Source organism: Lagenorhynchus albirostris, chromosome 9 (genome assembly GCF_949774975.1).
Source record: "Lagenorhynchus albirostris chromosome 9, mLagAlb1.1, whole genome shotgun sequence".
Lineage (NCBI taxonomy): Eukaryota > Metazoa > Chordata > Mammalia > Artiodactyla > Delphinidae > Lagenorhynchus > Lagenorhynchus albirostris.
This window is the reverse complement of record NC_083103.1, coordinates 753,523-891,132: the sequence shown is the minus strand read 5'-3', so window position 1 is coordinate 891,132 and position 137,610 is coordinate 753,523. Positions and strand designations below refer to the sequence as shown.

The 137,610-nt window shown below is 60.4% G+C and overlaps 2 protein-coding genes across 4 annotated transcripts; one reads left to right on the top strand and one right to left on the bottom strand.

Annotated features, from left to right (window-relative positions):
• Positions 1–6,920: 6,920 nt before the first annotated feature.
• On the top strand, positions 6,921–26,297 carry TOLLIP (toll interacting protein). 3 transcript variants are annotated; one of them, XM_060158170.1, is made up of 6 exons: positions 6,921–7,080; positions 15,925–16,074; positions 19,662–19,844; positions 20,551–20,703; positions 21,354–21,444; positions 24,268–26,297. In XM_060158170.1, exons 1-6 carry the CDS (start codon positions 7,048–7,050, stop codon positions 24,477–24,479), a joined length of 822 nt encoding a protein of 273 aa, XP_060014153.1. In that variant the 5' UTR covers positions 6,921–7,047; the 3' UTR covers positions 24,480–26,297. The 3 variants fall into 3 exon arrangements, with proteins under 3 accessions (XP_060014153.1, XP_060014154.1, XP_060014155.1); XM_060158171.1 differs by lacking the exon at positions 20,551–20,703; XM_060158172.1 differs by lacking the exons at positions 19,662–19,844; positions 20,551–20,703; positions 21,354–21,444 and having other exon boundaries at positions 24,268–24,477.
• A 6,587-nt stretch (positions 26,298–32,884) lies between these two features.
• Positions 32,885–112,643, bottom strand: LOC132525978 (mucin-5B-like). The gene is made up of 71 exons (XM_060159604.1): positions 112,571–112,643; positions 110,901–110,975; positions 109,836–109,895; positions 109,399–109,660; positions 108,965–109,079; positions 108,510–108,600; positions 107,629–107,738; positions 107,294–107,507; positions 107,072–107,197; positions 106,731–106,848; positions 106,318–106,456; positions 105,974–106,084; positions 105,501–105,570; positions 105,253–105,390; positions 105,008–105,172; positions 90,891–90,897; positions 63,210–63,280; positions 60,253–60,309; positions 59,597–59,742; positions 59,095–59,372; positions 58,876–58,990; positions 58,667–58,757; positions 58,340–58,446; positions 57,431–57,632; positions 56,861–56,995; positions 56,623–56,740; positions 56,399–56,537; positions 55,993–56,103; positions 55,829–55,898; positions 55,333–55,470; positions 54,813–54,977; positions 54,351–54,445; positions 53,239–53,365; positions 52,756–53,011; positions 52,222–52,274; positions 52,003–52,103; positions 51,727–51,878; positions 51,107–51,245; positions 50,803–51,003; positions 49,807–50,013; positions 48,763–49,002; positions 47,719–47,875; positions 47,315–47,443; positions 46,978–47,125; positions 46,820–46,863; positions 46,548–46,745; positions 45,147–46,321; positions 44,955–44,962; positions 44,472–44,683; positions 43,578–44,380; positions 43,470–43,477; positions 43,107–43,228; positions 40,979–42,970; positions 40,679–40,860; positions 40,265–40,436; positions 39,262–39,509; positions 38,683–38,869; positions 38,198–38,423; positions 37,931–38,118; positions 37,791–37,860; positions 37,456–37,556; positions 37,137–37,168; positions 36,700–36,880; positions 36,200–36,304; positions 36,072–36,109; positions 35,539–35,655; positions 35,079–35,165; positions 34,845–34,967; positions 34,663–34,708; positions 34,396–34,504; positions 32,885–33,722 (listed from the first exon to the last, which is right to left on the bottom strand). Exons 1-71 carry the CDS (start codon positions 112,641–112,643, stop codon positions 33,500–33,502), a joined length of 12,819 nt encoding a protein of 4,272 aa, XP_060015587.1. The 3' UTR covers positions 32,885–33,499.
• Between the last annotated feature and the right edge of the window lie 24,967 nt (positions 112,644–137,610).

The window sequence follows — 137,610 nt, the reverse complement described above, 5'->3', positions numbered from 1 at the left end:
ACTTCAGAGCTGGGAAACTTATCAGGGAAAATGGTAAAGCATCAATTCTCCAAGAATACATAATACTCCTTAATGTGTATGCACCGAACAACAGAGCATCAAAATACACGAGGCAAAAGCTGATGGACGGGCTTCCCTGGTGGCACAGAATCTGCCTGCCAATTCAGGGGACATGGGTTCGAGCCCTGGTCCGGGAAGAAACTAAGCCACGTTGCAACACGCATGCTGCGCAGCAACTAAGCCTGTGCACCACAACTACTGAGCCAGCGCTCTAGAGCCTGCGAGCCACAACTACTGAGCCTGCATGCCACAACCACTGAAGCCTGCGTGCCTAGAGCCCGTGCTCCACAATAAGAGAAGCCACCGCAATGAGAAGCCTGCGCACCGCAACAAAGAGTAGCCCCCGCTCACCACAACTAGAGAAAACCCGCGTGTAGCAACAAAGACCCAACTCAGCCAAAAATAAAATAACTAAAATAAAAATATATAAATATTAAAAAAACCCCAAAACTGATGGACCTGCAAGGAGAAACAGATGAACCCACTGTTACAGCTGGAGACTTCACACCCCCCTACCAGAAATGGACAGGTCCAGCAGGCAGAAGACAAGTGAGGACATAGCTGAACTCAACAACACCAGCAATCAACTGGATTTATCTCTGAGTATTTAATGTTGCGGACGCTTTTGTAAATGGCATTGTTTTGAATTTCAGTTTATGAATGTTCAGTTTGTACTGCTAGTATATAGGAACACAGTAGATTTTTGTTTACTTCCTTTAACGCTGCAAACTTGCTAAACGCACTAACTAGTTCTAGTAGCTGTTTTGTAGGATTTTTCACGTAAACGATCATTCCGTCTGTAAGTAAAGATGGTTTACCTTGTTATTTTTCAAGTGGGATGCCTTGGTTTCTTTTTCTTGCCTGATTGCCCTGCTACTAGCTCCATTCCACGCAGAATAGACGTGGTGAGCGCAGACATCCTTGTCTTGTTCCTGTCTGAGGAAAAGTATTCAGTCTTTCACCACTAAGTATGATATGTCAGATGCATGTTTTTTTGTAGATTCCCTCTATCAGATGGAGGGAGTTCCCTTCTGTTCACACGTGCAGAAAGTTAACAGATGGAGTGGACTTTGGAGTTTGTCAAATGCTTTTTCTGCCTTTATTTGGACAACCATCTGTTTTTTGTTTTTTGCTTTTGTTTTCAGCTCATTAATGTGGTAGATTGCATCGTATAATGATTTTCAAAAGTTAAACCACCCTTGCACTCCTGAGTTAAATGCCACGTTGTCATGATAAATTATCCTTCCTATATGTTGATGAATTCAGTTTGCTAAAAATTTTGTTAAGAATTTTGCATCTGGGTTCATGAGGGATATTGGTTTGCAGTTTTCTCTTTTGTAATGTCTTTGTTTGGTCTTGGTACTAGTGTAATGCTGGACTCATGGAATGAGTTGGAAAGTATTTTCTCCTCTCCTGTTCTCTAGAAGAGAATTTGTGTAGAATTGATGTTATTTTTTCTCAAATTTTGGTAGAACTCAGCAGCGAAGCCATTTGAGTCTGGAGTTTTCTTGGTGGAAAGGTTTTTAATTTAATAGACAGAACTGTCCTTCATGAGGGAGCTTTGATCATTTGTGTCTTTCAAGGACTTTGTCTATTTCATTCTATCTCATTTAACCTAAGTGAAGTTGTTCATAACATTCCCTTACTCTTCTTCTAATGTTTTGTAGAATCTGTAGTGATGCCAACTTTATCATTCCTCCTATCGGTAATTCACGTTTTCTATCTTTTTTTTTCCTGATCAGTCTGTTTAGTGGTTTATTGATCCTCTTTAAAAAATGAGCTTTTGTTTTTACCAATTTTCTCTGTGGTCTTTCTGTTTTCTATGTCATTGATTTCTTCAATGACTTTTTTTTTGGCTGTGCCCCTTGGCACGTGGGATCTTAGTTCCCTGGCCAGGGATAGAACCCGCGCCCCCTGCAGTGGAAGCACAGAGTCTTAACCACGGGACGGCCAGCGAAGTCCCTCTTCAATGACTTTTATTTCCTCCTTATTTTCTGCTTACTTAGAATTTAATTTGCCTTTCTTTTTCTAGTGTCTGAAGGTGAATGCTGAGGTCAGTGATTTTCTAATGTAGGCATGGATTTCCCCTATGTACTGCTTTAGTTGCATCCCACAAAATGTAATACATTTTCATCTTCATCCAGTTGAAAATGCTGTCTAACTTTCCTTTGGGTTTCTTTGATACGCGGGTTATTTAGCTGTTTGTGATTTAGTTTCCAAATATTTTGTGCCTTTTCCAGATATCTTTTAATTATTGATTTCTAATTTAATTCTGTTTCGGTCAGAGAATATACTTTGCATGATTTGAATCATTTTAGACTATTTTCTGGCCCAGAATATGGTCTATCTTGGTAAATGTTCAGTGAATACTTAAATTGTGTATTATGCTGTTGTTGGATGGAGTTTTCTACAAATGCCGGTCAGATCAAGCTGTTGGTGCTGTCCTGGTCTGTCCTCCCTTTACGAGGCTTCTATTTGTTCCACTGAATACGGAGGGGAGGGTGTTGAAATCTCCAGCGACGGTCGTGCGTTTGTCTCTCTCCCGGCAGTTCTATCTGGTTTTGCTCCAAGAATTCTGAAGCTCTACAACTAGATGTAGAAACTTCTAGGATTTTTATGTCCTCTTGGTAAGTGTATCCCTTTACCATCTAAAACGACCCGCTTTATCCCCGGCAACTTCAAGGCAAAGCCTTTTGCGTACCCTACTCAGTGTCCTGTTGGTTATGTGGCTTTTTACTCTGACTAGTGGGAACAGGAACTATTCCTGCCCCGTTTGGCTAACGGTATTATCTCTGTAGCTCTTTCAGGTGGCGCTCTCTCGTGCCTCAGCAGTTGCATCCCATGTGTGCTCTGGTCTGTGTTCAGCTGAAGTCTCCAGGGGGAGTCTCTGCAGATAGCAGTCCCTTCTCTGCGCAGGAACTCCCCCCCCCCCGGCGAATGCCAGCCTCCCTGGCCTCCTCAGGCTCCCGGCCAAGTCCCCTCAGCTCAGGGAGACCCCTGCCCTGCCCCTTGGTCACCCTCCCTGCCCTGCAGCCTGCAAGCTCTCTCCGGGCAGTGAGCAGAGGCCGTCCTACAGCTGAGCTCACTTGTTCCCCGTCCCACAGGGACCACTGACACTCATTGCTTTATGTCCAGTGTCTTGAAAACCTGCTGCTTAATTATCTTGCGTGGATTAAAAAAATTCATACAAGCTGTTCTACAAACAACCACTTTATTGTTTCTCCCTGTCGCATTGCACCCATAGTGTGTATGCATCACATCCTACTGATTCATTCCCCTAAAGACGGGCAACTAGGTTGCCAACTCTGCTACACAAACAACAAACAGCTCTGAATGTGTCTCTTGTGGGTCAGAGTGAGAATGTTCCGGAACGTATGCTCAGGAGAGAGCTCCTGGGGTGTGTCTAGTCCACTAAGCCCAGCTGCGGAGGCGCCCTCGCCTGGGTTCTCACCTGCCCTTGGTCTCCCTCCCCTCCTAATTGTTATTTTTCTGATGGATGTAATGTGGTGTCTCATGACTGTTTTATTTCTCTTACTCTTAGTGAGTCTCAAAGCCCCTTCCCATACCTGTCGACCCTTTGGGCTTCCCCTTTTGGAACTGCCGGTTTACAATATCTGTCCATTTACCATCTGGTCTCCTGTTTCCTTGTGATTTATGGGAGGTGTTTCTGTATTCTGGACAGTCATTACTCGTTGGCGTTAGACACTGAAACATTTTTGTCCTTCACCTGCCCATTATCCCTTCTGTCAGGCAGATGACAAACGCATGTGCCTCATGGGACCGTACTGTAAATTAAATGAGATTATACACACCGAGCCTGACACCTATGAAACATGCAAAGGTGTTATTTATCATCGTTGTTACTCAAGAATGCCACCCAAAGACATACAAAGAAACTATCAGGGGCTCTTGGTACATTGGGACGTTCCATGAATACTGGGACCCATGGGTGCCATTGTGAGTTGAAACCTGGACCCAGAAAGGCCACGGAGAGCTCACCTCCCATGACAACATGGAACTGGACTGGGGAACAATGAGGATTACACAGGTAGATGACATCGCTCAGGTGACACACAGGGTCAGGGTCCTGAGTGTTGGTGTTGGGTCTCTGAGCAAATGTAAGCAGTTGGGGGAGGAGATGGTGTTTAAGTTAGAATTCCCTTCACAGTCTACATTTTCTACAGGACTTCACTTGGCTGGACCCCTGGCCTCCAGTTTTGTCCCTCTTGCAATTCTCCTGTCAAGGATGTCTTCTCTGGCCACCTCTATGGCCATACCACTCCACTCGGTAAGGCTCCATGAGGATGGTTCACTATTACACCTTGCTTTGGTCCTAACCCCCACTCTAGGGTTGAAACCTCCTCTTCTGGTCCACCTAACTCTCACTTTTTCTGCCCATCAGCTCCCTCTGCCTTTCTCAGGGATATGTGGTCAGCACCCTGGGGGCCAGGTGGTGCTGGTCTGCTGAACAACTTGTCCTCATGTTTGACTCACCAAGCGTCTCTCCTTTCATCCTACATGTTCTCTCCCAAGACTTCAACTGCTGCTCAACCCTTCCCAGATGGAGCAGAGGGGAGGTGCCACCTTTTTCTGATTTTATCCTTTACAAACATGACATAGGTATTGAATTCATCAAATATTCACTGGATCAGTTCCACCAGGAATTGCTTTTTTGTTCAGCATAAGGTAGGAGTCCAATTTCAAGTTTTTTCCTAAGTAGAACCAATCGTTTTAGTACAGAGTATTAGAAGATACTTCCTTTCCCAGCTGCTCAGCAGTGCCAACACCCTCCTAAGTCAAGTTTTCAGATTTTGTTCCATTGGTGAACTTGTCTATCCCCATATCCATACCATAGGCTCAATTACTGTCGTTCTGGAGTACATTTGGACACCTCCTAGGACAGTTTCCTTCTGTTTCCTCCTTCTCCTCTTTCTTCTCCTAGAACGTTTTGGCTATTACTCAGCCATTGTTCTTCCATATAAATTCTAGAATCAGCTTGTTAAACTTCTTTTAAAAAAGCCTGTTGGGGTTTTAATGAGAATTTCTTTTGTAGGGCAATTTGGGGGAGAATGGACATATTTCTGATACTGAGCCTTCCTATCCATGAATATGGTAAACAGTTCTCAACTTATTCAGGTCTTCCTTAAGGTCTTTTAATCAAATTTTATAATTTTTCCTTAACACTTTAAAAAAAGTTACATTTTGTCTCTTCTTTTTTTGCTCCTTTCAATGGTATAAAACTGCATCCTCTAGTTATCACTGATATTTAGACGCACATGTAGAAGAGTCTCTGTGTGGCCTCCCAGACCCTCTCCACCTTTCTCTGCCTTTCTTTGTGCCCCAGGAAGTGTTTGTCTACAGAACGCATCACCTGGTTAGGTTAATGGTAGACACCTGTAGAGACTCGCGATGAGAGAGGTCAGGGTGTTTCTTTCCCCAGGTGCCTCCCTGCAAGCCTGTGGTTGGCAGTGGCTCCACTCCTCTGCTGAGGAAGCCTCTCTCCCTGATTACTGCTTCCTCCTTTTGTCCTTTCAAGGCCAGGGGCGGTGGCCACTTCCTGAGGTTAAAAGAAGTCCCTCATGCTTTGCTTACTCACTTAACTCTGCCCCTCCTTTGTAAACTGGAGGGATTTGCTGAAATCCCTCCAGTGATCCTTGTGCGCATGCTATCTGTTTCTCGCCGGGACCATGACTGATACCGTAACTGCCACCAGAAGTGGTCCCAGAAAACAGACTCAAAATGGGATGCTAGCATTGGGTTGCACGTATATTTGATGAGCATGTGGCTGAAGTCCTTGCCCGGGGAAATGGAGTACCAGGAGCCTGTGTCATCCAGCGGCAACCCAGTTCCTCAAATTATCACCAATGGCGGCATGGGATGTGGTGCAAGTGGAGGGCAAACAGATGTGTGGCCAAGTGGATGAGATATTTAGTCGCTATGGCAAATGCGGGGTTACAAAGACTATGCAGTGGGCTGGCTATTTCTGAGGGCTCTGGGAAGTACACACAGGAAAAGGACGGTTCACACCTTGGGTGTGTCAGTGCCCACCAGGCAGGCCACCAGGAACACACCTGTAACTCAACAAGCTGGGATTCTTCCTGGTTGCAGCTAAGGAGACCACACACCTGGGGGATGCACCGGGGGACTTGGAGGGTATTAGAAAGGACTCCTTATAGAATTGGGGCTTTTGTAGGTGGTTCTGGGGAGGGTTTAAGGAAGCGGGGTTTTGCTGTGGATTGGATGCTGTCTGGAAGCTTCTTAATAACTCCCATCTAGAAGGTGAAGCTGTAATGGGAAGAGGCAGCAGTGTCCCAGCTCGGGTGGCGGAGGAGGTCCACCCGTGACTGGAGTGGTCAGCAGCCCTGTCTGATCGCAGTGCCTGGGAAACTGCTTGTGTCAACAGCAGAACACCAGGCCTAGGGGAAGCCAGGCCTCTCCACCTCCTCCTCGGACGGACAACAGCAAAGCTCCGTGGTCTCCAGAGGAAGCTCGGCCAGCAGCCTCGGGTAAGACCCTGCTGAGCGGCCGGCGGGAAGCAAGGGGCGGAGTGGTCAGCGCGCGGCCTCACCGCGGACACACACGGAGGGCGGCCGCCGCACCGAGTCACTCCAGTCACTCGGCGAGGCGCGGCGGGGCCCCAGACCCGCTCCGGCCGCGGGTCCAGCCGGATGCACCAGCACCTACAGTCCGCGGCCCGGCCCCACGGCCCGCCCCCACCCACCCCCGCCAGCCCGGCGCGCATGCGCACACTGCCGGCTCGGGAGCCATTTCGCGGGGCCGAGGGGCGGGGAGCGACTGCGCAGGCGCCCGGCGCCGGAAAGGGCGGGGCGGTGCTGCGCCGGCGCAGTGGGCAGTGCGGGGGCGGGGCCGGCCGTCAGCTGACTGTGGCGGCGGCGGCCTTGCGGGGCAATAGTTAGATCGCGGTTCCGCGCGAAGGGTCGCCGGCGCGTCACCTCTCGGAGGGCGAGGCCTGAGGCCGGCCAGACCATGGCGACCACCGTCAGCACGCAGCGCGGGCCGGTAGGCTCCGGCTGGGGGCGGGCTCCGCGGCCTCAGGGCGCAGGGGAGGGCCCGACGCCGGGCTCCGGGCAAGCGGAAGGGAGTTCCGGGACGGGGGCGGCCCCGCACCGGGTGGGTCCCCGGGTTGGGGGAGGCCCCGCACCCAGTGGGTCCTCGGAAGGAGGAGGCACCCAGAGAAGCACCCTGAACCCTGGACAGGCTCTTGGATGGTGGAGGCCCCCAGGCCCGGGTCTGTTCCTCGGTTTCTTAAGTGACAAATGAGGGTCTGGGAGCCGCGAGCTGGGTGCCCTTCCGCGCAGCCTTCGCGTCCTGTCTTCTGGCCCAGCTTATTGTGTCGCTGCCGGCGAGCGAGTCCAGACGGGCTCAGGCCGGCTCCTGGGGACTCGCCTCCAGCCGGGCGTTCAGACTGGGTTGGGGTGCGTCCTCACGGGTGGTGAGGTTTTTATCACAGCGTCTTGAAACGCACGGTAGGCGGACACCTGGGTCCTTCTGAGTCGGGACAAGGTTCCTCTGTGGACACTCTGATGTGCCTTCTCTGAAAGCCGCTGCTGAGGGTAAGCCCCCGGCTGCCGGGGCTCCTCACCCTCGAGTCGGGCTTGACAAGTCCTGTTTGTGTTTCTCCCGACTGGCGAAGAATCCACAGAACGTTTTTCTGAGTTTGAGGAAGACCAGGGCTTGTTAGAAACCCCCCCTGGGCACAGACGCTCGTTCTGAGCGTTTGAATGGGACCTGATGGGAGTTCCTAGCCGACTGGGTGTGGAAACGCCCCAGAGTCAGTAGAGTGATTTCTCAGCGTTTCCGCGTCTTCACCGGCACTGCGTACAGTGAGCTACACAGCAGGCCGAGTGTCTGTCGACACGTTCTCATTTCTGGGCAAGTGGCTCATCAGAGCAGCACAAGGAGCAAATTAGCGGCTCCCTCGGGAGGGGAGCGGTGGCGTAATGGGCAAGCGGCCCGGCCCCGTTCCTGGCCCGTCACGTGTCCTCAGCCTGCTGGGAACCACAGGCGAACACACAGCCGGCTCGGGGCCAGGCGCAGGGAGCGCTTGGTGGAGGTGGGCCCCTCCTCTCACCAAGGGGGACGTCGGCCATGTGCTGTGACAGGGCTGTGACCGGGCCAGGGCGGCAGACGGTGTCCGGACTTGGGGCCTGTGCTGTCGGGGTCTCGATGACCCGGCTGACCGGCCCTGTGCGGTGCTTCCCGGCGTGTTCTCTTGTCGAGTGGTCGTGGGCCTTCTGTCCGTGTGTCGTGGGCCCCGTGCGTAGACCAGCAGGTGTTTGAGGGCTGCCCTCCATGACCTGTGCTTGTGCAGTAAGGTTCGGTCCGGGCCAGAGCTGCTGGGGGCTCAGGGGTCTTGGGCGCCCTGGAGCCTGTGTGGCTTGCCCAGATGGTGTGGGTGCTCTCGGTATCTTGGGTGGCACCGTACGGTGACGCCTGCCATCAGGGTCTCACAGAGCATCCACTCTCAGACCCTGAGGTCTGAATTCAAGTCGGGGTGAACGGTGGCCTGCCTGGGCCGGGGCCGGGGCCGGGCTGAGTAAGGGTGTTGGGGCAAGGGTCTCCGACTGGAGACTCGATGGGGTAGCAGGAGCTGCGGGGTGGTGGGAGGGGAGAGCATGGAAAGCAGGGTGGGACAGGGTCTGGGAGATGGGGGCTGCTGCTTCAAGGCCAGGAAGGGTCCTGAGCAGGGCTGTCCGTGCCAGAGGGCAGGGCGGCCGGTGCAGGTGCCTCTGGCCTTGCGTTCGATCTGGTTGCTACAGTGGACTGTTTACTTTTTACTGTTTTTTCCCCCCCTAAGGTTTTTGCCTGGTACACATCCTCTCGTTTCCACATCTCCCCGCTGGCCCACCCCCTCTGGGTTAACTGTACCCGTAAAGGCTTTTTTGCCGGTTATCAGACTTGGAGAACCCTTCCTTTTGTGGTTTTCGGGGTCTGGTGGAGACCTCTTCCTTTGCCAGGGTGTACGGACTTGGCGTTGAAGGAGCTCCCACGTGCTGTCGTGTGTGTGGTGCGGTGGAGGCCCCGCGGGACGGCGTGGCTCGTGGCAGAAGCTGCAAGTCCAGCTGGGGCATCCGGCAGGTGCTCCCCATGCCGGATCCTGGCTGGGCGGCTCTCCCGAGGGTCCGCCCTCGGCCGGGGGGACCCAGCCCTACCCACACAGGACGGGGGTTCAGCCTCGGCCCAGGGTCACTCAGCAGGGCTCCCAGGGCCTGGATCCACGCTCGCTTGGGCTGACTCTGAAGTCTGACTGTCTCTTCCCGCTCGTGGTGAAGGAGGGACAGGCAGAGTCCTCGGGCATGGGAAGCAGAAGCGGGGGTCCCACGGGTCTGGGGAGGTTCCCTTTGTCCCTGAGAAGGGGAGCCTGAGGGGCTAGGAATTTGCTTAAGTTCCAGGAGACGTGGTGTTGGCGTCTGCAGGTGAGTCCCTCCCTGAATGGCCACCGAGGGATGCCCAGCCCTGTGCTGTCTGCCCGCTTTCAGCAGTGCTGGTGTTTCTGTTCTGACAGACCTTCTCCATGCTGTGATTTTGTCTGGTCCACGAACTACTAAAAAGCACCCGATGGGCACCCACAGCAGTACCTGTGTGGGGGCCTCTCTGCCTTCTGAGGTAGAACTCGGGTCAGGGGGGGTTTGCGGGACCCGCCACTGTTGACCACAGTGCTGCCGGTCAGCTCGACGGGACGGTGGCCAAGGCTTGGTCACAGGCTAAGATGTGTGGTGTGTCCCATTGAGTCCAGGCCAAAGGGGGCCAGTAGGGACCACTTGTCCTGCTTTTGGAGATGCTGGTTGATCAGTGTGGCCCCTCCTTCCTGTCATGTCTTTTCCCTTGTCAGGCCTGAGGGTGAGCTGTCTGGATGCCTGGGTGGGCGGGGATGTCCAGGTTCTCATCAGCCTTGCACGAATTGATAATTGACTTCACTGGGGGTGGCAGAGGGTGATAGTTGAATTTTTTTTTTTAATTTATTTTGGCTGCGTTGGGTCTTTGTTGCTGCAAGCGGGCTTTCTCTAGTTGTGGCAAGCGGGGGCTACTCTTCGTTGCGGTGCGCAGGCTTCTCATTGCGGTGGCTTCTCTTGTTGTGGAGCACGGGCTCTAGGTATGCGGGCTTCATTAGTTGTGGCATGCAGGCTCTGTAGTTGTGGCTCGCGGGCTCTAGAGCGCTGGCTCAGTAGTTGTGGGGCACGGGCTTAGTTGCTCCGTGGCATGTGGGATCTTCCCGGACCAGGGCTCAAACCCGTGTCCCCTGCATTGGCAGGCGGATTCTTAACTGCTGCGCCACCAAGGAAGCCCCTGATGTTTGAATTTTGTCACTTTTTCTGCATTTATTAGCTGGACCTGTTTGTATAGATGAACGCTGTCTGGTTGTCCTTAAATACAGTCTGTATGGGAAAGGCAAGACAACTGCTTAGTTCTTTCTCTTTCATTTCCAATGTTCAGAGGAAGGAGTTGTTTTTCTTTTTAGGCCTGCGCTTGGCTTTCTCTTTTTCGGGTACAGTTGTGGACCCGCACTGTTGGAGTCTAGACCATCGCCCGTGTCCCCGTGAGCTCTGCTCTGGATTCTCAGGGTGAGTTAGGAGCGCATCCTGGTTTAGGATGGCCCCGTCTTCCTGTGAGTTGGACCTTTTTGCGTGTGGTGACCCCGCTGGCCATGCACAGGCCTTTCTTGTTTGGTCTGATGCCACATGGCAACGCCAGCTTTCTTTTAGGGAGTGTTTGCCTGATGGGGTTTTCATTGTTGGACCACATCTTTCAGAACATGTGTCAGGTTGGTCTGTTGTCAGCAACATGGAGCTGGATTGTTAAAAAGTCAAATCTGAAGTCTGTCTTCTTCATTTTTTAGCTGGAATGTGTTAGATAGTTTTATGTGTATAGTTATACACACACACTTTTTGTACCTAACACTTTCATTTGTGCTTTTATTTGTCTATTTTTGTTTCTTTTTCTCTCCTTGCCTTCTTTTGGATTGATTAAATATAGTTTCTTAAGTTCCATTTTTTGGTTTCTGCCGGTTTGGAAAACACATGTTGTCATTCTGTTCTCTTTGGGGTTGTCCTGGAAGTGTTAACGTACGGACTTTGCGCTGCAAGGTTAACCCTTGTAACCGCCCTCCTCCTGATGGGTTGCTGCCTCGGGTGGCCTCTCCCCATCCTCCCAGGGGCAGTGTTACCTTGATAAGCTGGTGCTTGCTCACAGGGACTGAGACACGTGCTGCTTTCTCTCGTTCCTGAAAGGTATGTATGCTGTCTGGGATTCTGGGCGCACAGGCTCCTTCTCTTGGGACGTGAAGGTCCCTGTGAGGCATCTGCCATTGAGCTGCTGGTGTGCTCCAGCCCTGTGCCTCTTCCCGCATCTGAGAGCACCCCCAGCCCCTCTTTCCGCTCCCCCGCTCTGCTCTCTGTCGGTGTCTGTGGTATCTATCTGGGCATTGTGGCCAGCAGCTCTGTGCCCGTACCCTCCCACGTATACGGCCTGGGGGCTGCTCGGCCCCTGCGTTACTTGTCGTTTCTCAGACACCTGGCCAACTCCTCGGGCTCCCCGCCTGCAGTCCTGCCTGTGTACCTCCCATTCCACCCACCTCCCTCTGGTGATTCTGCTTCACCACCAGCTGGACAGCAGCTGGGTGGGAGGATGGCGGTGCGGGGCTGGGGGCCCAGGAAGGGCAGCTGCCTCAGCTGACAGTGAGAGGGTCCTGCAGGTTGGGAAGCCACCTGTGCTTTGCGAGGTGCGGGGGTGACCGAGTGGGGGTGGGGCTCGGGCGGGGGCCCCGCAGCGGCTTGTCTGGCGGGTTCATTGTGGGCACGGCCGCGGCAGTGGGCACAGGTGCGATGGCCTCTCACTGCCTAGGGTCGCGTTCTTCACACGGGTTTCCTTCCACGGCTCCTCCTTTCTGTCCGTCTTGCTCCCTTGGGGGTCTTGGGGGGTGTCAGCGCCCACCCCACTCATCCCCAGGCTGACCATCCTGAGCGGCTCCCTGTCTCCCAAGAACATCGCACACGGACCCGCCCTTTCCTTCCCTGGAACCCTCCCTGGCTTCCCCGTCCCCTTGGGCGGCCTCGCCTCTCCTGCCCACTCAGCCGCTCCTGTGGCTCTGCCTACCGAGCAGGTCCAGCATCGGATTCCTTCTCCGCCTCTGCTTCACCCACACCAACCGCACCCCTTCGACTGGTCCCGCCCGCCCCCACCCCACCCCCAACCCCCCACTGTCACACGCTGGGGCCGGGCGCCAGGCAGAGCCAGATGTGCGTGTGCAGCACCTCACCTGCCCCGGCACCTCACCTGCCCCGGCTGCTCACCTGCCCCGGCTCCTCACCTGCCCCGGCACCTCACCTGCACCGGCTCCTCACCTGCCCCAGCTGCTCACCTGCCCCGGCTGCTCACCTGCCCTGGCTGCTCACCTGCTCCCTTCCTCATCTCTGAGTCAGAGCCCATCAGTGGCCTTGGTGCGACACTCCTGTCCTCTGCTGCACCCTCCTGCTCTCCCTTGCTTGTTCTGCTCCAGCCACCTCCCTGCCTCAATCTGCCTGGCGGGCTCCTGGCCAGGCCTGTGCACAGGGCCCTCCCAGGCTCTGCATGACTGCCGCCTTCATGCCATTCAGGCCTCTGCTGAGGTGGCGTCTTCTCCCAAAGTGGCCTCAGCCGTCTACACCGTCTTACGTCACCGGCTGTTCACCTGCCCCGGGGTGCTCACCCTGTGATTATGTACAGCGCTGCGACTTTCAGCAGTTGTCTTCTTTTGTTAAACTACGAGCGCCACGGGAGCAGTGATTTCCCCCCAGCATTTGGCATGAAAATCCGCACATACGGTGAAGTTGAAAGACTTGCAGTGCGATGCCCGGCCCCGGCGCCCCTTGGCCCGTCACTGGCTGTTTCATTTTACTCAGGTGTGGACAGGGTGATCCATCTCGCTCGCACCCAGACCCCGGGCTGGCGTGAGAGGCTCCGGAATCCCTGGGCAAGGCCCCGTGGAAGACGCTGCTGTCCTGTCAGCATTGTGGTCTGGTCCTCGTTTGGGCCAGTGGCGTTGTCTCTCTCGCTGACCCTCCGGCGTCCTTGTGCTCAGTTAACGCCGTGTCTCAGTCCCCGCGTCCGGAGCTTGTGTCCGGCAGGGCTGGGACAGCCAGACGTTCTGGCTTGAGTGGCCTATCCAGGTTTGGGTCATTTAGAAAGTTGGGGGAGGCCTGAGGGATAGGAATAGGGGAGGAGAGCTGACACAGAGGTTTTTGCAGTGAAACCTGGAAGAGGACTGTGGCGGGAGGGGCGAGGGGGGAGGGACTAAGTGGCACCCTCTGGGGAGCCCCCCACGGCGCCAGCCCTCCCTCCCTGTTGCTTCTGGGCTTTTTCCTCTTTTCCTGTTTCCTGAAACCAGGTCATCGGCAGGAGGCGCTGGAGACTTGAGGAAGGAGCAGGGTGTGTGTGTCTGTGGGGGGCGGTGACCCGTGTGGAGACCCATCCCCGTGGCTGCAGGTGTCGGCTGGCAGTTGGAGTTTTCCTTGTAACTTCCTTTGGGAAGATGCTGAACTGATGGAAGAACGTCAGTGGCCCGTGCCGTGACTGGCAGGTGTCTCCTAGGCCTCAGCGGGCGCGTCCCGGGGCCTCTCTGTCGGGCGCTGGGATGAGCGTGCAGCCTACTGCTTGCCGCAGGCCTCTGGGGCTGCTGTGCGACGGGGCCTGTTGGCTGGTGGGGCAGCCGTCAGCCGCCGGGTGCTGAGCCCCACATGCCCTGCCCTGACCCGCCATCACCCTGGGCCTCGCCCCTGCTGTTGTCTCTGGCGGGCGGGCCTAGGGCAGGTGTCCCCAGGGTGCCTTCAGGCGGGTGGCCCTGCCGACCTGGAGGCTCCTCCTCCCTGGGCTGTGATCCCCCCTCCCCCACCCCTCACAGGCTCTGACCACGTGGGATTGGTCCCCCTCCCTTAAGGCCTCAGCGTGGCCCGCTGTCCCCGCGTGGCTCCTGTGTGGACTGTGCTGAACCCCAGAACCAAGATGAGTACAGTAAAGAGGGAACATACCCCCCAGGAGTTTCATTTCATTCTAGTTTCATGACCTCTAGGAGCTCCTGACAAGACAGGATCAGCGAAGGAACAGAGAGGCCTTTCCTGACCTGTCACTCTCGCCACTGAATGTCCCCCTGCGGCCTGCTCCCTGTGGGGTCCTTGGCGCTGAGGTGGGCAGTCATTCCTCAGACCAGCAGGCGGGGGTGTGGTCTGTGCGCCAGCGACCCCTGGGAGAGTCATTTCAGTAAGACGAGTACCGGGCAAACGGCAAGGAGCCTGAGGGGCTCTGGGTGGGGTGCGTTTGGGGGGTCACGGGGGCCTGGTCTTGGCGCTGGCAGGAGTTGACGATTGGCGTGTCCTGGGCATCTCAGCCCTCCTGAGGGGTGTGGCCCACAGGGTGTCACCACCCGCTTTCCTTCGAGGGCCTGTCCTGGAACCCACTCGGCTGCACTACGCGCCCAGGAAACGCGGCCTGCGATGCCTTGGGGAGGGAATGGAAGGCACTGCGCTCCTCTCCTGGCAACGCCGGGGCCTCTGGGGGGCAGCCTCCGGGGGCACCCTCCCCTGCCCTGGGCTGGGCCCTTGATGCAGCGGAGGTGTGAGACGCAGAGCTGGCTCCCAGACAGAGGGTCGGGGGGGGGGGCGGGGGGCTTGCTTTTAGAGAGAAGCAGCAGGAGCGCTAGGCCCCTGGGTGCAGAGTCGGCGTGCGGGCTGCTGGGAGCCAGCGAGCGCCCTTGTGTGCGCTTCCATCAGCCTTGGTGGGAGCGCATGATCTCCAGGCCCAGACCCTCCCAGGGACCTTCGATAGGAAAGGCGCTGGGGGCGCTCGCTGGGGGAGGTGCTCTCCCAGGGGCGCTGTGAGCTAGGTGGATGGGGTGCTGTCTGGGCCCCTGCCTGGTGCCGTCTGGTCTGCGCAGCAGAGACCCCCGTGTCGTGCGGCGCCCGGACGTCAAGTGGTCCCTGGCGGCTGCTGTGAGCGCAGTTGCCAGAACTCGCTGTGACACGGTGGGGTCTTCCTTTCCGTTTCCATCCAGTTCTTCAGGGCCCGCGGCTGGGGTCTGTGACGTCCCCTGTGCGGCTGAGGGGGCCTGTGGCCCCGGTTTCCCCCCCAGCAGCCAGACCTCCATCGTGGGTCCTGCGGCTGCTCCCTCCCGTTCACCTGGGCTCTGCTCGCACTGTGGCCCCTCCAGGCCCGCACCCCCCCCGGGGGCGAGCAACGGTGCGGCTGTCGAGGGCTCTGAACACAGGCGGTCGGGCCGTCTGGCTGTGGGCCGTCTCTCCGTGCATGGTCTCCTGCGGTCTTCTTGGGAGTCGTCACTCTTGGAGCCCCCAGGCTCCACCAGGCTCCACACTCAGGTGTGTCCCTGAGTGTGGTCCCCATCAGGTGTGTCCCCATCACTTCACCTGTCCAGGGCCAGGTATCCAGGCTTCTGGTGGTTAATCTGTTGGGTTCTTGGTCTCCGGGGCGTTTTTGTACGCAAGTTGTTTCTCGTGGAGACGTTTGAAGGGTATCAGCACAGAGGCCTTTCCAAGTCACTGGACATCCAAGCTTCAGGTTTCACCCCGTGAACAGCGCTCACGGTGGACAGGCCTTGCTTGCGGCGGTCCTGGTCCTGGGGAAGGGATCGTGGACACGTGGACCAGAGCGTGTGAGGCCCCCAGGCCCAGCGAGGACGCGAGGCCTGCTTTCAGGGCGGAGACGCACTCGGGCCTCCACAGAGCCCCCCGTTTGCTGCGCATCCTGATGCCGAGAGCGCAGGCCCTGGGAGGGGTCCGCAGGGTGGATATCTTGCCGCCGCGGACCCTCGTCCTGTGGGCGGGTGGCGCCCAGCCCTGACCGCCGTGCTCTCCGCAGGTGTACATCGGGGAGCTGCCTCAGGACTTCCTGCGCATCACGCCCACACAGCAGCAGCAGCAGATCCAGCTGGACGCACAGGCTGCGCAGCAGCTGCAGTACGGAGGGGCGCTGGGCACCGTGGGCCGCCTCAGCATCACCGTGGTGCAGGTGGGTGTGGCCGCCTGTGGGGGGGGGCGGGGGGAGGGGGCCGGAGCGGGCGGGGCGGGGCCTTCGCTGTCGTAGCATGTTGCCACGTGGATGGATGGGGCTTCCTCTGATCCCGTTTTTCTGGAAACACATACCTCGTGGAGAGCGATGGATGTGAAGATACCGACGGTCGCCCGGGTTTCCCCGGGAAGAGTTAGAGAAGGCGTCCGGAGCGCCGCTCGCCCTGCCGGTGCCGGGGAAGGGGCGGCGTGCCCGCTGCCCGGTCATCCCGGCCCCCGGGAGAACCAGATGTGCTGTCAGGACAGAAGGGCGCTGCCACGTTGCTCTGACGGGCTGCGTGAGGCCGCGGGAGGCAGAGACGCCTGTCCATCTGTCCATTTGTCCGCAGCAGACACCAGGGCCGTGCCTGGCGAGTCGTTGTGCCCAGTAAGCTTCGGGGTGGCCTTCCTCAGACACTCGTGTGCCTACAGCGCAGCCCAGTCGGTGTCTCAGGGGAGCCCCTTGGAAGCGGGCAGGCCAGGCCTCCGTGTCCCCTTCGTGGTGCCGGGGGCGCGGGAGGAGAGCACGGTGGCAGACGGGCCTCTGCAGAGGGCAGCAGCCGTGAGCAGAGCACGGCCTTGGGGCCAGTCGGGGTCCAGGAGAAGGAAGGCGCCTCCCGCACTCACGGGCCGCTGGCCTTGCTCAGGCCACGAGCGTCGGATTATTCAGCCGGAAAAGCCTTGGCGGATAGACAGAGACAAAACAGCGGCCTTGAAGCTATCGGAAATCAGGCCCGTTCCAGACTTTGCTGCTACGTGTTTTCCAGAAAATACCAGGGCAGCTTCTAGGAGTTTTGGGGGGAAAATCTGCCGTCCTGAGAACTGCTCTAGTGAATTCACAGTGAAGACAACAGCGTGTGAGGGCTGAGGCCCTCTGCCGGGCGCTTTCGGGAAGACATTGCCCGTGCGATCCGTGTTTGCTCTTGCAGACAGAGGAGCAGGAAGTCAGTGGGTGAGGAGGGCAGGGCAGGGCGGCAGTAAACGCCTGCGTCGCCCTGAGGGCCGGGGTGCGGTGCGCCGATGGCGAGCTTGGGGGGCAGGTGTGGAGCGGCCCAGGTGTTATCGTGGAAAGTACAGCATGAACAGGAATCGCCACCCTGTGCCGGGGGCTGCTTCAGGGCCAGGCCCTCCTGGTGCTGCCAGCTGGGGGTCCTGTGGCCTTGGGGCTCGGCTCTGAGTGGGCACCCTGTCCTGAGCTGGAGTTCAGGGCTCCCTCGGGGTCTGTGTCGGGAAGATGTGGGCGAGGCTGGAAGGCCCTGCACTTGGTGCTCCTGGGGGAGAACCAGCCGACTTCGGGGCGCACCCACGTGGGGGCAGGCGGGTATGTGACCCCAAGGCCTGTTGCCAGCACCCAGGGGATGGAGGAGCCTCGACCAAAATGGGGGAAATTACAGGAGGAACAGGCCGGGAAGGAAACTCGCGGTTCGGTGTCGGACACGTTAAGTCGAGGATGTTTTAAAGGCAGGGGGCCGAGGCCGGGAGGCTGTGGACTGCAGGGCAGAGGTCCAGCAGTGACATAAGGCGGGCGTCCTGAGGGGCTCAGGCTGGGCCTGCACGGAGGGGTGGTGGCTCTGGGACGTGCGGTCGTGGGCAGCCCCGGCCAGAGCTCTGGGGAAGTCGGCACGAGAGTGGGGGATGTGGGGGGGCAAGGAGGCTCGCAGACAGAATAGGGGCTTGTGCGGAGCCTTCCAGAGGGGAGAAGAGAGAGGGTGTCAGTGCAGGCAGCAGGGCTTTGGGGAATTTTTTGCTGTTTTTTAAAAAATCGACCTTGCTGAATATGATTTACATATGTTAAAATGCACTGATTTGAATTAGCCTGTGTTTCAATGACCTCTGACGAGCCTGTCCACCCCTGTGATGAAGAGAGCTTCCCCAGCAACACAGATAGTTCCCTCTGCCTGTCGGTGGGCCTGCCCTTGACCGCAGTGCTGACCAAGCTCAGGCCCCGGAGCACTTCCCGAGTCTGTCTGTTGCCCAGCAGGGACGGGGGTCCCAGCCCCGGGCCGCTGTGAAGCGCGGGCTTCTGTGTGAGCGTGAGTTCCCATTTCGGAGTGGACTCCCAACTCCCGAGCTGGGTGGAGTCTGCTTTGGAGAAGCTGCCAGGCTGGTCCCTGCACTGCCACACCGTGGCTTCTCCCAGCCGCCTGCGGGACTCCTGCGCTCTGGGGGTGGGCGGCTTGGCCCGGCGGGCTGGGTCTGAGCCCGTCCAGCAGCTCCTTGTGGCCTCATGGGGTTCTGCTTTGCGTGTCGCTGATGGCCGATGGTGGGGAGCGTCTTCTCACGTGCTAATTGGCGTCGAGCTTTTCTTCTTCAGATCTTCTGCCTGTTTTTCAACCGTGTTGTGTTCTCATTGCTGAGGTTTGTGGGTCCGTTATGTCCTGGACACGGGTTTGTGATCAGACTTGATGCCGCAGACGGGGCTGCTCTGTCCTCCTCACGGTCCCCAGGGAGCCGCCAGCTGTCCTTCCTGGGCCGTGCTTTTGCTGACCTTGCCTAAAAGATGACAAAGACTTCTTCTGGTTTTTCCTGTGCAAGTTTTGTAGTTTTAGGTTTTACATTTAAGCCCATAATCCACTTTGAGTCAGTACTTCCTGACCGACAGCCTGATGTGCTCATCGGTGTTCACGGTTTTGCCTACAAACGCATCCCAGCCGTCCCGAGCAGCGCGTCTGGCTTGAGGTGGGCCCGTGACCTATGTGAGATGTGGGTGGGCTCCGCCTCATCTGGTGCCCAAGATGAGTTGCCTGCACCCCTGGCCCCCGCGCAGCACTGGGCAGGGATGGTCACTGCCGAGAGGCTCCTGCGCGGGAGGGGGGCCGGGGAGCCAGCACGGTCACTCTCCGAGGGCGCAGGGAAGGCCTTGGCTGGGCCCTGCTTCTCCGGGGTGGCCCCCGTCCCCCTGCTTCTCTTCTCGGTGGCTCTTGGCTCTGTCCCGGGACGGCCTGCCCTTTTCACCCTCCTCCTCCTTTGGATGGGGATCCAGCCCCTGCCTAGCAGCAGCCGGTGTGTCCTGAGTGTCAGGCACGGCGCCGGGTGCCTTATCGCAGAAACACTGGACCCAGCCTGGACTTCTCCTCCCTCCTGGGTCCCAGAGCATGGTCGTCCCTGGGATTGGTTCTGGGACCCCACAGACACCACAATCCAGGATGCCCAAGTCCCTTATGTAAAGCGGTGCAGTTTTGCACGTGCCCGACACACATCCTCCCGTGTACTGAGTCATCACTGGATTACCCGTAACACTTGACACACGGTAAATGCTGTGTGCGTGCAGTTGTAACACAGTGTAAAGCTATAAAATTCGTTGCTGGTGTGGCAAATTCAAGTTTTGCTTTTTGGAACTTTCTGGAATGTTTTTTCCTAATATTTTTTATCTGTGGTTGCTTAAATCCACGGATACGGAGGGCTGACGGTTCAGTTACAGCCGTGTTCCGGTGGGTCGGCACCCAGAAATCTCTGGAAGCCGTGAGTGGAAGGGGCAGCCCACTTAGCTGAGCTGCGGCTTCCACTGTGACAGCCGCTGCCCCGTCTCATACATCGGCTTTATTTCAGGCCAAGTTGGCAAAGAACTACGGCATGACCCGCATGGATCCGTACTGCCGACTGCGCCTGGGCTACGCGGTGTACGAGACGCCCACAGCCCACAACGGCGCCAAGAACCCGCGCTGGAATAAGGTCATCCAGTGCACGGTGCCCCCGGGTGTGGACTCCTTCTACCTGGAGATCTTTGACGAGGTGGGCGCCGCGCGGGGGCCACTCAGCCGCTGCAGAACTTCAGGTTTCTTGTGGCTTTGTGACAGGTGTCCTGGTGTCCCCAGCATAGTGAAAAGCACGTTTCCCCTGCAGAGTCTTTAGAACTTGCATTCAGACACGTCACCACCCTGTGTCCAGCGTGTGGGCGTCACCCGACCAGGCAGGTCAGGCAGCCGCTATCTGTACGCAGCTCAGGTGTGACGTGGTCAGGGCCCGTGGCTGGGTGGCGTGAGTGGCAGGAACCTCCCGAGTGTCGCTGGGCCGTCGGGTGCCCTGGGCTCTAACTCAGCCTGGCCCTCCGAGGGCCTGCCTGGGCGTGTCCCACCGCTCCTGAGGCCGGGTCGGCTGCCCCCTCGCCTGTGGTCGGCTGACGGGGCTGGGGGGTGGGGGTGGGCAGTGGGGCTGGGAAGTGGCCACAGTCCCCAGGGTTCTGCCTTCCTCCCTTCCTCCCGGGTCCTCCCTCACACCTGGCCCCGTCGCCTCTGGGGCCCTGGGGTGGAGGGGAGCATGTGGTCTGTGGGGGGCGCACGTCTGCAGGGGCCCGGTGGAGCCTCCCTCCCCCTGCGCCCACAGGAGGTGGAGAGAGCGGGGCGGCCCCGGGCCGCGCACACCCTGCCGGGAGGGCTGGGGCAGTGGGGCGGCCTCCCGGGCAGCCCTGGGGTCACCGCCATCTCCCGTCGCCCCCCAGCGAGCCTTCTCCATGGACGACCGCATTGCCTGGACGCACGTGACAATCCCCGAGGCGCTGAGGCAGGGCAAGGTCGTGGACGAATGGTACAGCCTGAGCGGGCGGCAGGGCGACGACAAGGAGGGCATGATCAACCTGGTCCTGTCCTACACGGTGAGGCCGGCCGGCGGGCCCATGGCCACTGGGGTGCCGTTCCCGGGCTTACCGGCATCCCCGCCCTTACTCCCAGGTGTTTCTGGCATGTGGACGCGGGGGGGGGTGCAGGGGCCCCGGGTGGGACCGACTGCCCAGCCCCACGGCCGCCGCCTCTGGCACCTTGTCTCACCCCCTTTCTGGTGCTGGACTGATTCACAGCAGGTCCCAACATCAGTGAGTTTACTCGTGAACATGCCATCGTGCCTCTGTAACAGGCGTTTCTACGTAGACGGAAAGTCATCGTTGTACTTAACTAAAGAATTATAAACAGAGAGAGGCGGTTTGACCCTGGAGTTTAAGCTTAGGTTTCCTTTCTTGAGCGGGGTTCTCTGTTGGTCACGTCTCAGCCGTGGTTCAGCAGGCCTGATGCCACCTTCTACCCGAGTCCTCCGGCAGAGGAGCCTTTGGGGTGTCGGTGTGGGCAGGGACTTGATGATGCTGGACGGGATGCAGGGCCTGGCTGGACCCACCTCGATCCTGGGCCCGGTGACTGGGCTCCAGGCCCTGCACTGTCCCTCCCAGGACGCTTTTGGCGAGGCTGGGAATGATGAGGTTCGGATGTGTGCTGTGTTCTTCTCTGACCCCTGATTGTCTTTGGTGTGTTTCAGTCACTGCCGGCTGCCATGATGATGCCGCCTCAGCCCGTGGTCCTGATGCCCACTGTGTACCAGCAGGGCGTCGGCTACGTGCCCATCACAGGTGTGTGCTGCTTCTCCTCCCCGGGCGCATGCCCTTGGGTGTTCGAGCAGCGGGGAGGCGCGTGGGGGTTCGGGGTGTGGGCTAGAGTCTGGGCCTGGTCTTCAAGGGATGCCCGGAGAGCCTCCCAAAACCAGGGGTCCGCTGTTACGTTTGAACGTTACGTGCACGTGTAGGAAATAGGGTTTGTTTTTTCTCTGTTGGCACAGAGAAGGTGAGTTGAAATTTATGGAGATGTTGAAATGTGATTTCTAAGCATTTTGAATCACCGCAGCACAAGATCACTTCCTGTTGGGTGGATGGACCCCGGGCTCCAGCGTTGCTGTTTCTCTCCCATCTTTTTACCTTTATGAGCTTCTTACCTTACGCGCTGGTAACCTTTCTGAACGCGCGGCTCGCACAGCACAGCAAAGTCAAGTTGGACTGTGGCTCTTCCGCCTTTGGATTTTTGAGCCTTCACGTCAGCCTGTGATCGGCTCCCATCCGGGGCCGTGACGGGTCCTGGGCTCAGCTCGCCCCCCACGTGAACCACCATAAAACCCGGGCAGTGCATGGGCGGCGGGAGGCTCGGGGCACCGGAGAGATCAAGTGACGCCGAGGATGCCGTGTGCACAGTGGTGGCCACGTCCCCGAAATCCTCTAAACTCCGTCCAGAGCGAGGTGAAGACTGTGGGGCCCCGAGTTCATTGCCCTAGGACCGCCTGCCTCCCACGCTACAACCCAAGACCCTCCTGGCGGAAGGGGCCTAAGGAGAGCCAGGGTGCCCCCTAAAGTTTGTCTCCACTGTTCCCAGAAGTGTCAGAAATGCAGGCGGTGGGGGTGTGGCCTGGATGCGAACCAGGCCAGGGCGGACGGCGGGGGGCTCGCGGAGTGAAGCTGTCAGCCATCCCCAGTCCCGGGTTCCCTTTCCCTCCCCGTTTCTGAAAGGCGGTGGGCGAGCACCTTCCTGGGCTCATGGAATGACCTGGGGGCCCTGGCCTCACCAGGTTTGAGTGCCCGCCTGGGACCCAAGCGACCTCTCGCCTCTCAGGACGGCCAGGACTAAAGGCCGGTGGGCGGCGGGTGTGGGCCGGTGCTCGGCCCGGCTGGCCCAGGAGGGACTCGGAGGGGCTGGGCTCTGCTGCTGCCTTGGGAGCACGTCCCGTCCCCTCTGTCCCTGGAGGCAGCCGTGTGTGTCCAGCGCAGCCTCAGTCGCGCACCTGCAGCCGATGCGACCTCGTCTCAACACTTGTCGGCCCTTCTGCCAGTTTTGGTTTGGACGGCGTTGAGCCGCCTTTAGGATCTTCTGACTTCAGACAGGAAAGGAAATCATGTCCTAAACTTCTCAGTCCAGCGCTCCCAGCCTGGTTCGGCGGATTGTTTGTGCTTTTGAGTTTATAAGAACTAATGATTTTATTTTATTTTATTTTTAAAATTTATTTATTTATTTTTGGCTGCATTGGGTCTTCGTTGCTGCACGCAGGCTTTCTCTAGTTGCAGCGAACGGGGGCTACTCTTGGTTGTGGTGCGTGGGCTTCTCATTGCAGTGGCTTCTCTTGTTGTGGAGCATGGGCTCTAGGCACACGGGCTTCAGTAGTTGTGGCCCCCGGGCTCAACAGTTGTGGCGCACAGGCTTAGCTGCCCCGCGGCATGTGGGATCTTAGTTCTCGACTAGAGCCCGAATCCGCGTCTCCTGCATTGCCAAGCGGATTCTTTTTTTTTTTTTTTTTAATTAATTAATTTATGGCTGAGTTGGGTCTTTGTTGCTGTGCGCGGGCTTCAGTAGTTGTGGCTCGCAGGCTCTAGAGCGCAGGCTCAGTATTTGTGACACACGGGCTCAGTTGCTCTGTGGCATGTTCGACCAGGGCTCGAACCCGTGTCCCCTGCATTGGCAGGCGGATTCTTAACCACTGCGCCACCAGGGAAGCCTTGCAAGCGGATTCTTAACCAGCGTGCCACCAGGGAAGTCCCAGAACTAATGATTTTAAATCCGTTTCTACTTTTCAGAGAGGTGTTTGACTAGGCTCTGCACTCGGTTAGGCGTGGAGCCTCTGTTAACACTCTCCTTCCTTACGTTTGTCTGGGTTCCCCCACGAGACCATCTCAGGACAAGGAGTCAAAGCTTTGTCTTGGGGTCTGGTGGCACCAGGTGCTCGGACTGAACCTTCCAGCAGTTGAGATGCCGTGAGGTTCTCAGTTGTCACCTGTGTCTAACAAGGGAGTGAGGGGACGTGGCTGGTGTGAGGGAGTGATACCAGGAGCCCCACGTGTAGCTGGCGGGGCTGGGTGTCCGGGGCCCCAGGGCCTCTGCTCGAGCGCACAGGCCCCGGCGCGGCAGTGCTCGTGAGCACCTCGCCTCGTGGGTTGTCTGCTGTCACGGGGAAGGCTGGGCACGTGCTGGGCACGCGCTGGGTGAGTTTTCTTTCCTCGTCGGTGTCTGATTGTGATGTGAGTGCCAAGCTGGGAAAGTCTGTTCTGGAATATGTGACAGAGGAAACGGCGTGAAAGTCTCAGGTGTTGGGGCAAAGGAGCGTAGACTGGGTTTGCTGTTTCGTTCTCAGGTGGAGGGAACTGTTTCGTGGCCTTTGATGGATGAGATTGACCCCTGTGGTGTAAATGCACACGTTCTTAGGCTTGTTTTTGCCCCTGCCACCCCCGCTGTGAAGTGGGCTCATGTGAGATGCTGGGGACCGAGTGGCGGGGGGCTGCTCGCCCCTGGTTTCTCACGAGTGTCTGGCCAGTTTCTGAGGTCACGCTGGGAGACGAGACCTGGGGGGCCGACCCCCAGGGCGGCTAGCCCGTGCGTCGGAGGTGCTGCTTTCCCTGACCCCTGTCTCCTGCTCTCAGGGATGCCCGCCGTGTGCAGCCCCGGCATGGTGCCTGTGGCCCTGCCCCCAGCCGTGAGCGCCCAGCCCCGCTGCAGCGAGGAGGACCTGAAGGCCATCCAGGACATGTTCCCCAACATGGACCGGGAGGTGATCCGCTCTGTGCTGGAGGCCCAGCGGGGCAGCAAGGATGCGGCCATCAACTCCCTGCTGCAGATGGGCGAGGAGTCCTAGATGTGCCCTGCTGCCAGCCCGCCTGCCCGCCTGCCCGCCCAGCTCCCAGGAGCACCGTCCCCAGCAGATCCCCATGAACGCACCCTGCGTAGCCCCTTCCTCGGACGTCTGTGTAGCCCAGTCCACACCCTTGTTCGGGATGCATGTGGTTTTCGGTTCCTGCAGCCGTTCTCGACGTGGTCACGGCGGGTGGGGGGCCTCTCCCGCATTGGTCGGAGGGCCGTGTCCCGTGTGCGCGCCCGCCTTCCCGCCGTCCCGGGAGGCTCTCCTGGGAGCAGCTGCCCCCACCAGGGCCTTCGCGCCGAGCCTTCTCTGGTTTGATTGGTGGCCTGCGGTGACGCGACCTGATCGGGTAGGCCCATTAACGCAAGGCACACAGAACCCACTGACAGCGGGTTTGGGGTCACTTAGAAGTTTCAGCTGAAAACTTGTCTCCTCCCCTTGGTGGTGTTCGTGGGCTGCTCACCCCCGTCCAGCCTCGGCTGCAGAGCTCAGCCTAAGTGCAGAGCAGCCAGGTCTGGGCGTGGCGTCGGGAGCCCTGGCCCGAGCCCTGGGCCCTCAATCTCTCCTGCTGTCTCACCCGCCTCTGTGTGATGCTGTCCCGAAGGGTCACCGCTCCCCCCCGGGATGCACTCTGGCAACAGAACTAAAACTGGGGTGTAAGAAACAGATCCAGTCTTGTATTTGCTTATTAAAGGGCATTTAGGAACTCCTGGCTTTTACTGCCGATGTTAATTTAGGGAGACTAGGTTGGGCCCAGGCCTGTGGGTCAGTTTGGGCGACAGAGAGGGCAGTCTGGTGACCGTCAGTGCTGGCAGGTCTTCCCAAGAGGCAGGAGGCGCCCTGCCGTGTGGATGCTACCCTGGCCCTGGCTCCGGCCGCGGACAGAGAGGATGGGGACAGGCTGGGTGATGCCCCGTGGAAATCAAATCTGAATGGTGTCTCCGAAGTGACGCACTGGCTGTGGCCACCGCGGTCCGCGCTAAGTCGCGGTCACCGCTCTGTCTTTGGAGTCATTGCCCAGCCTTTGGACATAGAGGTGGATCCCAACCGTGTGGACGTCAGTGGAAGGCCAGCCTGAGGAAGTTAGGAGGACTCAGGCTGCAGCCCTTCCCTCCATGTAGGTTAAGTGCAGTGCCGCTTTCTGTCTCCCCCGGGCGTGCACGGTGGCCCCGGCTCGGGGAGACCTGCGTTGGTTGGTGGGTTCGGACCGCTTGTGCCTTTGCCGCAGGCTCTTCTCAGATGCTTGAGAGCGATGGTTCCTCGGCTGCAGCCCTAGACTGTTGGGCGGTGACCTGACCACACTCGGCGCAGCTCCACACAGGCCGGGCCCCCAGCCCCAGGTGACCCCGCGCTGCCCCAGCCGCCCCGCCCGGGCCTCCGTTCACGGGAGTCTTAGCTTCAGGGCGGCCCCAGACCTGCCAGCTCTCATGGTCCTTTTCCATGGATGCTTCTTTACTGGATCAGAGGAAGGTCATGCCTGTGAGGCCTTCGTTAAGTCAGACGCCCTTCCTGCCCCGGCTTCGCGTTCATGTCTGCACTCCCCGTCCAGGCAGCCCCTGGGGGTGGGGTGGGGGCCGTCTGGCTCGGGCGCCCGGGGCCGGGGCACCGTGCAGCTGGCTGCCGCTCTGTGCTGGTGAGGAGAGAGGCGTTTCCAGCAGGCGCCCTGCCAGTGTTGGCAGAAACGGTCCTCAGAGCTTTGCGTTTCTGATCATTCTGTTGGGGTCCAGGGTCCAGATTCCTCCTTGATTGTAAGATACGTTTTTACTTTTCAGCCTTCTAATTTAATAAATGGTCTGTGTAAAATAGAGAAGTCAAGTTCTCCAAGGAGAGTTGACCATTTTTGTTCTGATCTAACTCGGCTCGTAACAAGCAGGTTGACAGCAGTCGCAGTAAACTCACCAGCAAACTAGTTACAGGACTCGTAAGTGCAGGCAGAGCAGGGCACAGGCTGCATTCTGACTGGGAGCCGGAAATGTTTCCATGCAGCGTGGGTCTGGTTTTCTGGTTGGGTTGTGGAGGACAGGCCGCAGACGCTGTCCTCCTCTCCTGGTTCCCGAAGCACCGGCCTCTCGTTCCTTTGTTGTCCTGTTTGTAATTCTCCAGGCTGTCCCGACCCGGGAGTAGGAACCGAACATGGGCCACAATGTGTCTCCCCTTCTAAGAGGGCCCACGACGCCCGCCTCGGAGCCATACCCCGAGTGCACGGTCCGGCTCGGGTGCTGGGCCCCGCGGCCCTGGAGCACACAGGAGTGGGGCTGGCCCAGCCCTGAGTCAGCGGGCACTGGCCCCGCTGAGGACGTCGTGCAGCCGGGGATTGGGGGCGGGAGGGAGGGGACCCACTGCCTTCAGGTACGCCCCCCCGCCGCCCCCATTATCCCCGACAGTTTTCTCAGGTGCCCTCCTGCCCCGGGTCAGTGTCACAGTGAGAGCTTGTGCCCAAGGCCGAGAGGAGTTGTGTGCGGGCGGGGCCCGGGCACCAGGGACACGATGCAGAGGGTAGGGTACGCTCAGCGCTCGTGTGTCCCGGGCGCTCGGCCCTGCGTGTGGGGCGTGAGCCGCCGGGAGGCGCGGCCTTGGCTCGTTGAAGTGCTGGCTGAGGAGGGGACTCGGCCCACAGAGGGAGGGGGAGCCCTCCCCACCGCGGGCCCATGTCTACAGCACCTGCAGCCCGGGGGGCTCCAGGTGAGAAAGCCGCTTGGTGGAAGCAGCAGCACGTTTCTGGAGGAGCCAGTGTCGGTCCCGGGGCGCCAGCTCAGATGCAGGCGAGCGGGACCCCACCCATCCCAGCCGCCAGCCTCCCCTGGAGCAGCACGTGACGACCTGCAGTGTCGTGGAAACAGAATAAAATGCAAAGACCAAGAGAGTGAAAAATACCCGCCCAGAGACGGGGAAGAACAGGTAGAGCTGTTGGGAACGCAGATACGGCCATGCAGCTGGCCGCTTGGTGGGCAGGCTTTTGCCGGACGGGACGTTGCTGAGGGATGGTGGTCCAGCGGGGGCTGAAGAAACCCACTGCACGCGGGGCCCAGAGGAGGTGGGGGGACGGTTGGTGCCTCCGGTCGGGAATCCTGTGAACCCCAGGGAACACGAGGTAGCTGTGCATCGAGTGTGTGAAACAGGCCTGATGCTGAGCTGGGCGTGGGCGGGGGTGTTACTTTGCGGTCGGCGGGTGGAGCTGGGGACGGGGGACGCGGACATGGCCCAGGTATGCGGCCTGCCCACGTCTCAGGGGCCCGCCACTCCTCGCGTGGACGTCCATCCGCAGCCGGGTGCGGGCTGGGTGTGCAGGCGCCGGGCAGTGGGTACCGGGCCGTGGTGGTGGCGGCGACACTTGCGTCTTTCATGTCGGAGGTCAGACATGGCCCTCCTCTCGGCCAGCCCGTCCCAGACGGCAGAGGAATCAGTGGCGTTCTGCCGGCGTCCATCCCAGTTGCACGTTCCAGGGCTGGGGAAATGACCAGTGGGTAGCTGAGTGGTCCCATAAGCCCCAGTTTTAAAGGAGCCTTGGCGTTGCTTTGGGCCCCTGCGGTCAGTGGTGGCCCCTCTGCCCTGGGGGTGAATGCCGTGAGCCCCTCTGGGAGGGGGTAGGGACCACCGCCCTGTCCACTTGCCCTGGTGCCTTGGGGCTCTCCCGAGGGAGCCCAGCCTCTCCTCCGGCCGATGGTTCTGGTCTGAGGACCGAGCAGGTCTGGACCTTGGGCGAGGGGCCGTGGCCCCCACGAGGAGGCCGACAGCTGTCTGTGCTGTCACTTGGTTCTGTTCTGAGTCCGCAGGCTGTCAGCGGCCCGTCCAGCTTGCCCCCATCACCGCAGGTAGCTGCTGCTCAGGGCGTCCGGTTGCCTCTGACCCCTCTGCTCCTGTGGGGCCTCAGCCCCCACCCCATCACTCTGCTGCTGGGGAGCCAGCCCCGTAACGGCATCTGCTGTCTTCAGCCGCACTGCAGAGGTCACCCGCGCTGGTTCTCGGCTGTGCAGGCGCCCTCTCACCTGTGCAGTGTCCCCGCGGCCCTGCTTAGCCTCCACATCCCTTCCTCAGCCACTGCGAGGGCCCTCCTGGGCTCTCCACCCAACGCGGACCGCGGTCGGTTCCGAATTTCCAAGAGCCCGCCCGGCAGCATGGTGAATCTGCTCCTGGGCCACAGCCAGCCCCCCGACTGGGTCCAGAGCTTGTCAGGCTCCAAGATGCTTTCCCAGTGCCTGCAGCTGCAGTGGGCCCACGCTGTCCCAGCCTCCACGCTGACACCCCGCTCAGTCATGGGCAGCGAGGAGTGGGCGGGCCCCGCAGCCATGGGGGCTCCGAGGACGGCCATCGCGGGTCCAGGCTCCCTTCCTCTCGGGGCTTCCTGGGGTGGCAGGTGCTGCTGCCTTTATGTAGAGCTCCGGGCCCGGTGCTCAGGGCCCCCCCTCAGGCTGCAGGATGACTGCTTGTCCCCAGCCGGCCCAGGAGGCCCCTCACTTCCCACCAGGAAGTCTGGAGACTCTAATGGGTGGGCCGAGCACCCTGGCAGCGGCTCTGGTCCTTCGTCTGGGTTCCCACGTCTCCTGAGTGCTAGGGAGACGGCACAAGGCCCGGATCCTCACCCACGTCCCGGCCAGCCCTGCAAAGGGAAGACCCAGGAGCCAGGAGCTCGGGGAGGCCTCCTGCCGAGCCTCCCGTCCCCCTGCAAGGCTCCTGCCCTCCACCTGCTCCCCATGGCTAGCGGGGCAGCTTCCCAGCCTCTCTGGCAACTCCCCGCCCTCCCCACACCCAGCCCCTCTCGATTGGGTCATCCAGACGTACCCGTTCCCTTTCCTCTGCTTGGTGTCCATCCTGCTGGGATGCTGGGCAGTCAAGCACGGCCTTCTGCCTGCACAGCAGGGCTCGGTCAGCACTTGTTGGACGAACAAATGCAGGAGGGATTCTGAGCTCGGCCGGTCCCCCTCCCCGCCATGGCCCCAAGGGTGGCAGGACCTCCCTGGGCTGGGCTTCCGGGTTCACGGGGCTCCCAGAGCGCAGAGTCTGGGCCTTCGGGGCCGTCTTCCCTGTGCCGACAAGGAGAGCGGTTTATTATCGTTCTCTCTTCCATTTTTATTTTCAGAAGTAACGTTCAGAACATCCCTTGGAACTGTTGATTTCTGAAAAGCAACCTTTGTGGAAGCAAAGGCTGCAGCCCAGTTTGATGTTTGACTTGTTCTGGAGGCAGAGCCCCGTGTCCAGGGCCGTAGTCCCCTAGCACTCAGCGGAGCTGTGTCCCCATCACCCCGAGGGCGGAGGGCGGGAGACAAGCCAGCACAGCGAAGCAGAGCGCGGGGCTGATTGGGACGAGCATGTCAATGGCGGTCTTGCTTGAAAGCTTTCTGTGCTAACATGTCAGTCTAGTGAGAAACACGCGGTTCCCTGAGCGCGGGTGTCACTGTGAAACGCATTAAACCCAGTGATAACAAAACGTTCATTCAGTAATTTGTAACGTTGTCACTAAGGTAATTATTCTCAGTGTCTATTAACTGTTCGGTACTGCCAAGATTAAACCAATAAACCTCATTTAGGACAAAATGGAAAAGTGAAAAATTACAAAAATTGCAGTGCAAGGGTTATTAGTGTGGAAGAGCTGTTTTCTTTCTGACATACAGCTGGCCCGCTGTTATTCCTGTGGACATCAGGGCAGGATGGACAGAGCGTGTGGACTTCACACCAGCGCAGGGGGACGCGTCCGGTGCTGGCCGAGGGGCGTCCTGGAGGAGGGCCCGGCTGGGGCCTTGGTCTGGGAGGGGCTCTGCTGAGCTGGAGCTGTGGACGGACCGCTCGGCGGCCAGGCTGAGCCCTGGGCCCCCCGCAGAGCTCCGTGCCCCCTGCTTCCACAGCTCTGCTCTCAGGCCCCAGACAGGCTGGGAAACCAACGTGGCCTGGGTTCAGCGAGGGAGCAGATTGGAGGGCGAGTGAGGACGTGACCCCAGGGTACCCGGACAGCAGGAAGATCCGTGCCAGGCACCCTCCACACCCTTCCTAGGATGGAGCCAGGATGAGTTGTCTCGTAAAGAGCACTGGCGGAGTTCTGGAAACGTCTGTGACCTGCCTGGGCCCCACGCCCTCGGCCCTTCACGCATCGCACAGGAGCTGCCCCCAGTGAGCCTGGCAGCAGAGCTGGGTCCACTCAAGCTGCAGAAGCCCACGCGGGGTCCAGGCGGGGTCACGACACCAAGCAGAGGATGAGGGCGCCTGGCGTCCGCCCTGATGGGTCAGGGAGCCCAAGACCTGGGTGGGGGGGGGGCCACGACACCAAGCAGAGGATGAGGGCGCCTGGCGTCCGCCCTGATGGGTCAGGGAGCCCAAGACCTGGGTGGGGGGGGCCACGACACCAAGCAGAGGATGAGGGCGCCTGGCGTCCGCCCTGATGGGTCAGGGAGCCCAAGACCTGGGTGGGGGCGGGCCACGACACCAAGCAGAGGATGAGGGCGCCTGGCGTCCGCCCTGATGGGTCAGGGAGCCCAAGACCTGGGTGGGGGGGGGGCACGACACCAAGCAGAGGATGAGGGCACCTGGCGTCCGCCCTGATGGGTCAGGGAGCCCAAGACCTGGGTGGGGGGGGACAGTGGGACCCCAGTCAGGTCCCTGAACTCAGGGCTGGACTTGGCTGACCAGCGGTGAGCCTTGCCTGGAGCAAGACAAGAGCACAGAGCCGCCCAGGGCTGAGAGGCAGCACCTGGTGCTCCCAGGGTTCCATGTCTCAGCCGCCCTCAGTGACCGTGGGCTTGTGGCCTCTGGAAGGAGGTGGGGTGCAGCTTGTCCAGCGTCGACTTCAATAATAACATAGCCAGTTGTTTCACCAGCAAAAGTGAGTTTATTCGGGAATAGCAGAGGAATTGCAGCTCAGTATCTGTGAACCGTGGTGGCCCACAGGCACATCCAGAGAACAAGGAAGGGGTTCTTGCTTTTATGGGGAGAAGGGGGAGCTGGGAGGGGCTGTGATATCCAGAGCCCATTGGAGGAGCTGGGGGTCCGGAGTAAGGAGGCTTCCCATGGGCTGGGCCGCTGCAGTCTCTGATTGGCTGGGCTGCCGTGGGAGGAGAGAAGTTTCCTTCCTTCCTCCGGACGGCTGGGTGGTCCGTAGAGATGCCTTCCTGTCAGGGGCGTGCCGGGGGACGTCTCTTCCTGTTTGGGGTAGTTGATGATGCACTGAGGGCAGGAGAGCTTCCCCTGCAGGCCTGTCCCGACTCCAACTTTAGCTCAGTTTCCTTAATTAATTCCACACCAGGCAGAGAGAGCCTGCAGAGAGCACATCTGGACCCTGGTCTCCAAAGTGAGCTCTAGTCTGTGACGGGTGGAAACACTTCACACACGTGAGCTCTGGTCTGTGGAGACGGACACTCATTTCACAGGTGCCTTGGAAACGCTTAGTTTTGTAAGAGGTGCGTGGGTTTAAGGAAGCAGTCGTGCCCTGAGAATGACTGACGTTTAGGAAATGCTGTGTTTTACACGTGGGTTAACGAAGACACACGGCTGGGGCATGACTCGGCCACAGCCCCCCCCCCCCCCAGGAAATCAGACTGAGACGGCAAGCTTACAGTTGACTCCAGTGGTGACCGAGGGGGGCAACTGTAGCCTTGTCAGCCCTCCTGGACCAGCTCCGGCCCAGTCCCAGGGTGGCCTGCCCTGACCAGACCTCGGTGACGTGAGCAGGAAAGGCCACTAAAGAGACCACAGGCCCCGCCTTCCCCGGGAGCTGAGGACCGCAGCCCATGGGGGACAATGTAAATCCCTGTGGCTGCCGTTCCCTGGGTGGGCAGGCGCACACAGAGCGCAGAGGCAGGTCACGTGATGCGGGAGGCCCCAGAAGCCCCCCGCCCCGCACACGCTCGCCAGGCTTCCTTGGCCCGGCCAGCACCGCCTTTGCCTCCCCGGTGGAAGCCCCACCCTCTCGTAGCTGCCCCTGCCCATGTGGACACTCAAGCCGGGGCACCACCCCAGCCTTGCCCCCCGCTCGTCCCATCCCATTCCTGTGCTGGCAGTGTTCTCCACTCTGGATAGGGCAGCAGAAGAGAAAGGCGGCAATCCCTCCCTGCCCTCGGTGGAGAGAGAAGCGAAGGTCAGATAACAGCAAGTTGACGTGCGACAAGTGCCTGAAGGAGACGCCCCGCAGAGCGCAGGGAGCGCTTCCCACAGATGCCCTCTGCATCCCCCGTGGGCCTCCCCCGTTGGCTCGTCTGGTCGTTGTGCAGCTGTGAACCAACCTCCTTATAAAACCCGCGTGTTTGAACCTTCGGATGACCCCTGACTCTGGCCAGTACTCCCGCAGCCCAAGACTGACACTGGGGGCCTCTTGCCTCCTGCCCCGCCTGCCCCTCCCGGAGGTCCAGCAGGGGTGTGCCTCTGGACAGCCCGGCCCACACACGGAGGGGACATCCGCCAGGACCAGGAAACGTATGTGATGCTCGGTGTTTATTTTCAGAGACGGGGGCTGGGTGAGCAGAGCGGGAGCTGTGGGGTGCCGACCCCGCCGGGGCCCATCCCTTGGCCCTCGGAGCCTCAGGCCGGGGTCCGGACGTGGGCAGGTAGCCAGCCTTGCCCGGACAGGCCTCAGTCTGCGCTCAGCTGCAAGAGGTGTAGCCAGCGGGCACCTGTGCACCGCGGGGCTTCGAGGGGCAGTGGGGGGCACACAGGCCCGCCATGGGAGCAGCACGGCAGTGGGTGTGCAGTTTTCTCCGGGGCATCCCTCTGACACCAGGGCGGGGGGTGAGCCTGGGTGGAGCGGGTGCTTGTGTTTCAGATGAAGGTCAGGGCCCGAAGGCCAGGCAGGTGGCCAAAGCAGGCAGGAGGGGCTCTGAGGGCAGGTCCCCCCAGCCTGGGGTCCTCCTCAAGCCGACCCTCACTACGCTGTCACCCGCCAAGGCCTGGGTTTCACCTGGGGCAGGTGTAAAGTGGGCGGGGGCAGTGGTATCCACGGAAGGTGTGCGTGGGCTCCCGCGGTTTCCGTGGCTGGGTGGTACGTGTTCTGGCTCCAGGTGGGGCAGGTGGGGCGGGCGGAGGGGGGGCAGAATGCGTCAGACAATGGTGGACCCATAGGTCGGGAAGTTGGGGGTGCTGTCCTCGGGAGCCTGGGCCGAGGAGACGCAAGATGGGCCACAGCTGCACTCGTCCACGTGGGTGTAGGTGTGCTGGAAGGCCGTCCCGTTGGGACACTGCATGGTTACCACCTCCTGGTGGGCCCTGGTCTTCTTGCAGCAGATGCACGGGCACTGTGTGGCCCGGGCCCCCATGGAGTACCTGCAGACGTACGGCCCTCAGGACCTGCTCACCCAGCCACAACCACCCGGACTGCCCGGCTCCTGGTTTCTCGGGGGTCGGGAGACAGCGGCCCCGTGCCTGTTCCCTGAGCGCTCGGGGCTTCTCTGTACTGGCCCGGGCAGCGCTCTCGGTCACTTTGAACCCCGACCTTCCCCAGCCAGGCCCCCTTTCTTTCCCACAACAGCTCCTCTGACTTGCTGACCCTGTCAGACCCCTCCTCCAGGAACCTGCCCGGGGCCCTCCAGCCAGGCCTGGACCCATCCTCCTGCCTCTTCCAGCCCGTCTGCTCACAGCTGGCTGCAGCCCGGGCATCGGGGGTGGGGTGGGGCTCTGCCAGCAGCTCTGCCCAGACAGTCTGGTCCCCCCGGATTCTGCCCGTCCTGCACGTGGACTCTGGCCTTTGGGTGGTAGCCCTGGTGCCCTGCCCCACGTGGCCCAGCCAAGCTCTCCCAGGCTGGGCTCTGGGGGTCAGGGAAGGCCCGAGGGCTGGTGCAGCCCTGTTGGGGCGGCCCTTCTTCCCTTCCTGTAGCGAGCTGGGCCCTCCAGCCCCAGCCCAGCGCCAGGTGTCCGGCCAGGGACGGACACAGACACGTGGGGCACCGGGTGGTGTCCCCGTGTGTCCCGGGGGTGGGGGGAGGCGCAGGCCGCTCACCGGGCCGCTCCTGGGCAGAAGCCCTCGCAGAAGGGGACGCTGACGGCGGCCTGGGTGGCGCAGCCCTGGTGTCGCAGGACCGTCATGCTGGCGCGAACCTGGCAGGAGTCTGGGCAGACGAAAGGCGGTGGAGGCGGATCTCTGAGGTCCCCGCCCGCGCCGCACCCTCACGTCACCTCCCGCTCAGGGTCGGGTTCCGGCGGCGGGGTTGGCTTCGGGAGGAGTCAGTGGGCGGGGCTGGGGGCGGGAAGGCGGGCCTCGACTTACCCACTTCCTCACAGGAGTAGCAGCAGCCGATTTTCCTGAGGATGCCCTGCGGGGGAAGGGGGACAGAGAGCGAGCTGGGGCAGGCGGGGCCTCCTGGGGTGGGTGTGGGTGGGGCTCCCGGGTGGGTGTGGCTCTGGGCGTGGGCGGGGCCTCCGGGGCGGGCCTGAGCCCCAGACACACACCCTGCAGCTGGACACGTCCGGGCACGCGACGGGCGTCGGGGTCAGCATAGGGGGCCCGTTCTCAGCCTGGCAGTGGTACAACGTGCAGTTGTCCACGAGGCTGTTGACCCAGGTCTCATTGGGCTGAAATAAAAGGGGGAGAGTGAGGGCCGGGTTGAGGATTATCTGGTGGGCAGAGAAGAGCTGGCGGGGAGGGTCTCTGGGGCGCGGGGATTGAGACTGAGCCCCCCTTACCTGGACCAACCGGCCGTCGGACGTGAGGCAAGCCGTCTGCACGCACTCCCCGCAGCACTGCCCGGCCACCCTCGAGTACTGGAAGCCCTGGGGACGGGGGGGGGGGGTCACGTCCCTCAGCCCCAGCCTGGCTCTCCTGCCCATATCCCAGGGGCCCAGGGCCTCCCTAGCAGCGCCTTTCCTCTGTGAGGCAGTGTCCCTACCCTGCCCCAGTGTCCCCTCTTAGCCTCACCCCTGCTTCCAGCACCTTCTGCACTTGTGCCCTCCAGGAACCTGATCCCAGCCCTGCAGGTCCTGCCCCTCGCCCAAGACCCCTTCCACCATCCTCCTGCTTCACTCTCTCCCTTTGGGAAGAAAAAAACCCCAGTGAAGCCTGAGCTGGAGACCCTTCCTGGACCCTAGGGTGTGGTGGCTGGGGGCTGCCCCAGGGGCCTGGGTCTGCCCAGGAGGCTGGCCTCACCTGGGGACAAGTGGTGTCGCAGGCATCCTCCTCACACAGCACGGTCGGGTCATGGGTGTCCACGGACAGGCAGGTGCATGTGTGGCAGGGAATGACCGCTGGGAAGGTTGCACCGACCTGCAGTGGACAGGGTGAGGGGAGGTGACACTGAGGGCCCGGAGGGGCACCAGGGCCAAGACCTCTCCCCGTGTCAGTGAGGCCCACAGAGCAGTCTCTCCTCTTCACATGGGATTACGGATGTACCCGCTGGCTAAGCACAGACCAGGGCAGGCAGGGGCCCCGGGCAGGCAGGAGGGGTGGGAGGGTTCAGTCCTGCCCCGAAGCTCTTGCTGGAAAAGCTAAGCTCCCAGAGGCTCTCTACAGAAGGTGCCTGTATAGGGCCCGGAGCCTCGACCCACTTGCTGTCATGGCGGGAGGGGCTGAATAGGGCTGGGCGTGGGGAGACGAGGAGTGGACACGGGGCATCCCTCGGCGGATGTGCCCACTCCGGACCCGCTCTCCGCCCTACCCCAACCACCTAGCTGAGCCCTTACCCCATAGACGGTGCCGTTGTAGGTGCACAGCTGAGGCCCTGGAAGGGAAGAGAGGGCTGAGGACCTGCCCAGGCAGCGGAAGGAAGTGTTCAGACCCCCCCGGCCCCACCCCCACCCCAGAGACTCACGGCAGCTGAAGGTGGGGCAGCAGCTGTCCTCCGCCTGGGTGCAGGCCAGCTCCTCTCCCGGCCTACACTTGGGTGGGCTCTGGGGGCACGTGCTTCTGTTGCAGACTGCGGGAGAGTTGTGGGGCTGCCTGGGGTGTCCCTGCCCTCTGGCCTCTGGCTACTCTGGTTCCCAGGGTAACCTACCCTCGCTGGACCAAAGAGCGCCCCTTCCATGGGAGCTGACGGCTCTCTGCTGCCCTGCAGGGTCCCCACGCTTTGTCACCTCCCCGGTCTTCCCCAAGACCCTGGGTGGTACCAGGGCACAACAGAGGTCATCAGCTTCATTTTTAGGTGGAAAAATGAAGGCCCAAGAGGCCTCCCCACCTCGTGGTCCAGCCAAGTCCAGCTAGGACCCTGCAACCCTCCTCCGCTCTGCAGGCCTGCCGGCCAGGCGGCCTGTGCCCAACGCCGTCCTCTGCTGTCTCTCCGCTCCACCCGGTCCCCTGGGGTGTAGGCCTCACCACACAGAGTTTCCATGCAGCAAGGGTTGTCGGCCAGGGGCCTGGTCTGGGCCACGAAGCCGGCCCGGCCGCATTCCTGTGGCTGGCCCCGGGCCTCGCACTGCACGGGGGCGCACTGCACCGACACGGAGTCTTCATCACACACGCAGGACTGACAGTTGCTGACCCACCGCTCTCCAGGCTGGAACAGACCAGCTCAGGGTCCCCCAGGGCTCCTGGGTGGTGCCCCGGCCTCTGGGGCTGCGTCCAGCAGCGGGTCAGGCCCCAGCCCTCAGCCTCCCCATCTCTGGAGCAGGCGTGTGACGGTGATGCAGCTCACGCTGGGATGCCCACACCAGCCCCTCCCTGGCCCGGGTAGAGCTGCCACCCCGAGATGGGGACGCCCTCCCTCCTTCTGCTCAAGCAAGGAGTCAGACAGCTGTGGGCAGAACACTCACGAGTTTGGGAAACCCATCTGGTCCCACGCAGGCTGGGAGGGAAGAACGGGGAGAAGGGGGTCACTGGGAGTGCCGGGGTTGGGGCCCAGCAGGCCTGGCCACCCCTCCCCCCAACAGAGGCCTCTTCTTCCTGCTGGGGACAGAAGCCCCCGAGAACCCAAGGGGGTGGTCACTTAGGAGGGGGCTCAGGAAGGCTCAAGGCCACCCTGCGCCGCTGGCAGAACTGGGTGGGCAGGGCCAGGCCGGGGCGTGCCCGCCCCGTGGCCCTCCGCATCCCTCTCTGCGGGGCTGGGGAGGGCCCAGGTGTGGGGCTGCTTACGGCACTCGGGCACGCAGACGTCCGTGTGGGAGTTGAAGAGGATGTGGCCGTCGGGACAGAAGCAACCCTCCGCCAGACCCCTGCTCGCCAGGCTCTGGCTCCTGCAAGGCGACCAGGGCAGTCCGAGGAGGAGTGCAGTGGGCATGGTGGGGGGCTGGGGTCACTCCGGAAGTCCAGGGTCAGAGGTCAGGGTGGGGGAAGGGCACCCTGAGATCTGGGGCTTGGGGTCCCGGACCCTCCGTGGGTCTCCTCCTGGGTCCCCCCAGACCCTTCAGGCCAGCCTGGGAGGCCTGCTGTCCCCACCGTCCTATCCCGTCCCCATCTGCTGGGCTCACCTGGAGTCACAGGACTTGGGCTGCACGGGGCCACACGGCTTATACACCTTGGTGGGCGGGCAGGTGAGGTCTGCGGACACACGGACGGGTGTCAGGTGGGCCAAGGAGGCCAGGTTCCCCGGCGGCCACAGCCGACTCACCGCACAGCCCGCTGGTGGCGTTGCGCCAGTCGGGGCACACGCCCCGGGCGCGGCAGAGCGCAGAGTAGGCCTCCAGGCTCTGGCAGAGCGCTTCAGGACGGTCAGGGCGGTCGGGCCTGCAGCTGTCGCTGACACAGGTGCTGAAGAACGGGCCGGGCGGGATGAGGCCGTGGCACCCGGCGAACACCCTGCAGGTAGGGCCGGTCAGAGGCCAAGGCGATGCCCCGGGGGTGCATCCCCGACCGCCAGCCCATGCAGAGGACTCACGGGCTCAGCATCAGCTCGCAGAGGGGTTCCGGGGGACACGGAGTGGAGGTGGGTGTGCTGGGTGCTGGCAAGGGGGGGCTGGTGGTCGGGGGCAGCCCGGTCGGTGCCCAGCAGCCCTCCCCGCTGCTGTTGGCAACCAGCCAGGACCGGGCCATGTCCTGGCAGGTGGGGGCCATGGTGCCATCGGGCCGGCGACAGTCATCCCTGCGGCTGTTGGTGCAGGTGCCTGGGGAGGGCAGGGCAGGCGCATCACTGTAGGGGGGCACTGGACCATCCTGTTCTCCCCTTCCATCCCCCCAACTTCCCTGGCAGCCAGTCAACTATGAAACACTGCCTCCTGCCCGGGGCAGGTGGCAGGGGGAGCAGGTGGGAACCTGTGGCGGGGACAGGCGGTCAAGAGCCAGGGCCGCCTGGGGGCGCGTGCCCGCAGTGGTGGTGCCCGGCTCCTCGCTCCCCCAGCAGGCGTCCTGCGGGGCCCTGCTCACCACACTGGCCCTCGGTGTTGTAGCTGAAGCGGCTGTAGGACAGCCGGGCCTGGAAGACCCGCCCGTTGAAGATGACGCTCACGCCGACGGCGGGAATCTCGATGCTCATCTCGGTGGCCCCCGTCGCCATCGCGGTCAGGCCGTTCTTGCTGAAGCTCGGCCTCACCGGCATTTGGCCAAACAGGATCTGGGGACGTGACCGGGGAGCCCATGACTTGGGCCGGGGGCAGCGGCCTGGCCTTTGGGGCTTTGCCTGCCGGACGCTGGGCCCCCTCCTCGGCATCTGCACCCTGAAGCGCAGATGCCGCCTCGGGCCTGGGGTCACAGTCGGCGCATTTGGGTCCCAGGGTGCTCTTGGCCGCGGGCACCTCCCACGCTGCTTCCCTGCTCAGGAGTCACTACTGTGCTTGGGGCCCCAGGTCGCAGCGTGCCCTTTGCCTCCCCTGAGGCCCCATGGGAGCTGCCCTCCGCATGGGGGAAATGCGCTCTATGTGCACCAGGGCTCCCAGGCCTCTGCTGGCCCCTGCCTTCCCTAACCAGGTTGGGACAGGCCAGTGCCGCTCTGCTGCCTGCACTCACCAGGCTTTCCTCCTGCCCGTCGGCGCCAGGGGTGGTGGTGAGGACGATGTCCATGGACTCATAGTGGACGCTGAGGGCGCGGGGGCAGCTGGCGGCGGCCTCACAGTAGTGGTTGTGTAGGAGGATGCTGAGGTTCCCGTGGCGCGGCTGGATCTCCCGCATGAGGACGTGGGTGCAATCGTCCAGGAAGGAGTAGGAGGTGCCGTCGAAGGTCTCGTAGTGGGTGTCCCCCCAGCCGCTGCAGGAGCCTGGGGGGTGTGGACAGGCCTCACGCAGTGCCACCCAGGGCTGCCACCTTGGGGAGTCACTCAGCCCCCAGGGCCCCAGTCCTCTCGTTTATGACGTGGGTATAGCAGGTTGGATGGGGGCCCCGAAGACGCGTCCACCCAGAGCCTAAGAACGTGACCTCCTTTGGGAAAAGGGTCTTTGCAACTGTGATTAAGGATCATGGAGTGAGGTCATCCTGAGTTACCAGAGTGGCCCTAAATCCAACGACAGGTGGCTTTCTAAGAGACGGAAGAGACGGAGAGAGGAAGCCGCGTGATGACTGGGGCAGGGGTGGGAGGGACGCGGCCACAGCCCGGGGCGCCTGAGGCCCAAGTCTGGAAGGGGCAGACAGGACCCTCCTTTAAAGTTCTGGGGGTAGCTCGGTCCTGCAGACACCTGGATCTTGGATTTCGTCTCCAGGACTGGGAGAGAGTCACTTTCTGTTGTTTTGAACCACCCAGTTTGTGGTCCTTCATTTTAGCTGCCCCAGGACCCCGGGGGGTTGTAAGATCACCCCCTCCCACGTGCTGCTCCATGGGGAAATCTGCTCAGGACCCCTCAGGTTATGATCCCCTCCTCTCCCTGACCTCAGAAACCCCCGGCTTCCCTTCAAACCGCCAAGCCTGACGGGGGGTGGGCTCAGCGATCCCGGGCATCGGGCACGGGGGACATGTGCGTGTCCCAAATGCCTGGCGGCGCATCCCCTCCCCCCCCACCCCCAGCGGCGGGCTCTCACACTCGCACTCGTAGCTGTAGTCACAGGGCCCATCCCCGCTCTGCACTCGCACGGGCAGGTGCCCGTTCACGCAGACGACGTTGCCCATCGGCTTTGGCCCCAGCAGGACGATACGGTTGTCGCCCTCACACCGAGCCACCGTGCAGTCCTCCAGGGTCCAGGACTCATTCACCTGGAGAGAAGCGCAGAGCGCTCACCAGGTGGACTCACCGCCGCCGCCGCAGCCTCAGGACCCCCTCGGCCTGGGCAGGGCTGCCCCGCCTCCTGGCCGGCCAGTGCTAAGCAGGCCCAGACCCCGCGTGCCTCCCTCCAGCCAAGCTAGCTGTGGAGCGGTCACCGAGGGGCTGGGGGTTCGCCCGAGACCCTGTGCACACAGAAGGGCCTGGCGCTACAGGGAGGAGGCGGGAGGCACACCTGTCGGGGAGGGATGGTGTGATTGCAGCCGGGAACTGGGGTGGTTGGGGGAACAGAGGCCGAGGTCCCCGAGGGTGAGAAGGTGGGGCAGGTGCCCTGGAAGCGGTCGATGTCGCAGCGCTGGTTGCAGATGGCTAAGAAGAGGCAGCCTGCTCCGTCGGTCTTGCTGTAGATGACGTCCCCTACGAACACAGAGACACTGGGTCAGCCAGGGAGGGGGACAGGAGGGCATCCCCGGACAGGCAGGCACGTGAACACGGCCCGCAGGACCAAGCGTCCAGGCTGCAGGGCTCCACTCACCTGGTAGGAAGAGCTTTCCGAAGGCGTGGCAAAGGCAGGCTGTGGTGGGGCTGGGAGAGGCAGTGGAGGTGAAGAAGGTCCCCGGGCTGCCAGAGGTCACCCCAGACCAGGAAGGGGTGGTGGGTGGGGACCCGGGGGCGGTCGATATGGGTGAAGTCAAAAGGGGACCTGTAGGAGAGACACTGGGCAAGCCTGGCTTGGTGGTCGTGGGTGGGGACCCCGGGAAGGCAGAGGGACTAGGGGTGGAGACACTCTCGGTGGTCCCAGGGGAGAAGGGACCTGTCACACGGGTTGAGGTGGAGACCCCCTGGGTGGTCCCCGTGGAGGAGGGACCCGTCAGAGTGGTGGGGGTGGAGACCCCCTGGGTGGTCCCCGTGGAGGAGGGACCCGTCAGAGTGGTGGGGGTGGACGCCCCCTCGGTGGTCCCCGTGGAGGAGGGACCTGTCACACGGGTGGGGGTGGAGACACTCTGCGTGGTCCCCGTGGAGGAGGGACCTGTCACACTGGTGGAGGTAGCCTGGCCTGTGCTGGGTGTGGTGATGGGGGGTCCGGGTGTGGTCTCCGAGGGCCTGGTGGGGAGCTCTGTGACCTGAGGGGAGGCCGTGGGGTGCAGGGAGCGGGTGTTGGGCGTCACGGGGGTGGGCAGCAAGGTGGTCCCGAAGGTGGTCTTGTTCACGTGTGTAGCTGGAGGGGCCGTGGTGGGGGCTCCCGTCTGGGTCACGGCAGAGGTCGAGGGCCATGGCACCGTGGCTGTGGAGCTGCTGGTGGCGGGCAGTGTGGTGGAGGTGAGGTGGGGGGTAGCCGTGGTGGGGCAGTGCCGGACATCATCGCAGCAGTACACACGGATGTTGTAGTCGAAGCACATGGTGAACTTCCCCCTCTGGTCGTCGTTCCTGCAGACCAGCCCGACCTCCAGGCTGCAGCTGAGCTCCTGTCCGATCTGCTCAATGCTCACCTCGGGGAAGCTCTCTGCCCGGCACTCGATCTTCTGCGGCTGCTCGCACACCTTGCCGCCCGCAGCCCGGATGTTGTCATAGGTCTCCATGTCTCCGCCCCTGACCCCCGAGGTGGGGGAGTCCACATCAAACCACTCTGTCCATTGGCACTTGGGTTGACAACTGGTTGTGCTGGTGGTGGCCCCAGTGGTGCCCGTCGACACCAGGATTCCCAACGTGCTGGTCTCAGGGTGTGAGGTAGACAGCGGGCCCGTGGAGGTGGTGCCCGTTGTGCCCGTTGCTGTTCCCGTCAGCAGCTGAGACGTGGAGGTCTGCGTCGTCACCGACATCAGGGTGGGCCCCCTTGAGGCTGTGTGAGTCGGGAGGACCGACGTGGCAGATGTTGGGAGCGTGCCTGTGTGGCTGGGCTTCGAGGATGTCACTCGGACTGTCAGCCCCGTGGAAAGGGAAGGTGCTGGTGTGGCACTGCTGGCGGGGGACGTGGTCACCCCTGTGCTCCCCAGCCATGTTGTGTGCGGCGTGGCTGGTGTCACAGTGGTGGTGGTGCTGGAGGCCGTGGGGGCCATGGTGGCTGTGGCAGCAGAGGTGGCCACTGTGGCACTAGCAGCAGTGGAGGTGGCGGCAGTGGTGGCTGTAGTGGTGGCCACAGTGGGGGCTGTGGCAGTGGAGGTGGTGGTCGTGGGGACTGTGGAGGTGCTGGCAGTGGTGGCTGTGGCACTGGGGGCTGTAGAGGTGGCCACAGTGGTGGCTGTGGCAGTGGAGGTGGTGGCAGTGGATGTGGTGGCTGTAGAGTTGGCCACAGTGGTGGCTGTGGCAGTGGTGGCTGTGGCAGTGGATGTGGTGGCAGTGGGGGCTGTGGCAGTGGATGTGGTGGCCGTGGGGGCTGTGGCAGTGGAGGTGGTGGCAGTGGGGGCTGTGGCAGTGGATGTGGTGGCCGTGGGGGCTGTGGCAGTGGAGGTGGCGGCAGTGGTGGCTGTAGAGGTGGCCACTGTGGTGGCTGTGGCAGTGGAGGCTGTAGAGGTGGTGGCCGTGGGGGCTGTGGCAGTGGAGGTGGTGGCCGTGGGGGCTGTGGCAGTGGAGGTGGTGGCCGTGGGGGCTGTGGCAGTGGAGGTGGTGGCCGTGGGGGCTGTGGCAGTGGAGGTGGTGGCAGTGGTGGCTGTGGCAGTGGGGGCTGTGGCAGTGGATGTGGTGGCCGTGGGGGCTGTGGCAGTGGAGGTGGCGGCAGTGGTGGCTGTAGAGGTGGCCACTGTGGTGGCTGTGGCAGTGGAGGCTGTAGAGGTGGTGGCCGTGGGGGCTGTGGCAGTGGAGGTGGTGGCCGTGGGGGCTGTGGCAGTGGAGGTGGTGGCCGTGGGGGCTGTGGCAGTGGAGGTGGTGGCCGTGGGGGCTGTGGCAGTGGAGGTGGTGGCCATGGGGGCTGTGGCAGTGGAGGTGGTGGCAGTGGTGGCTGTGGCAGTGGGGGCTGTGGCAGTGGAGGTGGTGGCCGTGGGGGCTGTGGCAGTGGAGGTGGCGGCAGTGGTGGCTGTAGAGGTGGCCACAGTGGTGGCTATGGCAGTGGAGGCTGTAGAGGTGGTGGCAGTGGGGGCTGTGGCAGTGGAGGTGGTGGCCGTGGGGGCTGTGGCAGTGGAGGTGGTGGCAGTGGAGGCTGTAGAGGTGGCGGCAGTGGTGGCTGTGGCAGTGGATGTGGTGGCAGTGGTGGTGGGGGACGTGGGCTCCCCGCAGTGGCTGTACCCACAGCACAGCACGCGGATTTTGTAGTTGTAGCACATCTTGAACAGGCCCACCTGCTCGTCGTTCCTGCAGACCAGGCCGAAGCTGACGTCACAGTGCACGCGCTGATTCAGCTCCTCCAGCCTCACGTTGGGGAAGTTTTGGGCCTGGCACTCTATGCCCTGGGGCTGCTCGCACACGGCCCCTCCCGCACGCCTGATCTTGTCGTAGGACTCGACGTCCCCTCCAGCCTCTTCGGACTTGGGGTAGTCCTCGTCAAACCACTCTGTCCACTGGCAGCGGGGCTCACAGGTGGTAGTGGCTGTCGGCACCAGGATTCCCGACGTGCTGGTCTCAGGGTGTGAGGTGGACAGCGGGCCCGCGGAGGTGGTGGTCGTGGGGGCTGTGGCAGTGGAGGTGGTGGCAGTGGAGGCTGTAGAGGTGGCCACAGTGGGGGCTGTGGCAGTGGAGGTGGTGGTCGTGGAGGCTGTGGCAGTGGATGTGGTGGCACTGGGGGCTGTGGCAGTGGAGGTGGTGGCAGTGGGGGCTGTAGAGGTGGCCACAGTGGAGGCTGTGGCAGTGGAGGTGGTGCCAATGGGGGCTGTGGCAATGGAGGTGGTGGCAGTGGGGGCTGTAGAGGTGGCCACAGTGGAGGCTGTGGCAGTGGAGGTGGTGCCAATGGGGGCTGTGGCAATGGAGGTGGTGGCAGTGGGGGCTGTAGAGGTGGCCACAGTGGAGGCTGTGGCAGTGGAGGTGGTGCCAATGGGGGCTGTGGCAGTGGAGGTGGTGGCAGTGGAGGTGGTGGCAGTGGGGGCTGTAGAGGTGGCCACAGTGGTGACTGTAGCAGTGGATGCAGTGGCAGTGGGGGCTGTGGCAGTGGATGTGATGGCAGTGAGGCCTGTGGCAGTGGAGGTGGCGGCAGTGGGAGTTGTGGCAGTGGTGGCAGTGGATGTGGTGGCAGTGGATGTGGTGGCAGTGGGGGCTGTGGCAGTGGAGGTGGCGGCAGTGGAGGCTGTGGCAGTGGATGCGGTGGCAGTGGAGGCTGTGGCAGTGGAGGTGGTGGCAGTGGGGGCTGTGGCAGTGGATGTGGTGGCAGTGGAGGCTGTGGCAGTGGAGGTGGTGGCAGTGGGGGCTGTGGCAGTGGAGGTGGTGGCCGTGGGGGCTGTGGCAGTGGAGGTGGTGGCCGTGGGGGCTGTGGCAGTGGATGTGGTGGCAGTGGTGGCTGTGGCAGTGGGGGCTGTGGCAGTGGATGCGGTGGCCGTGGGGGCTGTGGCAGTGGAGGTGGCAGCAGTGGTGGCTGTAGAGGTGGCCACAGTGGTGGCTATGGCAGTGGAGGCCGTAGAGGTGGTGGCAGTGGGGGCTGTGGCAGTGGAGGTGGTGGCCGTGGGGGCTGTGGCAGTGGATGTGGTGGCAGTGGAGGCTGTAGAGGTGGTGGCAGTGGTGGCTGTGGCAGTGGAGGTGGTGGCAGTGGAGGTGGTGGCAGTGGATGTGGTGGCAGTGGGGGCTGTGGCAGTGGATGTGGTGGCCGTGGGGGCTGTGGCAGTGGATGTGGCGGCAGTGGGGGCTGTAGAGGTGGCCACAGTGGTGGCTGTGGCAGTGGAGGCTGTGGCAGTGGAGGTGGTGGCCGTGGGGGCTGTGGCAGTGGATGTGGCGGCAGTGGGGGCTGTAGAGGTGGCCACAGTGGTGGCTATGGCAGTGGAGGCTGTAGAGGTGGTGGCCGTGGGGGCTGTGGCAGTGGATGTGGTGGCCGTGGGGGCTGTGGCAGTGGATGTGGTGGCAGTGGAGGCTGTAGAGGTGGCGGCAGTGGTGGCTGTGGCAGTGGAGGTGGTGGCCGTGGTGGTGGGGGACGTGGGCTCCCCGCAGTGGCTGTACCCACAGCAGAGCACGCGGATTTTGTAGTTGTAGCACATCTTGAACAGGCCCACCTGCTCGTCGTTCCTGCAGACCAGGCCGAAGCTGACGTCACAGTGCACGCGCTGATTCAGCTCCTCCAGCCTCACGTTGGGGAAGTTTTGGGCCTGGCACTCTATGCCCTGGGGCTGCTCGCACACGGCCCCTCCCGCACGCCTGATTTTGTCGTAGGACTCGACGTCCCCTCCGGCCTCTTCGGACTTGGGGTAGTCCTCGTCAAACCACTCTGTCCACTGGCAGCGGGGCTCACAGGTGGTGGTGGCCAGGACCACAGAGTTGCTGCCCACTTGGGTCACAGTTGAGGCGGACTTGGCGGTTGGGGTCTGTGAGGTGGAGGCCACCGTGGACAGGAGGGAGGTTCCTCTGGTGGGTGTGGTCTGGGTGGAGGTGGGCAGGGGCTGGGAGGATGGCCGCTGGCTGGTGCCCGGGGCCAGGCTGGTGCTGCAGGGCACGTAGTCGCAGCAGAGGACCCTCAGCTCGTAGTTGTGGCAGAGCGGGGGGTTCTGCTCACTGTTGAGGCAGGTCAGCCCCCGGGCCTGGCCACACTCCACCTTCTGACCCAGCTTCTCCAAAGGCATATCCGGGAACTGCTGGGCCCGGCACTCGACATGCGCTGGGGCCGGGCAGAACTGGTAGCCCCTCTGCCTCAGGTTCTCGAATGTCTCGAAGTCGCCCCCTTCCATGCCCAGCTCTGGACGTCCACTGTCGTACCAGTCGGACCAGCGGCAATGTTCCCGCACGCACACGGTGGAGGGTGTGGGGACCGAGCCTGTGGGTGGGGTGCCGGGGTCCCCATCAGCCTCCTCTGCGTCCTCGCCAGCCCAGAGGAGAGGTGACTCATGTCCCCTTGCCCCAGCGTTGGCCCCGGGCCATCCTTTGCACCCAGGACACCTGTACCAGGTGCCCACTGGGTTCTCCCTTGGCACCCAGACCATCACCGGGGTCAGGGGCTCTGGTGAGTGAGGCAGGACCAGTGGTGTGTCTGCCAGGCTTACCCGTGGTGGAGGGCGGAGCCGCAGTGCTGGTGAAGGTGAAGGGCGTTGTGGGCGTGGTTCCGGGACACTCCTCGGCCTTTCGGATGATGGTTCCATTGTCTCTGCAGATGGCAATCAGGCAGGCGCCCAGCCCATCGGTCGTGTTGTAGATGACGTCTCCGTAGGCATAGGTTCTGCCCTCGTAGGTGCACGTACAGGCTGGAGACGGACAGGTACGGGGCTCATTCAGAGCCCCCAGCCCCCATCCCTCAAACCAACAGGCCCCCGCTTACCCGCGGGGCTGTATGTGCACTGGAGGCCTCTGGAGGTGCAGTCGCTGGGAGGGAGAGAGAGAAGCGCTGAGGGCCAGCAGGGCGCAGGCCTTACTGTGTGCGCCCGGCCCTGCTTCCTGTCCTCCCAGACCCCACCCCCCGCTCCGCCACTGGCTCACCAGCTCCGGCAGTTCTCCGCCGTGGGGACCCTGGTGCCGGCATCATAGTAGTTTCCATCCTCATCGTAGCAGCCCTCACACTGGGCCACGCACTTCATCTGGTCCTCATTGAAGAACGGCTTGCTGGGTGGGCACTTTGGGTAGCAACCTGGGGCGGGCACAGGGCAGGGAGAACACTCCCCTCTCAGGCCAGGCGGTGGGGCTGCCCCGGCCGCCACCCATCTCTGTCCCCCCGTCCCGAGGGTGGGCATGGGGAGGCAGGAGCCCCCTTGCCCCGCTGCCTGCACGTTGTGCTGGGGTGATGAGGCATGGCCTCCCCGGAACAGCCTGCCCTCACCTTCCAGGCCTGGCAGGTCCATCAGGCAGTGCCCGCGGGGATTCCGGCAGGTCCTCAGGCAGGGGGCCCCGCAGGGCTGGTAGTGCCACTCGCACTCCCCTTGGGGGTTGTAGTAGTCGCAGAACAGGGCTGAGCGAGGGGGAGAGAGGCTGTGGGCGCCCGCCGGGCCCCGTCACCTCACTCCTCCCAGGTCCGAGGAGTCTCAGGGCCTGCCCCCAAATTCCTGTCCCCCGCTGAGCCATCCCATTTGGGGAACCTGTCTGTCTGGTTTGTACGCACATGAACGTGAGCACATGCGTGTAGTACACGTGTCACGTGTCCTTGTGTGTGCATGCGTGCCCGTCAGGCCCCAGAGCTGGTGCAGCTGCACCTCATGCCGCCACCATGGACAGAGCCCGACTCACGGCAGATGTCCGGGGTCCGCCAGGACACGCACACGCCCGCGTCGCGGCAGGCCTGGGCGTAGGCGGCCACGGCCGTGCAGAAACACTCGCAGTCGCCCCCCGAGTCGCAGGCGCACGCGTCGCTCACGCAGGCCTCGTAGTACCTGGTGGAGTCGACCTGGGGGGTGGGGTCTGCTCAGTGAGAAGAGCCAGTCCCCGGCCCCTGGGCAGCCGGCAACCCCCCACCTGCCGTCTGCGGCGCGCCCACCTGGGCACCCACCCCTCCTCCCTCGCCTCTGCTCCGCCACTCACTCAGCTGTAGGCCAGCCCTCCCTGTGACCGTGCTGTGACCTGTCCTGGCAAACGGGGTGCTGTCTCCTCAGGGTGAGGGGGTGCCCCCCGCTCCTCCCTCCCAGGTGGCAGAGACCAGGGCCACCATGTCTCGCATCTGCCACCACGGGCGGCACCGTCTGAGGTGGAGACTGCTGTGTCAGGTGCACAAAGGACTTTCTGAGCCAGCGGGCAGGGCACCCGGGGTGCGGGCGGGGGCTGCGAGCCCGGCGGGACGCGAGGCCTCACGCAGGCTGGCCAGCGTCAGCCGCGGACCAGTCCCACTACGCCGCCTGCTCGGCACCCGCGAGTCCCGGATCACGAGACCGAGTCGGTGAGTGGGCCCTGTGGTCCTTGTTAAGTAGCAGGAAGGGCTTCGGGGAAGGCTCTCAGGCCGTGGCAATGCTCCGCTTCCGTGGGGCCCGGCTGGGCTGAGGCCCCCTGAGGTTTCTGTCCGTGCTGGGGGCTGGCGGCTCAGGGAATGTGGGGGAGGACCGAGAGGTGACATTGAGGTCCTCCCTGGGTGGCTCGCAGCCCCGTTTCCAGGGGATGAGGCTGAGTGCCATCAGGGAAAGCAGAGCAGGACTGGGGACATGGGCACCTGCCTGGTGGGAGGTCCACACAGTGTGCCGTGTACAATGGTCAGGGTCAAGGCCGTCTTCGGAGGACAGGCCTGGGCCAGACCCAGGTCCCTCCAGGAGGGAAGGAGGCAGCCCCAGCACCCGCTTGGCCCACCTGAGAATGGCAGGCGCTGAAGGTGGCGCTGTTGATGATGCTGCACTGCTTCTGGGCCCAGGACTTGCGGTACGGGTTGGCGGTGCAGGGGTCCCTGGGGGCCTGGGCGTCCGGGCAGGACGGGGAGAATTTCCAGCTGTTGCCGAACTCCAGCACGTCGCCCACCACGGACTGGCTCCGCGTGGTGAAGTCGTTGAGGGCGTTGTCGTCAAAGTTCCCGCACAGCCCGCAGACCCTCCCCTGCAGATGGACGCAGAGATGGGCACAGGGTGGGGCTGCATGGGGTGGCCTGAGGGAGCAGCACAGAGCCTGGCCTGGGAGGCATGACTGCAGCCCACCCTATTCCCCCAGGCAGCACCCAGTGAACTTTCAGGAAGGCGGGGTGCACGAGGAGTCCTGCAGTGGGCAGGAAGGCAGGTGGGCAGGTGGATAGGCAGGTGGACAGGCGGATAGGTGGGCAGGTAGACAGGTAGAAAGGTAGGCAAGTGGACAGGCAGGTGGGCACGTGGACAGGTAAACAGGTGGGCAGGCAGGTGGGCAGGTGGATAGGCAGGTGGGTAGGTAGACAGGTGGGCAGGTGGATAGGCAGGTGAGCAGGTAGACAGGTAAGCAGGTGGACAGGTAGGTAGGTGGACAGGTAGGCAGGTGGGCAGGTAGACAGTGGGGCAGATGGACAGGCAGGCAGGCCAGTGGACAGGTGGGCAGGCGGACAGGTGGGCAGGCAGGTGGGCAGGTAGACAGGTAAGCAGGTGGACAGAAAGGCAGGCAGACAGGCAGGCAGGCACCTGCTCCCCTATAGAACCTTAGCCCAGCGGGCATGGAACAGCTGAGTGCAGAGACCAGGGAGCCACGAGCGCTTTCCAACCAGGACTGACACGCCCACTGGTTGGTTTGGTCTCAACACGCCCCTTTGGGAAGCGGACATTGTGCATGGCCTCCCCAGCCCTCAGCAGTCCGTCAGCTGCCAGACTGCACTGCTGGGCCAGGTCTAGGAGTAAGAGCTCTGTCCCTCCCCAAGGGGGTCCCGCAGCCTGCCACCCCCACCTTGTACTCCTGGTGCAGCCGAATAAACACGCTGCTCTTCCGGTCCCAGGACACGACCACGCCACTGCGGGTCTCGACGGCCAGGTAGATGCCCATGTAACGGATCTTGTAGGGCAGGTCTCCGCCTGGCCCCCTCTGCACCACCTTGTAGGAACCCTCGTGGAGGATCAGCTCATAGTTCTGCAGAGGGGCACGGGGAGGCGGCGGCTGCAGGGAGCTGAGGGGCCAGCTTTGGGGCCGGAGCCCCCTCCCCCTGTGGCCCAGGACAGGGGCTCTGTGGGTACTCAGGGTCCCAATGCATGGGGCTGGCGTTAGGAATGAGCCGGACTCCTGACACTGTCTGCGAACTTGAGGTGAGAGGCTGGGAGCCCGCAGAGGTGTGTGGGAAGTTGGGAGCTGTGGGCAAGCAGAGTGGGGCGGAGGGCACAGGAGCTGCAGGAGACCAGCCGGCCCCATCTCGGACCTGCCGCCCATGCTTCTGCTGCCTTCCTCACGCCTCTCCCCACCTTTGGGGTGGGGGGGAAGCAGCCCCCAGTCAGCAGCTCTGCTCTCTGCACTGTGAACTCTGACCACCCTCTGCTAGAACTGGTCACCCCAGATGTGGGGGGCTGAATGAAGGCCCCCCCAAAAAGACACGTCGAGTTCTAACCCCCAGAATCCGCAAATGTGCCCTGATTTGGAAAAAGGGTCTTTGCAGATGTGATGAAGTGAAGGATTTGGAGGTGAGACCGTCGTGGATTTAGGGAGGGCCCAGATCCAGGGACGGGGGTTGCTACCAGGTCAGACAGGGGAAAAGGATACAGAGAAGGGGCCGTGTGACGACAGAGCAGAGATCGGGGGGGACACAGTCACAAGCCAGGAGCCCCCAGAATCTGGATGAGGCAGGAAGGACCCTCGCCTGGAGCCTGTGGCGGGAGCCTGGCCTCAGAACCATGAGAGAATTAATTTCTCAGGTTGCAAGTCCCCGGGCTGTGGCTGTTACTGCGGCCCTGAGACCCGAGGCCACAGCTGGAGGCCCAGGGGCCCCGGCTGGGGCTCCAACGGGGCTGCAGAGGGAGGGAGATGGTTCCCAGGTGCCCCCACCTCCAGGAAGATCTTGATGGCCTTGGAGCAGGTGACGCCTGTGGTCCCGCAGGGGACGTTCTCGGTGACGATGCGGAAGCTCCAGTTGCTGGCGTCGTTGCCCGCACAGTAGTCCTGGGAAGGGGAGGAGAGGGACGTGGTCACGCTGGCCGGGGGCGGGCGAGGGGCCGTGTACCTGGGCCAGCATGTGCTGGCCGAGGGAGGGGGGGCCGCGTACCTGGGCCAGCGTGTACTCACAGCTCCCCTCAAAGCTGTAGCGCTCGCCATCAAAGGTGATGAAGTGGCCGTCCCCGTAGGCCACGCAGGTGCCCAGGCAGGGCCGGCGGCTGCACTCCCACCTGCGGCCCCTGCAGGTGCTGCAGGGGAGGGGAGGTGATGCCCTGCTCAGGGGGCCGGGCCAGGAGACCACCTCACCAGGCAGCCGCGGCCGAGCCCGTCACGACTGACAAGGACGAGGGCACAGTGCCTCTTCCATAAAACAGGGGTGCGGTGTGCCCCTCCCCAGGCTGGAGGGGTTAAATGGAGCAGGGAGCTCAGGGCACGTGGGATCTGACACCCCACCCCCGAGTTGGGCTCCTGTCTGCAGGCTCCCCTAACCCTTGGCGCCTGGGGTGCAGGGCCCACGGCCCTGAGGGCAGCTTCAACCGGCCCTGCCGTCTGCTGGGCAGAGGCGGCCAGTCCCTGGGCACCTTCCAGAGGACGAACGGGCCACCCAAGGCCTTCCAGGCCTCAGCTCCTCTCCGGCCTCCTGCCAAGGACATCCTGACCGAGGCCCGCTCGGGCCGCTGCCCCCGTGGCCTCTGCCCACACCACCCCCTCCGCGGCCCCTCCACACACCAGGTGTTACAGTCGACCCTGATGGTCTCCCCAGGCTTGTAGGCGGCCTCGTTGTGCAGGCAGGGGCAGTCCTCCTCGGCCACACAGCCCCCGCTCCCATCGGCCAACAGCCCCGCGGGGCAGACGCAGCCCGACACGCAGCGCGTGCTGAACTGTGGACAGGCAGACGCCCATCAGCGGCTCGTCCGGCTCGGCTCGGGGACACCAAGGGGCAGGGGACGCTGCCCCCCACCCCTGGCCCCGGGCAGCACTGCCGTGCCCTCCCAACTGACTCACACAGTCCACATCCAGCGCGTGGCAGCTCCGCACACACTCGGCCCCGGGCGTGTCCGCGGAGGCGTTGCTACAGTCCAGGAACAGCATGGGGGCCACGCACCCTGAGGAGGAGACCACGCTGGGTGGGCCGCCCGGCCCAGCAGCAGCCCCTCCCCTTGGTCGTCGGGGGGTGGTGCGGGACCCTGACGGGGGGAGGCCCGGGGCGGGGGTGGGTAGAACCTGTGCTCTGCTCCACGGCTCCCAGGCAGCTCAGCTTCCCGCTCACACATGAACTACAAGAGATGAGAACGACGGCCGGTCTGGGCAGCCGCCCGCTGCCCCACAGACCTCACCCAGCTCTCGGCCGGCTGGGCCCCCGGGCCTTGTCATGAGGGGAGGGAGGCGCCTGCTCCGGGGTACGGTGAGGGCCCCAGATCCCCGCGAACGCACTGAGTAAATGAGCAGAGGTGCCAGGAAGGTACCTGGAGTCGGGCGGGAGGGGGTGGGGGAGGCCAGGACAGGGGTGCACCCCGGTGGGCCCTCCAGGGCACACACCGTGCCCCCACGGGCCTCAGACCCTTGGAACACCTTCCCGGGCCAGAGGAGGGGTCCCTCTCAGAACGGCTATGGGGTGCACGGGGCTGAACTTCCCTCCCCAGGGCGTCCTCTGTGTTTTAAAGTCCCCTGGGGGAGGCACGGAGATCTCTCTGTGTGGAGCAGGCGGGTTGGGGGGCATGACATCGGGGAGGGGCTGACAGCGGGGAGGGGCCTCACCACACCACGCCGTTGTCGTGCAGGACCTCCCCTGGAGCCAGCACAGAGCCATGCGCGTAGCAGGGGCAGGCCTCGGCAGGCACGCAGCCGCCGGTGTCGTCCAGGAAGGTGCCTGAGGGGCAGGTGCAGCCGTCCACGGGCACGAAGGCCACGTCGCAGGTGGCGTCAGCCTGGCTTAGGGAGCGGCAGGTGGGCTGGCAGCTGTCCACCACATAGGCGTAGCTCTGGGTCTTGGGGCAGCTGCTCATGTACTTGTCTGGGGGCCGGCAGGTTACATACAGGTCAGTAGCCGGGCAGCCCGTCCAGCCCCGCCTGACCACGTCCAAGCTGGGGCTGGAGCAGCCCGAGACTCGGCCTCCCCGCCGGCTGGGGTGGGGAGGCCTAAGGCTCTCGCTGAGGACAGGTGGGGGGGTGCGCCCCAGGGTCTCCGGTCCCCCCGCATCCCCACCCCGTGCCCCATCAAGCCGGCTGGCGGACACTCACCGCACACGCCGTCCCGCCAGCCGACGAGCAGCACGCCCCGGGCGGCGCAGGCCCGCACGTAGGAGGACAGGGCCGCGCACATGCAGTCCTCACTCTTCTCACAGTTGCACGTGTCAAACATGCAGTTCTGGGGGGGGCATTGGGACGTCAGGGACCCCAGCCCACCAGGGACCCTTCTCTCCGTGTCCATCCTTCCTGGGACCCCCGTCTGGGCCAGGAGACAGAGGGCAGCGGGGGCTCCCGCGGGGAGCTTGGTGTAAGGCCACAGTGGGGGGGGCGGGTGGGAACATGCTGCTCTGAGGGATGGGAGAGGCCAGGCCAGGCTGAGGACAGGGTCCGAGGGAGGGGTCTCTGCGGGACCAGGACAGGGCTCGGCTTGAGTTCTAGGTCCGTCATTGGCTGAGCTGCATGTGGGGGGAGACTGAAGGCCGGAGATGTCTGGAGGTGAGTTGGCCGGGAGGGTGCTGGCAGGGGGTGCAGCCCCCCAAAGTGGGCCTGGGTCTTCCAGCTGTGGACACACACTCCCGGGGGCTGGAGTCACTGAGCGTTAGGGCTTTGGCTTCCAGAGAAGCGGCCTGTGAGCCAACTGTCGGGTCGAGTTGTGTCCCCCCAAAGGGTGTGTCCACGTCAGGACCCCAGGGCCTGTGAACGTGGCCCTGTTGGAAACGGGGTCTTTGCAGATGTGACAAAGTTAGGATGAGGTCGTTAGGGTGGGCCTGGACCCACACACCTGGTGTCCTTATGGGAGAGCTTTGAACCCAGACACACAGGAGGAGGCCACGAGGCAGAGGCTGGGGTGAGGCAGTGTCGTGGCCCCCAGAAGCAGGAGAGGCAGGAATGACCCCCGGGGGGCCCTCTGCCAGCACCATGATCTTAACCTCCAGGCTTCAGGACCTGGGCAGTGGGTAGATGCCTCCGGCTGTCAGCCCCCCAGTCTGTGGCCCTTTGGTATGGCCGCCCCAGGCACCGAACACACCAGCAGTGGCCATGTCCCTAGAGTGGGATGCCCCTCGGCCACGGAGGTGTGGGCGGTGCTGAGAGAGGGAGCCGGGAGTGGGGCATGTCCTGCCCCCAGCACCCCACCCCACCCAGGGGCTGGCCAGGGGTCTCACCGAGTGGAAGGGCCCAGGGCTGATGACAGAGTGGCAGGACGAGAAGGCCCCAGCAGGGTCGGTCAGCACAGAGCACCAGCGCCGGGCGTAGTTCTCTGGGGAGGGCAGGCACGCGGACCGTCGCGGGCGCAGCTCAGCGGTCACTGGCGTTCCTCCCACACCTCCTCCCCTGCACCTGCCCACCCGCCCAGCTTCCGCTCAGCATACGCAGGCCCTGTGGGGGCCGCTCCGCTGGGGGAACCGAACCGGAACTGGGGGCTCGCCAGCCGCGCCGCGTGGGCCCAGCTCACAGGGCAGCGGGTGCCCCCCCGGGGGTGGGCCTGCAGCCTGTCGGTGACCCCGCACCCCGCCCCGCTCACCCCCCAGCCCCGGCCACCCTGGAGCCCGGGTGAGACAGACGGGCAGCTCCCAGGCCCGGCTGCAGGGTAACCCGAGGCCCCCCCACCCCCAGGCTGGGGATACCGTTCTCCACGCTGAGGGAGCAGGGGTCCTCCAAGCTGTTCTTGACGTTGGGGCAGGCGGCCTGGGTCTTCCAGCTGTTGGCGAAGGCGGCGGCCGTGCCCTCCACCACACCGCTGATGGTCCGGAAGTCGTCGGCCTGGTTCTGGTTGAAGTTCCCGCACAGGCCTGGGGGCGGGGGGGTGGGCATCAGCGGGCCGCCCAGCTCGGCCCAGGCTCCCGGGAGCCTGCGGGTCCTACAGGCACCACCACACCGTGGCCCCGCCGGAGAGCCCCATCCCAGGATGTTGGTTCCAAAGCCATCTGCAGATGAGCCCTGGTGGGGGGGCGGGCAGCCCCCACATGAAACCCGCTGTGAGGGCAGCGTGTCCTGCTCTCCATCCTCCCGGCCCGCCTTCCGGGGCCGGGGTCCCTGCCGCGCCCGGGGAACCGCTGACTCCCCAGTCCCCGCCTCTGGCCTGGCTGCCCCCCCGCTCCCCCCACCGCCCCGCCCCCAGCCCCCCAAGCCCGCCGCTGGCCTCACCGCACATCTGGCCCTTGTAGGAGGGGTCCAGCCTGAGGAACACCTGCATGAGGGGCACCATCTGCACCTGCAGCTGCAGCCCGAGGCCCGTCTGCACCAGGATGAAGAAGGGTGACGGCCTGAAGACGGTGACGTTGGCTGCGGGTTGGGGGGGACGGTCAGCGGCCGCCGTGCTGACCAGCCAGGCCTGGGCCGAGGGCTCGGGGGGCTGCCCGGCAGGAACCCCGGCCGCCCCTCCAGGGCCCGGGAGCTGGGCAGGAGCTCGCATGTGTGCTCGGGCCGTGACCGCTGACGCGGCTGTGAGGCCGGGCACCGAGTATGCGCCACACGGGTCCCCACGGAGTCACAGATGAGGCCCGTGACAGCCCCACCTTGCAGGTGGGAACCCAGCCCGGGGCCTTTCCGGGACTCCCAAGGCCACAGAGAGCTGGCTCGGTGGCGCCACCTAGAGGTCCCGCCTGGCCGCCGCAGGGCCCGTTCCCTGGGGGCCACGTACCCACTGCCGCGGGCAGCTGCGTGTAGATGGAGTTCACGAACACCCCGCCGTCGGCCTGGACCTGGATGGTCTGGGGAGAGGAGGCGGGGCCGCGGTCAGCGGGGGCGGAGCCCGGCCGGCCCGCCCGCGGAGGGCCGCTGCCACCCCCCCAGCCGGGCCCTCACCGTGTCGCCTCCGTCCAACCACAGCGTCACCGTTCTGAGGCAGTTCTCGTTGTCCGTCAGGCCGCATTTCCGCAGCTCGGCCAGCACGGTGAGGGCGTTGCCTGCACATATCTGACGGCACAGAGCCCACCCGTGTCCTGGCTCGGCCAGCGCCCACCCCGGGCGGGAGGGACTGTGTGTGTGTGCTGCCCTGTGCCCAGGAGGCCCTGCAGGGTCGGGGGCCTCTGGCATCTGGTCGCCTCTGGGCAGCTTGTCCAGACCTGGGAGCCCCTTGGCCCCCATGAGTGTGAGCTTCCTCTCGGAATGGAACCCCAGGGGACTTCACCGCTCGGATGGCCATCATGGAACCCCTCCTGGGGTGGAGGAGGACGGAGGGTCCCGGGAGGGCCCAGCAGGCGGGGCTCACCTTGGTTAGGACATAGTTGCAGTCCCCGTGCACGTCGTAGAGTTTCTCATCATAGGTGGAGATGTGGGACCCGCCCTGGACGGAGCAGATGCCCGGGCACGGGAGGTCCTGGCACTGCCATAGTCCCCCGGAGCAGGTGCTGGGGGGGAGCCGTGACAGAGGGGCCATGGTGAGGGGAGGTGAGCCCCACGTGGGGCAGGGGCGGGGCCGGCCGGGGGACCTACCAGGAGCTGCAGCTGGTGGCGAAGGAGGCCCCCGGGGCGTAGGGGCGGCCGCCGTGCATGCAGGGGCACTGCCGCAGGGGCAGGCAGCCCGAGTGGGTGACGTCGTCCATCACCGTGCCTGGGGAGCAGCGGGGGGTGGGGGGCACAAGTGGTCAGCGGAGGCTGGGCTCAGGCGTTGGAAACACAGCGACCGGATGGGGACAAAGGCCCAGATAGGGGGCGGTCCCCAAGGGCCCGGAGGACCTGCCTTGGGGGCAGAAGCAGCCGTCGACGCAGTGGTCCTCGCAGAGCTGGGAGCGCTCAGGGTTGGAGCAGGTGTCCGCGCAGGGTGAGCCGCACTCCTGGTATTGCATGTTCAGGGGGCACGTCTGGGCTGTGGGGAGAAGGACAGGGCTTGGCCTCAGGAAGCCACCCTGCTCCCGCCTTCCATGTGCCACCAAGGGTCCCCAAAGGGGCGCCTCTTGCCCCATCTAGCCATCTTCTGAGTGAGGCGGAAGGGGAGAGGAGCGTGGGGCCCCGAGCCTCCGGGGGCAGCCCCCCGCCCCCACCTGGGTTCAGGGGTGAGCCCAGCTCAGTGTGCCCAAGCCAGGTCCTCCCTCTGGGCCCTCGGGGGCCCGCAGGCCTTTCATATTGCCCTCTGATCTCCTGCCCATCCTCTCACCGTGGGCCCCCCGAGGGGCTCCACCTGCCCGGATCCCCAGCCAGGTGCCAGGTGTCCTGCCTGAGGGTCGCCTCCCTCACACTCTCCCCAGGGACCCAGTGTGGGTGCAGGGCCTTGGGCTCCTCCCCAGTGCATGGGGGCACTCACGGCAGAGGTCAGGGCCCCTCCAGCTCTGCGGCTGCCCCCCGGCGTGGGCACACTGGCGAGAGTACTCGGCGAAGGTGGCACATGGGCAGGTGGGGCAGCGGCACAGGTCCTGGGTGCAGGTGGCCACGTACACCTCGGCATCCACCAGCCTGTGGCACTGAGCAAAGGCTGGGCCCAGCAGGGTGTGGCGACAGATGCCCTCCTGGTGAGACAGAGGCTGGAGGCTCTGTCCTCTGTGCGGTATCGGTGGGGACCCCAGCCCTGCAGCCTTTCCCCAGGCCAGGAAGCCCCCTTCCCCTGAGGTTCCAGCCGGCCAGCCAGCCACCTGCTTGCCCATCGTCCATCACGCATCCATCTTCTCATCCCTCCCTCCATTTACCCATCTGTCCTTCCATCCCTCTGTCCATCTGTCCAGCCACATATCCATCCATCCCTCCCTCCAGCCAGCCACCCGTCCTTCTGCTCAACCACTGAGAACTTGCTACTGCTCTGTGCAGAGCTCTGCTTGGTGACCCACGACCCTGGACTCCCTGCGCCCACCCCGGGCTCCGGGACACACCTGCCCACGGTGCGTGTGCCCAGGACGGGTGCAGACCCCATGCTGGAGGCAGCTCAGAGAAGGGGGAGGCGGAGGTGCCCACGGTCAGCCGGCCCCAGCAGGGTCAGTGCCGACCTGTCGCTGACCGTCCCCCTTGTTCAGCCCCCACCCCTGACTAGCTTCAGTTCCCCATTTAAGCCTCGTGGATTCTGCTGGTTTTGGGGATCCTGGAGCTGCTAGGCCACTTCCAAAGGTGGGGTCCTCCCAGCACGTCGGAAGGGCTTTTGCTCTGGGCTTCCTGAGTGCCCCCCTCTTGGTGAGACTGTGTTTCGGGGGGCACGTATTTGCAGGGGGTGCGGGCAGGCACTCACCTCATCTGTGCAGTTGTCAGCTGGGGAGGGCAGGGGGTCCTGGCACTGCTCCGTGGGCCCATCCAGCTTCTGCAGGTTCCCAAACTGTAGAGGGGTCAGCCTGGCATCTGCAGAGAGGAGGCACTCCATGCAGGGGCCCGGAGGGGCTCTGGGGGCAGAGCTCCCGCCCATGCTCAGGACCCCCGAAACTTCCCTCTGGGGCATCACTGGAAGCGTTGCCACCCCCCCGATTTGCTCCCTGCCCAGCGTCCCGGCGAGGCCCCCACCCTGCGCCCCAGCCTCCCTGGGACCGTCCAGCCTGGGCTCGGCCACCTGCTGCGCACTCACTGTGGGCATAGAACTCGTTGATGGCCGGGAGCCCGTTGAAATCCCCGCACAGGCCGCAGGTCTGGTTGGCATACCTGGGGTCCAGCTCCAGCTGGGGGCGGGGGCGGGGCAGCTCTAGCTTCTGCTGGCCGCAGGGCCCCCAGCCCCCATCCACCCAGCTCCCGCAGGGCTGCCCCTGGTGGGGAGGGCGTCGGGGTGGGCAGCCTCACCAGGGCGCTGTCCTCTCCGTTCCACGTGAAGGTTAGCATCAGCCGGATGTTGACCTTGATGTAGGCACTGCTCTCCTCCACCAGGAGGCCGGCGCGGCTGTAGGGCAGCTCCTCCCTGGGCCGGAAAGTTCGGTGCTCCCACGGGTCCAGCGCCCTCCCCGCCAGCTCTGAGCCCAACCCACCCTGGAGCCTGGCCCCTCCACACCCGGGCAGGCTCACCGCCTCCCGTTGACCAGGATGGACCCGTTGGAGACCTCCAGCACCAGCCCCTGCGTCTTGAGGGTGATGTGGGTGACCGTGGGCCTGGAGCCCACCAGGCCGCGGCGGAGCTGGAGGTTGAAGTCCTCATAGGCGGCACCGCAGTGCGCGGAGAAGACGTAGTTGCACAGCCCAGGGAAGCGGAAGACGTCGCCGTCGAAGGTCTTGTAGTGGAAGTCGCCCCATGTGCTGCACACCCGCCCGCCATGCGCCGTGTTCAGGGCTGTGGGGAGTGCGCGGTGGGGGAGGGCAGCCTTCCCTGGGACCAGGCCCCCGGTTTCGGGGTGGGGAGCCGCCGCCCCCTTCCTCACTCCCCTCTGCTCCGGATTCTCCCATTCCTCCGACACCAGCACCCGGGTCAGCCCCCAGCAGAACCATCTACAGGGATGGCTCCCAGCCACGCCCAAGGCCCGGCTCCAGCCCAGCTCCAGCTTCCCGGCTGCCCACACTGTCCCGGCTTTATCCCCAGGTCTGTGACCACCCCCTGAGGCTGGCAAACACCCCCGCCCCTGTGGGCAATGGGCGGCGACCACTTACAGCTCATGGTGGGGAAGCCAGTGATGGGCGGGATGAAGGTCACACGCCGGGCTGCAGAGTGAGCCGGGTCACACCCGAACATGGCCGGGCAGGGACCAGCCAGGACACCCCTTCCCAGGACTGCAGTCCTCCTCACTGGCTACCCCAGGGCAGCAGGGAGCCGCAGGCCAACCCTGGCCCAGCCAAGGGAGCCCAGGACTAACGCTGTCCCCTCCAGGACCCTATCCATCTGCCCAGGACACGCTCCTGCCCAGGTCTGTGTGTTTCCCCGATTGTGTGTGTGTGTGAGCATGTGAGTGTGTCCACGCCTGCGAGTGAGTGGGTGGGCATTCATGTAAGCACAGACGTGTGGGTGTGAACATGTGCGTGCACACATGTGTGAGTGCATGTGAGCGTCTGAGCCCGTCTGCTCCGTGCCTTTGTTTTCTTAGGCCCCCTCCGCTGTCCCGTCCTGTGGGCAGATGGGATCCAGGAGGGTCTCTATGTGGCACGTAGCTAATGTGGCAAAGGGTCCACCCCCCACCCCTGCCCAGATCCCCTGCCAGCTCCGTGTGGGGCCCTTTCTACCACTGTCCACCCTCTCACCGTTCATGGTAGCCTCCTGACTCGCCCAGCTCTGCTCCGCGCTGCCCTGGGTCTCTGTGGGAAAAGGGAACCGGAGTCCCTGAGAAGCCTGACATCAGCCACCTGTCCCTTGGTCTCCAAGGGCTGCAGGATGGTGGCCACGTGAGCAGCACCCGATGCCGGGATGGGAGCTTCGGCAGGGAGCTGACCCGCCCTCCCCGTCTGCACCGCATCTCGCTGTGGCTCAGGGTAGAATGGAATCAGGAAAAGCTGTTGGCCTCACTGACCCCAGGCCACCCCAGGGAGAGCGTTCGGCCCCATCCACACATCCCTCAGAGAAGGACAGAGCCTGGCTTTGTTGGGGAGAAGGACACACACGGCTGGGGAGGCTCCCGGGCGTCACTTAGCAGAAACCCAAGACCAGAGCCAGCTCCACCTTAAAACTACCAGCCGTGGCAGGTGCGAGGCCTGGGGGGCCCAGTGCCGGCACGGCTCCCCAGGTCACCTGTGTGTCCCCCGCCACCAGGCACAGGTGCCCCCACAATCTTGATGGACAGGACTGTGCCCCCCTCCAGGCCCCTCAGGCTCAGGCTCAGGCTGGGGCACCCCGCTCTCGGGCTAGCGCCTCCAAATTCCTTCATCACGTCTGTGGGGGTCTCCATGCTCAGCCGAAGCCGGCGCCTCTTCGGGAGTGGGAGGGGCAGCCCCAGGGGTCCCCAGGTCCCCGGTGGCGCTGGGGCTCGGCCCCGCAGCTGCCATGCCAGCCTCCACTCCCTGTGCGACTTTCCCGTCTGGGACACCGACATGGGAACCACAGGGACTGGCCTGGGATTTCTCTCTCCTCCTAAGGGCCCTGGTTGACCGCGTTTCCCAGAAGCGTGGCTGCTCCCCCGTCCGCCCCTGACCCCCGACCTGCGGCCCCTCCCGCGTGTGTCCGCTGTGGTACCCACCCCATGGTCGGGAAATCAGGGGGCTTCACACGGACAGGCTCACGTGGCACACCCTCCTTGGGCCAGGTGACGGCCCAGTGAGCCTGGGTCCAGCGCTTGGCCAGAGAAATGCCTGCTGTTGACCACCCCATCACGCTGTAGTCCGGTGCACATCGCCCTGATGGGAAGCCCCCCCATGCAGGGCCCAACCTCACCCACCCCTAAGGGGGCTTCAGCCCAGGGGACACCCATCTGAGGCAGGAGATAGATGGGCTCCAGGCTAGATGTTTACATCCAGCCTCCCGTCTGCACTTGGAGATGGAAATAACAGGAACAAGGTAAAAAGCTGGACTTTGCTTCTGGTGGATGCTTTAAGGTAACAGTCGTGGCAGGAGCAGAGAGGGGCTAACCCTTGTTTGAGGAAAAGATCAAGAGATCGCGTATTTCCCATCCCTGGGGCAAGGGAGACACTGCACACGCGCAGAAAGGCTCCTTGGGGGTCAAAAAGGAGGGGGCGCCACCCCCTAATAGGTGATGCCAAGGCCTCCCATAGGCCTCTGGGCTGGGATCCATCTTGGCTAAAGGTTGCGCACGCATGTTGGGGAGGGTCCTAGGGCGGTTAAGGGTGTGGAAAGGGAAACCGGATAATTGGCCAGAGGTAAACAGAGACCCGGAAGAACTGCCCTGTATGAATGACTTCACCGCCTCTTTCCTGGGGTCCTCCTCCTTGGGGGGGCGCCCACACCCTTTCTCTCTGGGGGAGGTGAGTGGTTAGGATTAGGGTATCTCTGCCTTGCTTCTGTCTTAACTAAACAAACTGTTTCTCTGTGAGCTCTCCCACAGGTTGTGCTGTGTCTCTAGTAATAAACTTTGTACCTGTTTTTACAGTTTTCGCCTCCCTGAGAAATGCATTTTCCAGTGGGGTCAAGGGCCAGGGGAACGTTGCTTCTGGCCCTGAGCCCCTGGGGGACTAGCAGCTGGGATTCCTGGTTTTCATCCAGGCTGCCCAGGCCCACTTCCTGAGCAGGGAACTAGGTCTTGCTTCAAGCCACGGCTCACTGCTCCGTCTCCCAGCCCATGCCCGCCACGGCGCGCGTCTCCTTCTGACAGGAGCACAGACCCATCCCAGGGATTTGCCCCCAGCCAGAGGGAGGGGGGTGGGCTGACGGCAGGCCTGCTGCCCCGGAGCTGAGGCAGGCTGGCCGGCCACCCAAACCGTGCGGGACCCCCACCGGGAGCTCCCATGGGAAATCCCCCCCCCACCCCGCACCCAGCCCAGTTCGCCCTCCCAGAAAGGCGGCTTGGGGCAGGGGCTCTGGGAGACAACCCCCTCCCCTTCAGCACCTCCCTTTCACAGAGGGAGAGAGCCTCGGGCTCGTGCCCACCTGCCCAGACCCCCGAGCTTGGGCTGAGGTGCTGTAGAGGGGCTGCCGGAGCAATCCATGGGGCCCGGGGACGGAGGGGTGGCCCCCGGTGGCCAGGGCTCCAGGCCAGCCCAGCTGGGTGTCACCGGCCGCCCCAGGCAGCATCTTTCGTGTTGACAGTAAGCGTTAGGGCTCACGGTGCTTCCCCGGCTTGGAGTGCCACAGGGCCAGACAGGCGGCAGTCAGGTGAGGACGAGAAAGGCCGCAGGGCAGTTATAGCTCCAGGAGCAGAGCCAGCGCTGGGATGGGGCTGCCGTGATGGCCGTGACCCCGGGCCAGCCCAGAGGGCGGAGTGTGGGAGATGCAACCCTGCTGCTCTCCCTGCCGTCAGGCAGCTGTGCCGTCCCCTGCCCGCTCTGCTCTGGGGGCCTCACGGGAACCAGAGAGAACCCCCAGCCCAGTCTCCTCACCCAGAGCCCCCCCAACCCCATCCCGGAGGCTGAGACCCTCAGTTTCCCCAGGGGGACCTAACTTCTCCCAACGCAGCTGGGCGCTCCAGGGGGGCCGGGAGTCTGGCGCGTGCAGGGCCCCACGGAGGACACACTGTGCAGTGTCGGCAGGAGACACGCAGGCGAGTGGCCTGCGGGGGCCGACGAGATGGAGTGAGGGGCTTAGGCCTTACCTGCTTTCTGCACCAAGGGCAGGACCACCAGGGCCCAGGCCAGGGCCCGGCACCCGCTCTGGGCACCCATCCTGAGGGCCGGCACGGTGGTGGGCTGGCGGCGAGGAGGGAGTGGGGCACGACGCTCGCTCCCCTGGGGGCCCTGGGGCTTATATAGCGGGAAGCCTTGGCCCCGTGCCCAGCTCCTGGGCCACGCAGGGTGCTGTCCTCTCCCCACGGCAGCCACGTGTGTTTGCTCTTGGGGAGGGGCCGTGGCACACAAGAGCCTAGAGGAGGAAGGATCTGCGGCTCTGGGCCCCAGAGGTGCAGGACCCCTCCCCCACGCCCCAGCCCTCCGCTTCTGAGATCAGGAGAGAAAGCGTGGACGGAGCCGGAGGGTGGCGCTGGCAAAGCCCCCACAAAGCAGGGCCGCCTCGGCCTGCCTGGGTCCCGCCTTGCTGCAGCCCCGCGCCCGCGATAGGATGGGCCCGGGGAGGGTGCGGTGTGTGGGCAGCAGGCGGGCTCAGACCCCGGGGCAGCACCTCCCGGGAGCCTGGCTGAGGCAGTCAGGGGGGATTGGAGGGGAAGAGGCAGCCGTGGGGGAGCTGCCCAGAGGTGCTCACCACCCCATCCCCGAGGGGTGAGCAGGGGCTGCGAGGCCATCACTCCGCCTGGCGGGGGCGGCGGGGGTCCTGCTCGCTGCGGGGTGTGCATGCCATGTATGGAGGGGGATACCAGTCTGCAGGCTCCCGGGGGTCCCAGAGCTCCCAGCTGCGCCAGCAGGACCCTGCCAGGCCTCTGGGCTCCTCTCTGTCTCCAAGTTCAAACTCAAGGGGAAACTGAGGCCCTGAGGATGGACGCCCTGGCGCGCACGCCGGGACTGGCCAAGGCAGGGCTGGGGGCTCCCAGCCTGGGTCCTGTTTGACCCTCGCCTCATGCCCAAGGCCGGCTGGTTAACCCCAGGGAAGGGGCACAGAGGAATCCCAAACCCACCTGGGGTCCCCGGCCAACGGCAGGCTGAGCAGGGACCCGTGTACAAAGTGATGTGGCCCCGGGGCCCCCCGCAGGGCTGACGGGGGGCACTGGGGGACCAGGGATCTCTAAACCCCAGTACCTGCCCCAAGCGGGAGCCACGAATGCCTGCTCCCCCGACTGGTATGGCAGGTTTTGGGGGGGCTCTGGTCAGTGCAGCCCCCCAGCCACACTCCTCCCCCCCGTCCATTCCCTCCTCTGGCTCTGGCTCTCAGCCACTGGGCGTCCTCACCCCAAACCTGCTGTGTCTGAGCACAGGACGGCTGGGGGGCGGGGTGCACAGGCCCCCACCCCCACCCCTGCCCTGCCCTCCGCCCTGCCCTCCGCCTTTGTCTTTCGGATAAGTCCGTTGAAGTGGAATTTCTGGGGAAAAGGGAAACCCCATCTTAAAGCTCTAAACGTCTTTTACCGACGTCATCCCCCCAGCTTGGCCAATGGCCCCACAGGTCCTGCGTCTCCTTTTGGTTCCTGGTGTCTTTGGGGCGTTTCCGGCACCGGCAGCAGCATGGGGGCTCCTGCAGACCTAGGCCCTGGGTCTCAGCTCAGGCTCAGACCCCACCCACTGCCCGCTTCTGGGACCCCAGGGCAGGCGCTCAGGCTGCCCTCCAGCTGTCCCTCCCCCATCCTCACTGTCACCTCCCGGCCTGGGGTGCGTGATCTCCAAAGTTCTCTTTCACAGCCAACCCAGTTGTCCCCTCTGCAGAGGGCACAGCTGGAGGGGCCTCTGGGGGAGGGCTGGGTGGGGCCCCTTGCAGAACAGGCCTGGAGGGTGCGCTGGACCCCTCCCTCCACCCTCCTAACCCCGCCCTCCCGAGCTCTCAGGCTGTGGCTGGGCCTGGCCTTCCTGCCCTCGCTCCAGGCCAACAGCCGGTGCTCGAGGCCGTGGCACCTGGTCCCTCATGTGGGTGGGGAGTGCACACAGCCCGGACCCCTGAATCCACCTGAAGGAAGGAAGGAAGCAGGGAATCTGGCCTCCCAGACTGAGCCCCCGTGCCCGCCTTCTCCCCGCTCCCGAAGGCTCAGCTCTCAATCTGTGCCCCTGGCCCAGAGCTGAGCTGGGCGCCTTCAAGGCTGGTACATCCCTCCGCCCGCCCTGGGTGGCCAGCACCACACAGCCATCAGAGGGGCCCCGCCAGCCCCAGTGCCCACGAAGGTCGGCCCCTCGCTCCGCACCCGCCAGCACCATGTGTGAGCAGCCTGGGCGCCTCGGCCCTCGAGGATGTTATCTCTTCAAGCTTCAAGGTTATCGTCTGCCCCCCCCCCCACCAGCACCCCGGAAGGAACACTCCATGTGGCAGGGGCCTGGCCCATCTGTTCCCAGCTAGCACACAGTAGGCACTCAGTCAGTGCACCGGAAGACTGAGGGGGTGGACGGCTGTGCCGTGGCCCGACGCTGCCCTTTCCCCCCGGAGCACCACCCTCGGGCAGGGCTGGCCGTGGGGGCCACCAGGGTCGTAGGATTGAGACATCCCGGATGTGGACCGCCAAGCCCAGCCTGTTTGCCCAGCGAGTTTACCCCTTCACAGTTGAGAGAGCCGAGGACAGAAGAAGAAGGAAGCGAAGCGTGAGGCTGCTGGGAAGGAGAGGCCGGGCCAGGCCTCCCGGGGCTTGGGGAGGCCGCAGGGACGTGCCAGGGACCTGCCCCGCCTGGGGCGCACCCTGTCCCGCGCTCAGCCTGCAGAGCCCGCAGGCAGACGTGATCCCACCCCCGAGAAAAGACCCCCCACACACAGAGCCCAGAGCTGGGCTGCCCCGGCCAGTCCCTCGGCCCTGTTGGAAGCCCCTGGAGGGGTCATCACAGAACGCTGGGCGCCCTTCTCAGCTCACCCCTCCTTGCCCACCGGCCTTTCACCACAGCAGTGCAGAGTCAGGGCCAGGGGCACTGGGGTGCATCAAGCTTCAGGCATTTATCGAGTGCTGGCTGTTCGCCCAGCTCCACACCGGACACCATGGAGGGTTCAGGAGTACAAGGTATGGCCCTGGGGGCGTCAAAGGCCTGGCTGGCTCTAGGCCTGCTCAGAGCCCGGCCCCGGGCCGTCTAGGGATGCAGGCCTTCTGCACCTGCTGCCTCTGCGGGGAGTGGAAGCCTCCACTTGCCCGATGGGGTGCCCCCCGCCCTAGTCCATACCCGGGTAGTGTAGGGGGGTGGGATCAGGCTCCACCGGGGCATCCTCGTCCCCAGAGCGGCCACCATGGTGAGAAAGGCTGTGCCCACTCCCCTAACCCTGCCCCAGGGCTGCAAGAATGTGGAGACCCTCCCCCAGGAAGCCCCTGCCCTGTGTGAAGACCAAGACCCCCCACCCCCACCCAGCATCTTCTTCTATTTCCTGGTCTTCACACAGCCCCTTTTCTTGCCCGTTTCATCTCTCCGTCCCTCTCACCCTCCTTCCCTCCTTCCTTTCTGCCTCTAGCAAATTCTGAGCCCCAAGCCCTGGGGATTTGACGTGGCCAAGGATAAGAGAGGGCCCCTTTGGAGCTCACAGCTCACTGGCCATATAAGGGAGCAGTGAGAGCTTTGAAGGAACCAAAGCTCTCTGTGGGGCTAGGGTGACATTGAGCTGAAGGAAGGGGAAGAGGCAGCCTTTAGCAAATTAGGGAACAGCAGGTGCAAAGGGCCTGGGGCAGGGATCAACATGGCTCCTTGGAGGGTCTGAGGGCACCTGGTGTGGCTGGTACTGGGGCACCTGCAAGAGGGGAGCTGGCTGTGGCGTGGGCAAGGTTGGACCAGGGGAGGAGTCAGGGTTTACTCTGAATTTGGGGGGTACAGTTTACTGGAGCATTTAAAGCAGGGAAACCATAGGGGATTTTTTTTTTAATCTGTGTAGAGAAATGTATATAACTTAATATTTACCGTTTTAAGTGTACATTAACTGGCATTAAGTACATTCACAGTGCTGTGCGACCATCGCCACTATCCTCTCTAGAACTCTTTTATCATCCCGAAGAGACTCTACCCATTACACAACTCCCCCTCCCCCTCCCCCAGGCCCTGGCCCTGGCCCGGTCCTTCCTACTTTCTGTCTCTGTGAATTTGACTATTCTAGGTCCTCGTGTAAGTGGAATTGTACGGTGTTTGTTCTCTTGTGACTGGATTATTCACTCTGCACAATGCCTGTAAGGTTCATCCACATGGTAGCCTGTGTCAGAATTTCCTTTTTTTTTGGGGGGGGTGTACGCGGGCCTCTCACTGTTGTGGCCTCTCCCGCCGCGGAGCACAGGCTCCGGACGCGCAGGCTCAGCGGCCATGGCTCACGGGCCCAGCCGCTCCGCGGCATGTGGGATCTTCCCGGACCGGGGCACGAACCCGTGTCCCCTGCATCGGCAGGCAGACTCTCAACCACTGCGCCACCAGGGAAGCCCAAGAATTTCCTTTTTTAAGGCTGAATAATACTCCATTATATGAATAGACTGCGTTTTGTTTATCCACTCATCCTTTGATGGACATTTAGGTTGTTTTCACCTTTTGGCTATAGTGAATAAGGCCATGACGTCATCAACATGACGGTGTAAATATCTGAGTCCCTGCTTTCAATTCTTTTGGGTACATACCTAGGAGTAGAATCGCTAGATCATATCATAAGTCTATGTTTAACTTTTTGAGGAATCACCAAACAACAGAAGCATTTTACATTCCCAGCAGCAGTGCACAAAGTTTCCAATTTTTCCACATCCTTGCCAGTGCTTCTTATGTGCCCTCTTTTTTAATGATAGCCATCCTAACAGGTATGAAGTGGTACCTCACATGGTCCTGATTTGCATTTCTCTAATGGCTATTGATGTTGAGCGTCTGTTCCCGTGCTAATTAGCTGTTTGCATATCTTCTTTGGAAAAATGTCTATTCAAGTCCTTTGCTCATTTTTGAGCTGGGTTGTTTGTTTTTTTGTTGCTGTTGTTGAGTTTTAGGAGTTCTTTTTTTAAAAATTAATTAATTTATTTATTTATTTGGCTTTGTTTCTGTGCGAGGACTTTCTCTAGTTGCGGCGAACGGGGGCCACTCCTCATCGCGGTGCGCGGGCCTCTCACTGTCGCGGCCTCTCCCGTTGTGGAGCACAGGCTCCAGACGCACAGGCTCAGTAGTTGTGGCTCATGGGCCCAGTTGCTCCGCGGCATGTGGGATCTTCCCAGACCAGGGCTCGAACCCTTGTCCCCTGCATTGGCAGGCAGAAGGAGTTCTTAATATCCTGAATATTAATCCCTAATCAGATATATGATTTACAAATATTTTCTCCATTCTGTGTTTGTCTTCTCACTCTCTTGATAATATCCTTTGATGCAGAAAGGTTTTAGTTTTGATGTAGTCCAATTTATCAATTTTCTTTTGTTGCCTGTGCTTTTAGGGTCATATCCAAAAATCATTGCCAAATACAGCATCACAAGGATTTTTCCCTAATTTTCTTCTAAGACTTTCATAGTTTTAGCTCTTACATTTAGGTCTTCGATCTATTTCGAGCTAATTTTCATATATGGTGTCAGATGAGAGTCCAACTTCACTCTTTTGCTTGTGGATATCAGGTTTTCCCAGCACCATTTGTTGAAAAGCCTCCTTTCCCCTATTGAATGGTCTTAGCACACTTGTCAAAAACCAATTGACTGTGTGTGCCAGGGCTTATTTCTGCTCTATCTCTTCTATTCCATTGGTCTACATGTCTGTCTTTATGGCAGTACCACAGTGTTTTGAGTACTGCAGCTTTGTAATAAGTTTTGAAATCAGGAAGAATGAGTCTTGCAACTTTGTTCTTCTTTTTCAAGAGTAATTTGACTATTCCCTTGAGATTCCACATGAATTTCTGTATGGATTTTTCTATTTCTGCAAAAACACCATTGGGATTTTGATAAGGATTACATAAAATCTGTATATCTCTTTGGGTAATATTGTTATCTTATCGGAATTAAGTCTTCAAATCCATGGATATGAGATATTTTTCTACTTATTTATGTATTCCTTAATTTCCTTCAGCAATGTTTTGTAATTTAAAAAATAAATTTATTTATTTAATTAATTTATTTTTGGCTGCATTGGATCTTTGTTGCTGCACATGGGCTTTCTCTAGTTGCAGCGAGCGGGGGCTACTCTTCATTGCAGTGTGCAGACTTCTCATTGCGGTGGCTTCTCTTGCTGTGGAACACAGGTTCTAGGCTCATGGGTTTCAGTAGTTGTGGCTCTCGGGTTCTAGAGTGCAGGCTCAGTAGTTGTGGCACATGGGCTTAACTGCTCCACGGCATGTGGGATCTGCCCAGACCAGGGCCTGAACCTGGGTCCCCTGCATCAGCAGGAGGATTCTTAACCACTGCACCATGAGGGAAGTCCCAATGTTTTGTAATTTTCATTGTACAAGTCTTTTGCCTCCTTGCTTAACTTTAATCCTAAGTATTTTATTATTTTTGATGCTACTGTGAATGGAATTATTTTCTTAATTTCCTCTTTGGGTTGTTCCTTGCTAGTGTATAGCAACTTGCTGAATTCATTTATTAGCTCTGTCTTAATCCATTTGGGCTGATATAACAAAATGCCACAGACTAGGTTGTTTATGAACAACAGAAATTTATTTCTCACAGTTCTGGAGACTGGAATTCAGCCAGCATGATTGGGTTCTGGTGAAAGCCCTCTTCCTGGTTTCAGGCTACCCACTTCTTGCAAAGTCCACAGGGGCTAGTGATCTCTCTGGAGCTGCTTTTATAAGACACTAATCCCATTCATGAGAGCTCCACTTTCATGACTTAAGCACCTCCCAAATGCCCCACCTCCTAATACCGTCACCTTTGAGGGTTAGAATATCAACATATGGATTTTGGATGGAAACACACCATAGCAAGCTTGAATCATTTTTGGTAGAATTTTCAGAAATTTCTACATATAAAATTATGTCATTTGTGACCAGGGATAGTTTATTTTCCAATCTGGGTGCCTTTTACTTCTTTTTCTTGCCTAATTGCTTTGGCTAGAACTTCTAATACTGTGTTGAATAGAAGCAATGAACATACGCATCATCGTCTTGTTCCTGATTTTAAAGGAAAAGCTTTTATCTTTCACCATTAAGTATGACATTAACTGTGGGCTTTTCATATACGGCCTTTATTATATTGAGATAGTGTCCTTCTAGTCTTAGTTTGTTGAGTTCCTAATCATGAAAAGATATTGAAATTTGGCAAATTCTTTTTCTGCATTAATTGAGATGTGGGTTTTTTCCCTTTTCAATCTATTAATGTGGTGATTGGTTGGTTTTTGTATGTTGAACATCCTTGCATTCCTGGAATAAAACTCACTTGATCATGGTGTAGAAACCTTTTAATATACTTCTGAATTTGTTTGCTAGTATTTTGTTGAGGATTTTTGCATAACTATTCACGAGGGATATTGGTACGTAGTTTTCTTTATTTGGACCAAACATAGTTTCTTTTGTTGTTTTTTTTTGAGGTTTTTGATTACTGATTTGATCTCCTTCCTAGTTAAAGGTCTATTCAGTTTGTCTGTTTCTTCATGAGTAAGTTTTGTTAGACTGTGTTTCTAGGCATTTTTCCATTTCTTCTAGGTTATCAAATTTGTTGGCATGCAATTGTTCATACTATTCCCTTTAATCATATTTTTAGTATTATTTGTATTATATTTAATTCTTTGTGATTTTAGTTTTTAATATACTATATTGCCCTCATTAGATTATACCTTCATATTCATAGAACAATATAAACTAATGCCAGTAATAATAATATTGTGGTACAAAAGATCCTGAAGCCTTTTTTTTTAACTGTTTTGAGAACCATACATGGTATTATATTTTATTTCATTCTGTTATTTTAATTTTTTATTTAAATATAGTTGATACACAATATTATACAATTTACAGGTGTACAAATAGTGATTTACAATTTTTAAAGGTTATGCTTCATTTATAGTTATTATAAAATATTGGCCGTATTCCCCATGTAGTACAATATATCCTCATAGCTTATTTGTTTTATACATAATAGTTTGTACCTCTTAATCCCATACCCCTATGTTGCCCTCCCCCCTCCCTACTACCCACTGGTAACCACAATCTTTTCTCTACAACTATGAGTCTGTTGTTGTATTCACTAGTTTATTGTATTTTTTTGATTCCACATATAAGTGATATCACCAGTATTTGTCTGTCTCTGTTTGACTTATTTCACTTAGTATAATACCCTCCAAGTCCATCCATGTTGTTGCAAACCTTTAATCACATTTATCTCTATAAAATTGACAGTAATGCCCCTTTCATTTCTGATTTTAAATTTTGATTCTTCTTCCTTTTTTTTCTTAGTGCATTTAGTTAAAGGTTTGTCAATTTTGTTGATCTTGTCAAAGAACCACCTTTTGGTTTTGTTGGCTCTCTTTGTTGTTTTTCTATTCTCTATTTTATTTATCTCTGCTCTAACCTTTATTTATTCCTTCCTTCTGCTAGATTTGAGTTTAGTTTTCTCTTCTTTTTCTAGTTCTTTAAGGTGTAAAGTTAAGTTATTGGTTTGAGATCTCTTTTCTTTTTTAATGTAGGTTTTACAGTTATAAATTTTCTTCTTAGCACTGCCTTTGCTGAATCTCCTGTTTTGGTATGTTGTGTTTTTGTTTTCATTCATCTCTAAGGATTTTCTCATTTCTTCTTTGACCTATTAGTTGTTTAAGAGTGTGTTGTTTACGTTCCATGTATTTGTGAATTTTACATTATTGATTTTTAGCTTTATTCCTTTATGGCTAGAAAAGATACTTTATATGATATTAATCTTTTAACATTTACTAAAGCTTGTTTTGGAGCACTTAGTTTATAACACTTAGCACTTGTTTATAACACTTAGTTTATTCTGGAGAATACCCCATGTGCACTTGAGAAAATGTGTATTCTGCAGTTGATAGGTGGAGTGTTCTGTATATGTATGTTAGGCATAGTTGGGTTTCTTTTTGTTTTTTGTTTTTGTTTTTGCGGTACACGGGCCTCTCACTGTTGTGGCCTCTCCCATTGCAGAGCACAGGCTCCGGACGTGCAGGCTCAGCGGCCATGGGTCACGGGCCCAGCCGCTCCGCGGCATGTGGGATCTTCCCGGACCGGGGCACGAACCTGCGTCCCCTGCGTCGGCAGGCGGACCCTCAACCACTGCGCCACCAGGGAAGCCCCCTGTAGTTGGTTTATAGTCTTGTTCAAGCCCTCTGTTCCATTATTGATTTTCTGTCTTGTTGTTCTATACATTATTGAAAGTGTGGTACTGAATTATCCAACTATTATTAGTAGTTTTATTATCTAGCTCTCCTTTCAAGTCGGCCAATGTTTGCATCATATATTTTGGGACTATACTGTTTGTTGCATATATCTTTATGATTGTTATATATTGTTGAATTTTTTGCTTTTATCAATAAATAATATCCTTCTTTGTCTCTTATAAACTTTATTTTAAAAAACTTAAAGCCTATTTTGTCTGATATTAGTGTAGCCACCCCAGCTCTCTTTTGGTTGCTATTTGCGTGAAATATCTTTTTCCATCCTTTCACTTTCAACCTATTTGTGTCTTTAGTTCTAAAGTGAATCTCTTGTGGACAGCATATAGTTGTTGTTGTTGTTGTTGTTTGCAGTGCGCGGGCCTCTCACTGTTGTGGCCTCTCCCGTTGCAGAGCACAGGCTCCAGACGCGCAGGCTCAGTGGCCATGGCTCACGGGCCAAGCCGCTCCGTGGCATGTGGGATCCTCCCAGACTGGGGCACGAAGCCGCATCCCCTGCATCGGCAGGTGGACTCTCAACCACTGCGCCACCAGGGAGGCCCTGTTGTTGTTGTTTTTAATCAATTCTGCCTTGTGAATGGAAAGTTTAAATCGATTTACATTTAAATTGATTACTGATAAGGATGGACTTACTTCTGCCATTTTGCTATTTGTTTTCTGTATGTCTTCTAGCTCTTTTGTTCCTCATTTCCTCCATTACTGCCTTCTTTTGTGTTTAGTTGATTTTTTGTAGTGACAAATTTTGATTCCTTTCTCATTTCCTTTTGTATATATTATGTAGATATTTTCTTTGTGGTTATCATGGGATTACATATAACGGCATAAAGTTAAAACCGTCTAATTTGAATTGACACCAATTTAGTTTCAATTGCATACAAAACTCTAATCCCATCTAGTTCCTTCCCCTCCTAATGTTATTGTTGTAACAGATTAAATCTTTATGCCTTGTGTGCTAATAACATAGATCTGCAATTATTTTCATGAATTTATCTTTTAAATCATAGAAAATAAAATGTAGAGTTACAAACAAAAATTACAGTAATACTGGCTTTTATATTTGCCCACATATTTAGCTTTATTGGGTATCTTTATTTTCTTATAGAGCTTTGATTTACTGTCTAGTGTCTTTTCATTTCAACCTGAAGGGCTTCTTTTACCATTTCTTATACGGTAGGTTTAGTTTTTGTTTATCTGGAAATGTCTTAATTTTGCTCTCACTTTTGAAGGGCAGCTTTGCCAGGTGAGGAATTCTTGGTTGATTGTTTTTTCTTTCACCCTTTCAGATGTATCATTCAGTGCCTTAATGGCTTCCAAGGTTTCCGATGATAAATCAGCTGATAATCTTATTGAGAATGAATTCTCTTGGTACTTTTGAGATTTTCTTCTTTGACTTTCAACAATTTAGTTATAATGTATGTCAATGTGGACCTCTTTGAGTTTATTCTACCTGGAGTTTGTTGAGCTTCTTAGAAGTTTTCAGCCATTATTTCTTTACATAATATCTTCGCCCCTTTCTCTTCTCTGCAGGGACTCTCATTATGCATATGTTGGCCCACCTGATGATGCCTGACAAGTCCTTTAGGCTCTATTCACTTTTCTTCATTCTTTTTTTCCTGCTCCCCAACTTTGATAATTTCAGTTGTTCTGTCTTCAAGTTCGTTGAGTCTTTCTTCTGCTTGCTCAAGTCTGCTATTGAGCCCCTCTAGTGAATTTTCCGTTTCAGTCACTGTATTCCAGAATTTCTGTTTTTTTTAAAATAATTTCTATCTTTGTGTTAATATTCTCATTTTGTACATGCATCATTTTTCTGATTTCCTTTGGGTTTTGTCCATGTTTTACTTTAGCTCTTTGAGCGCACTTAAGGCAGTAGTTTTAAAGTCTTTGTCTAGTGAGACTGATGTCTTGACCTCCTTATGGACGATTTCCATAAATTTATTTTGCTCCTTTGAATGGGCCATATTTTCTTGTTCTTTGTAAGCCTTGTGATTTTTTGTTGAAAATTGGGAGGTAACTCTGGAAATCAGATTCTCCCCTTCCCAGTGTTTGCTATTCTTTTTCTTTTCTTTCTTTCTTTTTTTGTTGTTGAAGGATGTAGCGGTCCATTTGTTTTGAGACTTCTCCAAAGTCTTAATTTTTACAAAGACTATTCCTTGTTGTGTGTGATCACTGAATCTTTGCTGGTTTAGCTTGTGTTCAGCTGGTGTTTGGCAGAGTTTCCTTGAGTAGCAGGAGCCTTCCCAGTCTTCACAGCCTAGCTCTGTCCTTCAACACTTAGGCAGGCTTGCTCTGAGCCTGGGGACCAGCCCAAGATGAAATCTTGCCTGGGCATGAGTGTGTCTTTCTAAATTCCTGCATGTGCATGGCTGCTTTTGAATGCCCGAATTTCTCAAAGGGTCCCACTTCAACTCCTCCAGGCCTTAGATGGTCCATTATATGTCTCCAACTGTAATCTCTTGCCCCAGGAGTCTGTGGGTCTGTAGTCACTTCGCAGCTTTTATGAGCAGTGTCTGCCACTTGTGCCACTTGAATTCCAGGTTAAGCAAAACAGAGATGCGTGCCTTGCATCATTCCTTCATGAATCCACCAGATGTTCACAGTAATTTGCAAGTATGGTATTCTCTGCTCCTTCTGGCTTGGGGTGGGGGAAGGGAATGGAACTGGGCTGGCAACTCAAGACCAAAACTGCCACTGCACTGGGGATGGGCAAGGGTGAGTGAAAATGCCACAAAACTTTCCTATCCTTCTGAAGATGGCCTTTTCTGGATTGGACATTAGCTTGGTTGCTGTAAACCTCTGACTATCTTCTAGAGCTCTGAAGACAGTTATTCCAGACAGTTTCTCCTTGTCCTTTTCAATGTTTCTGTGGAAAATGAGACCTTAGAGCTTCCCAGCCCACCACAGAGTCATTCTGAAAATACAAGTTCGTGAGGCTAAATGGATATAAATGAATAAATGAAAAATAAATAAATGGAAGAAAAGAGATATCTCTTCCTACTGCAGAATGCAGGTAAGAAGAGTGGATGTGATTAGAAAAGCATCATTGGGTGCTAACACTAAAGGGAGTGGGATCCTTACATGGTCCCAAGCCTCTCCCACAAGACCCTTATTAATTCCAAGGGGGGAAATGGCTACTTTCCAGTGGAAAACCTGACAGACCCACCCTGAGCCAAAGTGAACTCCCAGTGGTGGATCCAACCGACATCACATGCCTCCAGGTATAAGGAACCGAGAAGGACACAGCTCCACTCCTGCTGAGTGTGTACTCCAACCTCGACACAAGGAAGCCACAGACAGACCCAGATTGGGGGATGCTGCACCAGATTGGGGGATGCTGGTCAAGAAGCCCAGAGAAAGGCTGGGGACAGATTCCAGGTTAAAGATGACCAAGGAGGCTGCACTCACGTGACATGCGGTCCTGGGTCAGACCCCAGACTGGGAGGAATGGACACCAGCAGGACAAGCGAGGGGTGTAGCAGCCTGAGGACGGCAGGTGGTAATGCATCTTCACAGACCCCGCCCTACTTCTGGGAGACGCACCCCCATCTATTTAGGTTGAAGGGGCAATCTTCTTAAACTCCAGTGAAACAGAGAAAATATGTAGACACAGAGAGAGGGGAGGGCAGGCACAGCACAGCCCAAGAGCACACAGTACAGCAAAGGGAGCAAAATACAAACCCTGGAGAATCTGGGCTAAGGGCAGACAGGAGCTCTTTATACTATTTCTGTAACTTATCCATAAATTGGAAATTGTATCCAAAAGTTCTCCAGAAAGCTCCGTGCTGGCTGTGATTTGGGGAATGGACTAGAGGGAGGCCATTGGGGGACCACTGCACCTGTACATGGCAGGGACACAGTGGTGAGGTGGGGGAGGGCCAAAGGGAAAGGAGGGAAGGGGGAGGGGGAGGAAATAAGGGAGAGCGGAGATGGGGCAGGCACCCTATCTTCTGGGCAGAGCCAGCCTGAGCAGGGGCCCCGTGACGTGGCAGGTCCCCAGGCAGGTGCAAGAGGTGCCTCCCTGTCCCCTTCTCCCCGCTCCCTCTCCACCCCTCCCCCCTCCTCTTCCCCAGCCCTGTTGTGAATCTCCTGGAGAAGCAGCACCCCCATACAGGGCCAAGGTCTTGGGGAGGGTCACAGGACCCCCCGAGGGGGCAGAGCCTGGGTGAGGGGGCAGGCATGGCCCGGCATGGACAGGCAGATGTGGACAGAGGAGAAGGTTGGGCCTCTGGGCCCACGTTTGCTCAGGATTAAGACAGCGTGAGGGAGAATAAACAGTAGCGGGTGGGGTGTCCTGGCCGCCAGCAGAGGTGACCAGGTGTCAGTGGGCAGTGTGCCCTCCTCCCTCCAGGAACCCCAGTGTTGACTCAGCACCAGAGCCTGGCAGAGGGGCCCGACGCAGCCCCACACAGCCCGGGGCCACACCCCCCAGCCAGTGCTGAGGGGCACCTGGCCCTGAGGCTACGCAGGCTGGAGCCCCGCCTGCTGCCCTCTCCACCGGCCTCAAGGCCCCAGCAGTGACCAGTGACCGGAGAGGGCGGCTGGGGGACACACCACCGTCCTGGGCCACGCCGCCCTCGTCTGGGCTCAGGCTCCGGGGTGGGGGAGGCCCGGCCCTCCTGGGGGTCACAGGCCCAGGCCTGATCTCTGACCTCTGGAGGCCCCGACTTCACTCTGCTGCATTTTCTTGGGGAGACTGAAGGGGTTCCCTCGTGTCTGGGTATCTTGTTCGTGTTCTGTCAGGGCCCCCGCCTGGCCCCACGTTTGGGATGTGGGCAATGCAGCAAGTGGGGTACACCCCAGCGATGGGTGAGTTTGAACTCCGGACTGTAACAGGAGGGCGGGGAGGATGGCTAACAGCCGCGATCCTGGTGGCCAGGAAAGTCCTCGAGGCATGAGCTGGACTAGCGGGCTGTGGGGAGGGTTGGATGGAGGCTTCTTGGAAGCACCAGCCGGGGGAGGAGGAGCTAGAGCCGCCTCGCCACGTCTGCCCCCACATCTGCCCAGCAGAGCTGCTGCCAGGCCCCTCAGAGCTCAGGACCACTCGGGATGGACCTCGCTGGCCAGCAGGATGGTGGGACCCGCAGGGGACAGCAGTGGCCGGAGCGCCTTGCCCACAGCCCCCTGCCCCAGCCCCCTTCCCCGGGAGGCTGCCTGGCCTCTGCAGGAGGGGTTTCTGCCAGCATGTAGTCCCTGCCCTCCGTCCCCAGGGCTCTGGTGTCCACGTCTGCAGGTCTGGCCAGGGACTGTGTGAGTGACACGCACACCCGGGTGCCACGTGAGCAGAGACGTAGGTGCCGTGGCTGGAGAGACGCCGTCTCCCTGATGCCTAGGGTTAGGGGTGTGGCCGCTGCCCCAGGGGAAGCTTCTGCAGGGGCCCTGGGAGGGGACGGGGGCCGGGGGGAGCTCGCTGGGCCCCACCAAGCATGGCTTAGCCTGGAGCAGCAGGACAGGGTCCCTGCTGGTTCCACACACGCTGAACCGCCCCCTCGTGGAAGCGTGGAGGCTCGGCCGTCAGCTGAGGACACAGCATGGAAGCAGCCGGCAGGAGGCAGAGACCCCAACCCAGGGACGGAGCTCCAGGCCCACTTCCTGGGGCTGGAGGCTAAGGGCCGGGAGGGTGTCCAGGAAAGGACGGGTCTGGAGACAGGGCGCGAAGTCCCTCCACCCGAGGGCTCAGCCTGTGGCCTGAGATTGAGTCTAGGGTCCACGAGGCCAGGCCGCCCTTCCCACCTGGGGGACGGTCTCCAGACACCCAGGCTGCCATGGGGCCGATGGCTCTGTGGACGCTGTGTGCCCTCAGGGCTGGCTACCCTGGTGGAAGCAGGAAGGGCCAGGGCCCAGGGCGGGGAGGGGCCCCCGGGAGGGGCTGGGCGGGAAGGGGGCCACCTCATGCCCCCGGGGATTTCGTGCCCCTCACGTCCTCCAGTGGGCTGGGTACCTTGCTCTGAAAGGTCTCCTGAAGTGGGCAGCACCTGCTGACAGGCTGTGTCCCCAGAGGGCACCCTACCTGCTCCTTCGTTTCACGGGTGTGGGGGGCTGTGGCACGCACAGGACAGGGTGACCCTGAGCTTGGCGTGGGTGCTGGGGTCCCCTCAGGGCCTGTCAATCTGGGAGTGAGGGCACCAAGTTCCCTGAGCCCTGCGGGGGCTGGGGGCGCCCAGGCTGTTTGTCTTGGTGGAGGGGCGGTTCCCATTCAGCTGCGTCAGCTCTGACCTGCCCTGGCGACCCTCCTGCCCAGCCCCCCAGGCAGCCCCCTGCTCGGCAGCTGGACACCCCTGGGGTGGACGCTGGGTTGTGGGGGTGTCCTGAGTCCCAGACTGATCGTGCAGAGCCCCCCGCTGCTGTCAGAAACACACCGAATCGTGCCCATCATCCGAGTTCCGGGCTGGCTTTCCATCTTTGTTTTTGTTCGCAGCTCTAGCATCTTCCATCCCTCTGTCCATCCCTGCTTGGCTGCGGGAGCCATGCTCTCTGGAACGTCAGTCATAAACACATTTTCTTCTGGGAGCCGGGACACAGGGGCTTTACAGTGGTAACACCATGATGTTTTATTTTTATTCTGTTCTGTAAAGAAAGAAAACCCTGGCGTGCCTCTCTATAGGTGGGTTCTATGAGCCACGAGAAAGCCACGGGCGCAGACAGCGACCCCAGGTGTGTCACCCTGTCCACGGGCCGCGGCGAAGGGGAGCCACAGAGCTTATGTCAGCGAAGCCCAGGGCTGTCGCCGGCATCTGCTGTTTCACATCTCGCGCAAGGGCTCCCTCCCCACCTCCCGTCACAGAACCCTCTCCCACAGCTTCCCTGGGGCTGCAGGGTCCTCACCTGCGAGGTCTCGAGCCTCCTGGAGTCCAGAGGAGAGGAGACCTACCTCCCGCGTCCCTCCCCCCACCTCCCCTCCCTTTCTTTTCTATCTGCACTCACTCCCTTGACAATCTCCCGAGCGGAAGAGCTGAAGCTCCGACCTCTCCCATCTTTGCCTCCCGGTGAGGGCAGGCTCCAGCCCTGGCCCCCCCGACTTACATGTCCACCCACCGCCCTGACCTCTCCACCGGGCATCTAATGGTCAAGCTCCTACCCACCCCAATGCCCTTCCCCGGCCCCCCGATGGGGGTGCTGTCTATTCACCCACACTCCACAGCCGGTCCATTGCCAAACAGTCACCTTCACCACTGACCTACCCCCCAGCTCAGTCTCCTGCTTCCCTCAGCCCGTGTGTCCGTCCTCACCCTGCAGTGGGGCCTGAAGGGCAAGGCAGGGCTCTACAACCTCTGCCCGGTCCCCCGGGGCCCTTCACTCGGGCTAAGGCCCGGTTCTGGCTCACCCTGAGGCCCCTCGCCCCGCCCGCCTCGGGCACAGCCGTGTGCCCACAGCTCCGCTTTCCGACCCGCCAGGCCCTGCCGGGGCACCTCCCCCAGACATGCCCAGGCTCCCTCCTTCCCTTCCTCCCTCCCTCCCACGACGGCCACTGAGCGGGACCCCACCAGCAGAAAGGGGTTCTCTGCTTTACTCCCCCGTGGCACTAACGCGTGGCCTCATTCCCAGTGATCTGTCCACTCTGCCCGCCGTCGCCAGCCTCCCGCTGTGCGTGGCTCCGCGCATGGCCCGGTCCCTGAACGCGGCTCGCCCTGGGTCCCGGGCTGCCACGTGGCACAGCTCCTGGCGCAGCCCTGGCCCCGAGATCGCCGCGGTACTTCCCGCGCCGGCAGCAGCGCCCTCACTCTTTGTCAGTTGATCCGGATATCTGAGGACCTTTGACGTCCATGCAGATTCTGCAGTGTTTGCTGACTTCCTCTGAAGACCGGGCCACGAGGCTGTCTGGGCCACGCTCACGGAGACGCCTGTGTGATGGCCCAGGCCCCACGTGTCCCCACGGGGTTGGCTGTGAATCGCCAATCTGCTGCCCAGGGCCCAGGTCAAATAGGTCAGAGCTGAGACCTGCATGTGCCCAGGACCAGGCCGGTCGCTGGCGCCCGGCTCTGGCCTCAGACCAAGCAGCCCTCCCCAGTGGTTCGGGCCTGGGTGGGAGTCCAAGTGTCCCTGGATGGGGTGGGCTTGCTGGGGGCAGAGGTCAGGAGAGGGCTGCAACCCAACCTGTCCACCACGGTCACAGGCTCCCCAGTGTCCTGTGTCCCTGTCCATCTCCTTCCCCATATCCAGGAGCCCCCAGCGCCCTTTATCTGGGCAGAAGCTGCCCCCAGTCAGGTCCCCCCAGCATGAGGGTGGACGCCCCTTCCCCATCTGCCTGGGGCAGGACCCAGAAATGAAGGGGTGTCCCTGCCAAGGCCAGACTCCACGGGGGCCAGAGGGGTGGGGTGTGAGCCGCAGAGGCCAGCCCTGGCCCCGGGACCTCTTCTGGCCATGTGTCCCCACCCCCGTGGTGACAAATCATCCCCCCTCCCCCCCAGCATCCAGCAGGTGGGGGCCCCAAGCACAGCCTGGAGGAGCCGCCCTGCAGGCAGAGCCGTGGACGCCTCGGGGGGCCGAACCCGGCTCTGTTTCTCTTCCTGACACCACCTGGCCAGGGCTGCGGGTCTGCTGTGGCAGCAGGGACCCGTTATCTGGTTACTCTTGCTGCCTGGTCACAGTTCCAGGCAGGGGAGGGGTTGTGCACTCCTGCGGGGGTGGAGGGTTAGTCACTGTGTTGGCGTCCATCCCAGCCAGAGAGGAAGAGGGGGCTCCCTCCGACACCCGATCCCCCCCGGGGGCAGTGGCGCTGATTAGGGTGCCACCTGTGGCCACAGGGCCAGCCGGTCTCTGGGGCAGCAGCTCCCAGAGCCAGAGGGCCGGGAACTTCCTGCTCCCAAGGAGGGCGTCCCATGGGGGTGGCAGTGACTTCCCTGCCCGGACCTCGTTGCCACGTCCATCCACCTCCCACTCAGGCTGTCTCCTGGGCCCAAGGGGTCGTGGGGTCATGGCTGTGGGAGCGCCTCGGCCCCTACCTGGTCTCTGACAGGGGAGGTCAGGCTGTGATGTCAGCTCCACTGCCCACACGGCCGGCCGGAGCAAACAGCCGGGTCAGGCGGGCCATGGGGGCCTGGACCAGGGCACCGGGCACTTGGCGCTCAGGACGGGGCAGACAGGGGTGGGAGTGGGCAACGCCGGCCAGAGGGGTGTAAACTGTAAAGGGCGGTCCTCGCCCTCATCCAGGGTCCTGGAGGCCCTGCGGACCTCAAGGGGCGGCCCAGCCTCAGAGGACGTAAGCCACCTCCCTGGACCCCTGAGACCCCTGACTCTGCTTCCTGAGCCCCTGGCCCAGCCGGAGGCGCCAAGACCACTGTGCTGCCACCTTGTGGCAGTTCAGGGACTGCAGCCCGGTCCTGGAGGTGGGACTTTTGGTGTCACCAGCCCCGGACCCACCCGGCCCCGAGACCCAACTCAGCCTGGCCCCGGTTCTTGTGACCAAGGCAGCGTGAGGTGGACGCAGTGGGCATATCTAATTCCAGGAACCGCAGCAGGGACATGAGGACATGAATCCAGCTTCCTGTGTTTCCACAGTTGACCTCCAGCAAGCTGCCCTCCCCAGGCCTAGATTCCAGCAGGACTGAGAGCCTGCTCCCAACCCCCATGTTGTCGTGGAGGACAGGTGGTGAGGCATCCGCCCCTGCCCTGCATCCACGCCTGGCCACTCGAGCCCACTGCCCCGTGTCCTCAGGTCCCCGAGGCCTTCTCTGGCCCAGCAAAGGGGCCCCAAGATGCCGGAGCGGTGGGAAGCTCGGCAGGACTGTTAGCCCCAGGCGACCTTGGTGGCCGGCACGGTCCAGCCTGGCAGCGCCCGCCCCGTCGGGGTCCAGGCCAGGCTGGCCTCCCAGCAATGGCCGGGGTCGGCAGGCTGGCCTCTGGCCCCGTGGGCTTGTCTGCTCTGCGTGCCCCTTCCTGGCACTCAGGCTTGGGGAGCTCGGGACACCCTGTGCATTCCTGTGTTGGACCCTGCCCCCTGCCCCCCTCCACTGCCCTGTCTGGGCAGCAGCCTCCCTCCATGCCTGGAGAGGGACATCCGCACGGCCCTTGCCCACCCTCCCAGTGCTGCTGTGGGGCTGGGTCCAGCCTGAGGCCAGTGTGTCACCGGGGGTGTCGGGGACTCCCCTGGGGCCTCTGAGGAAGAGGGGGCTGGGTTTTCGAAACTTGGAGGTTCTCAGGGCAGGGGGCAGGGGTCACAGAGGGGAGGGCAACAGCACTGCTGGGGGATTGGTCTCCCTTGGGCCTGCGTGCACACACACATGTGCACACACATGCACAGACACAGGTGCACCGCACACCGAGCTGGACTTTGGTGTGACGGGAGAGTCCAGAGATTTGTAGAGAGAAGATGGAGCCTTCCCAGTATGACGGCTCAGCTGGGTGGACCCGCAGGACTCCCGCCCTCCGTCCAGCCAAGTGCACAGAAGACCAGGCAGCTGGCCTGCCCCGCCCCGGGCCCACGTCTGCCCTCCGACCTGCTCCCGGCTTTTATGGACAAGCTTAAAAATCACACGGAGCCCACGACTTGCAAATGCTCCAAGTGTATTTCCGAAACCGACGGCCCTTTCCTGAGGCCCAGGGCCGAGGCAGGGGTGAGGCTCTGCCTCCCAGTGGCCGGCCGAGCAGTCAGTTGCTGCATCTGAGGGACCGCTGTGGATCAGGCCCTTACGTGATGCTGAAGGTTGGGACCAGCAGGCTGGCCCCACAGAGGAGCCTCCCCCACCCCCTGCCCCCCGGGCTGGTCCCGAGCAGGCGGCTGCAAGCCCGTCAGGGCCACTGCACACCCGGGGCCGCTGGACTCGGAGAGGGACGAGAGGGGTGGACCGTGCGTCCTAGGCTTGGGTCACCTGGACCGGGGCTCAGGTTCCACTGGCCCTGGAGGCTGAGACTGCAGCGAATACAACCGTTCTTGTGGGCCTGTCCTGGGGGGACAGGGCGGGGCTCCAGCCTGTCTACTGCAAAGGCCGGGGAGCCGGGGCGCCTCTGCTCCAGCGCCCGAGCCCCACCTCCTGGCTGTGCTCAGCACCCTGCACCTCCCCTGAGCGGCTAGAGCCCCCGTGGGAGTCGCAGCGCAGGCCCACGCAGCCGCACTCCTGCACCTCGGTGTAGCTGAAGGCCTGGTTGGAGCCGTCCCCACAGCGCAGGGTCACGGAGCGCACAGAGGCCCGCAGCTCCCGGCAACACCTGCACCTGTGCTCCACGGCGCGGGCCTCCAGGGAGTACCTGCGGGCAGGGGCCGCCTGAGCCAGAGGTCGCGGGGGCGCTTAACAGTGGCTCCCGCGAGCCAGTCACGGCAGCTGAGGGCCTGTGGTTCCTTCTGAGCCCCCAAAGGCTGGGGGGGCCCAGCAGCCTCTCAGCAACCACTTGACCAGCAGGTCACCAATGGGGACCCCGAGTCTGGGGTCTCAGTAGAGAGAAGAGTGTGAGTCCAGACAAGCCGCGAGCCGTCCTTGGCCCCCGGCCCCGACCCCTGCTGGCCCCCGGCCCCCCATCCTGCCCCTGTCTGCCCGCCCCAGGCCCTGCCCTGCAGGAGCCTCTGTGGGCCGGGGGTGGGGGATTGCGGGTCTGCCCTGGGCGAGTCAGGGACTCACGTACATGGAGGTGGTGTCCCCACAGTTGCCCCGGCAGTAGGTGAGGCGCACGGGCCCCACGGAGCTGCAGCCTCGCTGCCGGAGGACCCGAAGCTCGTGGTACACGGCACAGGTCGACCCTGGGGAGGGACACGGGAGGCGGCGCAGAGGTCAGCCCTGGCCAGGCGCCCCCCGCCCCCCGCCGCCTCCTGCGTCCCCTGGCCCTGGCAGACACGCCCACTCACTGTTCTGGGCTGGGGGTTGGGGGCAGGAGAAGCAGCAGCCGTCCTCGCTCAGCCGAGCCTTGTCCTGTGAGGACAGAGATGCCGTTGGCGAGGGCAGGAACGCAAGACGGTGGCGCCCACTCCCATGCAGGGCCCCATCCTCCCATGGCCACTGTCGACCCCCCTGGGCAGGGCAGGGCAGGCGGGCTCCCCGGACTCACCGCTGGACAGCCGAGGGGGGCACACGCCTTCTTCGTGGTCACCACCACGAGCCCGTCCTGCTGCTTCTCACACTTGTGTGTCACGCAGCGGCTCCCGGGGTCTGACCAGGACTCGCCGGGCTGCAGGGAGGCCCAGCCAGCAAGTGAGTGGCCCCCCCAAGGCCCCCCTTCCAGCAGGGGAGGGTGCCGCATCCATCTGTCTGTCAGCTCCCGCGGCCTCTGCCCTGCGCCCGCCTTGCACTGACGGCTCCCCAGGGGCCCCAGTGCACCAGGAAGCCATCCATCCAGCACCCCCGCTGTCGCTGTCGCTCCCGGCGGCCCCCTGTGCAGGGGTGGGGCTGGCCCCCCTGGAGCCTGTGGCCAGCCCCGCCCGGAACTCACCCCAAGGCCCCGTGACCGCTACTCACGTAGAAGAGGTGAGCGGAGCTGTTGCTGGTGTTCATGACACAGGCCACCTGCACGCACCCGCCACAGCACTGCCCGCTCTGTGTCTGGTACTCGAAGCCCTGGGAGGGGGGCAGGATGTGTGGCCTGAGCCCCGGCTGGACACCGCTTGCGGGTGGGAGTGTGGGTGTGGCCTGAGCCCCGGCTGGACACCGCTTGCGGGTGGGAGTGTGGGTGTGGCCTGAGCCCCGGCTGGGCGCTGCGTGGGGGTGGGAGTGGGGGGGGACGCTCACCACGGGGCAATGGGTGCTGCAGATCTGGGTCTCACAGCTGATCACGACCGTGTCCGACTGGGGGCCGCCGGGCAACTCACACCAACACTTTTCGCACAGGTTCGAGGAGACTATGGTACCAGGCTGGGGGAGTCAAGGCGACAGTGTCTTCCCAGCTGGGCCTGGTGCCCCCGCCCTCCCGGACATCCCCTCCAGGCCTGCCCCCGCCAGGCAGACTCTTCCCCCGAGGTGACCCTCAGTAGCGCCTCCTGGTTGGGGTCCCGGTCTTGGGGACAGAGCCCCAAGGCTGCTCCTCCAGGGACCCGGCATGGGGAGAGAGAGGCCGCGGACCTTCTCAAGTTCAGGACAGGGGTTGTGGTCCCAGAAGAACCCACTGCTGCTCCAAAGGCCACCCGGGCCCGCGGGGACGCAGCCTCGGGGAGCAGCTGGCAGGACGGGGGGACTCTGGTCCCTGTGCACCAGGGGGCCTGACCTTCGGCTGGTTCTTACCTGGTACAAGGTGCCGTTGATGCTGCAGACGGTCCGGCCTGCTCGGGGGAGAAGGCAGACCTGCAGACCCACCGTCCCCTTGTCCCGCCAGCCTCCCGAGTGGCAGGGTGGTGGGACAAGGGTGGTGCCCGCGCCACCACTACAGCATCCCAGTCCCGGGCGACGGCGCATGTTCCCCCAGCCTGGCCGCCGCTGAGCCAGGACACTCACTGCAGTTTTGGGTGGGGCAGCACGCCCCCTCCTTATAGGCCAGGATGGAGCGCGAGCCTTCCGGGCAGTCCATGGGCGCGGGGCAGTGTGTGGTGTTGCAGACTGCAGCAGACGGAAGGGGGCGTCAGGGCACCTGCCTCCCTCCCAGGCCTGAGTGTCGCCTCTCCCTGGGGGTCTCCAGGAGTACTGACTACCCAGTGGACAGGTGGTAGGCTCCCCAGGGGGTGGCCACGCCACGGGGGACGAGGCTTCTGCTCGGCGCTGCCTCCACGGCACCCCTCACCCTTGAGCCACACACGGGGAGGGCATGCCCACCACCCTCCTGGGGTGTGCCGCCAGGCGCCAGCGCCTCGGGACCCTTCAGGGGCAAAGCTGCCCGGCCCTGAGCCTGACCCGGCCTGGGGCTCACCGCAGGTGTACTGGGGACAGCACTGGCCGGTCTGCAGGGCCGCGGGCACCGGCACGAAGCCAGGCTCGGGGCAGGCGGGGGGCGGGGCGCAGGGCCGAGTCTGGCAGCTCAGAGTCCAGGTGCCGTCCTTGCAGGTGCACTCCTGGCAGCCCACGCTGACAGTGTGGCCAGGCTGTTAGGGGAAGGACATGGGACCCCCGGGCCCACGGCTGAGGGCCTGCAAGGGGTCTTCCAAAGTGTGGGCGGGGCTGAGGGCTGCTGGGGCTCTGGGAGGCCCATGGGGGCCAGGAGGCGGGGTGGGAGGGGGTTGTGCGGGCGACCGGCCTCCCTCCCCACCGTCCCCGCCTTCACTGTGTGGGAGCAGGGTGGGGGTTGTCTCCAGGGAGGGCGGGATGCGGCCAGCCTTGGGGCCAGCACCCACCCTCCTCCAGGGCCGTGCAAGGAGGCCTCCTGAGTCTTTGCTCAGGAAAACCTGGCCCCTCCTCTGAGTCCCCCGAGGGTGCCACACTCACCTCCACAGGCTCCCCGTCGGGCCCCACGCAACCTGGAGGAAAAGAGAAGACATCATCGCTGGGCTTCCATGGCCCCCAGCCCGTCACGGGCAGACCCGGTGTCAGGGGCTGGGGGAGACCTAGGCTGTGGTGGAAAGCCCTGGGGTCCGGCTGAGAAGTGCAGAGCCCGAGGGCCCAGTGCGGGGAAGCCCCAGCCCAGCCCCAGGGACCTACTGCTGCAGTTGGCTGACACGCAGACCTCGGAGCTCGAGCTGAACAGCGTCATGTCCTCCGGGCAGAAGCAGCCTTCTGTGATGGGAATGGCTTCCGGGAGGGCCCTGTGGGGAGCGGAGGGTGAGCGGGCCGTGACCTCCAGGGTGGGGAGAGGCGGCCTGGGGACACAGGGCGGGGTGGGCGTGTCCCAGAGGGAGAGGGCAGGTGCTTACAGGGTATTGGCACTGTTGTTCATGTAACAGTAGGAAGGATTGGACGGGCCGCAGGGCCGGTACACCTTGTCAGCAGGGCAGGTGAAACCTGTGCGAAGGGTGAGGCCACACCTGAGGCCGGAGGGCACGAGAAGCGAGGCCTGGCCTGGGCCCCGCTGGCTGGAGCTCTTGGCCCAGGCACCTGCTGTGTGCCCTGCACCGCCCAGCCTGTCCGAGCCCTGGACCCCTGCACCCTGGGCCCAGGTGCTCTGACCTGGATTCCCCTCTTGTCCCTCCAGGAAACAAATGCACTCCATCCTGGGCTCAGCCCTCCTCCTCCCGGAAGCCCACCCTGACCGCCCAAGCCCACCCATGGATTGCCCAGTGTGTCTGTCCCCTCGAACATGCTGATTGCCACCGCCCAGCGGGACGGGGCACTCTGGGGCGGGGGGGGGGAGGGGGCACTCACGGCACTCGTGGGCGGTCAGGCCCCGCCAGTCGATGCACACGCTGAGGGACGCACAGAGGGTGGCGTACAGCTCCAGGCTGGAGCACCTCGTGTCCACCGTGGGCACATGGCACTGGTCAAAGGCGCAGGCTTGGTAGTATGGCCACGGGGGGATCACCGAGTGACACGGCTTGAAGACCCTGCAGCACAGAGACACACGGGTCATGGGGCAGCTCCGTGGTGGGGTTGCCAGGCTGTAGGCTTTCCCTAATGAAGGGCCCCGAGGGAGAGGCGTCACTGGGCCGACCTGTGTGCCGAGGGACCCCAGCCTCTGGGGCCATCTGTGTGCGGCAGGGAGAGTGTCTGGCTGCAACACAGCTTTTCTTTCTGCAAATTCTCCGCTGGGCTCCCCCCGTGCCCTGCACGCCCGGGTGCTGCCGCCGGCTGAGGACTTATGCCCGGAGCCACCATGAGCTGCCTCAGCGCCTCAGAGGCCGACCCGCCACGAGCCCCACTGGGCTCTGCGCCTGGCGTTCCAGCAGCCGTGACCCCTCTCCCTTGGAGCCCCCTGCAGGCCCGCCCACTTCTTCCTATCTCCCAGGCAGCGTGGGATTAGCAGGGCTGCTCAACACCCCCCACACCCCAGCCCTGCCAGGGAATCTCACTTGCTCAGAATTAGCTGGCAGATTGGCGAAGGTAGGCACGAGGTGGACGTTTTCTTGGGCTCAACTGTGGTGGGCGTCAGGGGAGGCCTGCTGCAGGATGGCTGGCCAGGGTGTGTCGCATTCCAGTGGCCGGGCATGTCGGAGCAGGAGGGTACCACCGCCCCCCCGGGCAGGCGGCACTCGTCCTTCTGGTCATTGGTACAGGTGCCTGGGGCGTGGAAGCAGTGGTCAGTCAGCCGGGGAAAGCAGAGGCACCCTCACCCTCCCTTGGGATGCTGGGGGCCGGGCCCCAGCGTCTCCGCGCAGCACTCGATGGGTTGCTGTGGGACCTGTCCCCTGACCTCCCTGTGCTTTCTTTTGCCTCCAAGAAGCCAGACCCTGGGGCAGTTCCCAAAGAGGCCTCACGTATGGGCCACATGGCCAGGCCCCTGGGCCATGTGCCGCACATTCTTGGTGCAGCTGGAAAGCAGAATCACCTGGAGGCTCCGCGCCACACGGGAGGCCTCACCCCCAGCCAAGAATGCAGTTCCTGGAGGGACACACCCGAGGCCGACCCTTCGCACACCAGACACTCCCGGCCAGAGAAAGGGCCCAGAGTGCGGAGGGCCAGAGCGGGGCTGGGCCGGGCGCTCACCGCACTGCCCCTCCGTGTTGTTGGCGAACTTGCTGAAGGGCAGCTCCACAGAGAAGATGAGGCCACTGAACATGACCTGGACACCAAGGGCGGGGATGGTCACGTACATCTTGATGCCGATTTGGGAGACGACAATGCCGTCTTTCCGGAAGCCGGGTCTGACCACCTCACCGTTGAAGATGATCTAGACGGGGACCCAGCAAGGGAAAGAGAACCAGGTGGCGATCAGCCAGTGCCTGGCGCCCCGAGTCCACCCGGCACAAATGGGGGCTGCCCGGAGGGCGTCCCCACCTCATTGGTCATCACCCCTCCGACGGGATTGCGGGTCAGCACGACGCGGTCCTGCTGGTACTCGATGATGATGGACTGTAGGCAGGGCAGCCCATCCTCAGCATCACAGAAGTAGGTGTCGATCAGCACCCGGAAGTGTCCGAACACGGGCACGATCTGCTGTACCAGCACATACGTGCAGTTGTCCAGAAACGTGTAGTACGTACCATCAAAAGTGATGTAGTGGGGTTTGCCCCAGCGGCTACACACGCCTGCGGGAGGACGAGCCGCCTTACCTGGCCGCACTACGGGCCTCCTCCCACCGCCCCGGGGCTCCCGCAGGGGCAGGTGTGTCCCACGCCAAGCGGAGCAGGCGACTGCCCTGTTGTCGGGACCCACACGCCAACAGCACACAGAACTCTGTCCAGTAGGTGCCCAAAGAGGCCGAGAAGTGGGACCAGACTCCGGACGCCCCCTCGCGCCTGCGTGGCCCGGCTGCTCTGGGCTTGGGCAGGGTTCCGCCGGGCACCTGGGGAGGAGGCTGGGCGCCACCACCGCTGCCCTGACCTTGGGAAGTCCTTCCTGGGTCCCACTGATTCCGTCCTGCCTTCTCTGCCATGGCCGCCACCCCCGGCCCCGCCCACTCACACTTGCACTCGTAGGATGGGCAGCAGTCCTCCGGGTGGGCCACTATCACGGCGGGGTAGCCGTTGGCGCAGGTGGGCTTCTGCCTCTTTGGACACTGGCGCGCTCTCACGGTGATGACCCCGTTGCCCTCACAAGTGGCCTCAGAGCAGTTGGGCATGGCCCAGGTTTCGCCATTCTGCGGAAGCAAAGACTGCTGCAGGGCCTTGCCCTGACGTGGCGCCCACCCCTCGGGGCTCAGGGCTCGCCTGGGTCTCCGGGGAGAGAAGAGCCACCAGGATTGGGACCAACACTCACACCAGGCCTCTCCTCCCCCAGCACCCCCCCCGAGCGCCCGGCCGACTGGGAGGGGCTCCGGGTGTTGGAGGTTGCCCCCTTCCCACTCTGCCCATTTCCACCCACCCACCGTTTCCACTCCTTGGCCGTTTGACCCTGTCCGGAGCATCAGTCACCTGCTCTAGCCCCCTTTATAGGCAACAGATTCTCAACCTCGGGCCCCACGCTCCTGGCGCCCCCTCCCAGAAGTTCTGGAGGACCAGAAATGGCCGCTCGCCATGGTCAGCCTACGTCAGCCGAGGGGCCACCAATGGCCACTCGCCATGGTCAGCCTACATCAGCCGAGGGGCCACCAATGGCCGCTCGCCATGGTCAGCCTACGTCAGCCATGGGGCCACCAGTGGCCGCTCGCCATGGTCAGCCTACGTCAGCCGAGGGGCCACCAACCTTCATGCACCCTTGACGCCACAGCCTACTTTGAATGATGCGGAGGGTCCCTGCCCTGGCCGCCCCGAGCCCCCGAGAAGGGCAGAAAAGGTGAGGTTACCGTTCTTGGGGGGACTGCATTTGGGCATCCTCCCTGAGTAACGGACACAGAGGCAGAAGGGGAGGACACTGGCGTGGAGGTGGCCGGGGCGGGAGGTGGTGTGCTGGTGGGACAGGTGTGGTCAGTCCGCCTGACCACGTGGCAGTGCAGGCTGCAAAGGGCATAATAGCAGTGCCCGGAGAGGTCCGTCTGCTGGTAAATGATGGATCCTGCAAGAAAAGGAACGGGAGGGCACTAGGAGAGCCAAGAAGCGATCACCAGGAAGGACTCTAACCAGGCTGGTGGTCCACCTGGGTGCTGGGCTGGCAGGTGGCCTTCCTTCCCAGGTGTAGATGGCATATCCTCAGAGACGGCTTACTGCCTTCCTATACAAAAGACCTAGCCCTTTCGCAAAGACAAGGCACCCCTCCCTCCCCTTAACACCATAGTTTTGTGAACAGGACAACAGTGACCAGGGTCAGCACACACCACACACCCAGGTAGAGTACACATACCTGCGGAGTATAACCTGGACGCCACACTGCAGTAGCACGTGGATGTGGAGGGCGCTGCGGAGCTAGGGGAGGTCACCAGGGAAACCGTGGGGGTGGTGGACTCTGGAGAGAGTGAGGGCTGGGGACTTGCAGTCACAGAGCTGACAGGGCAGCCTTTCTGGGGCTCACAGCACAGCACGCGCACCTCGTAGTTGAGGCACATCCTGAACTTGCCCTTCTGGTCCCGGTTCCGACACACCAAGCCCACTTCCAGGCTGCACTGCACCACCTGGCCCAGCGTCTGGATGCCGACGTCTGGGTGGTTCTCGGCTCGGCACTCCAGGGCGCTGATGTATTCGGGTCGGCGGCAGATCTTCTCTCCTCTTCTGACGATGTTGCTGTAGGTTTCAAAGTCTCCTCCGTGGGGCCCAGGAGATGGGAAGTCCTCATCGAACCACTTGGTCCATGTGCACTGTGGCTGGCAGGAGGTGGTCCAGGGTTGGGAGTGGGTTGTTTCAGGTATAGAGACAAAAGTTGTGCTGGTTGTAGGAGCGGTGGTTGGGCCCATTGTCTCCACAGTGTTGGTGCTGGTTGTAGGAGCTGTGGTTGGGCCCATTGTCTCCACAGCGGTGGTGCTGGTTGTAGGAGCTGTGGTTGGGCCGGTTGTCTCCACAGTGGTGGCGTTGGTTGTAGGAGCTGTGGTTGGGCCGGTTGTCTCCACAGTGGTGGCGCTGGTTGTAGGAGCTGTGGTTGGGCCGGTTGTCTCCACAGTGGTGGTGCTGGTTGTAGGAGCTGTGGTTGGGCCGGTTGTCTCCACAGTGGTGGTGCTGGTTGTAGGAGCTGTGGTTGGGCCGGTTGTCTCCACAGTGGTGGTGCTGGTTCTACGAACTGTGGTTGGACTGGTTGTCTCCACAGTGGTGGTACTGGTTGTAGGAGCTGTGGTTGGGCCGGTTGTCTCCACAGTGGTGGTGCTGGTTGTAGGAGCTGTGGTTGGACCAGTTGTCTCCACAGTGGTGGTGCTGGTTGTAGGAGCTGTGGTTGGGCTGGTTGTCTCCACAGTGGTGGTGCTGGTTCTACGAGCTGTGGTTGGGCTGGTGGTCTCCACAGTGGTGGTGCTGGTTCTACGAGCTGTGGTTGGACTGGTTGTCTCCACTGTGCTGATGCTGGTTGTAGGAGCTGTGGTTAAGCTGGATGTCTCCACAGTGGTGGCGCTGGTTGTAGGAGCTGTGGTTGGGCCGGTTGTCTCCACAGTGGTGGTGCTGGTTGTAGGAGCTATGGTTGGGCCGGATGTCTCCACAGTGGTGGTGCTGGTTGTAGGAGCTGTGGTTGGGCCGGTTGTCTCCACAGTGGTGGTGCTGGTTCTACGAGCTGTGGTTGGGCTGGTTGTCTCCACAGTGGTGGTGCTGGTTCTACGAGCTGTGGTTGGACTGGTTATCTCCACAGTGCTGGTGCTGGTTGTAGGAGCTGTGGTTAAGCTGGATGTCTCCACAGTGGTGGTGCTGGTTGCAGGAGCTGTGGTTGGGCCGGTTGTCTCCACAGTGGTGGTGCTGGTTGTAGGAGCTGTGGTTGGGCCGGTTGTCTCCACAGTGGTGGCGCTGGTTGTAGGAGCTGTGGTTGGACCAGTTGTCTCCACAGTGGTGGTGCTGGTTGTAGGAGCTGTGGTTGGGCCGGTTGTCTCCACAGTGGTGGTGCTGCTTATAGGCACTGCGGTTGAACTGGTTGTCTGCACCGTGGTTGCACTGGATGTGGTCTCATGGAAGGTGGTCCCTGTCTGGCTGGTGACACTCACACTTGAGGTGCTGGGAACTGTGACACGTGTGACAGGGCAGCCTTTCTGGGGCTCACAGCACAGCACGCGCACCTCGTAGTTGAGGCACATCCTGAACTTGCCCTTCTGGTCCCGGTTCCGACACACCAAGCCCACTACCGGGCTGCATTGCACCACCTGGCCCAGCGTCTGGATGCCGACGTCTGGGTGGTTCTCGGCTCGGCACTCCAGGGCGCTGATGTACTCGGGTCGGCGGCAGATCTTCTCTCCTCTTCTGACTATGTTGCTGTAGGTTTCAAAGTCTCCTCCGTGGGGCCCAGGAGATGGGAAGTCCTCATCGAACCACTTGGTCCATGTGCACTGTGGCTGGCAGGAGGTGGTCCAGGGTTGGGAGTGGGTTGTTTCAGGTATAGAGACAAAAGTTGTGCTGGTTGTAGGAGCTGTGGTTGGGCTGGTTGTCTCCACAGTGTTGGTGCTGGTTGTAGGAGCTGTGGTTGGGCCCATTGTCTCCACAGTGTTGGTGCTGGTTGTAGGAGCTGTGATTGGGCTGGTTCTCTCCACAGTGGTGGTGCTGGTTGTAGGAGCTGTGGTTGGGCCGGTTGTCTCCACAGTGGTGGTGCTGGTTGTAGGGGCTCTTGTTGGGCCGGTTGTCTCCACAGTGGTGGTGCTGGTTCTATGAGCTGTGGTTGGGCTGGTTGTCTCCACAGTGGTGGTGCCGGTTGTCTCCATAGTGGTGGTGCTGGTTGTAGGAGCTGTTGTTGGGCCGGTTGTCTCCACAGTGGTGGTGCTGGTTGTAGGAGCTGTGGTTGGGCCGGTTGTCTCCACAGTGGTGGTGCTGCTTATAGGCACTGCGGTTGAACTGGTTGTCTGCACCGTGGTTGCACTGGATGTGGCCTCATGGAAGGTGGTCCCTGTCCTGCTGGTGACACTCACACTTGAGGTGCTGGAGACTGTGACATGTGTGACAGGGCAGCCTTTCTGGGGCTCACAGCACAGCACGCGCACCTCGTAGTTGAGGCACATCCTGAACTTGCCCTTCTGGTCCCGATTCCGACACACCAAGCCCACTTCCAGGCTGCACTGCACCACCTGGCCCAGCGTCTGGATGCCGACGTCTGGGTGGTTCTCGGCTCGGCACTCCAGGGCGCTGATGTACTCGGGTCGGCGGCAGATCTTCTCTCCTCTTCTGACGATGTTGCTGTAGGTTTCAAAGTCTCCTCCGTGGGGCCCAGGAGATGGGAAGTCCTCATCGAACCACTTGGTCCATGTGCACTGTGGCTGGCAGGAGGTGGTCCAGGGTTGGGAGTGGGTTGTTTCAGGTATAGAGACAAAAGTTGTGCTGGTTGTAGGAGCAGTGGTTGGGCTGGTTGTCTCCACAGTGTTGGTGCTGGTTGTAGGAGCTGTGGTTGGACCAGTTGTCTCCACAGTGTTGGTGCTGGTTGTAGGAGCTGTGGTTGGGCTGGTTGTCTCCACAGTGGTGGTGCTGGTTCTACGAGCTGTGGTTGGGCTGGTTGTCTCCACAGTGGTGGTACTGGTTGTAGGAGCTGTGGTTGGGCCGGTTGTCTCCACAGTGGTGGTGCTGGTTGTAGGAGCTGTGGTAGGACCAGTTGTCTCCACTGTGGTGGTGCTGGTTGTAGGAGCTGTGGTAGGGCTGGTTGTCTCCACAGTGGTGGTGCTGGTTCTACGAGCTGTGGTTGGACTGGTTGTCTCCACAGTGGTGGTGCTGGTTGTAGGAGCTATGGTTGGGCCGGATGTCTCCACAGTGGTGGTGCTGGTTGTAGGAGCTGTGGTTGGGCCGGTTGTCTCCACAGTGGTGGTGCTGGTTGTAGGAGCTGTGGTTGGGCTGGTTGTCTCCACAGTGGTGGTGCTGGTTCTACGAGCTGTGGTTGGACTGGTTATCTCCACAGTGCTGGTGCTGGTTGTAGGAGCTGTTGTTAAGCTGGATGTCTCCACAGTGGTGGTGCTGGTTGCAGGAGCTGTGGTTGGGCCGGTTGTCTCCACAGTGGTGGTGCTGGTTGTAGGAGCTGTGGTTGGGCCGGTTGTCTCCACAGTGGTGGCGCTGGTTGTAGGAGCTGTGGTTGGACCAGTTGTCTCCACAGTGGTGGTGCTGGTTGTAGGAGCTGTGGTTGGGCCGGTTGTCTCCACAGTGGTGGTGCTGCTTATAGGCACTGCGGTTGAACTGGTTGTCTGCACCGTGGTTGCACTGGATGTGGCCTCATGGAAGGTGGTCCCTGTCTGGCTGGTGACACTCACACTTGAGGTGCTGGGAACTGTGACACGTGTGACAGGGCAGCCTTTCTGGGGCTCACAGCACAGCACGCGCACCTCGTAGTTGAGGCACATCCTGAACTTGCCCTTCTGGTCCCGGTTCCGACACACCAAGCCCACTACCGGGCTGCATTGCACCACCTGGCCCAGCGTCTGGATGCCGACGTCTGGGTGGTTCTCGGCTCGGCACTCCAGGGCGCTGATGTACTCGGGTCGGCGGCAGATCTTCTCTCCTCTTCTGACGATGTTGCTGTAGGTTTCAAAGTCTCCTCCGTGGGGCCCAGGAGATGGGAAGTCCACATTGAACCACTTGGTCCATGTGCACTGTGGCTGGCAGGAGGTGGTCCAGGGTTGGGAGTGGGTTGTTTCAGGTATAGAGACAAAAGTTGTGCTGGTTGTAGGAGCAGTGGTTGGGCTGGTTGTCTCCACAGTGTTGGTGCTGGTTGTAGGAGCTGTGGTTGGACCAGTTGTCTCCACAGTGGTGGTGCTGGTTGTAGGAGCTGTGGTTGGGCTGGTTGTCTCCACAGTGGTGGTGCTGGTTCTACGAGCTGTGGTTGGACTGGTTTTCTCCACAGTGGTGGTGCTGGTTGTAGGAGCTATGGTTGGGCTGGATGTCTCCACAGTGGTGGTGCTGGTTGTAGGAGCTGTGGTTGGGCCGGTTGTCTCCACAGTGGTGGTGCTGGTTCTACGAGCTGTGGTTGGGCTGGTTGTCTCCACAGTGGTGGTGCTGGTTCTACGAGCTGTGGTTGGACTGGTTGTCTCCACAGTGGTGGTGCTGGTTGTAGAAGCTGTGGTTGGACCGTTTGTCTCCACAGTGGTGGTGCTGGTTGTAGGAGCTGTGGTTGGGCCGGTTGTCTCCACAGTGGTGGTGCTGGTTGTAGGAGCTGTTGTTGGGCCGGTTGTCTCCACAGTGGTGGTGCTGGTTTTAGGAGCTGTGGTTGGGCCGGTTGTCTCCACAGTGGTGGTGCTGCTTATAGGCACTGCGGTTGAACTGGTTGTCTGCACCGTGGTTGCACTGGATGTGGCCTCATGGAAGGTGGTCCCTGTCTGGCTGGTGACACTCACACTTGAGGTGCTGGGAACTGTGACACGTGTGACAGGGCAGCCTTTCTGGGGCTCACAGCACAGCACGCGCACCTCGTAGTTGAGGCACATCCTGAACTTGCCCTTCTGGTCCCGGTTCCGACACACCAAGCCCACTACCGGGCTGCATTGCACCACCTGGCCCAGCGTCTGGATGCCGACGTCTGGGTGGTTCTCGGCTCGGCACTCCAGGGCGCTGATGTACTCGGGTCGGCGGCAGATCTTCTCTCCTCTTCTGACGATGTTGCTGTAGGTTTCAAAGTCTCCTCCGTGGGGCCCAGGAGATGGGAAGTCCACATTGAACCACTTGGTCCATGTGCACTGTGGCTGGCAGGAGGTGGTCCAGGGTTGGGAGTGGGTTGTTTCAGGTATAGAGACAAAAGTTGTGCTGGTTGTAGGAGCAGTGGTTGGGCTGGTTGTCTCCACAGTGTTGGTGCTGGTTGTAGGAGCTGTGGTTGGACCAGTTGTCTCCACAGTGGTGGTGCTGGTTGTAGGAGCTGTGGTTGGGCTGGTTGTCTCCACAGTGGTGGTGCTGGTTCTACGAGCTGTGGTTGGACTGGTTTTCTCCACAGTGGTGGTGCTGGTTGTAGGAGCTATGGTTGGGCTGGATGTCTCCACAGTGGTGGTGCTGGTTGTAGGAGCTGTGGTTGGGCCGGTTGTCTCCACAGTGGTGGTGCTGGTTCTACGAGCTGTGGTTGGGCTGGTTGTCTCCACAGTGGTGGTGCTGGTTCTACGAGCTGTGGTTGGACTGGTTGTCTCCACAGTGGTGGTGCTGGTTGTAGAAGCTGTGGTTGGACCGTTTGTCTCCACAGTGGTGGTGCTGGTTGTAGGAGCTGTGGTTGGGCCGGTTGTCTCCACAGTGGTGGTGCTGGTTGTAGGAGCTGTTGTTGGGCCGGTTGTCTCCACAGTGGTGGTGCTGGTTTTAGGAGCTGTGGTTGGGCCGGTTGTCTCCACAGTGGTGGTGCTGCTTATAGGCACTGCGGTTGAACTGGTTGTCTGCACCGTGGTTGCACTGGATGTGGCCTCATGGAAGGTGGTCCCTGTCTGGCTGGTGACACTCACACTTGAGGTGCTGGAGACTGTGACATGTGTGACAGGGCAGCCTTTCTGGGGCTCACAGCACAGCACGCGCACCTCGTAGTTGAGGCACATCCTGAACTTGCCCTTCTGGTCCCGATTCCGACACACCAAGCCCACTTCCAGGCTGCACTGCACCACTTGGCCCAGCGTCTGGATGCCGACGTCTGGGTGGTTCTCGGCTCGGCACTCCACCGCCCTCGGTGCTCGGCAAACCCGGTACCCATAGGCACGGAGGTTCTCCAGCGTGTCGAAGTCACCGCTGTCTATGCCCCTTCCCGGACGGCTGACATCCAGCCATGGCGACCACTGGCATTCCTCCCCACAGTGGGGCCGGGACGAGGGCGGGGCGGAGGCTGTGGGAGGGGTTGGTCCAGGGGATGTGCCCGGGGTGGTGGCCGGGGCCGAGCTCGGAGCGTGTGTTGTCTTTTCGGACGGGCTGGGGTGTGTGCTGGGTGGAAGCGTCGAGCTCACGACTGAGGGCAGGAGAGAAAGGGCGAGCGTCAGGGGCCAGGGCTCCCCACACTCCTTGAGGACAGCCCCCCCGCCCCCTCTGTCAGTGTCAGCTGCCTGTCTGTCTCCACCCATGACGGGAACTTGGGAGACAGGGCAGTCGCCAAGCGTCCGGGATATGCCCAAACCTGGCAGGGGTAAAGCTCACTGCAGCTGAGTCAAGGGGTGAATTAAGCGCCCCGGAATCTAAAGCCAGAGCTACAGGGGCTCTTCACCCTCGGGGGAAGCTCTAATAAGGCCCTAAGTCACCCTTAGAAGAGGTTAGGACGCGGAGGTGCCTGGCCCTGGTGCGATGCAAGGCGATCGGAGAGCAGTGGATCCAGGCAGGGACTCCCCAGCCGGCTTCCCGTGGTCCTCTCCCCAGGAGCTAACCTGGGGTACCTTTGCTCACAGCCCCTGCCCCATGCTGGGTGCCGCAGCCCTGAGAGCATGACTGGGGACACGGGTCCTGCCAGCCTCGCGGTGGCTGCGGGCTGACCGGCACAGGGACATGCCCTCTGTCCCGTCCCGGCTCCTTCCTGCCGCTCGGGGCCAGGGGTGGGGGGACGGCACCACCCGGTCGGCACCCCGCCTGTCTGCCTTACCGATCGGTGTAGAGAAGGCGAAGGTGGTTTGGGGGGTGGGGGTGGTAGTGTTGCAGTCTTCGACCCTCCTCTCGATGGTGCCGTTAGCCCCACAGTGGGCGAAGATGCAGCCCCCCGTGCCGTCTGTCGTGTGGTAGATGACTTCCCTGGGACGGAAGCGCCTCCCGTCGTAGGTGCAGACACAGGCTGTGGGGAGGACAGCAGCCAGGCGGTTAGGGGGCCGGGGCGCAGGCGGGGACCCGAGACCCCGGGCGCAAGGAGGGCCGCCCACCACTCACCCTCAGAGTGGTAGGTGCACTGCACGCCGCTCTCGGTGCAAACGCTGGCGACAGAAGGGAGATGAGTCTGGGGGTGGAGACTCACCCAGGGGCAGGCAGGCAGGGGAAGCCCCACTGGGGTCCCTGGGGGCCACGCCTCAGCCCCAGAGGTCACGCCCTCTCAGGGAGCCCTTCCTATCAATGACCAGAGAAGGCAGCTCGAGCATGGCCACTGAGCCCCCTGGACCTTCTGAAGGCCACTCCCTCTCCAGGGTGTCTTCCCAGAGGTCCTTGGGCCGTGTCATGACTCAGCTTCCCCTCTGGCCCCTTTCTTCACCCCCAGACCCCCCACCCTCATCCTGCATAAAGGAAGCTCCCTGTTGGACCCCACAGAAAACCCAGGCTGGGGGACCCTCTGGCCCTGAAGGAGGGAGGCTCTGCTGGGGGGTGGCCAGTTGGGGCCTTTCCGCAGTAGCGGAGGGCTGGGCGAATCCCCCACGTGCTCCAGGGTCCTCGCGGCTCCCGCCAAGCGCCTCACCAGTAGTGGCAGTTCTTTTCCGTTGGCACCACAGAGCCCGGCCGGTAGGACTTGCCCTGGACGCGGCAGGGCAGTGGTGGGGTCGGGGTTGGGCATGAAGCTACACATCGCATCTGGTCCTCATCGAAGATGGGGGCCTCTGATGGGCACTTGGGGTAGCAGCCTGGGGACCAGAGAGGCCTGAGTCCCAGCCACACCAACTGCCCAGTGCCTCAGCCCCGCCTCGACTCAGCCCCCAGCCCTGGACCCCACCACGCCATGGGGAGCTTGAGGCTATGGCCGCAAAAGCACCCCGAGGGGTCAGGAGCCGCCCAGCCTGGATCCCCAGGACAAACCTTGGCCCCAACCACCGTCTCCCCAGCATGGCCCCGCCCAGACCAGCAGGGCAGCAGCGCACCTTCCAGGCCACGGACGTCGTGCAGGTACTGGCCGCGGGGGTTCCGGCAGGTCCTCAGGTAGGGGGCCCCGCAGGGCTGGTAGTGCCACTCGCAGTGGCCCTTGGGGTTGTAGTAGTCGCAGAAGAGGGCTGCGGACAACGGGCGCGGGCTCAGGGCCAGGCGCTCGGCCCAGGGGGCCCCAGGTGGAGTGCCGCCCTTGCAAGGACAGCCCCGGGGGCTCCCCCGTAGCCCGGTCCTTGACCAAGTCCTGCGAGCTGTTCTGAAGACGCGTCCCTCCTCTGTGCCTCCCGGACGCGGCTTCAGAGGACATGGGCCTGGGATGCCCAGGGGCAAGGGGGGGCAGTGGGGAGGGGGGCTGGCTGGCTTGTCAGGGACGCCCACCCACTGCGGCCAGGCTCCATGGAGGGGGGGTGCTCTGCTGATTCCCTTCAAGCCCTTCCTCCCCTCGCACATTCAATACCACTCTTGTCACTCTCTGTGTCTCCGCCCCACCCCGACGGACACATCCGTGGGCACTCACGGCAGATGTCCGGGGTCCGCCAGGACACGCACACACCCGCTTCGTGGCAGGCCTGGGCGTAGGCGGCCACGGCCGTGCAGAAACACTCGCAGTCACCCCCCGAGTCGCAGGCGCACGCGTCGCTCACGCAGGCCTCGTAGTACCTGGCCGATTCCACCTACAGGAGAGAGGGGCTTCAGATGCCAAGGGACCCACCATCCCTGTGGGCTCCGGGGAATCAGTGCAGCTGGTGTCGGCCTGGGCCGGTTTCCCCTGGAGCTCGTTGTCCCACGAGGCCGGCCAGACGGGTCCTCAGGGCCACAGTGGGCCCTAGAGGGCGGCAAAGAGCCACTGCTCCCATTTCTGTCCCTTCTTCCCCAGGTGCCTGGAGGAGCGCCCAGCGTACGTGGGCGTGGCAGGCGCTGAAGGTGGCGCTGTTGATGATGCTGCACTGCTTCTGGGCCCAGGACTTGCGGTACGGGTTGGCGGTGCAGGGGTCCTTGGGGGCCTGGGCGTCCGGGCAGGACGGGGAGAATTTCCAGCTGTTGCCGAACTCCAGCACGTCGCCCACCACGGACTGGCTCCGCGTGGTGAAGTCGTTGAGGGCGTTGTCGTCAAAGTTCCCGCACAGCCCGCAGACCCTCCCCTGTGGACGGACAGACGTAGAGACGGCGCAGGCTCAGGGCAAGCGCAGGAGGGGCCCTGCGACCTCACTCGCTCCTCCCAACCCTGGGGCCCTCAGGAAGAGCCCCACTGGGCTCTGAAGTCTCCAGGAGGGGAGGGCACAGAAGAAGCAGCCTAGTGGCTACGGAGTGTCCCCCAAAGACAGGCTCAGGTCCTGACCCGGGACCCACGAGTTGGCCCAAAGCGGAAGGAGGGTCTCTGCGGATGCAATCCAGTTAGGATGAGGGCATCCTGGACTGGGGTGGCTGATCCAGTGGCCGGCGTCCTTACAGGACGAGGGACACACACAGAGTGAAGACAGTAAAGGGACGTCGTATGCAGAGGTTGGGCTGACGGGGCGCCTGGGGCCACGGAAGCTGGAGGAGGCGGGAAGGATCCTCCCCTCGAGCCTCTGGAGGGAACGTGGCCCTGGGGCACCTGGTTGGACTTAGTGTCCAGACTGCGAGAGAAGGGCCACCAGTTAGGGATCGTTTCTCCCAGCAGCTGCAGGACCCGGACACGGCCGAGGGTCTCCTACTGTCACCTCCTCTCTGTCTCTCTGCCTCTCGGTTTCTGTCTGTCTGTCTCTCTGTCTCTCTATATCTCTCTGTGTCTCTTTGTCTGTCTCTCTGTCTCTCTATAACTCTGTGTCTCTCTGTTTTTCTATCATCTCTCTCTGTCTCTGTGTCTCTCTGTTTTTCTATCATCTCCTCTGTCTCTCCCCCACCCGCACCCCCGTCTCCGGCCGGCCCTTGGTCTGGGGTGAGGGCGTCGCCCTTCCTGGGCAGGGCCTCACCTTGAACTCGGGGCTGAGCCTGAGGAAGATGCTGGTTCCCTTGTCCCACAGCAACACCAGGCTGACATCCGTGTCTACCACCAGGTAGTTGCCCATCTGGCGAATGGAGAAGGGCGGCAGCTGCCCCTCTTCCTTCTCGATCACCTCCATGTTCCCGTCACTCAGCTTCAGCTCGTAGCTCTGTGTGGGGCAGGATCAGCGAGTGTCTGGGTGAGGACCCTGGCTACCTGTCGAACGGGTCCATGGCCCTGCGGCCCCTGTCCCAGCTCGGCCATGGGAGCGCGGCCTTCCTGGGGGCTCCCCACCAAGGCCCCCACCCACTGCTCACCCCCAGGAAGATCTTGATGGCCTTGGAGCAGGTGGTCCCCGTGGTGCCACAGGGGACGTTCTCGGTGATGACATGGAAGCCGTCCTGGGCGCTGCCGTCCCCCCCACAGTGGTCCTAGGGAGGCCGGGATGGGACTGAGCGCACACCGCGGGACAGCACAGCAGGGCTGCGGGGCGGCGGGAGGGCTCGGTAGCCATACCTGAAGCAGCGTGTACTCGCAGTCCCCGCTGAAGCTGTAGCGCTGCCCATCGAAGGTGCGGTAGTGGCCGTCGCCGTACACCGCGCAGGTGGCCGGGCAGGGCTGGTCTGTGCACTGCCACATCCTGCTCTTACAGGTGCTGGGCAGGGGCGGCAGGCATCAGGCCCAAACCTCCCTCCTGGAGGCCCAGCTGCCTGCCTGGGCGGGGGCAGGACTTGCCGGCCAGGCTGTACCTCCCGCTTCAGGGAACCCTCCCCCAGGTGGGGTCCGAGCCCCTCCCCGTACCAGGTGTTGCAGCCCACCCGGATGACCTGGCCCGGCTTGTAGCTGGCCTCGTTGTGCACACAAGGGCAGTCGGACACAGGGATGCAGCCGCCGTCGCCAGTGGCCACCAGCCCGTGGGGACACACACAGCCAGGCACACACTGGGAGCTGTACTATGGGGGGGGAGCAGACACAGCTTAGTGGACCCCCAGGGCCTGCAGCGGGGCCACAGGGATACAGGACCAGCAGCCTGCGGGCAGGGGTCCCCTGGGGCCGGTGAGTGGGCTTCTCCACAGGTGCCCATGGGGGCCGAGCAGTGTGGGGTTGTTGGAGGGGGGTCACTGGGGACACTTACACAGTCCATGTCCAGGGTGTGGCAGCTCTTCTGACAGCCAGCCCCAGCGGCCCCAGGCGTGGTATTGTGGCAGTCGAAGTAGACCATGGGTGGGGTACAGACTGGCGAGGGAGGGGCCATTCAGGGGACCCTGACGCCACCTACCAGGCTCGCTTGAGGGACGTGTCTCCCGACGGCAGAATTTAGCCGCCCCGGGGTGAGCGTGTGAGTGCGTGGGCAGGGTGCCCACACTGCTGAGCCCAGAGACGCTGATTGACACCCAGCAGCCTCGCTGACTTGTGGGCATTTAACCCCGTGATTAGGTAACTTTATGCAGAGATAACCGAGGGCCCCCTCCCCCACTCCGGGCTCACCTGGAGCTGGGGCATGGCCTCCAATGCAGGTCAGTGTGCCCTGGGTGCAGGTGCTGCAAGGAGAGAGTGGTCAGAGAGCCCCCCAGCCTCGCCCACGCCACCCACTCAGCAGGGGCTCTTACCAGACGACCCCCTGCTCGTGTGTCGACTCCCCATTGGGGACCACGGAGCCCCCATGGTAGCAGGGGCAGCTGGTGGCCGGCACACACTGGTCCGTATCATCCAGGAAGGTGCCGTCAGGGCAGGTGCAGCCGTCCACGGGGACGAAGCTGATGCTGCAGGTGACGTCCGCGTCACTCCGGGCCCGGCAGGTGGGCTGGCAGGTGCTGATGTTGTAGAGGTAGGTCAGCGACTGGGGGCAGGTGGTCATGGCCTTTGCTGCACGATGCCAGGAGGGGGTAGCACTCAGGACAGGGCCGGCCCCCCGGCTTCCCTGTTCCCGCCAAGCCCTTCGTCCTTGATGGGGTCCCGGGGCACTGGCCTGGGCGCTCCTTGGCCTCTGAGCCTGGTTGGGGGACGGGGGCCATGGGACATCCGCCCTGGGACACTCACTGCACATGCCGTCCCGCCAGCCGCCAAGCAGCACGCCCCGGGCGGCGCAGGCCCACACGTAGGAGGACAGGGCCGCGCACATGCAGTCCTCACTCTTCTCACAGTTGCACGTGTCAAACATGCAGTTCTGTGGGGGCATCAGGATGTCAGGGACACGAGGCCACACACGGTGAGCTTCCCCCATGCTGCTGCCGGAGCCCCTGCCTCCCCAGGACCCCTCCCCGAGCCTCACGGGGGTCCCACTAACGTGCACAGAGCATCTTGCCATCACGCCCCTGGGCTGGCGGGCGGGGGTGCTGGAAGGACCACAGCCCCTCATCTGTGTGACCCAGCGGTCCATCCCTGTGTCAGCCTTAGACACCAGTTTCTCATTTGCACCCTGGGGCCAGCAGGCTACTCACTCCCTGGGTGTAGCCCCTGTGCCTAGCATGGAGCTGGAGGAGAGGACGGACTCAGAACCACAGCAGTGGGTGAGTGAGTGAGTGAGTGATGAATGAGTGAGTAGATGAGTGAGTGGATGAATGAGTGAATGAATGAATGAGTGAGTGGATGAGTGAGTGGATGAATGAGTGAGTGACGAATGAATGAGTGAATGATGAATGAATGAGTGGATGAGTGAGTGGATGAATGAGTGAGTGATGAATGAATGAGTGAATGAATGAGTGAATGAGTGAGTGGATGAGTGAGTGGATGAATGAGTGAGTGATGGATGAATGAGTGAGTGATGAATGAATGAGCGAGTGAGTGATGAATGAATGAGTGAGTGGATGAATGAGTGAATGAATGAGTGAGTGAGTGAATGAGTGAATGAGTGAGTGAATGAGTGAATGAGTGAGTGAATGGGGGTGGGAGAAACTGGAGACTGAGAGACCTGCTGGGCCCAGACGCTGCTGCCATGGCCCCTGGGACCCTGAGGGTGGCCGAGTGGTCCAAGGGCAGAGGCAGGTGGGTGGCATTACCGAGTAGTAGGCGCTGGGGCTCACAGCAGCGTGACACCGGGTGAAGGGGCCGCGGGGGTCTGTCAGCCGCGAGCACCAGTGCTGAGCGTATTTCTCTGTGGACAGAGGAGGGGGGCGGTCAGCGAGGCTGGACGGCCACGTCAGGCGGGAGCTACATGGAGATGAGCAGCTTTCCTTTTAGCCGGCATCCCTTATGCTCCGTGTGAAGGAGTGCCAGGTGTTAGCAGACCTAGGCTGCTTCCTGAGCGGCCCGCGAGCCCGGTCCCCCAGGAGAGCAGGCAAGGAGGGGGCCTCCACTCCCCCCAGCACCCTGATCCTGTCCTCCCGGGGCTCACCGGCCAGAACAACGCATGTGGAGTCCGCCTGTTTACCTACCACCTGACGCCCCCTTCAGGCCGGGCCCCCAAGGAGCGCATGCTCAGACCTCTGGCCCAGGGGCCCCGCACCAGGTTGGCCCGCGGGAATGCTGGACACACATACCGTTCTCCACGCTGAGGGAGCAGGGGTCCTCCAAGCTGTTCTTGACGTTGGGGCAGGCGGCCTGGGTCTTCCAGGTGTTGGCGAAGGCGGCGGCCGTGCCCTCCACCACGCCGCTGATGGTCCGGAAGTCGTCGGCCTGGTTCTGGTTGAAGTTCCCGCACAGGCCTGGGGGCGGGGGTGGCGTGAGGCCCCTGTGTGCTGGGCTGCGGAGGGTGGGCTCGGGTGCTGGGTGGTGACCCTCTTACCGCAGGTCTGCCCCTGGAGCTGGGGCGCCAGCCTCACGAACACCTGCATGACGGGCACCAGCTGGATGTCCAGCTGCAGGCCCAGCTGGGTCTGGGCGATGATGAAGAAGGTGGAGGGTCTGAAGAGCGTGACGTTGGCTGCAGACACAGGGGACCAGGTCTCAGTGGGCGCGAGGGGCGGGGCTGTCAGGGGGTGGGGCTGTCAGGGGGCGGGGCTGTCAGGGGGCGGGGCAGGGAGGCGCCCTCACCTGCCGAGAGGGGCAGCTGGGTGTAGATCTGGTTCACAAACACCGCCCCGCTGGCCTTTACCACGAAGACCTGGAGAAGCACATGACAGGGCTCCCGATGGCCTCCCCAGGGCAGAGGAGGGCTGATGACCTGGCCCCCCATCCCCCAGGCTCAGCCTGCTCCGCTAAGCTTTCCGCGAGGACCGGACCGCTTTTTGGCGACGTGAAAACCAAAGAGATTTACTAAAGTAAAAAAGTCGACTTCAGCAGAGAAGCTTCCTGGCCTCGTGGGGGAGGTGTGGAGGCCCCTTGCCAGCCCCTGAGCTGTTCCCTTTGGGGACCGTCACTCAAAAGACCCACAAGAGGTGGAAGCAGGGAGGCAGTGGGCGGGTCCTCGGGCCATGCCTCGGCCACCTGCTGCCCATGTGGGGTCAAGGGCTCGGGCAGAGGTCGCTTGCCGTGAAGGACACCCCAACCCCAGGGTCTGCACGCACCATGTGCCCCCCGCCCAGGGTCAGCGTCAGGCTCTTCAGGCAGGTCTCGCTGTCGGTCAGTCCACACCTGCGCAGCTCGGCCAGCACGGTGAAGGCGCTGCTGTCACAGGGCTGGAAACACAGGTACTCACGCAAAGCGCAGCGCCCCCAGCCCGCCTCATCCTCTCCCCTCCCCACCATCCGTCCGCCCGCCCAGAGCTCGGGTGGTTTCCTGGAGGACTCGGCGTCGGGGATCCCAAGGTGGCCCCAAATGCGGCACCCACATGCAGCCCAGGCTGGGGAAGGACACGTGGACCCACGACCTGAAAGCCGCTCTGTCCGGGGAGGACCCTGGGGCCATGTACCTTGGCCAGCACGTAGCTGCAGTCCCCGTGTACCGTGTACTGCCTCTCGTCGAACGTGGAGAAGTGGGCACCGCCCAGCACCGAGCAGGTGCCCGGGCACTGCACCTCCTGGCATCTCCACCGGCCCCCAGCGCAGGTGCTGAGAGCAGGGAGCGCCCACGTGGGTGCTGGCCCCCGGGAGCAGCCCGCCCCCCCAAGACGGCAGGTAGACTTGCCCAGGCCTGCCTGCATCACCACATAGACTGGAGCCCATCAGCGCCTGCCCAGAGAGCCACTGGCCTCCACCCGGGGACCCGCGTGGGAGAGGACAAGCCCCCAGAGGGGCCGGCCCGGGCGCATCTAGGGGGACCAGAAGGCAGGGGCCGTCCCTGGGCATCTCCGGGGAAGGGGAGGGCAGGGGCCCAGGGTCCTACCAGTTGGTGCAGTCTGTGGAGTAGCCGGTCCCTGGAGTGTAGGTGGCCCCGTTGTACACACAGGAGCACTGGGGCACCGGGATGCAGCCAGTGTGGCCGACATCATCCAGCACCGTCCCTGCAGAGGCAGGCAGGCCACGTGGCAGGTGCCGGACTGTGCCTGCCATGTGGGTGTGTGGAGGGGACAGGCCCTCTGCCCACAGTGGCCCTGCCCTGGAGGGTTCCTCAGACCCAGGGGTCCAGGGACACCTTGGGCCACGTCAGAGGGGCCTTCCTCCCTGAGCACCTACAATGCATCTGTGTGATTCTGGGGGGCCAGAGGGGGTGGGGCTCCGGCTCACCCTCAGGGCAGAAGCAGCCGGCGACGCAGTGGTCCTCGCAGAGCTGGGAGTGCTCCAGGTTGGAGCAGGTGTCCACGCAGGGTGACCCGCACTCGCGGTACTGCATGTTGAGGGGGCACGTCTGGGCTGCAGGGAAGAGATGGGGCGCATGTCACGCCCTGCCCCTGCCTCCGGCCCGAGAAGGGACGGCATGGCAGGGCCGGGGTCACACAGGGCACTCACGGCAGAGCTGGGGGCCCCGCCAGTCCAGGGGCAGCCCCCCGGCATGGGTGCACTGGCGGGAGTACTCAGCAAGGGTGTGACAGAGGCAGCTGGTGAGGTTGGCCTGGCCACAGTGGCAGAGATCTTGCCGGCAGGCCTCCACGTAGCTGCTGGCGTCCACGAGGGCGGCACAGTCCAAGAACGGCTCGCTGCTCAGCATCTCCTCGCAGATGCCCTGGGGCAAAGCCGGGCACTCAGTCCAGGCTCTGGAACATCCCCTGGCTCACAGCCCCCTCCTCGGCTTGTCCCCGGGGCCGTGGGAGCCGGACGCCACCCCCGTTCACTCTGGGACTTACAAAACCGGTCAAGCAGTTCACGGGGGGCTCAGGGGCAGGGTCCTGACACTGCTCCGTGGGGCCGTCCATCTTCTGCAGATTCCCAAACTCGGTGGCGGTCAGCTTGATGTCTGACAGAAGCACAACACCGGGCTCTTTGCAGGCTCCCAGCGGCCCTCGCTCGGGGCGACCGGGCTACGCCCCTTCCACACCGCCAGTTTAAGCGGCGGCTACACAGGACTTTCGGGGAGTCTGGAGATGAAATGAGGAACTCCCAGGCATTCGGGGCTGCAGGGCAGCGGGTTGAGGTCCGTTAACTGACGCTCCACTGGCCCAGGGCTGGAGAGTGACCCTGGGCCCCTGCCGGCCACTGCTGGGCACGCGGGCAGGCTTCCCCTAAGGGAGTCCCTTACGTGTGGGCTCTGCGTGGGGCTTCATGGGCCTGACAGTGGGGACCCTGGGATCGGGGCTGCAGCGGGTGTGGGTCACATAAAAGGCCACTGCTTGGCAAAGTCTCAAGGGCCAAGAAGCAGAGACAAGGTCTGGATGGAGGCAGGTCTTCGATTTCAGAGGAGGGTGTGTGACGGGCACTGAGAACGGGAGGGCTCAGCGGGGGCTGCCCCGCCGAGAGCGTGTGCTGGGTGGGATGGGGTGGGGGCGAGTGCACGTGAGCGCGCGCCGTGCGTCCGTGTGTGCTGGGGCGTGCCCGAGTCTGTGCACATGCTCGTAGTGTAGGTGCGCGTGCATGCTGGACCTTGAGCGTGTGGGTCTGCATGCACGTGTGGGTGCGTGCACATGTGTTAAGACCGAGACCTCTGACTTGGCACCCTGGAAGGCAGGCTTCCAGGGAGCACAGAGCTGGAGCAGGCGGCAGGGAGGGGAGCTCGCGCCCCGGGGCTTACTGTGGGAGAAGAACTCGTTGAAGACGGGGACGCCATTGAAGTCTCCGCAGAGCCCGCAGGTCTGGTTGGCGTACTTGGGGTCCAGCTCCAGCTGCAATGAGAGGACACATCAGACTCCAGCCGTGCCAGGGACAGCCCCGGACCAGAAGGACAGACGAGGTTCCCCAGGCTGGAGCAGCTGGGCCTTCTCACAGAGGACCCTCCCCATTTGCTCCACACGGCTGGGACCCGGAGCAGGGGCTCTGTCCTGGAGGAAGCTACCCCCACACTCAGGGTCTCCATCAGGGGTGTGGACCCTGGGGCCCCGTTAGCATCTGGGCCCCATCCTCGCTGCCGGGGCCGGAGGTGTCTGGCTTTCCCACCCTCCTTCGCCCAGAGCCCCTTCCTCCCTCCCTGGAGAGGCTGTCAGGCTGGAGGCATGTGCCTGCTCCCCCGAGCCCGGCCCCCCGCCTCACCAGGAGGCTGTCATCCTGGTTCCACATGAAGACCAGGCCCAGCCTGGCCGCCACCTTCACGCCGCTGCTGCGTTGCTCAATGAGGACTCCGGAGCGGCTGAAGGGCAGCTGAATTCTGCGGAGAGAGGGCCCAGCTGAGGCGCCATAGGGCACGAGGGGACGGGCAACATAGGTCTGGACTTCAGGCAGGGAGGGTCCCTTCAGTCACACGTATGACAGGGTCAACATGCCCACAAGAGCCTGGAGCTCTGGCATCAGAAGAACGAGGAAGGGGCCGCTTCCAGGGGCAGAGGGAGAGCCTGAGCCCCTGGGTGGGGCAGGGGGCCGAGCATGGGGGCCTGGGGGGCACCGCTCCGGGACCCACTCTTGGGACAACTGCACTTCCCTCCCCCGACGGCCCAGAAGCATGCTCGCCGTCCAGGGCCCAGACTCACGGGAGGCTGTTGACCAGGACGGAGCCCTTGGTCAGCTCAACGACCATGCCGTCAAGCTTCATGGTGACCCTGCTGGGCGCGGTGGCGTTGGGGCCGGGGCCGCGGCGGAGCTGGAGGTTGAAGTCCTCGTAGGCGGCACCGCAGTGCGCGGAGAAGACGTAGTTGCACAGCCCGGGGAAGCGGAAGATGTCGCCGTCGAAGGTCTTGTAGTGGAAGTCACCCCATGTGCTGCACACCCGCCCGCGGTGCGCCGCGTTCAGGGCTGTGGGCCAAACAGAGCAGGGCCTTTCCGAGGGCGCCGAGTCTGAGACACCCGGACGTCCCGAAACCTGGGCCCTTATCCACCTGGGAAGCTGCGGTCCCCCGGCCCGCCCCCCAGGTGTGACGAGGCAGAGCTCGGCCAACACGGCCCCCCGCCTGGCCTCTCGGGGTCTCACCTCGCACCAGGGGGGTGCTCCTCAGAGGCGGGTGGATGGTCACCCCGCGGAGGGAGTTGCCTGTGGAAACAGGGCGGGTGACGCACAGCCCTCACCCCCACCGCCCAGGCACAGCTCAGCCCCCACGAGAGGCTGTGGCGGCTCCGCGACTGCTCGGGTCTGCCAGACTCTAGATCCGGCTCCGGGTTCTGCCGTGTATATGGCCTCCCGGCCGGTGTGAACACCAAGGCCAGCGGGGACCACTGTGGGCTGAGAGCAGAGCACCCAGGGGCCCCAGCTCTCACACCCCGTGGCCCAGAATGCTGTTTGCACTGGGGCTTCCTTGCTCCCGGAATCTCAAAAATGCCTGAATCAATACCTGGAGACTGTCATGCAGAGTGAAGTAAGTCAGAAACAGAAAAACAAATATCGTATGTTAACACATATTCATGGAATCTAGAAAAAGGTACAGATGAACCAGTTTGCAAGGCAGAAATAAAGACACAGACGTAGAGAACAAACGTATGGACACCAAGCGGGGAAAGGGGGGTGGGATGAATTGGGAGATCGGGATGGACATATATACACTACTATGTATAAACTAGGTAATAACTGAGAAGCTGCTGGAGAGCACAGGGAACTCTACTTCGCTTTGCTGTACAGTAGAAACTAACACAACATTGTAAAACTATACCCCGATTAAAACAACGAACGAACGCATCAGCAGCTACGGGCAATCCCCTGGGTGCTGACGTCAGACACAGGTGCGCCTCCCTGGGAGCCCCTTTTGGGGACATGCAAACTGAGGTGGCTGGGTCTGTCCCCGAGCCTCCCCTTGCTCTGGGGCATCTGGCCGCGCTGTGGGCTGACCCTCACCCGCCCTGCCACCGCTGGAGTATCAGGTGTTAACTCCAGGGAGAAAGGGACATTCTGTGAGCTCCCAGGCAGCCTATCACCCTGTCTCAGCCACGCCAGATGGGGATGGCAAGCAGCCTGCAGGGCCCAAGGCGGGTGACCCATGGCCCTTCAAGGGCTCTTTGACTGCTGGGGCGGGGGGGGGCTCTGACAGGTGGGGGGTCCACTCACCGCCAGGCCCCTGGGGGGCAGGAGGGAGGTCCGGGTACGCATAGCCGAGCTCTGCAGTGCTGTCCTGGGCCTGGCCTTTGGGAAGAGGAGAGGGCGCTGGGCCTGAGCCAGCCAAAGGACAGGCACGTCCCCTCAGAGGATGCACGGAGGGAGGGGCGGAAAGTCCAGATGGTGGGATTCTCTGTGCGGACGGGGGCACTGGGAGGATCTCTTCCAGGCTGCCGAGCCTTGGAGGTCACCCGGGCCCACGGCTGGGCCACCACTCCCTTGACCTCCCCTTCAGGTGGCCCCATGAGCATGTGGGGGTGTCCCCGGCCCCATGAGCATGTGGGGTGACCCCGGCTGGTCTCTCCAGGGGCCATTTCTTTGTTCACTGTTCATTCATGCCCACCGAGTGTCCACCAGGGCCCAGCCGCTGGTCCCCTGCTCGGGACGTAGGGGGACAGGCAGGCAGCCCCCGTCCAGGAGCATCTGCCGAGGGAGCAGACAGTAAAGCCGCGGGTCTGCTGCAGCTGGCCCAGAGCAACCGGAGCTCTGGAGGAAAATTCAGAGCCTGTTGGGGATCTGGGACCAAGAGTGGAGACAGTTGCACCCAAAATGGGGTGCTCGGGCCACTGCACAGGTAGGGGCCCAGCACCGTGGAGGTCAGGTAGGCAGGGCCCAGGGACGGGCAGTGTTGGCCTGGAGGCCACCCCAAGAACCTCATTTCTGGGGTCCTCAGAGGCCGTTCCCAAGGTGCAGAATGTCACCAGACACAGGCTTGCCATGATCCCGCACAGAGCTGGCATGGCAGGGGGTTGCCCAGCCCCCCGCCCAGAAGGGGAGGCCAGCCCTCCTTTGGATGGGGGCTGACCCAGGGAGCACTGCCTCACTCACTGGTGTGCTGGCCCCATTTCTCAGATCACCTGGGACAACCTGGACTCATCCTTGCCATGTGTCCAGGGAACATCCAGTGGGGCAGCCTTGCCTGAGTACTCAAGGGAGAGCTTCCCAGTTCTGAGACTGTCTGGCGGCAGCGGGAGACTGGGGACGGGATGTGTGGGCCGCCTGGGGCAGTGGGGACCTTGGGTAACACGGCATGTTCCCCAAGCTGCCATTCCAGGAGCCTGGGAGCCCCCCCCTCACCCATCCAGGGCCCTGCTATCCCCTGGGAAGCAGAGGAGGGAGGTGCAGGCCCATATGGGAAGGGGCCTCCGAGGACCGTGGGACCTGTGAGCTGCCCTCATCACACCCTCCACCTCGGACTGAGCCCACCACAGAGAAACAGACAGGGAAAGCGAGCTGCTGAACCGGGGATGCACGGTGGGGGGTGGGGGTGTCCCAGGCAGGTGGGCAGCTCTGCCAGGCTGGGCCAGGAGTTCGAGAGTCTGCTCAGACCAGGCTTGGCAGGGGGCAGAGGGCACGTGTGGATGAGATCCTGCAGCCAGGGGCTCATAGATGCTGGGCTGCTCCCAGCCCTAACCCCCACATGGACCCCACAGCCCCCAAGAACCCCTCCCCAGCCCCACAAGCTGGAAGAGCAGCTCACGGATGCACTCAGCTTGACCAGAGCCCAGGACGAGGCCTCAGAGCTGCCTGCTGCCCGCCGGGGGCCAGGGCCACCCTAGGATTTGGGGGGGGCACAGGGGCCATGGTCAGGGCCAGCCTGGGAAAGCCAGCACGAACCTTACCTGTGTGCTGGGCACAGGCCAGAGTGAGGCCTAGGGCCCAGAGCAGGGCCAGCTTCCTCCAGCGGACACCCATGGTGTGTGGGGGAGAAGTCCCCAGGGTGGCCTCTGAGGAGGGCTCTGCGTCTGCAGGAGCCTTTTGTAGTCCCAGAGCTGGCTCCAGCCCCACGGGCCTCACGTGGGAGGGTGGGGCAGGGCCTGTGGTTCCCCTCACGCAGGTAAACAGTGGGCACTGGCTACGGGCTGGCCGGCAGCTGAAGACAGGCAGGGATGGGTGTGTCTGCCAGGTGGGACGTGGTCCCTGAGGGTCCCCCAGTCCTGGCCTCAGGCATCCTCCACCACGCCCCTGCCCCTGGACCTTCCCCAGGCACTCTCCCTTGCCGCCGGACCCCTGAGTTCCTGGCACCTGGAGTGGCCACTGCCATCTTCCCTGCTGCCGGGGCTGCTGTGGCCAGCCCCACCCTCACTGGAGAAGGGCTCAGGGCACGGCACCCCCAGTGACAGGACCCCGCCCCACAGTGCAGCCCCCCGACCAGCACTGCCTGGGAGCCTGGCTGTGCTCCAGCTGGGTGGGTGACCCCAGGCCAGCTCCAGTCACAAGTGGGCCTGTGGCCTTGAGGGGCAGGGATGGCTGAGTTCACTGCGCTGGAGAGATGCCGACTGAACGAGCCCAGAAACTGGCCCAGTGGTCTTGGCTCTGATGGGCTCTGGTTGAGAAAGCGCCCTGGTGTGATGGACACGCAGCCTCAGACAGTGGGCCTATCAGGGAGCCAGGCGCTGCGGCGGGACTTCCGTCCCAGGGGTCCGCACCCCCCCCCCAAGGCTGGGGGCTCCACTGCCACAGGTGAGCCCAGCCAGGAGGCTCTACCTGGGGCGGAGTGGCAGCCAGGTGAGCAAGGTCCCCACCATGCTGGGGCGGGGGCTGGGGCCAGGGGGCTCCCGGGAGCTGCTCTCAGTATTTGCTTCTGCCTCACTTGGGGCCTGTCCCAAGCTCCTTCTTGTCACCTGGTTTTTGGCCCCTGAGCCATCCCCTCCTCGTGCCCCAAATTGGCCCTGGTGCCTGGTAGAAAGAATGCCTCATGCGTAACAGGAGAGTGGGGGAGGGGCATGGTGGGTGAGGGAGTGAGTGAACGAGTGAGTGTGTAAGAGTGAGTGAATGAGTGAGTAATGGGTGAGTGAATGAGTGAATGAGTGAGTGAGGAACGAGTGAATGAATGAGTGAGTGAACGAGTGAGTGAATGAACGAGTGAATGAATGAATGAGTGAGTGAGTGAACGAGTGAGTGTGTAAGAGAGTGAGTAACGGGTGAGTGAATGAGTGAATGAACGAGTGAATGAGTGAGTGAGGAACGAGTGAATGAATGAGTGAACGAGTGAGTGAATGAACGAGTGAATCAATGAATGAGTGAGCGAATGAACGAGTGAATGAATGAATGAGTGAGTGAACGAGTGAGTGTGTGAGAGAGTGAGTGAATGAGTGAGTAATGGGTGAGTGAATGAGTGAGTGAGTGAGTGAATGAATGAGTGAGGAACGAGTGAATGAATGAATGAGCGAGTGAGTGAATGAGTGAATGAATGAGTGAGAGAGTGAATGAATGAGTGAGTGAATGAATGAGCGAGTGAGTGAATGAGTGAATGAGTGAGTGAATGAGTGAGTGAGTGAATGAGTGAGTGAATGAACGAGTGAGTGAATGAATGAGCGAGTGAGTGAATGAATGAGTGAGAGAGCGAATGAACGAGTGAGTGAATGAACGAGTGAGTGAACGAGTGAGTGAGTGAACGAGTGAGTGAACGAGTGAGCGAATGAACGAGTGAACGAGTGAGTGAATGAATGAGTGAGTGAATGAGTGAGTGAGGAACGAGTGAATGAATGAATGAGCGAGTGAGTGATGAATGAGTGAGAGAGTGAATGAATGAGTGAGAGAGTGAGTGAATGAATGAATGAGAGAATGAACGAGTGAGTGAATGAGTGAATGAACAAGTGAATGAATGAATGAGTGAATGAACGAGTGAGTGAATGAGTGAATGAACGAGTGAGTGAATGAGTGAATGAACGAGTGAACGAATGAATGAGTGAGTGAGTGGGTGGGTGGGCGGGTGATCACATAGCAGGGGGCGTGGATGCCGGTTGAAGGGAGCTGGCGCCACCTCCGTGCCCCCCTGCCCCCCCACGCCCCCTGCAGGCTGGTGTATCACATCCTCCCCCTCCCCCGCAGGGCTGCCTGGCTCTAGAGCTTGACAGCACGTCACCTGGTGCTGAGCAGCGCAGGCCCCTAGGGGCAGGCCGAGGGGACCAGTCTGGCTCCGAAGGGCTGTGTGGGTTTTGTGGTTCGGATATTGGACATTGGGAACCAGTGCCTTGGTGGGGAGGCTCAAGGGTCTGCAGACCCAAGCCGAGGGAAGCATGAGTGACACGGGTCTCCCCCCCTCACGACCCCAGGAAGGCAGGGAGGTAACAGGTCAACCAGTGTCCATGCTCCCGGCGTAGGGCACAGGCCTGAGTCCACACCTCGCCCCCGACCCATCTGAGTCACCAGGCACGCCCTGCACCGGGGTTAGCATCCCTTCCCAGGATGGGGGAACCCCATTAAGAGGGACCCATGGAGAGGGGGGTCTGGAGTCGGGGCAGGTGTGGGACCAGGGACCCAGCCTTGAAAACCAGGGGCCTTCTTCCCTGTGACCTCCCCGAGCCCAGTGGGGGCTGTGGAGGGGTGGGGGGCTGGAAAGGGTCCCTTAAAGCAGTGGGGCAGTGATTCCACCCTCCTGCTCTCAGGGGCCTTCACGCTTAGTGAGGGCAGCACAGGGGAAGTGGCACGGCTGGGGTGAGCCTTGGCCACCCTCAGTTTCCTCACCTGAAAAGGGGGTCCATGAAAACCCCTGCAGGAAGAGGGTTCATGTCCAGGGGTTCACAGTAGGGTGCTGTCTGTGGGAAGCGGGAGCCGCACGTGGGGATGCGGCTCGCCCAGGGCGGCGGCCCCAGAAGCCTTTGTCCCCCTGGGCTCCCGGGGGACCGCACAGCCTGCACCTGGGCTGCTGCCAGCCCCCCACCCAGACCTGCTAAACTAGCGGGTTTACTGGGGAGCAAGGCAGTGCCTGTTTGGACAGAGGGCTGGGGTCCAGCGCTGACAGGACCGCCCAAGTGTTGCCATGGCAACAGGAGGACGGTGGAGGGACGTGGGGATGGGATGCAGGCCAGGCCGCTGACTCACTCTGGCAGCTCTGATTTGGGACCAGAAGCGGGCATCAGATAGCTCCTGTTTGTATGGGGGACTGACCCAGGTGAGGATGAAACGCTCATCAGCCCGGATCCGGCCAAGAACAGGGCCCCACGGGTGGGCAAGGAGCCTATGGGTGGAAGGTGCGAGTCCAGCGCTTTCCTCTTGGGGTGGGTGGTGTCCTGGGACCCCCGGGGGCAGCATGTTCCTCACAGCTCTCTCCTCGGACACATGACATGATGGAGAAGCGGCCCCCACGACCCTCAGGACCCTGGGCTGCCTGACCCTGACCCTGATCCTGACCCTGGCCTAGCCCAGCCCAGCTGTTCCTGGCCAAGGTGGCCAAGGCAGGGGACACTGGATTCAGCATTGCCTGCCCAGGGCTGGCACTCTTCCCCCACGCCTGTCCCTTCCTTTCCAGTTTCTGGGCGTGGCCGAGGTCTCAACGCAGGTGACCTGCAGGGCCGTTGGGGTCACTCTGCTGTAGCTGCAGGACCTGGGGGCTGAGCCATCCCAGCAGCCTTCTCCGGACCCGACACTCCCACCTCCCTCAGCCCACGCAGGCTGCAGGGCAGAGGCTCTGTCCTGGTGGACAGGTACAGCTTAGGGGCAGAAAAAGGGGGCAGCTTCACAGCCCTTCCCATGTGGGACTCTGTGGGGTTGGCTTCCTCCCCTCCAGGGCGAGGAGGTGAGAACAGCGGGGTCTGACTGGACGCGCAGACTGTCCGGCTGGAGTGGCCAGGCAGCCGGACCCAGACCTCCCTCCCCTATAGCCCGGTGCCCTGGAGGGGCTGCAGTGGGGGAAGACTTGACTTCCACTCTCCACCTGGGGCACATCTCCAACCCGGAGGTCAACACCCACACCCCAAACGCCAGGTCCCTCCAACCCCCTGCCCTGGGGAAAGAGCCAGGCCTGGACCAGCCGCACGTCTTAAAGCAGACAGTCCGCCGTGGCTCCTGTTTTCTGCCGAGACTGCAGAGCGGACGGGTGTCTCCAGGCCCCTCCGGACACTTTGCCAGCCCCGTCTCGGACGCCAGCCTGGTGGCAGCCCTCGTGGGCCGGGCACACTTCTTGGAGGCTTCACTGTATAATTCAGTCCGTAGAAAATCAAAAACTCCTGAGTGGTAGGAACTGTGGTTATATCCCTGCTTTTTGGATGACACAGATGGGAGGCACCTGACCTCAGAGGGACCAACTGGAATTCGAATCCAGGGCCTGGGGCTCCAGACACTGGGAGGAGATGGTATCCTGGCCCTGAAACCCATCCGCTGTGTAGCCCTGGGCCAGCACATCGCCCTCTCTGTGCCTCGGGCATCTCGTCTGGAAAATGGTGATCGTAGGAGCGCTGCTCAGAGGACGGTTGCCCCAAGGACAAAACCAGCTGATGCGTCAGGGAAGCGTCCTCTGAGCTGCGTCTGGTCCCCCGGAAGAGCCCCTGCCGCCCTTGCAGCGGTCGCCTCCAGGAGGCTTCAGGCGAGTTGAGGGACCTCGTGAAGCTCCTGCTTTCTCTTCCTGAAACGGGGTGATGATGCCGCGCTGGGGCGTCCCTTCGACCTTCTGCACAGTTTAACGCATCTGGAACCTCGGTGCACCACCAGCCTAGCCTGCACCATGACAGTCGAACAGGCAGCACCTTCCTCTATTGGCTGCACCTAAAATCACAGCCCAGTTTCTCATCAATGCTGGCTCAGCATCCGTGACCCACAGTCACTCCTGACGCAGGGGACACCGCGAGGCCGAGGGTGCGGCCTGATGTCACAGATGCGGAAACCAGCGGTTTGGGGAAAGTTTACCACGTATCCCGCGTGACAGCGAATGATTTCAGGACACAGACAGATGGAACCCTTCTAACCCGCAAAGAAGAAGTGGGCGCCACCTCGGCAGGAAGGCGCTGGGAACCTCTGACAGCTTGCAGGAATTATCATGCTGTTGACAGAAAGGGCACGGTGGCTTCAGAGTTGCTCCAAGCCGGGAACATCCTTGATAAGGAGGACGGTGTCCTAATCCCTCCTGCTTGGCTTCGGGGCCCGAGGGGGAGAGAGCCATCTGGAAGATGCCCATGGGTGGGGTCAGCCTCCCCGGGCCGAGGGGCCAAGACCCCCCCCCCCCGTACCGGCGGCGCGGGCAGGGGGGCGGGGGGGGCACGGGGGATGCTCTCTGGGCGGCGGGAGAAGGGAGCGGAGAGTAAACTTGGTTTCATGGCAGGACTGACCTGATTTGGAGGCTTCCTGCATGCGTCTGTTTACCTGCGTCACTGGGCAGACAGAATTCCTCCCGAGATCTGACCTGGTCCCCCAGATCCACAGCTGTAGATGAAGGGCAGTGGGACCCCGGCTTGCTGCTGACAGTGGCTCCCCCCTCCCCCCACAGCTGAGCCCCTCTCTGCCCAGGCCTGGGCGGGGCAGTGCTGGCCCTGGAGTCCCTCATCGCCCTGGGCCCAGCTCGGCTCCTGGGAGCCCCCGCCCGCCCCCTCCTGCCCCAGAAAACACAAAGGCCCCCAGCCCCTCCCCACCATGCCTTCCTCCAATGCCTCTGCTCAGCGGTCACCCCTCCACCTCCTTGGAGGGACGGAGGGGACTGTCCGTTGAGGTTGTTGCCTGGAGGCAACCGCATCTGTGTCCCTCCTAGCTTCCCAGGCAGCCTGGGCACCCAGGGGTCAGGTAGCAGCTGACACTACTAGAATCCAGCCTCTCTGCCCTAAGAGCGCTGTGCCAGCCCCTCCCCCAAACACCGCCACCTGCATGCAGGGAACTGCCCGCCCACTTGCCCGCATCAGGACAAGGAAAAGTCACCCTTGACGGTCCTGTCAGCCTCTAGGGAGTGGGGAGGATGCATCCAAAGTGAGATGCCGCCCAAACAACCCTGACTGTGGCCCCCAGGGTCCTGACGTGGAGCGGGCGCCTCTGACCCCAGGACAAAAGGACATCGGCACTCGGGGGGCCGGGGATTGTCTAACGCCATCAGCACGTTTAAAAGGTATTGTTCACAGTGTAAAATCGTGCTCGTAGAAATTAAAGCACCACTTCTGGGTGTATCCCAAAAGAATTGAAAGCAGGGCTTCGAAGAGATATTTGCACACCTGTGCTCACAGCAGCCCAGAGGTAGAGGCAACCCAAGTGTACATCGATGGATGAAGGGATACACGTGGTCCATCCACACAGTGAGATATTATTCAGCCTTAAAAAGGAAGGAAATCTGACTCAGGCTGCACAGGATGAATCTTGGGGACAAGATGCTCAGTGAAATATGCCAGACGCAGGACAAGTCCTGCATGACTCCGTCACATGAGGTCCCTGGAGGAGTCACATCCATAGAGACAGGAAGTAGATGGTGGGGCCCGGGGTTGGGGGAGGGGAGTGAGTGTTTAAATGGGGACAGAGTGTCCGTTTGGGAAGATGGAAAGTTCTGGAGTGGATGGTAGTGAAGTTTGCACAATGATGTGAATGTACTTAGTGCCTCTGAAATGTACCCTTAGACATGGTTAAGATGGTACATTTTGTTACACGTATTTTAACACAATTTTTTTTTTTTTTTTTTGCGGTACGCGGGCCCCTCACTGCTGTGGCCTCTCCCGTTGCGGAGCACAGGCTCCGGACGCGCAGGCTCAGCGGCCATGGCTCACGGGCCCATCCGCTCCACGGCATGTGGGATCTTCCCGGACCGGGGCACGAAGCCCTGGCTCCTGCATCGGCAGGCGGACTCTCAACCACTGCACCACCAGGGAAGCCCTAACACAATTTTTTAATGCGAAAAAAAAATGAAGCAAAAGTTGCCACTCTCACCTCGAGAAAATACCTGTAAATAATCTAGTGTCTGTGTTTGCACATCTTGAAAGCAGGCTTTTCACAGCACACTCTTCTGAGCCTCCGCTGCTGGCGGCCCAGCCCCTCCTCCCTCCAAGACCGCTTCCTGTCCCTTTTCCGGGCTCATATAAATACGAAGAGATCAGACACATCTCCAGGAACATTCATTAAAGTCATGGCTTGGAGGGGAGCTGACCCACAGGGGGGCCAGGCCAGCACCCCTGAAATGCTGGTGGAGCCGAGCCTTCCCAGGGCTGGCGGGATTCCACCTCTAAGAGCGCACATGCGTGACACCCACTTCTGGGGCCAGAAACCCAGAGATGCCGGGGAACCACCCTGCCTGGAACTCCCACTTGGCAAACAGCAGCCGGGAGCGTGCACCCACTCACACCTGGAATCTCTGAGGACCGTGCAGGCAGGCAAATAGGCACCGCTGCCCCGGGCACACCTGCTGTGAGTCACTGCCCCCCAGGCCCGGCCGGCGGGGCCTCGAGCCTCCAGCACTGACGGAGCCTGGACTCCACCGCCCCACCTCCCCGGGCCAGGTCCCTGGGAATGGTGGAGGGACCAAGGCCCCAACACGCTTGGCCCAGCGGGGGACAGGGACAATGCTGTCTCTACCCAGGGGGACCAGGGACGTGAGCGCCACGGGCCCAGGCAGCCGGTCAGTGATCTGGAGAGAAATGCTCACCAGAGCGTCACACTGGTGCCTGCACTACCCCAGATTTGTAAAGATAAGACGAGAAAGATGGAAGGAAATCACGGCAGTGACTGCTCTGTGTGGTCGGTGGGGCTGTGGGCGGGAGTTCCTTCTGAAACAAGCGCACGAACGATAGAGCTGAAACATTGTCTCAGTAGCTGTCAAAGCAATCACACACCCCCACCAAACAGGCAGGAGCACGCGTGCAAATACACACGCACACAGGCACACACAGCGGGCAGGGGAGGCAGCGAGCACGACTCCTCAGTGACGCGGTCCCCACAGCCCAGGCCGCCTCTCTCCCCTCATCTGCTCTGCAGAGCTGGGGTGTGCAGAGGGACCCCTGACACCCTCCCTGGACAGACCCTGGAGCGCTCTCGGGAGCCCCAGGGGCAACGCAGGCCCCTCCCGAGCCCGGCACATCCAGGCTCCACGCCCAAGGCTGGACACCCGCTCCGAGCCCTGGGCTGCAGGCGGAGGCAGCCCAGACTCTGGGACCCCCAAGGGCTGGGCCAGGAGCTCGGCCCCCGCGGCCAGGCGTGTGGCAGTCACCCGGGACCACACGCCACTGAGCTGAGGAAGCTCAGCGCGCAGACGGGGAGCCACTTAGAGCCTCCGCCCCCTCGCCCATGGGCCACAGTCCCTTGGGAAGTCGTCCCCAGGCCGCTTCCCACCGGGCAGCCTCACTCCCTGCTGAGGCCCCTCTCCTCTTCCACGCCCCACGTCCCTCTGGCCCAAACCCCTCTCTCCATCCACGACCCCTCAGCCCTGCCCCTGGCTTTCCTGTGGGATGACAAGTGACCCCAGTGAAGGAGCGGAAGGGCCCCCTCGGGGAAGGAGGTGTCCCAGCTAGAAACTGGATCCAGCGGACATTCCTGGGCTGCAGACGGCCTGGGCCAGACCCCAGCACCCTCTCTCCCAGGACTTCTGCTCCCCTCGGGATGACCAGTAGTCCCAGTCTGCCCAGAGCATTCTGGTTTTAAAGCCAAAAATCCCACATCCCAAGAAACCCCTCAGTCCCCGGGGACCAGAGCAGTGGGTCACCCTCGCCCTGCCCGCAGGACTCCCACTGACCACTCGGAAAGCCATGGGGCGGGAGCAGGCGGGGCTGGGGGTCTTGGGGGGTAGGGGGTTGCAGGCAGAGCCCTCTGCCCTGCACATGGCCAGGCCAGGACTGAGGCAGCGCAGTCACTGGTCACGGCTGGCTGTGTCCGGCCAGCTGACCCACAGAGCCTGCTCTGGGGGTGTTCCCGTCAGTGACCCCCACGTGGGCCGTTCTGCTGGGAGCAAGGTGGAGTCCAGGACCACCAAGCTGAGCTTCTTCCCACACATGCTATGACACTGGAGCCCCTCTGCTGCAGTGTAGCAAGACTTTGCCTATTTCTTTTTTTGTTTTTTCAATGAATCTTTTTAGTCTTTTATTTAAACCTTAAGTCTTTGGTTTGAAATCACCGTGAATGTCAAAATAGAGCAATCACATGTAAACACTTGCATCTGTTAATAATTTATCAGATCACAAAGTTTGCAGAAAGATCAAATGTTCAAAAATCAACTAAAGGTTCAATTATTTAACTATCTGGATGAAAAAAAAATAGTTGTACCCATAAGATATGACTCACTAAACTAACTCCATCACAGGTATTTAACATTTGAATATTTAAGATAAAATTGTTTTGGTAACTAGAAAAATATAGGTGAATCTGTTTATAATTCCCAAATAGAGAAAAACGTAAGAAGCATAAAAGCAGTAGAAGAAACTTAAAAGAAAAAACTTCAGGAAATTTACACTCATACATTTCAAGGCACCACCATCCATGATAGTCAACAAATGGAAACAACCCAATGCCCACATACGGTAAAATAAACAGGCAAAGAGTGACATTTCAAACGCCCATTTTTTCCAAGTTGGTTTGTTTTTCTTTTCTTATTGATTTGTAAGAGTACTTTATATATACTTGATACAAGTTCTTTGTCAGAAGCTCGTACCGTGAGTACCTTTTTTAAGTGTGTTTTGATGAAGTTCTTAATTTTTTTTTTTTTTTTTTTTTTTGCGGTACGCGGGCCTCTCACTATCGTGGCCTCTCCCGCTGCGGAGCACAGGCTCCGGACGCGCAGGCTCAGCAGCCATGGCTCACGGGCCCAGCCGCTCCGCGGCATGTGGGATCTTCCCGGACCGGGGCACGAACCCGTGTCCCCTGCATCGGCAGGCGGACTCTCAACCACTGTGCCACCAGGGAAGCCCGAAGTTCTTAATTTTGATGGAACACAATTATCCTTTTCTTTCTTTCTTAGTTGATGTTTTCGTGTTCTAAGTAATCTTCATCTAACTCACAGTCCTGAAGACACGCTCCCATGTTTTCTCCCAGAAGTTTTCTTGTTTCCCATTCCACATATGGGACCGAGAGCCAGCTGGAATCCTGTCTGTGTGTGGTGTGGCCTGGTCAGGTTCACGTTTTTCCATCCGCTGTCCAAGGGCCCGAGCACTGCTGTTCATGGTGTGTTCGTCACAAGCCAAGTAGCCACATGTGTGAGTCTCTTCCTGGGGTCCCCATTCTGCCCAGATGATGGAAGGGGGAGGGGAGGGGGGAGGGGCCGGGGGCTAACCACACCGTTAACTCGCCAATTACACTGTTTTGCTTTGCTTGAATTTTTGCTGGACCATGGCTAACATTTCATAAACAAGTAACATTTATTATCTTTGGAATGAGTTGCAGTTTCCCCTGGAGACTAATATAGATTAATTTCTGTGACTATCTTCTGGACTGTAAAAATGAATGAATGTCATCTGTATTAGGGAATAAAGTTAGAAACGTATGAATAAATAAATCTTAGGAATCACATAATTGAAATCTTGCCTCTATGTCTGTCTATCCGTCCCTCTTGCACCTGTCATGGGGTGGGACGCTACAACCACCTCTTCGCAATTCCTCTGTGCTCTTTTTGACATCAACTCTCTGTATATTTTTCATTGTTTATTAAGGTGTAACTTATACACAGTAAAACTCTCTCTTGTTCGTGCAGAATTTTGGGAGTTCTGATGAATGCATACTGGCATGGGTGACTGGACCCTACGGTAAGAGTACGTCTAGCTTATAATAAACTGCTGGGCCGTATTCCAGCAGGGCTGTGCCGTCCTGATTCTGCCAGCCGTGTGGCAGCCGGGCCGCTCTGTGCGAGTCTCCTCGTAGCTTTCATGTGAATTTTTCTCTAACAGCTTTTGATGTTGGGGATACTTTCTATCCGTGTGTCTTCTTAGCTGAGGGGACCGTCAACACTTTGGCCGATTTTTAAATTGAACTGTTTGCTTTCTTATTGTTGAGTGTGTCTGAACACAAGTCCTCTATCAGACATGTGATTTGTCAACATTTTCTCCCAGTTCATGGTTGATCTTTGCACTTTTCAGAGCGTCTTTCAAAAAGCAAAGGTTTTTCATTGTGATGAGACCCAATTTGTCAATTTCTTCTCTTATGGGTCTTGCTTTTGGTGTCATAGCTAAGAAATTTTGCTTCCACCAGGGTCACCAAGGTTTTCTCTTGCTTTCCTGTGGAAGTCTTGTAATTTTAGGTCCTACGTTTGGATCCTCATCCGTTCTGAGTTCATTCGTGTGTGAGGTGTGGTGTACGGATTGCGTTTCTTTTCTTTCTTTCATTTTTTTGCATGTGGATGTTCAAGGACTTCAGCACCATTTGCTGAAAAGACAGTTGAACATATTTTGATGCTATGGGGTTTTTTTCCATTAAGCTTTTTATTTTGAGAGAATTGTAGGTTCTCATGAAGCTCTAAGAAATAATCCAGAAAGATTCCAGGTACCCTTTACCCAGCCTCCCCCAATGGTGACATCTTACAAAACAACAGTGGGACATCTCGACCGGGATGCTGGCATTGATACAGCCGAGACAAAGAGCATTTCCAGCCCCACCAGGATCCTGCCTCTTGCCTTTGCTCTCACTCTCACCACCTAGCTAACCCCCGACAACCACAAGTCTGTTCTCTAGTTCTATAATTTTGTTGTTTCAGGAATTGTATAGAACCTTTGGGGACCGTCTTTTTTCACTCAGCATAATTCTCTGGAGTTTCACTCAGATTGTTTTGTGTTCACTGCTTTTTACCGCCAAGTGAGATCCCAGAGCGTGGACGGACCACAGCTTGTTCATCTATCCACCTGTTGAACGACATCTGGGTTGTGTCCAGGTTTTGGCTGTTACAAATGATGCTGCTGTGAAGATGCGTGCACGGGCTTTGCTGTAAACATCAGTTCTTGTTTCTCCGGGATAAATAAATGCCTTTGTGCGATTGCTGCGCTGTACAGTAGTTGCGTGTTTAGATTTTTAAGAACTTAACAAACTGTTATTATTATTAGAGTGATTGTATCATTATTTTTTTGTTTGTTTTGTTTCTTGCGGTACGCGGGCCTCTCACTGCTGTGGCCTCTCCCGTGGCGGAGCACAGGCTCCGGACGCGCAGGCTCAGCAGCCATGGCTCACAGGCCCAGCCGCTCTGCGGCACGTGGGATCTTCCCGGACCGGGGCACGAACCCGTGTCCCCTGCATCGGCAGGCAGACTCGCAACCACTGCGCCACCAGGGAAGCCCTCTCCTTGTGGTTTTAATTTACATTTCCCTCCAGGCTAATGATGTTGAGCGCCTTCTCATGTGCTTATTTGCCTTCTCTATGTCCTCTTCAGAGAAGCGACCCTTCATGCCTTTTACCCATTTTCTAATTGGATTGTTTGGTTTTTAATGTTGCTATGTTGAGAGTTTGTTATATATTCTAGATACCAACCCTTTGGTGAATGTGTGGTTTGCAAATATGTTCTCCCAGTCAGTACCTTCTCTTTTTATCCCGCAACAGGGTCTTCCATGGAGCAGAAGTTTTTAATTTTGATAAAGTCAAGTTTACCTTTTATTTCCTTCTACGGATCATGCTTTTAGTGTCAAGACTAAGAACTCTTTGCCTAATCCTAAATCCTGAAGATTTTCTCCCATTTTCCTAAAAGCTTTAGAGTTTTGCATTTTACCTTTAAGTGTGTGATCCATCCTGAGCTAATTTTTGCATAACATGTGAGTTAGGTCCACATTCTTTTTTTGGATGTCCAATGCCTCCAGCAACTTGTGGAAAAATCAACCCTTCATCCACTGAATTGCTTTGGCACCTTTGGGCGTATTTGTGTGGGTCTGTTTCTGGGTCTCTTTTCTGTCCCACGGATCTATCTCTACCCCTCTGCCTATACCACATAGTTTTGGTTATCCAGCTACATAAGAAGTCCTGGAATCAGGTACATTGATGTCTCCCAATGTCTTCTTAATTCACAGTTGCTTTGCCTTCTCTAGTTCCTTCATGTTTCCATATGAATTTTAGAATAATCTTGTCTATATCTACAAATATCCTTGCTGGCATTTTGATAGGAATTGTATTGCACTTGTATGTTGATTTGAGGAGAATTGACACTTTCACCATGTCAAGCCCTCCAGTGCATGAGCATGGCATGTCTTTATGCGAGTGGGACCCTGTGCGGCCTTCCTGGGACAGACCCTGCCCTGTCCTCCGTCTGCCTCTTGTTTATAGAGACCTAGCTTCCTAGGCCTTCCCTGAGTTCCAAAGAATAAATTTAATCAGAGAAGTGAGAAAATGAAGAAACAAAGGAAAACAGTCAAACAAGATGAAATAATAATAGTTCAGCCATTAAACACAGTCAAGGACCTTTAGTCCCTCCTCCAGGGCTATAGGTAATATCCTGAGCCATGTCCTTTGAGCTGTTTTGCAGATACAGAAACTGGCACTGAATGGAAAAAGCTGACTGCGTGGTGACCAGACTGTAGCCGTGACATAAGCTGCTCCGTCTTGCACAATTCCAAGAACTGGCCTCAAGGAAATGGGAACAAACCGACCCTGGGGCTGAAGATTAACTGCACTTAAAACAATCAAGATGACGCTGGGGCTTTCCTGGTGGCGCAGTGGTTGGGAGTCCGCCTGCCGATGCAGGGGACACAGGTTCGTGCCCCGGTCCGGGAAGATCCCACGTGCCGCGGAGCGGCTGGGCCCGTGAGCCATGGCCGCTGAGCCTGCGCGTCCGGAGCCTGTGCTCCGCAAGGGGAGAGGCCACAGCAGTGAGAGGCCCGCGTACCGCAAAAAAAAAAAAAAAAAAAAAAAAAAGATGACTCTGATCAGACCACTGCAGACCAGTTTCCAAATGACTTCCAGAGCGGACTCCGTTGTTTCTGCATTGAGCCCCTCCCTCCGCCTATACAGCCCTGAAACTCCCCTTTAAAAGCTCTTCCCCTCTGATCCGCAGCTGAGGCGTTGGTTCTTCGGGACACGGGTCCACATTCTCCCCAGGATTGCTGGCTTCCTCCATAAAGCTACCTTCCTTGTAGCCAACACTTGTCTCTCGGTATTGGATTCTTGAGCTGACGAGCAGCTGAACCTGAGGTCGGGGACCTTCCATCTGTTCAGATCCTCTGTGATTCCTTTCATCAGCGTTTTGCGGTTTGGGGCACCCAAGTCCTATATAGGCCTTGTTAGATCTACACCTAAGTTTTTCCATTTATTTGAGCAATCGCAAATAGTATTACATTCTGAATACAGTGGTCAGTGACCACGTGGTCATTGGTAAGATATAGAAATACAGCTCATGGGTGTATGTTTATCTTGTATCCTTGAAGCTTGCAGAATCGGCTTATTCTTAGATTTTTTTTAATAATCGATTATTTGGAATTTTCTGTGTAGACAATGGTGTCGTTTGCAAATACGGACAGCTTCATTTCTTCCAAACTGGGTGCTCTTTGTTTCCTTTTCTTACCTTACTGCACTGACTAGAACTTCCAGGCCTGTTGGAGAAGACTGGTGAGAGTGGGCATCCTTGCCTGGCTTCCAGCACTCATCTCTCCCCAAGAAGTTCAATATTAGCAGTAGGGTTTTTGTAGACGGTCTTCATCCAGCGGAGGAGCTGCCTCTATTCCTGTTTCTCTGGGAGATTTTATCATGAATGGATGTTGAACTTTGTCATGTGAAGTGCTTTTTCTGCACTAATTGATATGCTCATGTGATTTTTTCTCTTTGGCCTGTTAATATAGTTGATTTCATTCATTTTTGAATATTGAAGCAGCCTGCATCCCTGGAATGGACCCCACTTCGTGAAAATGTATAATTCTCTTTATGTACTGATGAGCTCTGTGTGCCGTTACTTGGTAAAACATTTTTGTATTTATATTTACGAAAGATGTTAATCTGTAGTTGTTGGTTTTGGCTTTTAATTTTTTTTGTACTGTCTCTATAATTATGGTATCTGGGTAATACTAACTTCATAAAATGAATTGGGAAGTGTCCCCTCCTCTTCTCCTTTCTGGAAGAAATTGTGCAGACTTGGTGATAATTCTTCTTTAAAAGTTTGATAGAATTCTTCACGGAAACCATCTGAGCCTGGATTCTCTTTTTGGAGTTTAAAATTATGAATCTAATTTCCTTAATAGTTATAAGGCTACACAAATTATCTATATTGAGTGAGTTGTGGTAGTTTTTGCTTTTTGAGGAATTGGTTTATTTCATCTAAGTTGTCAAGTTTCTGTGTGTAGAGTTGTTCCTACCATTTGCTCATTACCCTTTTGACGACTGTGGATTCTGTAGTGATATCCCCCGTTCCATTCCTGATATTGGTAACTTGGGTCTTCTCTCTTTTTTCTTTTCAGCCTTTCTAGAGTTCTGTAAATTTTATTGATATTTTTCTTTCTTTCATTTCATTTCTTCCATTCGAATGAGTTAAAATTCATTCATTTCTTTCCCATTTTCCTGTTTTCAATTTCTCCGGTTTCTGCTGCTGTCTTTGCTTTTTCCTTCCTTCTGCTTTGAGTCCCTTTTTCTCTTCTTTTCCTATAGGTTCTTGAGGTGGGAGCTTTGTGTACTGATACGAGACATTTCCTCTTTCCTAGTATACGCCTTTACTGATATAAAATTCCCCCACACTGCTTTAGATTTGTCCCTCAATTTTTGATACGTTGAGTTTTCATTTCTATTCAGTTCAGGGTATCTTTGTGCTTCCCTTGAGCCTTCCTCACTGGTCCACGGATTATTTAGAAACATGTTTCTGAGTATTTGGAGATCTTCTTGTTAACTTTTGGTTACTGGTTTCTAATTTGATTCTATTGTTGTCAGAGAACAAACTCTGTGTGGTTTCCGTTATGTTAAATCTGTTGAGATTTGTTTTGTGTCCCAGGGTATGGTCCGTCTTGGTATATTTTCTGTGGGCACTTGAAAAGTGTGTGTATTCTGCTACTGTTGGGTGGAGTGTTCTGTAAATATTGATTAGATCCTGTTGGTTGATGGTATTAAGTTCTTCTACATCCTTGATGATTTTCTGTCTAGTTGTTCTATCAGTTGTTGAGAGACGGGGGTTGACATCTCCAGCTGGAATTGTAAATTTATATATTTCCCCCTTCAGTTGTATCAGTTTTCAGTTCACAAATTTCGCAGCTTTTAGGGTATATCTTATGGTGACAGATTCTCTAGCTTTTCCTTCATCTGAGAATGGCTTGTCTTCCCCTTCCTTTCTGGAGGATATTTCCACGGGGTTAAGCATTCTGGGCTGGCAGTCCTTTTCTTTCAACACGTGGAAGATGTCATGCTTTTTTGGCCTTCATGATTTCTAACGAGAAATCGGCCGTCATTCAAGTTGGTTTTTACTCCTAAATGTAAAGTGCTGTTTCTCTCATTGCTTTCATTTTTTAAATTTTCTTGCCTTTAGGTTTCAGAAGTTTGACTATGATATGTCTTGGTATGGCTTTCTTTGGGTTTAACCTGTTTAGAATTCACTCAGCTTTTTCAATCTGTGGGTCTTTTGCCAAATTTGGGATGTTTTAAAACTTTATTTCTTTGAGTACTTTTTCCAGGTCCCCTGTGGCACAGATCCCACAGGTTTCTGAGTCTCTGTTCATTTTTTCCCCATGTATTTTCTGTTGATCGGATCGGTAATTTCCGTTGTTCTACAATCCAGTACAGTGATCCTTTCCCTCCATTGTGCTGGGTTGGCTTTTATTTCATTTATTGTAATTTTTGGTTCTCCTTTATATTTTCTCTTTCTTTGCTCGCACTTTATATTTTTTATTCGTTTCAATGTGTCCATAACTGAAACATTTTCTGGCAGCTGCTTTAAACTCTTTGCTGGATAATCTAACATCTGTGTCATCAGTGTTGGCCTCTGTTGACCGTCCTTTCTCATTCAGTTCGAGATCTTCCTGCTTCTGGTCATGATGAGCAATGTTTTCATTGAAACTGGGACACTTTGGGTACTGTCATGAGACTCTGGACCTTATTTAAGCCTGTTTAGTTGGCTTTCTCTAGCGCAGATTTACCAAGGGAAGGGGAGAACCAGACGGGGGTCCAACCCTCTGTTGACACCCAAGAGGCCTTCTCATTACTGCCGGGTGGGGTGGGAGTCCTGGCTCCCCATGAGGCCTCCCTGGCTGGGGGGGCAGGTGTTCCTCATTACTGCTCCCCTGCACAACCTCCACTGACACTCTGGGGGAAGCTGTTGCCTTTCCCCTCTAACTCTCCTGTGGCATGATTTTTAGATATGTCTCTTATAAACATGGAGTCAGCCTGTAAGTGTTTTTCTCCCTTTCTCACCCCACCTCCAGCTTTGTGTTCAGGGAAGTTGGATGAGCCTTTATTCTCATAGGTAAGAGTGGGCTCTCCAGCCACCCTGTTGGACGCATCCCTGCCTCTTTCTTTGGCCTCTGCCCTTCTCGTGCCGTTTGGCTTATGTTTACTTTGCCTTTTCTGCCCTGTGGATATTCACTGAGTAATGTTACCATAGAGGCTATCTTTTTCTATCAGCAATATTGAGTCACCCCTGTGGATGGCAGAGAAACCACCACCCTTCCATTCTTCCAGGCCTTGTTCTGGAATGTTCACTCTGGATTGTAATAACAATTTCACCCCTGTGTCTGTCCTGCAAGAGTTACTTCTGATCTTTGCACTCAGGGCTATTGCCACAGCACACAGCCGCCTGGAGCAGCCCCTAAACCAGACAGTTCCAGGGCTCTCATCAGGCTTCTTAGGTCAAGACTTTCCCATTCTTGAACATGCTACCGAGATTGTACCTTGATTGTATGATCTCAAAGTATGTCTTCAAGTCCTTTTAGTTTCCAGGAAAAGTATGTGGGAAATATTCTTTCTAATCCTTAGACTTAACAGTGTTCAGAAGGCCCGTTCCCTCCCACTCCAGGCTGCACGTGCTTCTGAACACCTGTGTCTGACACCTGTTTCTGGACCCCCATCCATTCCCTGCTGACCTCCATCACCTGTTTAAGGGCACTGTCTCTGGCTGTTCTCTGCTCCAGGCAGGCTCACCTCCCCAGGATGAATATTCCCACAGAATTATGTTCCTTTTGCAATTATACACAGATTAGTGAGACTATAGAACCAGAAAATGATGTTCCTGCTAAACTTTACTTCCTATGAGAGCAAGGATTTTGTCTGTTTTTGTGACCTTTGTTCAATGAAAAGGAGAGGTTCTCAAAGAGCTAAATAAATGAGCAAAACTGACAGCTTGCGGGCTTCCCTGGTGGCGCAGCAGTTGAGAGTCTGCCTGCCGATGCAGGGGACACAGGTTCGTGCCCCGGTCTGGGAAGATCCCACGTGCCACGGAGCGGCGGGGCCCGTGAGCCATGGCCGCTGAGCCTGCGCGTCCGGAGCCTGTGCTCCGCAACGGGAGAGGCCACAACAGTGAGAGGCCAGCATACCACACACACAAAAAAAAGACGTCTTGCTTCAGCTCAAAAATGTTTTCTTTTATCATATCTTCAATCCAGTTATGGGATTGGCACGGTTGGGTTTAAGTCTATCATCTTGCAATTTGTTTTGTGTTTTACCCACCTGTTCTTTGTTCCTCTTTCCTGATTTCTTTTCAGTTAATCAGGTTTTTCTTTTCTTTTAGACTAAACTTTATTGAGATATAATTCACACACCACTTCAAGTCAATAGTCAGTGAGTTTTAGCAAATGTTTACACTCAGGAAACCAGCATCACAATCAAGATACATTTCCATAACCTCAAAAAATTACTTCGTGCCCCTTTCCAGTCAACCCCACCCTTATTCCTGAGCCAGGCAGCCGCTGGTCTGAGTGTTGTCCCTGTACCTTATTCGTGTGTGTTCTGGAACGTTCTGGAATGTCACACAGATGGAATCAGAAGGAGTAGCTCCTGGTGCCTGGATGTTTCCGAGACTCACCTGTGCTGTGGTGTGTACCCACAGATCGTTTCTTTTCAGTCTTTTTTTTTTAAAACTAATTTATTTATTTATTTATTTTTGGCTGCATTGGGTCTCCGTTGCTGCAAGTGGGCTTTCTTTAGTTATGTTGAGTGGGGGGCTACTCTTTGTTGCGGTATGTGGGCTTCTCACTGCAGTAGCTTCTCTTGTTGCGGAGCACGGGCTCTAGGTGCACAGGCTTCAGTAGCTGTGGCACGCGGGCTCACTAGTTATGGCTTGTGGGCTCTAGAGCGCAGGCTCAGTAGTTGTAGCTCACGGGCTCTATAGCGCAGACTCTGTAGTTGTGGTGCACGGGCTTAGTTGCTTCACGGCATGTGGGATCTTCCCAGACCAGCGCTCGAACCCGTGCCCCGTGCATTGGCAGGCGGATTCTTAACCACTCCGCCACCAGGGAAGTCCCCTTTTTAGCCGTCTTTAATCGTCCTCTTTCCCTTCTTGTTTCAGAGTCAATGGTTTCTTGAATTAATAGATACTTTCTAAAATATACTTTATTTCCCTGTCGTAACTTTTTTTCTTACAAAGCTATGTGTCTCTCCTGTCTCTCATACCAGCTAATGACTCTTTCCAAGGGCCCCACTTCAGCTGGTTTTATTTGTTTGTTGTTTGCTTGCCATGAAGTGGCTTCTCCAGGCCTCTGGTACCTTCCTGTTGAGGGGACCACAGGGTCTACTGGCCCTGGGCTCACCAGTTGGTCAGTGTATCAGTCAGTTACTTAAAAGTCTGAGGCTTAAACTAGCCAAGCTCCACTCGGGACCCACGTGACACGTCTGTCGTGGGCTCACTGTTCTGCTGGAGCGTTGCCATGTGCTGTGGCAGAGGGCAAAGCCTGGCCCAACAGTTTTACTAAAGATGTTCCTTTGTCCATATCTTTATTGCCCAGAGGGGTAAAGTAATCCTGAATAAGCGGAGATCTGTGCATGAATGAGAAGGCTGGGGTGCCAGGGAGGAAATGGCCCTCAAAGGGTTAAATCCTGAGGGGGCTGAGGTGGGACCTGATGGAGTAAGAATGTGGGTGATAATGACGCGGGGTCTCCAGAAAGTCTAGAGATACGTAGCCAGCACGGTCGAGATGCAAGGGAAACGATGCCCTGTGGAAAAGGCAGACCTGGCCCGGAGGGCCACAGAGAATTTCCAACGGTGCGTGCACAGCTGCGTGAGGAAAGCATGGAAGGTGTTCCTTGTGCAACGCCGAGCAGATACCGGCACGGTGAGGACCCGGTGGGCTGGGATGCAGTGAGGACGTGAGGGCATGCGAGGAGGAGAGATCAGAAGCTGGCGCGGTGCGCGCCGGTTCCCATACCAGAGGGTCGGAATTGCCTGTGGCAGAGGCTGGGCACCGCTGGAGCACAGGGAATGGCAGCCAGGCGCCTGGGGCGTCTGCATCACCTCACAAGCCCTTAGCAGGCCCCGCAGACGCTCCCCCGTTGTGGCCCCACTGGAGGAACTCTGAGGCTAGTGGGGGGTGGGAAGAGACAGGAGGGGGGCCACATCCTGCTGGCTTCCTGGAGGAGGTGACCGCGAGAGGAGGAAGGGCCAAGCAGGGGCAGGAGGATGGCGGCAGTGTGGGACCACGGCCTCGCCTCTCCCCCCTCTGGCCTCTCAGTGGGTTCCAGGCTCCCGCAGCCTCTGTGTCTCTGCCCTCCCCTGTGGGTGGGCGGTCTAGACTGCAGGCTCCTCGGCCCCCCTCCCAGAGTGACACAGGGCTGTGGCAGTCTCCCGGGATGCACGCGCAGATGCAGGGCTCGGCTGGAGGACCTGGCCTGGGAGCTTGTCCTCAGAGCCTGTTGCCCATCTGTGGACGAGGGGCGGGTGGGGTGAGGACGGACAGGGGACATGGAAGGGCTTCATGGAGGGTGAGACTTCACTAGGTGGACGTGGGGCTGGGAGGAGGCAGGGGTCCCGGGGGCAGATCCAGAACAGGACTTTCAGGGAGTGAAGAAGTGGGGGACGGGGCTCAGCCTGGCCGGGGTGGGCAGACGAGGAGGGCCCCAACGGCTACAGGTCTGTGCCCACACCAGCCTCCTCTGCCCTCCTGCAAGCCCACCCAGGGCTCGGCCCCTCCCCCGGGCCCCCCCAGGCCACCCTGGCTCCCCCCTCCCTGTCCATGGCCCTTCTCCTCACGTCCAGCCAGGAATGACAGGAAGGCTGGGTGCCAACACCCTGCCGCTTGCGAGCAGGGCCCACCTGAGCGGTACCGACTGTCCGGCCACCGGCCCGGCTCTGTCCAAGTCCCCGTGTCTGCGTTGCTTTCCCCCAGTTTCCTCTCTGGGTTTATTATATTTCCATCTCGGTAGGGATGAGGTGAGGTTCAAACCACCGGCCAGTGACCTCAGGCCAGGCAGCCGAACTCCCGACACCGCCTCCTCATTTGCTGGTGGAGGTCCCCTCTTGAGAATCCATCCAGACGGCATGTGGGTGCTCTCGGTCGCCCCAGATGCCCCCAGTACCACTGCAGACACTGCCCCGCTGATGCCCGAGGCCCCTCCCCACTGGGTGCCCTGAGCAGGCCGGGCCCCCCCAAACCCCAGCATCCCCCTCCCGGTCTCTTTGTCGGTGCCCCTGACACAGGAGCTTGGGAGATGCACGAGTGGATGTTCTGTGAGGACGAGCCAGGAAGGGCAGGCCCGATGGGGACCAGAGGCCGGAACACCAAGCAGTGGGCTCCCTGCTCCCCTCCACACCCTGGCCCTCCAGGCTCCTGGCCCCGCCACCTCCCAGCCATGGGGTGGGGTGGGGAACGCCCTCCTCACCTGGGCCTGTCCAGCCCCACCTGAGACAACATCCCCACTTGATAAGGCTGACTTCACTGATTCCACGCACTGGTGCACACAGCGCTAATCTGCTTATCTGCGGGCCGCCAGGCCACACCTGAGAGGAGCTCCTGGGCCTGATAGCGGAAGGGGAAGGGGCTCTCTCCGCTGCCCCAGCTTGGCTATCCTGTCCAGCAAAGGCCAGAGACGAGGGTCCAGCATGTTCCCCTCCCCCCTTCCCCGCGCCCCACACCTGCAGTCATGTCCACCTGCACGACAGCTGGGCCAGGAAGTGGCTGCCGTCCATGGTAGTGGCCAGAATCTGGGCCAGGGGTGCCTGTCTGTGGGAGGGAAGGCTCGGGACGTCCTAACCCCCTCCTGTATGGCTGGACGGTGTCCGCACAGCCCGGGCTTGCACCCCTCCCCATTGGGCAGCTCTGGGCGGGGCGTGCTCATGGGTGACTTGGCCTCAGGCCCCGGGTGCACACACACATCGGGGCGGGTGCACACACAGGTCCGGCTGGCGTGGGCACTGGCCACCCAGAGGCAGAGAAGTGAAGGCTGCCTGCTGCGTGGAGGGGGCTGGGAGACTGAGGGCCAGCCCCTCCCGTGGGGACCAGCAGGATGGTGGGCCGGAGGTGGTTTGAAAGGGCAGCTGGAAGGGTCCTGGGGGCAGCTGTCGAGGGGGCAGCAGGGCCGCACTTGAGGGCTACGTGCAAGTGGGTAGAGGTCCTGAGAAGCTGGACCCCCGTGGCCGCAGTAGTCCTGCGTGGTGGCCTGCGGGGTGCCACCTGGGCCCCTCAAGGACCACGCCCTCTCCCCCTGCCCCTGGCCTCTAGGAGTGCTGGCTGCAAGGACTCGGCCATCCGTCCCCAGGAACTGCCACCCTGGAGACCCTCCCAGCCCAAGGCCGAAACACCCCCACCCCGGGCACAGACGGCCCACAGAGCTGCCCCGAGCGCAGCCGAGGCTTCCCCAGATGGCAGGACGCAGGGCTGGGGGTGCTAGCAGCCAGCCCCGCTCAGGGCTGCCGGGGGGCAGAGCCCGTCCTACAGCGTGAGGACTGCGACTGCCACCCCTGGGGGCTCCTTCGAGGCTGAAGCGGGGAGGGCATGTGGACGAGCCTCTGTTTCCTTCATTCAGGATTTCGGCCAAGGGCCAGCTCTGGGCCCGGCGTGTTCCCGCACTGGGGACACAGCACAGAGCAAAGCAGACCTCGCTCTCGTGGCTCTGACGCTGGGGGCAGGGGACAGCCCACAAACCGGTGAGTGCACAGGACAGTGTCGGCTGGTGACAAACTCTGAAGAATTTGGACCGGGTGGTGTGGGGCAGGTCGGCGATTTCAGAAGCACAGTCACAGCGCCTCTGGGAGGGGACATGTGCTCAGAGGGCAGGGGCCAGGCGTGAGCACTGATCCCACAGACGCCCCTCCCCCCAGCACAACTGACGGGGGGCAGGGGCGGCGCCGGGTCAGCACGCAGGCCGGGTGGGAAGGTGGGCCGTGCACAGAGCCTTTGTTGCACTGTGGGGCCTGAGACACCTGGCTGGGAGGGCTTAGACAGGCAGAGCCACCAGCCATGGGCAGTGTCCTCCAGATGGCCAGGAAGCCCCAGGGATGCTCAGCCCCTGGGTCTGGTCTGGGGGACAGAGAGGGGGCTGGAGAACGGGCACCTGAGGGTCTCCGGGGACCATGCCTCTTCCCTCTCCAGAGCAGGGCCTGCTGGCTCCCAGAGGCTGTGGGTATGCCCGTCGGGGATTTACTCTGCAGGTGCAGAAGTGAAGGGGGGCCGGGGCTGAGCGGGGGACGTGGCTCCATCTCCAGTGCTTGAAGGACCTTAGTGACCTGTCACACAGCTCAGCGGCCCAGGGTCTTTGTCCCAAAGGGGCGGGGCCTGGGGACTTTGCGGAAAGTGCCCAGCGGCCCAGGGGAGCTGTGACGGTGACCTGGCGGGGTCAGGCCTTGGGGCAGCGGGGGCCTCTATTCACACCAGGCTGTGTGGGATGTTCTCCTAGAGGGTGGACCCTCCTGAGTCAGACCCAGCTCGGGGCCCGGCTCGGGGTGGATCTCTGCGCTCAGCACGGGCCAGCCTCGGGGAGCTGCCAGGATCCCCCACCTGGGAGTCAGGCGCACCCCGCCCGGCCCGGGCTCAGGGGCGTCCATGGGCCAGGGCCCTGGTGGGCAATACCCTGAGCTGCTCGGGGCAGAGCCTGCAGGTCCTCCGAGTGTGAAGCCTCACTGCCTGAGGGGCCGAGCCCCCAGGGTGGGGTTCCCTCCCATCCTGCCTGGTGGTTGGATCGGATGGACTACCTGCCCTGCCCGCCCCAGGGACTGTGCTGTCTGGGCTGTGAGTCCTGAGGTGAAGCCAGGTGAATGGCGGCCCCCAAAGGACATGCCCCACCCCAGCCCCTAGGAGCCGTGAGTATGTGTATCTGGGAAAAGGATCTTCACAGGTGTCATTAAGTGAAGGGCCTTGAGGGACCTTCATCCTGGGCTCCAACTCCACTGGCAAGGGTCCCAGTGAGATCTGAGAAGCAGAGACCACACAGGGGACATGGCCATGAAGACAGGAGCAGAGACAGGAGGGAGGCGGCCACGAGCCCAGCAGCGCCGGAGCCCTCAGGCCTGGGAGAGAGGCCTGGAGCGACGTCCTCGGGGGCTCCAGCTCCCTGACCTCTGACCCTGAGGGCCTCCACGGGCTCCCCCAGGCCCAGGACCCTCAGGGATGCACACCGTCCTCCAGGTGCACAGGCCGGGAGGGGCTGGTCCCATGCAAAGCAGCTGCAGGCGCCCTAACGGGGGACAGGCCGTGGAAGGCCACACAGCCAGGGAGCTGGCCACGGTCTACCCCCCTTGCTGTCCCCCGTCACCTCAGCCAACCTGTGCTACCACAGGTCAGTGCCGGGGGGCCCCCATCACCCAGGGCGGGCAGACCTGACGGGGAGACACTCCTGCCGTAGCTTCCGTGGCTGACAGGCCCCCTGGAACCAGGAGGCTCTGTGGGACAGCCAGGGCCGTGTGCTGGCGGCTGGTTCACCTGCTCATCAGACACCACTCGCTCCCCCGCGCGCACCTGTGCTCACCTGCACTCGTTCACCTTCTCTCACCCATTTATTGCACGGTGTTTATGGGACCCCTCCCTCCAGCGCACACTGCGATTTGGGCGACAGACCGTTCACAGGTCGTAACACAGCAGTGTGAAGGGGAGATGCGGGGTCAGAAAGGAGGGGCAGCAGGGCCCCCGCCTCAGGTGAGTCCTTCAGAGGCATGAGCCCAAGTTCTAGACCCCCACTGGGTCAGAGAGCAGGGGCTCAC

Bases quoted from the DNA above. Each gene is read 5' to 3' on its own strand.
- TOLLIP (XM_060158170.1), top strand. From the start codon at position 7,048: ATGGCGACCACCGTCAGCACGCAGCGCGGGCCG. The intron at 16,075-19,661 runs GTGGGTGTGGCC...GCTTTATTTCAG, and splicing joins TCAGCATCACCGTGGTGCAG to GCCAAGTTGGCAAAGAACTA. The intron at 19,845-20,550 runs GTGGGCGCCGCG...GTCGCCCCCCAG, and splicing joins ACCTGGAGATCTTTGACGAG to CGAGCCTTCTCCATGGACGA.
- LOC132525978 (XM_060159604.1), bottom strand. From the start codon at position 112,643: ATGGGTGTCCGCTGGAGGAAGCTGGCCCTGCTCTGGGCCCTAGGCCTC. The intron at 105,173-105,252 runs GTAAGAGGGTCA...CCCCGCCCCCAG, and splicing joins GCTCCAGGGGCAGACCTGCG to GCCTGTGCGGGAACTTCAAC. The intron at 34,505-34,662 runs GTAAGTCGAGGC...TCGTCTGCCCAG, and splicing joins CTACTCCTGTGAGGAAGTGG to ACTCCTGCCAGGTTCGCGCC.